This window comes from Chiloscyllium punctatum, chromosome 20 (assembly GCF_047496795.1).
Source record: "Chiloscyllium punctatum isolate Juve2018m chromosome 20, sChiPun1.3, whole genome shotgun sequence".
Taxonomy (NCBI): domain Eukaryota; kingdom Metazoa; phylum Chordata; class Chondrichthyes; order Orectolobiformes; family Hemiscylliidae; genus Chiloscyllium; species Chiloscyllium punctatum.
In genome coordinates, this window is record NC_092758.1 from 33652095 (window position 1) to 33796273 (window position 144179).

At 40.7% G+C, this 144179-nt stretch overlaps 2 protein-coding genes and 1 long non-coding RNA gene across 4 annotated transcripts; 2 read left to right on the forward strand and 1 right to left on the reverse strand.

The window, feature by feature from the left end:
* Nucleotides 1-10834: 10834 nt before the first annotated feature.
* Nucleotides 10835-58807, reverse strand: LOC140492016 (uncharacterized). The gene is made up of 4 exons (XR_011963472.1): nt 58737-58807; nt 55804-55964; nt 17807-17997; nt 10835-10938 (listed from the first exon to the last, which is right to left on the reverse strand). It is a non-coding gene; the product is annotated as an uncharacterized lncRNA (long non-coding RNA).
* A 3262-nt stretch (nt 58808-62069) lies between these two features.
* LOC140492015 (cytochrome P450 2U1-like) lies at nt 62070-88813 on the forward strand. Its single transcript, XM_072590623.1, has 5 exons — nt 62070-62608; nt 77259-77894; nt 80595-80756; nt 82385-82552; nt 84443-88813. Exons 1-5 carry the CDS (start codon nt 62098-62100, stop codon nt 84619-84621), a joined length of 1656 nt encoding a protein of 551 aa, XP_072446724.1. The 5' UTR covers nt 62070-62097; the 3' UTR covers nt 84622-88813.
* A 16952-nt stretch (nt 88814-105765) lies between these two features.
* On the forward strand, nt 105766-116637 carry LOC140492017 (uncharacterized). 2 transcript variants are annotated; one of them, XM_072590624.1, is made up of 2 exons: nt 105766-108519; nt 108995-116637. In XM_072590624.1, exon 1 carries the CDS (start codon nt 107264-107266, stop codon nt 108146-108148), a length of 885 nt encoding a protein of 294 aa, XP_072446725.1. In that variant the 5' UTR covers nt 105766-107263; the 3' UTR covers nt 108149-108519; nt 108995-116637. The 2 variants fall into 2 exon arrangements, with proteins under 2 accessions (XP_072446725.1, XP_072446726.1); XM_072590625.1 differs by having other exon boundaries at nt 114032-116637.
* The last annotated feature ends 27542 nt before the right edge of the window (nt 116638-144179 follow it).

The following is a 144179-nucleotide window of genomic DNA, read 5'->3' on the forward strand; positions in this document are numbered from 1 at the left end:
TTTTGTCTTGCATTTTACGACATGCAACACTCTCCTGAATTTCGTGGCGTCAGGAGCACTGATTTGCGACCTGTTGCAAAATACTAATTTAAAGCTGACTACAGAGGAGCTCAGGAAAGCCTCTCTTTAGATCGTCACTCTCAAAGCATCTTTCAATAGCAAAGTCCACTAAACCCCATCCCCAAGCTTCATCTTCCCACATTCCCAAGAATTCCCAGACTGTCTCTGATAACCCCAATAAGTATTAACACCCAAAATCGCAAGACTAACCATGGGCAATCTCATGGACTGATGTAGCAGGAAGCTTTGACTGTGAAAGACACAATCCAAGACTTATATTTCTACAGCACATCAACTGCATGCCTGCAATTCTTGTTGCACATTAATTGAAAGACTGACCATGCTCCAATATTCAGGCTGCAAGGGCATGGATTCCAGGACTCTGGTCTGACCATGTTCCTGACTGACCATTGCCAATCCCCACGCTGGAATCAGATAAACCCCTCGACTGATTGTGAACTGGTTAAAATTACCCTTGACCCCATCAGTGAGGACTGGTCACCTTTAGCTTGCAGACATGGTCATTTTCTTGAAGCACATGCAGTGCATTTGCTATGCAAGCTGTTGTATGTGTGACAGTGACCCAGCATGGTGCTGTACAGCAACATGTCCACCCCATTAACTATTCAGTGCTCCAATCTGTGGCAAGCTGCCTATCTCTTTGATTGTGCTGAACAGCAATACAAGCCACAGGGGTCGACAACCTCCAAGTAAGCACAAAATGAATGAGCAGTACAAAGGTAAACTAAGTGCCATGAGATGCACCTTGGGTAATTAAGTGTGTAGACATGGGATGTGTGTCTCCATGTGCAAAGCAATCTGGCAGAATCATGTAATTCATGTGTCCCTGAGATCCAAAGTGAGGGGCTGAAGTGGTGTGTAAGTTGACTGAAAACAACAAATGCTGGAGATCACAGCAGGTTAGGCAGCATCCATGGACAGAAAGAAAGTTGGTCTGAAGCAGCCATGAAGATGTTGTGACATTGGTTGTTTGGCGATGCCCATTTGTATGGATGAAGGGTGATCAAAACATATACCACAGAGGATGGTAAGGGACATTGTTGTGAAAAAAAAAGTTATCTGAAGGTCCAAAGAAGCAAGATCCAGCTCCTGCCACTGGGTAAACACAATGAAAGTTGTCAGAATTGGCATTGTCTAGGTTCTCAGGGAAGGACAGTAGGATTGGGAGCCACACAGAAATGAAGCAAGTTAAACTAATAACGAGATGCAAGTACTCGGAATTAAGGTAGTTGCTGCCTATTGGTAAAATTTAGAAGTTATCATTTAAACATTAAGGGGAAAAGTGGGCATTTTGCTTTAAACCTGAAATCTGATTTTTCCATTCTTACCATATTTTCCCAACTTTCTCACCACTACTCATACTTCTCAAGAAGTGGAAAAGTCTGCCCACGAACATTGGTTACCTATACCTCCATCTGTAATTATACATTTGAGTTACCTCTAATGCTGTTTCACCTGAGAAAATCACTCAGATTGGTTTCCACGTCTTCCTTCTGAAAGCTGGAAATACTTCGTACCGTCAGGAAATCCATTGTTATCAATAATAGAGTAGTAGAAACAAAATTCAATACATGATTGGCTCCCACATATGTATCATTATTAGACCAGGGAAAACATCCAAAACTATTTGTTGACTGATACAATGAATATCCACACTTCTAAATGACTCATTATAATAATAGTCATAGAGATGTACAGCATGGAAACAGACCCTTTGGTCCAACCCATCCATGCCGATCATATATCCCAACCCAATCTAGTTCCACCTCCCAGCACCCGGCCCATATCCCTCCAAACCCTTCCTATTCATATTCCCATCCAGATGTCTCTTAAATGTTGCAATTGTACCAGCCTCCACCACTTCATCTGGCAGCTCATTCCATACACGTACCACCCTCTTCGTGAAAAAGTTGCCCCGTAGAACTCTTTCATATCTTTCCCCTCTCACCCTAAACCAATGCCCTCTAGTTCTGGACTCCCCCATCCCCAGGGAAAAGACTTTGTCTATTTATCCTATCCATAATTTTGTAAACCTCTGTAAGGTTACCCCTCAACCTCCGATGCTGCAGGGGAAACAGCCCCAGCCGGTTCAGCCTCTCCCTGTAGCTCAAATCCTCCAACCCTGGCAACATCCTTGTAAATCTTTTCTGAACCCTTTCAAGTTTCACAACATCTTTCCGACAGTAAGGAGACCAGAATTGCATGCAATATTCCAATAGTGGTCTAACCAATGTCCTGTACAGCCGCAACATGACCTCCCAACTCCTGTATTCAGTACATTGACCAATAGAGGAAAGCAAACCAAATGCCTTCTTCACTATCCTATCTACCTGTGACTCCACTTTCAAGGAGCTATGAACCTGCACTCCAAGGTCTCTTTGTTCAGCAAGACTCCCTTGGACCTTACCATTAAGTGTGTAAGTCCTGCTAAGATTTGCTTTCCTAAAATGTAGCACCTCGCATTTACCAGAATTAAACTCCATCTGCCATTTCTCAGCCCATTGGCCCAACTGGTCAGGATCCTGTTGTAATCTGAGGTAACCCTCTTCGCTATCCACTATACCTCCAATTTTGGTGTAATCTGCAAACTTACTAACTGTACCTCTTATGCTTGCATCCAAATCATTTATGTAAATGACAAAAAGTAATGGACCCAGCACCTATCCGTGCGGCACTCCACTGGTCACAGGCCTCCAGTCTGAAAAACAACCCACCACCACCACCTTCTACCTTTGAGCCAGTTCTGTATCCAAATGGCTAGTTCTCCCTATATTCCGTGTGATAGTAGTTTTTATAAAATCAGCTGGTTACCTCTTGTGGCTGAAGTTGCTACGTGCAGACTGGAGTCGTTCTTACTCCATGTCGGCAGAACTGAATGGCTGTCATCTTCAAATGCTTGTGGCAGAAGTATGGTTCTGATCATTTTGCTGATTTAAAATTCCATTATGTTATCATATCTTGTACAAGGTATCTTGAGAAGGAGATGTCAATAAACTAAAGATAAAGTTACCGTAATCCTATCAGACCATTGGCCCAACTGGTCAGGATCCTGTTGTAATCTGAGGTAACCCTCTTCGCTATCCACTATCCACTATACTCATTGGAGAGAGACAACTGGTGTTGGTTTAACCTGAGGGTGACCACATTGCAGACTTTGGGAAAAGCTGAGAAGGAGAATTGTTCATGGTAACCTCAGCTGGTACAAGAAATGAACCTATGCTATATGCAACAATCTACATTGCAAACCAGCTGTGCAGCCTACTGAGTGAAGCCATCTCCCAATTAGCACATTTGATTTAATGTTCAAATCTTAATTGTTTGTAATATATATGAGTGTTTGAATTACATTAACAGATAGCCAGAGATGAAACTAGATTTAAGACATCAGACCAGAATTTAACCATTTGTGATAAATATCATATGGGAAAACCTGTTGTAAGAGATGCTCAAATTAACACAGAAGAAAAAACACACACATTTCTGAAACAGAAGGCCTTTATCAAAAGCCAGTCTATGGCAGGAACAGCAACCTGAAATTACATATATGGATGGTCTATAAGAAACCAAGCAGATGGACAATGTAACACTCTTGAGTGTCTACATCTGTGGGCAGGGAGATTGTGACTGCCTTTGGGGATATGATGAAATTGGGCATATGTGACTAAACTCAGAAAATTCTATGGAGATGGAGACATTTAATGTGAACTGGTCAGACAACCAGAAAGTGAAATGTTATTACTGTTAGTGTTGCTTGAAAGCTAAGTGTTCAGATTTTTAATTTTTAAAAGCGTGTTATATGAATATTATCATAACATTGGCTATTATTTCAGTGATTTTTAGTAAGTGCACAAATGTTAATTGTACTTTATGTCTATATTAAGTTACTGATATTTAAAGTGTGATCTTGAATCAGGGGTGGCACGGTGGCTCAGTGGTTAGCACTGCTGCCTCACAGCACCAGGGTCCCAGGTTTGATTCCAGCCTCGGGCAACTATCTGTGCGGAGGTTGCACATTCTCCCTATGTCTGCATGGGTTTCCTCCCACAGTCCAAAGATGTGCAGGTCAGGTGAATTGGCCATGATAAATTACCTGTAGTGTTCGGTGTGTTAATCAAAGGGAAATGGGTCCGGGCGGGTTATACTTCCAAGGTTCTTGTGGACTGGTTGGGCCGAAGGGCCTGTTTCCACACAGTAGGGAATCTAATCTAATACAGAGAATACTGCTTGACATGCAAAAGTTTCCTGTACTCCTCTGTATCTATGGACTTGCTAGCCTATTATTTCTGTTTCTGTATCATTCATTAAAAACATAACTGCATTGCTAAGATTGTTTCCCGATGGGCAACTGACAGTATGTAACAGCAATAATTAACAGCATTTTTCATTATTTCTTGGCTCTTGACAGAGTACATTTGCAAGTTCCTTTATGCAGGAAGGTATGAAAATCAGTCTGGAATGCTTTAAAATCTAGAAAAGAAATATCATCTTGTCAAAATTTTGCGTGGTTGCACTCCTCAGTTTTTCCTCTAGGTCAGTCACTAACAGACCAAATGTGACTCACAGGGCTTAGAGGCGTTTTCTTGTCATTCTCTAAAGATATGCTACAGTGGATATTGACATTGGACAGTGTGTGTCAACTCACATTAAAGTCAATTCTTGAGTAGTGTTGTGGCAAATGGAAAATATTCCATCACATTTTATTACATTGTTGTGGTTTTGTTCGCCGAGCTGGGAATTTGTCTTGCAAATGTTTCGTCCCCTGTCTAGGTGACATCCTCAGTGCTTGGGAGCCTCCTGTGAAGCGCTTCTGTACTGTTTCCTCCGGCATTTATAGTGGCCTGTCTCTGCCGCTTCCGGTTGTCAGTTCGAGCTGTCTGCTGTAGTGGCCGGTATATTGGGTCCAGGTCGATGTGTTTGTTGATAGAGTCTGTGGATCAACAAATCAACAAACACATCGACCTGGACCCAATATACCGGCCACTACAGTGGACAGCTCGAACTGACAACCGGAAGCGGCAGAGACAGGCCACTATAAATGCCGGAGGAAACAGCACAGAAGCGCTTCACAGGAGGCTCCCAAGCACTGAGGATGTCACCTAGACAGGGGACGAAACGTTTGCAAGACAAATGCCCAGCTCGGCGAACAGAACCACAACAACGAGCACCTGAGCTACAAATCTTCTACCAAACTTTGATTTTATTACATCCCTGACAACCTTGTAAATGGAGGAGTGGTTTTGAAGAATCAGGAGGAGAGTCACTGCTTCAGGAATAGCCAACTAATAAAATTTTGAATGCAACAATGAAGCATGATCAATGTTATAAGGTAGATGTTGTAGGTTACAGAGAGACATAGATAAGCTGCAGAGCTGGGCTGAGAGGTGGCAAATGGAGTTTAATGTGGACAAGTGTGAGGTGATTCATTTTGGTCGGAGTGACTGGAATGCAAAGTACTGGGCTAATGGTAAGATTCTTGGTAGTGTAGATGAGCAGAGAGATCTCGGTGTCCAGGTACACAGATCCTTGAAAGTTGCCACCAAGATTGACAGGGTTGTTAAGAAGGCATACAGTGTTTTAGCTTTTATTAATTGAGGGATCGAGTTCTGGAACCATGAGGTTATTGCTACAGCTGTACAAAACTCTGGTACGGCCGTACTTGGAGTATGGTGTACAGTTCTGGTCACCACATTATAAGAAGGATGTGGAAGCTTTGGAAAAGGTGCAGAGGAGATTTACTAGGATGTTGCCTGGTATGGAGGGAAGGTCTTACGAGGAAAGGCTGGGGGACTTGAGGCTGTTTTCGTTGGAGAGAAGAAGGTTGAGAGGTGACTTAATAGAGACATACAAGATCATCAGAGGGTTCAACAGGGTGGACAGGGAGAGCCTTTTTCCAAGTATGGTGACGACGAGCATGAGGGGGCATAGCTTTAAATTGAGGGGTGATAGCTGTAGGACAGATGTCAGAGGTAGTTTCTTTACTCAGAGAGTAGTAAGGGTATGGAATGCTTTGCCTGCAACGGTTGTAGACTTTAAATACATTTAAGTCATCATTGGACAAGCATATGGACGTACATGGAATAGTATAGGTTAGATGGGCTTCAGATTGGTATGACAGGTCGGCGCAACGTCAAGGGCCGAAGGGCCTGTACTGCGCTGTAATGTTCCATGTTCTAGACCAATGTGGTGTCCAATTTGCATATAGCATGGTCATACAAAAGTGATTGAGATAAGTATTAACAAGCAGTGGAACAGTAGATAGAACATGGCCCATCTTTCCCAATATTTTTTAATCTTACAGAGAAATCAACAACTTAGAAGCAGCTGATCAATTATTATAGAAATCATGGCCCCACAGGTATCTGCAGCTTGCCACTCTCATACAATTAATGTGCAAAGCCCAATAATGGGTGTGCCTTGAGATTTTTTTTATTCATTTGTGGGATGTGGGCATCACTGGCTGGGTCAGCAGTTACTGCCCACGAGAAGGTGGTGAGTCAATAAAGTGTGGAGCTAGTAAAAGCATATTAGGTCAAGCAGCATCAGGGCAGCAGGGGAGTCGACGTTTCTGGTTGGAACTTTTCATCAGAACTCAGAAGATGGTGTTGAGCTTCCTTCTTGAACCACTGCAGTCCATAAGCTGGAGGTTGACTCACAATGCTGTTATGGAGAGAATTCCGGAATTTTGACCCCAAAGGAGAGTGAAGGACCAGTGATATATTTCAAATCAGGATGGTGAGTAGCTTGGAGGGGAACTTATAGGTGGTGGTGTTCTCATGTATCTTTTGCCCTTATTCTTCTTGATGGTAGAGGTTATGGATTTGGAAGTTGCTGTCTAAGGACCTTTGGTGATTTCTGTAGTGTATCTTGTATATAGTACACACTGCAACTATTGAGTTTCAGTGGTGGAGTGGCTGAATAATTGTAGATGTGGTATCAATGAAGTGGATTGTTTTGTCCAAGATGATTGTCAAGCTTCTTCAGTGTTATTGGAGCTGCATTCATCTAGCTAACTGGGGAGTATCCCATTGCATTCCTGACCTTTGCTTTGTTGCTGGTGGACATTGTTTGGGGACTAAGGAGATGAATTATCCGCCTCAGTATTCCCAAACTAGGACATGCAGTCCAGTTCAGTTTCTGGTCAATTGTAATGGGAGATGATAGTAGGGGATTGAGTGATGGTAACACGAGAGAATGACATTTGTGTGGTGTGAATAATACTTGACACTTTTCAGCAAAAGCCAGGATATTGTCCGCGCCTTGCTGCTTTTGGTAATGTACTAATTCAGTTTTTTGGATTCATGAATGGCACTGAACATGGTAAAATCCCCATTTCTGACCTTATGATGGTGGGAAGGGCATCGATGAAGCAGTTGAAGATGATTGGACTTGCATATTCTCAGTATCCAGTTTGCACCAACAGGCTGGCATAAAACAATTTCTAGACCAATTGCCCTTTATTTGTTTAAGACAAGCTATTTCATTGAGTTAAACTGTGAAGATATTTAGGGATAGATAATTTATTCTCCGTTTCACTTTAGCAGCAAAATATTGATTTGCATTTTGGAACGAAGCAAGTTTCAAATCAACATATTCCCATCTTGTCATGAGTTATATTACACAGGTGAAATGATGTCTGCGAACATGAGATTAACAAAATATGAATTCATAGAATTCCTACCATGCTGAAGCAGGCCATTCAACCCAGCGAGTTCACGCCACCCCTCTGAAAAGCATCCCACCGCCCCACCGCCCCACCCCCCCCTCCCCACCACCACACCACCACCCTATCTCTGCAACCTGTATGGGCAATCCACCTAACCTGCACATCTTTTGGCTGTGGGAGGAAACTGGAGCGCCTGGAGGAAACCAACACAGACAGGGAGAAAATGTGTAAACTCCATGTAGACAGACTTCCGAGATTAGAATTGAACCCTGGTGTCTGGTGCTGTGAGGTAGCAGTGCTAATCGCTGAGCCACCATGCTGCCCTAATTGCATCCAAGAAATCTTGGGAAATTCACAAGGAATTGTTTTAAAGCAATTTTTTGTGGAGAACTGAAAACAAATTTGAGAAAAAATAATAATATGGAAACACATGAGTCTCATCGGAAAGTACATCTGTTTTATCATCTTCTTGTGCAATGATACAATTAAAATCAGAACGGATAATAGAAGAACAAATCAAATGAGAACTAAGAGATGACCATACTCAGGGACATAGGATATTTTATTATCTAAATATTAAATAATCATGAGGTTATATGTAACTATTCTATCGGAAAACTGTTTCCTGTATCAGCCATTTAATTGAAAAAGGCGTAAAAAAATTCTTAAAGCTTTGTAACAACAAAAGGCCTGTAGGTTTTTAAATACTGAAAGAAGTATTATACTGGAATTATTAATCCTTTTGTGTGCCAAGCCCATTTTCTTCTTTTCACTATCACTACATTTGCTATGTAGAATTCTGACACTGGAATATACCAAAATGCAAGTTATATTCAAATGTGCAGATGTAATGTGTGGAAACATAAACATGGCATTGGTACAGATTACAACAGGATCCTGACCAGATGGGCCAATAGGCTGAGAAGTGGCAGATGGAGTTTAATTCAGATAAATGCGAGGTGCTGCATTTTGGGAAAGCAAATCTTAGCAGGACTTATACACTTAATGGTAAGGTCCTAGGGAGTGTTGCTGAACAAAGAGACCTTGGAGTGCAGGTTCATAGCTCCTTGAAAGTGGAGTCACAGGTAGATAGGATAGTGAAGAAGGCATTGGGTATGCTTTCCTTTATTGGTCAGGGTATTTAGTACAGGAGTTGGGAGGTCATGTTGCAGCTGTACAGGACATTGGTTAGGCCGCTGTTGGAATATTGTGTGCAATTCTGGTCTCCTTCCTATCAGAAAGATGTTGTGAAACTTGAAAAGGTTCAGAAAAGATTTACAAGGATGTTGCCAGGGTTGGAGGATCTGAGCTACAGGGAGAGGCTGAACAGGCTGGGGCTGTTTTCCCTGGAGCGTCAGAGGCTGAGGGGTGACCTTATAGAGGTTTACAAAATCATGAGGGGCATGGATAGGATAAATAGTCAAAGTTTTTTCCCTGGGATCGGGGAGTCCAGAACTAGAGGGCATAAGTTTAGGGTGAGAGTGGAAATATATAAAAGAGACCTAAGGGGCAACTTTTTCACGCAGAGGGCAGTACGTGTTTGGAATGAGCTGCCAGAGGATGTGGTGGAGGCTGGTACAATTGTAACATTTAAGAGACATTTGGATGGGTACATGAATAGGAAGGGTTTGGAGGGATATGGGCTGGGTGCTGGCAGGTGGGACTAGGTTGGGTTGGGATATCTGGTCGGCATGGACGAGTAGACCGAAAGGTCTGTACATCTCTATGACTCTATGACTGGTAACAGCCAGGACTGAACGACTCTCTTTTTCTGTCTTTTATCATCTTGGAAGATAGTGCTAAATGAATCAGTAAATTGCATAAACAACCATTTACCATGAATTTGAATATAACCACAAACCTCACCATTCTTGAGAATACTGGTCAATAATTAAACAATTACAGTTTAAGTTTAAAAACCTGACTCCTCATGGAAACTAAGCACTTTTAAACTGTGTGACCATGATCGTTCTTGCCTGTACAAGGTATTTTCCCTTTTACAACTTACCACCTGTTTTATGTGAGTGTGTTAAAATCAGAAAACTTACAACACAGAAAGAGGCCATTCACCTCTTCACGTCTACACCAGCTGAATAGACTAGCCACCCATTCAACTCCCAATTTCCAACACCTTTCCCAAAGCTTTACAGGTTTCAATGCATCAGATGCTGACCAAGGTTCGTTTATAATGAGTTGAGGGTTTCCGCCTCAATTCCAAATTGAATTCCTGACACTCACTAAAAACAACGATTTTCTCCAGGTCCCCTTGAATCATTCTACCGATCACCTTAAATCACCTGGAAGTAGACCTCTCTCCCAGAAAAACTGGTTTTCCCCGTCTTTCTATTCAAGCCTCTCATTATTTAGTACTCCTCAATTAAGTCACCCCTCAGTATCCAATGTTCTAAAGAAAACAATATTACTCTATAAAATCTTTGCTCATGGTTTCAATTTTCAATGCCGATCAACAATCTTATAGGTCCCCTCAGCACTCTGTGGAGCAGTTATGCCCTTCCTGTAACATAGTAACCAGAAATGAACATCCATCAATCCCTTTGTTTTCTGTCACTGAGCCAATTCTGGATCCAACATGTCACATTCCCCTGTATCCACTGGGCTTTAGGTTTTTGGTCCAGTCTGCCATATGAGCCCTTACTGAAATTCATGTGGACAACGTTCACTACACTGCCTTCATCAATCATCCTGCAATTTCCTCATAAAAATCAAATTCTGTTAGTAAAACATGACCTTCCCTTACACATTAGGTGGGCTGACTACCCCTCATTAGTCCATCTCTCAGAACTAATTCTAGTAATTTCTGACCACTGAGGTCAGGCTGACTGGCCTCCCCTTTACACCCATTTTTTTGAATAATGCAACAACATATGCAGCCCCGAAAACAACTGATAAGCTTCAAAAGACAAAATGAACCAACAACTTATTAACTGGCTGCAGCTTCTTTAAGGTTGCAATAAAGCCTAACTTTTCTTAACATAAAGTGTAACAATTAGTTAATGCTAAATTTAAGGAAAATATAGACTTTAGATTAAAAAAATTACCCCTTACCTCTTTCACTCTCACCAGCTCCTGGGGTTAGTAGTTAATAAAATTCCTCTTTCTTTCACTGAAGAAAATTGTCTCCTTCATTTTGATCTAGTTACCTACATCTTTAATTGAAGTGTGATAGCTGCATGCTAAAAAGAAAAAAAAATGTAGCAACCAAACAAATCTCATTCTTGATTTTACTTGAAGAAAAGCTGAATAAATAGTTAAATGTGAAAGTTACACCTACATTGATATGGTACAATACCTTGGAATTTAAGCACTTAATGCCATGATAAAGAATAGAATCTGATGAGATACTTAGGAAATTGAGCATCTTTCTCATAGAGAGCAAAAATGGGGCAAGTTATGCAAGTGCACACCCAAAGATGGGCAATTCTGATCATGATTTGGACTAACCTTTCACAGCAGAGGACAGGAAACTATAAGCTGGTTAGCCTGACTTTGGTCATTGGTAAGATTTTGGAATCCATCATTAAGGTTCAGCTTTCAGATGATTTGTAAGTGATTGGTAAAATCGGCTGATTCAGCGTGGCTTTATCAAAAAATGGTCATGCCTGACAAATCTGTTATGATTCTTTGAGGAGGTAACCAACAAGTTAGACAAAGGAGAGCCAATGGACGTGTTCTATTTGGAAGTTCAGAAGGCCTTTGTCAAGGTGCCACAGAGGGCTGCTAAATAAGGTGAGAGCCCATGGCTTTGGGGAAAAGTATTAGCATGGATAGACGATTGGCTGTCTGTCAAAAGGAGAAAGTGAGGACTGCAGATGCTGGAGATCAGAGCTGAAAATGTGTTGCTGGAAAAGCACAGCAGGTCAGGCAGCATCCAAGGAACAGGAGAATCAACATTTCGGGCATAAGCCCTTCTTCAGGAAATGTCTGGCAAAAGGCAGAGAGTGTGGATAAAGCAGCCATTTTTAGGATGGCAGCCATTGACTAGTGGAGGTCCACAGACATCTGTGTTGACAGCACAACTATTTACATTATACATTAATAATCTGAATGAAGGAACTGAGAGTATTGTTGCTGTGTTTGCAGATGACGCAAAGGTAGGTGGAGAGACAGGTCATGTTGTGGAAGTGGGTAAGCTGCAGAAGGACTTGGAAAGGCTAGGAGAGTGGGCAAAGAAGTGGCAGATGGAATACAACGTGGGTAGGTGTGAGGTTGTTCACTTTGGTAGAAAGAATAGACGCGTAGACTATTCTCTAAACTGGGAAAGGCAGAAGCACAAAGGGACATGAAAATTCTAGTTCAGGATTCTCTTAAGGTTAACATGCAGGTTTGGTTGACAGTTAGGAAGGCAAATGTGATGTTAGTATTCATATCAAGAGGGCTAGAATACAAGTACTGCTGAGGCTATATAAGGCTCTGGTCAGACCACATATGGCATATTGTGAGTAATTTTGGGGCTCGTTTCTAAAGAAGGATGTTTACAAGAATGATCCGGAGGATGCAGAACTTGTCATATGAGCAGTAGTTCAGGGCTCTGGGTCTATATTTAACAGAGTGTTGAAGGATGAGGGAGTCTTTCATTGAAACTCACAGAATATGAAGAGGCCTGGATAAAGTGGACAGGGAGAAGATGTTTCCACTAGTAGGAGACACTAGGACCTGAAAGCACAGAGTTAAGTTATCAACCTTTCAGAACTGAGATGAGGGGGAATTCTTTCAGCTGGAGAATGGTTAATCTGTGGAACACATTATCACAAAGGGTTATGGAGGCCAAGTTACTGAATGTAATTTAGGTTCTTGTTTGGTAAGGGGACCAAGGGTTACAGGGAGAAGAGAATCTCGATTAGAGTGGTGCTGGAGAAGCACAGCAGGTCAGGCAGCATCTGAGAAGCAGGAAAATTGACGTTTCGGCCAAAAGCCCTTCATCAAGAATTAAGGCAGGGAGTCTCCAGGGTGGAGAGATAAATAGGAGGGGGTGGAGCTAGGGAGAAGGTAGCAAAGAGTACAACAGGTGGATGGGGGTGGGAATGAAGATGATAGGTCAGAGAAGAGGGTGGGAGAAGGCAGCAAAGAGTACAATGGGTGGGTGGCGGTGGGATGAAGGTGATAGGTCAGAGAGGAGGGTGGAGCGGATAGGTGGGAAGGAAGGTTAGCAGGTAGGACAGGTCATGAGGATGGTGCTGAGTTGGAAGGTTGGAACTGGGGTAAGGTGGGGGGAAGGGAAATGAGGAAACTGGTGAAGTCGACATTGATGCCCTGGGTTTGAAGTGTTCCGAGGCAGAAGATAAGACGTTCTTCCTCCATTCGTCAGGTGGGGAGGAAGCGGTGGTGGAGGAGGCCCAGGACCTGCATGTCCTCGGCAGAGTGGGAGGGGGAATTGAAATGTTGGGCCACGGGGGGGTGGGGTTGATTGGTGTGAGTGTCCTGAAATGTTCCCTAAAGCGGTCTGCGAGAAGGCGTTCAGTCTCCCCAATATAGAGGAGACCGCATCGGGAGCAATGGATATAATAGATGACATTGGTGAATGTGCAGGTGAAACTTTGATGGATGTGGAAGGCTCCTTTGGGGCCTTGGATGGAGGTGAGGGAGGAGGTGTGGGTGCAGGTTTTGCAATTCATGCGGTAGCAGGGGAAGGTACCAGGAGGGGAGGGTGGGCTATTGGGGGGGCGTGGACCTGGGGGCCATGGGTTGTTGAGGGAATGGTGTTTGCGGAAAGTGGAAAGGGGTGGGGAGGGAAACATATCCCTGGTGGTGGGGTCCGTTTAGAGGTGGTGGAAATATCGGTCGATGATGCGGTTTATGCGAAGGTTGGTAAGTTGGAAGGTGAGGACCGGGGGGTTCTGTCCTTGTTGCGGTTGGAGGGGTGGGATTTGAGGGTGAAGGTGTGAGATGTGGATGAGATGCATTGGAGGGCATCTTCAACCATGTGAGAAGGGAAATTTCGGTCTTTAAAGAAGGAGGCCATCTGGTGTGTTCTGTAGTGGAACTGGTCCTCCTGGGTGCAGATTCGGCGGAGGCTGAGGAAGTGGGAATACGGGATAGCATTTTTGCAGGAGGTAGGATGGGAAGAGAAGTAGTCCAGATAGCTGTGTGAGTCAGTGGGTTTGTAAAAAATGTCAGTGTCAAGTCAGTCGTCATCGATGGAGATGAAGAGGCCCAGGAAGCGGAGGGAGGTGTCAGGGATGGACCATGTAAATTTAAGTTTCTGGATTAGTGGTGCTGGAAGAGCACAGCAGTTCAGGCAGCATCCAAGTAGCTTCGAAATCGACGTTTCGGGCAAAAGCCTTTCATCAGGAATAAAGGCAGTGAGCCTGAAGCGTGGAGAGATAAGCTAGAGGAGGGTGGGGGTGGGGAGAAAGCAGCATAGAGTACAATGGGTGAGTGGGGGAGGGGATGAAGGTGATAGGTCAAGGAGGAGAGGGTGGAGTGGATTGGTGGGAAAGAAGATAGGCAGGTAGGACAAGTCTGGGCAAGTCAAGCGGACAGTTACTGAGCTGGAAGTTTAGAACTCGGGTGAGGTGGGGGAAGGGGAAATGAGGAAACTGTTGAAGTCCACATTGATGCCCTGGGGTTGAAGTGTTCCGAGGCGGAAGATGAGGCGTTCTTCCTCCAGGCGTCTGGTGGTGAGAGAGCGGCGGTGAAGGAGGCCCAGGACCTCCATGTCCTCGGCAGAGTGGGAGGGGGAGTTGAAATGTTGGGCCACGGGGCGGTGTGGTTGATTGGTGCGGGTGTCTCGGAGATGTTCCCTAAAGCGCTCTGCTAGGAGGCGCCCAGTCTCCCCAATGTAGAGGAGACTGCATCGGGAGCAACGGATACAATAAATGATATTAGTGGATGTGCAAGTAAAACTTTGATGGATGTGGAAGGCTCCTTTAGGGCCTTGGATAGAGGTGAGGGTGGAGGTGTGGGCGCAGGTTTTACAGTTCCTGCGGTGGCAGGGGAAAGTGCCAGGATTGGAGGGTGGGTTGTCTGGGGGCGTGGACCTGACCATGTAGTCGCGGAGGGAATGGTCTTTGCAGAAGGCGGAAAGGTGTGGGGAGGGAAATATATCCCTGGTAGTGGGGTCTTTTTGGAGGTGGCGGAAATGTCGGCGGATGATTTGGTTTATGCGAAGGTTGGTAGGGTGGAAGGTGAGCACCAGGGGCGTTCTGTCCTTGTTATGGTTGGAGGGGTGGGGTCTGAGGGCGGAGGTGTGGGATGTAGACGAGATGTGTTGGAGGGCATCTTTAACCATGTGGGAAGGGAAATCGCGGTCTCTAAAGAAGGAGGCCATCTGGTGTGTTCTGTGGTGGAACTGGTCCTCCTGGGAGCAGATACGGCGGAGGCGGAGGAATTGGGAATACAGGATGGCATTTTTGCAAGAGGTAGGGTGGGAAGCGGTATAATCCAGGTAGCTGTGGGAGTCGGTGGGTTTGTAAAAAATGTCAGTGTCAAGTCGGTCGTCATTAATGGAGATGGAGAGGTCCAGGAAGGGGAGGGAGGTGTCAGAGATGGTCCAGGTAAATTTAAGGTCAGGGTGGAATGTGTTGGTGAAGTTGATGAATTGCTCAACCTCCTCGCAGGAGCACGAGGTGGCGCCAATGCAGTCATCAATGTAGCGGAGGAAGAGGTGGGGAGTGGTGCCGGTGTAATTACGGAAGATCAACTGCTCTACGTAGCCAACAAAGAGACAGGCATTGCTGGGGCCCATACATGTGCCCATGGCTACCCCTTTGGTCTGGAGGAAGTGGGAGGATTCAAAGGAGAAATTGTTAAGGGTGAGGACCAGTTCAGCCAAACGACTGAGAGTGTCGGTGGAAGGGTATTGTTGGGGACGTCTGAAGAGGAAAAAACTGAGGACTTGGAGGCCCTGGTCATGGCGGATGGAGGTATAGAGGGATTGGATATCCATGGTGAAGATGAGGTGTTGGGGGCCAGGGAAACGGAAGTCTTGGAGGAGGTGGAAGGTGTGGGTGGTGTCTCGAACGTATGTGGGGAGTTTTTGGACTAGGGGGGATAGGACAGTGTCGAGGTAGGTAGAGACGAGTTCAGTGGGGCAGGAGCATGCTGAGACAATGGGTCGGCCAGGGTGGTCAGGCTTGTGGATCTTGGGAAGGAGGTAGAACCGGGCAGTGCGGGGTTCCGGACTATGAGTTTGGAAGCTGTGGGTGGGAGATCTCCTGAGGTGATGAGGTTCTTGTATGGTCTGGGAGATGATGGTTTGGTGATGGGGGGTGGGGTCATGGTCGAGGGGGCAGTAGGAAGAAGTGTCCTCGAGTTGACGTTTGGCTTCAGCGGTGTAGAGGTCAGTGCACCAGACTACCACTGCGCCCCCTTTATCCGCTGGCTTGATGGTGAGGTTGGGATTAGAGCAGAGGGATTGGAGGGCTGCGCGTTGTGATGGTGAGAGGTTGGAGTGGGGGAGGGAGGTAGACAGGTTGAGGCAGTTAATGTCCCGACGGCAGTTGGAAATGAAGAGGTCGAGGGCAGGTAATAAGCCAGCGTGGGATGTCCAGGTGGATGCAGTGTGTTGGAGGTGGACGAAGGGGTGCTCCGAAGGTGGGCGGGAGTCCTGATTGTGAAAGTAAGCTTGGAGGCGGAGGCGACGGATTTTACCATGTAAATTTAAGGTTTGGGTGGAATTTGTTGGTGAAGTTGATGAACTGCTGAACCTCCTCGCGGAAGTACTAGGTGGTGCCGATGCAGTCATCATTGTAGCAGAGGAAGAGGTGGGGAGTGATGCCAGTTTAACTATGGAAGATGGACTGTTCTACGTAGCCGACAAAGAGACAGGCATAGCTATGGCCCATTTGGGTGCCCATCGCTACCCCTTTGGTTTGGAGAAAGTGGGAGGATTCGAAGGAGAAATTGTTAAGGGTGAGGACCAGTTCGGCCAAATGAATGAGAGTGTCAGTGGAAGGGTACTATTGGGGATGTTGGGAGAGGTAAAAACGGAGGGCTTGGAAGCCCTGGTCATGGTGAATGGAGGTGAAGAGGGAGGGTTACAGGGAGAAGTCAGGAAATTGAGGTTGAGAAATATATCAGCTATGATCGAATGGAGGAGCAGACTTGATGGGCTGAATGGCTCAATTCCCCTATTATATTGCTAATAGCCCTATCATTTGGTCAATGGAAAGAATGGTTTCAATAGGTGAAAGGAATAGTTGCAATAGTTTATTCCTCCTCACATAAACTATTTCCATCTTGGTTTGATTATTCTATTGTTAGTAATAATATTGGTATGGCTGCCAATGAAAAAAGTAGCTTTGCCAGTTGAGAAGAAACGGTATGTGCAGCAGAAAGTGTTTTACTGAGAGTTTTACTATATTGCAATAGCCCTACTGTTTTCTCACTGATGTAATAGCAAGTACATAATGTTAACTATCATTAACATCACAAACTTTATTTTCGAAAAGGATCACAAATCGAAGGTGAAGCCTTTTAGAGATATATGGATGAATGAAAATACTTGAAAACTATGATTCCATTCAGAGATTTAGATATTAAAGCACATACCTTCATTTTCTCAGTTTATGATATTATATAATCCCTCAAACAGAACACACCCACCCTAGTTATTGATACCCAATCCCTATTATGATCTGTGGAGCTGTTTAGTTTTGTACTGTAATATTAAGTATGGTCTATTATTACCAAATGGATTTCTCCTTCCACAGTGATTATCAAGACAAACATCAACAGAGAGAACGTTTCATTTCATTATGCAAAATGAAGATCTGAAGAATCAAATTTGTAATGTCATCACTGCAAGATTACAAGAAATTCATCTGTGGTGGATTTGTGAAAAGTAATCGGGATGTATATTTTGTTATAGTTATATTACTCTCTATAATAAACATTTAATTAGGTAATGAAATATAATATTCCTCATAAATGATTACATTGAATTTTTTGTAGCTTTTAACAAAGACAGAGTTATTATTCCATTTTGAATTGTTTCTACATTTTGCAAAAGGACATGAAATGCAAAGATCTTGAAGGTCTCCTCTGTGTATTATGTGCAGTGAAATTCTGAACATTTCTTAAATAAGACATGTATATTCTCACCTAACATACATAGGAGGTGATTCACCTTCTTTTGCAGTTAGCTCCTATCGTTACTTCAGTGATATCCAGGACAGCACATCCTATCTCTTGGCAATGTTTCTTTTGCGTTTTGCATGTATAAGATTGTTGTCTTTTCTGATGAGATATGAAGCAAACTGGCTTCGTCCCACAATCTTCATCTGCTGTGCACACTTAAATAGAAATGAAATTAGGTCACCTCTCTGTAGCTTATATTCAGAGTACTATAATGCTTTAGCAGGCAATCCCTGAAGAAAAAGATTACCAGCTTTTTAAAAATCCTTCCCAGGTTTCAGGATCATTCCTTCCCTCTGAAGCACTTGCTTTCAAAGCCTACATTGTCTAAACTCAGCTTCACAAGGGTATCTCCTTATTTTGCAGCAAATCACATTGTAAAAATTGCTTGTACTTGCATTAGAAACAAAATAACGGACTTCAGTTATCTTTTTTAATTGCTCTCGCAGATAAAACAAAGAAATTCAGATTACTTTGATTATTTCAATATGTCTCTGTAACATTAATTTTTTAAATCCTAAATTTAAGAACCAGAAGTTTCAAATTGCCAACATTTTGTGAGATTCTTTCTGCATTTTGCAGAACTCATCATTACTGAAAACAAAGCTATTCAGAACTAAAACTTGAAAATTCACTTGATTTTGACAGATCTTCTGGACAATGGAACTAGGAAACACAGAATCCAGGATGTTCCTAGCTTCTCCAGTAGTGCCAGGCATCACTAGATTCTCAAACTCATAAATGCAGTTGTAACATTCTGTTAACCTTGTAATAGATTGGATATCTGCCTCTGCTTAAATTGGTTCTTGACCTTAATTTTACAGGAGTAACGTTGTCAGTCTTTGCAAAAAAATAAGAATTTAGGCAATGAGGAATACTTAATATAAGATATTTTAGATTTAAAGTCTTAAATATATGTATTCAATTATTCTTCCCCATGCTCATTTATAGCCTTATTTTAACAACCTACTGTGTTAGATTATGGATTTGGAGCTGAATCTTAGCTGACTAATCATTTTGTACAAAAGACCATCCAATGGTGAAGATTATTCTAGATTATTCATAAAGGAGAACGTAGCATAAATTAGGACCTATAAAAGACATTTACAGCAAAGACAATAATAGGCAACAAAAAAGGCAAACCTTTTAAATGAGTATGCTATACCCTTTGCAAGACATCCAGTGCAAAAACACAAGAAAAACACTTTTTGGTGTACGGAACCCAAAAACAAATCAAATGGCGGAACCTAATAGATTTAATACTCATTTCTAAACATGGTAATCAAGCAAATAATAAGTCAAATATCCAAGACAATGAAATTGCAGTTGCAGTAATCATTTTCCAAGCACTGGATAAATATCATTCCTACTATTTTAAGAAAAACTGAAGGATGAAAACCAATTATTGACCTTAATACAAAAACAATGTGGCGGCTACAAATTTGAAATTAAAAAAAACTGAAAATATTCAGCAGATCAGTGGAGTCTATGCAGAGAATAACAGAGTTGATGTTGAAACTCCTATTTATAACGCAAGGCCATCAACTTGAAGCACTTACTCTTTTCTCTCACCACAGATACTGACAGTCCTTCTACTACTAACATTTTCTATATTTTATTAATTATAGTCCTTTCAGTTTAACATCAGTGTGGGAAGCTGCTGGAAAATTGGTCAAGACTGAATTAATCAAAAAGGCACCATAAATCTGTAGAAGGTAAATTATTTATGTATACTTTACATTTTCAGAAGCCTTATTTATTAGACAGTGTGTCTATAACAATTGTCTATGTGGACTTCCAGAAGGTAATTGATAAATTTTATCGAAGAGATTATTACCAAATGAGAATAAATGAAGTTGAGGTTCACATCAGTCATGTTTAACCAGATGGTGGTATAAGCTCAAGGGACAGAATAGAGTGAACCTCTTTCTAACTATATTAAAAGCGTATTGTACTTCAGGAACATGGGATGGTAACATGATTCAGCTCCTTACAGCAGAAAAGTTAAAAGTAGTTGTTCCCTTTTTAAAAAAGGAAATGCATTATAGTTCTCTCCTCTGTTAGGAAAATCTTTTGTTTTAATCCTCTTTCTGATTGTCTCTTTCCAGCATTTTCAATTTTCATTTCAGATTTTAGCAACCAAATCTTTTTTTTTAGTGCCCACCACTTAGTTCATTTCACTTGCTCCTGCCTTTCTTAAAATAATAGGAATGATACATGTATACAAGCTGACCTCAGTTCTCGCTCTGTAGAAATAGCAAGGATCAGCATGTTTCTCAATCGTCTTGTTGATTCAAAGTTCATTAGCAATCAAACAGGTTTCCAAATAGTCATTTAGCAGTACAGAAACTGAGTATTGCTGAAATATACATATAATTGCAAAATACATATGCACTATAAATGAGGGTGGCATGGTGGGCTCAGTGGTTAGCACTGTTGCCTCACAGCACTAGAGACCCGGGTTTGATTCCAGCCCTGTGTCTGTGTGGGATTCCTCCGGGTGCTCCAGTTTCCTCCCACAATCCAAAGATGTGCAGGTCAGGTGAATTGGTCATGCTAAATTGCCCACAGTGTTGGGTACTGGATGTAGGTTTGCTCGCTGAGCTGGAAGTTTCATTTTCAGATGTTTTGTCACCATACCAGGTGACATCTTCAGTGAGCCTCTAGATGAAGCACTGCTGATGATTCCTGCTTTCTATTTATATGTTTGGGTTTCTTTTAGTTGGTGATGTCATTTCCTGTGATTATGTCATTTCCCATGGTGATGATCATCAGCAGTGCTTCGTCCGGAGGCTCACTGAAGATGTTACCTAGTATGGTGACAAAACATCTGAAAATGAAACTTACAGCTCAGCGAGCAAACCTACATCCAGAACCTCAACCTGAGCTACAAATCTTCTCAAAACTCACTAGTGTTAGATACATTAGTCAGGGGTAAATGTAGGGGAGTGGGTCTGGGTGAGTTACTCTTTAGAGTGTTAGAGTGGACTTGTTGGGCTGAAGGGGCTGTTTCCATACTGTAGGGAATCTAATCTAATCTAATCTAATCTAAATGTTGGTTTGCCCATTTAATATTCTTGTGAATTGTCCTGATGAGTTTAAGACAAAAAGCTTCAACAAAACATATCTTTTCTTTAGCAGTATTCAGATAAGTATGCAATGGTCCTGCACTGAACTTGCTAATAATCTGATATCTTTTTGGGTCCTAAAGGGATCTTTTATGATTACTATATTGAGTGGAAATTCAGTCTTACGTATCTCTAATAGTAATCTCCACCTTCAAACATGGAGTTCTGTTTCACTAAGTTCTGAAAGATTTTCTTTTAACAATACGTACACATGAATTATGGGGCAGGTGACTGGTATCGAAATTTTGTAAAATTAAAATTTTCTGCAGTAGTTAGTAATAATTTTCGTCAACCTATATGCACATTCTCAAGGCAGGTTACTTGTATCAAAATGTAAAATTACATTTTCTGCAGTAGTTAGTATTATATTATATTATTTTATATATGTGCATGTTTTTTGACACACCTCCTGATTAGGTGGAGCTCCAAGCCAGACCTTCTAGCCAAGAGGTGGAGACGCTACATTGTGCCACAAGAACTAAATTATCTGCTGTAAACTGTCACAAGCTCAGGGACTGCTTAACTCCCTGTTGCTGTTAATTGTTTTTAAGGTTAGTTTGCTCAGTTGGCTGGAAGGCTGATTTAATAATGCAGTGTGACATCAACAGCACACCAAGTGAGGTTACCATGAAGGTCCCATTTTCTTAACCTTGTCCCTTGTCTGCATTGACCCTCAGGTTAAAGTACCACCTGTCACCTCTCTCTAATGAGAGAACAGACCTCTGGGACTATGGCAACTTTACTGTTTACCTGTTAATTGGGTGTACTGCAGTGCAGTGTTTAGACAGGTGTCCAATCCAATATTACTGAAGATAACATTGACATTTATGAAATGCAAAAACAAGTTTATATTGTGTTTGCTTTTCTTCCGCTCCATGCAAATTCTTAATAAAATAATTCAACTTGTTAGGTAATAAAACATTTTATCTATAAAAAAGCTATGAACTTTCAATTTTAAAAAAATAAACTTGGATTAATATGTTCCATTTTTTACAAGAGAGAATCAGATCTGTTGGAAGAATGTGATGCTGGAAATCTACTCCTGTTTGGAAGAAAAGACAAAATATACATTTAATTAGTGTATGAAGACCCAGGAATGATACCAGTCTTCCTCTTTGGTGATCAGCACATAACAATCAAACACTCTTCAACACACAGAGAGTTGCAGTAACATGAAATTCTTCACAGCTGATAAAAGTAACTTACCAAAGGTTCTTGCAGATTTACATACCATAAGGTGGTATTCCACAACTTGAAATGACTTTTAGATTTCAAATTAGAGTCATAGATTCATTTACTATACAGAAACAGGATCTTTGGCTCACCATATCTTTGTCAAACAATAATTACCAAACTGGTATCTACATGCACTTGATCTATAGCCTACTATGCCCCAGCATTTTAAGAACTCATCCAGATGCTTTATAAATGTTGTGAGAATTGAATTACAAATTGTCTCCACAAAGAAAATAGGTTGATTAAGTCACTTAATACTGGAAAGATAAAAATTGATGAAATTTAATCCAAGATTTTAAAAATATGAGATTAGCATTCAATTGAAAAAATGAAGAAAGGCTTGCATTTATGTCATGCTTTTCTTGACAACAGGACTTTTCAAAACACTTTGTAAGCAGTGATATAGCTTTTGATGTGTAATCATTGTGCTAAAGTTGGAAATTACAAAGAAATAAACTAAAAGTCAAAATACAGTATCTAAAAGATTATTCAAGATATTTCTGCAAAGTGAAATACTTGTGTCAAGAGCTTTGTTGCTGCTATCTCCCTGTGGCATCTCTCGAGATGTTGACTTGCATTGATGGAATCTCTTCACTTTCTGCCTTGATAGAATTTCTATTTAAAGTATTCTCCCCTGACAACCAGCCTGAGCTCAGCAGCAAATATTTGCAGCTATCCTCTACCTTCATGTTTACTGTAGATTTCAATGAAATTATTGAAACTACAGATATTAGTTGTTCAGCCGTAATGATCCTGTGCACCTAACTGCAGCAATTCCAGGTTCAGTTACATAGCCTGTTACTGGTTAAAAAAAAAATTGGTTGGTCATATCATGGTATTTCCATTTCACCTGTTTTAAAGATGGAGATGTAACTGACCTGTATCTCTCTGCCCCTTTGAAGTTTGTGGCACCTCTCCACTTGATAACCAATCCTGCTTCTTTCACAGACAACAACAGCAGTAGCTTCTCTCCAACTGCATCATGTTAATTGCTGCATAAAAGTCAAAACTAAGCAAACTATACCAACAATCTTCCCTGTAAGATTCAATGTTTTGGCGAATGGTGAAATGGTTCACATTTTCTACTTTGTACAATTGCTCTTTTTTTTCTCAATGGAAGCATTCTTCTTCCATTCTTTTATTCCTTATTATTCCATTTTCTCTTCCTTTTCTTAAGGCAATTATTGATTGAATGAAGTTCCAGGATAAACAGTTGGCCTGCAGGATTTCATCTGAGTGATTAAGCTTTCTTGTAACAAACTGTGCACTCCGATCCTAAAATTCCAATACTTTGGAATCTTTCTGCCACAGTGGATCGGAACTCGGGGTGCCATCTGATATGCTGGAGCTAAGTCATTCTAAAATACATGCTAAATTTCAGTGCAAGTGGCTGCTAGTGAGATGTGCCTCCTACCAGCTATGGAAATAACAGGGCACTGAGTGTAAAAGCATTGTCACAGAACTTGTTCCATTTACATCAGAATTAAACCAGACACAAGTTGAGTTTGAACAAAAGAACATATGTTGCCTGTTTGGGTGTCAAAGTAGTTGATGTCATAGACTTTGGGTCTGTTATTTTAGTGGTATTCTTGGAAGAGGTTGGGTGCTCTTTGGATAGCTAATGCTGTACTGTTCAAATGTTGTGATGAACTTCAGTAAGAATTTAGGCTCTTAATCCAATGGAAACTTTTTTTTTAGATTAGATTACTTTTTTTTAGATTAGATTACTTACAGTGTGGAAACAAGTCCACACCGCCCCGCCAAAGCGTAACCCACCCATACCCCTACATCTACATCTACCCCTTACCTAACACTACAGGCAATTTAGCATGGCCAATTCACCTGACCTGCACATCTTTTGGACTGTGGGAGGAAACCCACGCAGACACGGGGAGAACGTGCAAACTCCACACAGTCCGTCGCCTGAGGCGGGAATTGAACCCAGGTCTCTGGCGCTGTGAGGCAGCAGTGATAACCACTGTGCCACCCACAATTAGATTACTTACAGTGTGGAAACAGGCCCTTCGGCCCAACAAGTCCACACCGCACCCGCCGAAGCGCAACCCATACCCCTACATCTACCCCTTACCTAACACTAGGGGCAATTTAGGATGGCCAATTCACCTGACCTGCACATCTTTGGAGTGTGGGAGGAAACCGGAGCACCCGGAGGAAACCCACGCTGACACGGGGAGAATGTGCAAACTCCACACAGAAAGTCGCCTGAGGCGGGAATTGAACCCGGGTCTCTGGCGCTGTGAGGCAGCAGTGCTAACCACTGTGCCACCATGCCGCCCATAAAGCTGTCTGAAACCATTGTGATAATTGAGTTTGAAGAAAAAGGTGGTCTTCCTAGCCTCATCAAAGTTTCCTCCACTGATACCATAGAGTGGATTTCTCTTTCTTTTGCTTTATTTAGTTCCATAAAGTCCCCACAACCTTTTCATTTTGGAGCTTGTACCACACCAGAACAAGGATTCGCTGGCTTGTTCACAGGTGAAGTATTGCATCTTTTTCAGACATGGGTTTGGGTAAATTCAGGTGTAAATAGGCAAATTGGCTTGGCGTCTGCTCTCAGCTTTAGGTGGCAAACTGTCTTTAGCTCCCCTGGGCCACAAAACAACTTTGGGAATTACTTCTGAATCCATCATGTTTATTGTTACTATCCACTTCATTGACCTTGTACATAAGTTTAAGGCTGTGTAAGTTTTCTTGCTCAATAAAAAAATACATTTGTAACTTTAAATCACATTACTCTGAGCTTATATTGCATTCTCAGTCAACTAGCCTTTTAGTTGAATAACTCTTGTCTATGAAATTGAATGATAGTTGGTTGGAATATTTCATGAATCAGCTATTTTGTTATGTGTGAAAGGTCTGATATATCTGCCACAATGTCAAGTTTAAAGTTTGTACTTATTATTTTTATATCAGCACTTTAATATTTCCTTTTTGATTCTTCTTTTTGTCCTAGTTATTTCAATGATATCTGGTTCTTCAACCTCTTGAAAAGTACTCATTCTTAAGGGGTTTTTCTTCTGCTTTTAGTTAAAATCTATTTGCAATGGTAGGTTTTTAAAATTGTCAGTCTTTCCATAGGTATATTATGCATTTTTAGCAAAACTATCTTTGCAATGATGCAACCCTTTTCTACCACAGCTAGAGCTTTGCTTTATAGCATCACCACTCTTTCTCTGTCCTTTTTTTGGCTTTGCCTTTGGTACACTTGTACTCTTGTGCCTGACATTTTGTACTATATTGAATGATTTTCCCCCTCCGACTAATTGCACAGCTTTTCTAATCTCAAATCTTCTGTGGTCCATAAGAAATTGAAAAGGATTCTTTTTAAAACTCTGGATATGATCTCTAATCACATGAGATGTTAATGTTTTGTGTTCGTAGTTACCTGCTAAGTATAGTTCATTGATAAATGAATTGATGTTCGCTCTGACCTTTTACTTCCAATTATTAAATCTTGCTTGTTGTGATTATATTTCATCAAATATTGAAGTCCATATTGAAAACTCTGACAACTTCGTCATAAATGTGGTTTTTTCATTTATCCCCATCTCACTAAAACATCATCTACAATGCTGCCGATGATATACAGCAAAATATTGACCTGGACTTTATTTAAATTAGTTCCTAATTTTGAACCGTGGCTATATTTAATAAATCATTTGCATCAGTTATCACCACCACCTTCTCAGTGGCAACTAGGGATGGGCAACAAATGTTTGCTCAGCCAGAGACATCCACAATCCTTGAATGATTTTTAAAAAAATGCTGGATGCTTGTCTGGCCCTGCCTGGGCTGTTCTTTAATGATTCTCTCAATACTTGATCCTGCAGCTGGATCTGTTATTCACTGTTACCATCTGTTGTTATGGCCTTGGGAGAGGCTGGTGTTCTGCATCAATGAGAGAGGTTTCTGGAGTCTAAAATCTTTTTAAGATTACTGTTTATCTAGCATTATATGAAATCTGGCCTTTTCTGGTCCAACCTACATGTGACTCCAATCTGACAGGAAGTAGAGATGTACAAAGGAACCCTTGGTGATTTTGTCAATAAGACACCGAAGATGAACATGCAGAGGAGCAATTAAGAAGTCTAAGTTTTTAAAATTCATTCATGAGATCACTAGGTAGGCAAATATATAAGGTGAGCGAACAAGAAACAGAGAATAAGCAGAAATAGATCATTTTCAGGTTGGAAAGATGTGATGGGTGGTTGCCACATGGATCTATATTAGGGCCTCAACTCTTTACATTTTATATAAATGACTTAGATGATGGGAGCAAACATATATTGTTAAATTTGCTGATGACATAAAGTTGGATGGGAAAGTAAGTTGTGAAGTAAAATATGAGGAGGTTACAAAGGAATAAAGATATTTACTTGAGTGGGCAGGGACTTAGAAAATAGAGTATATGAAATTGTCCATTTTGGCTGGAAAATTTTTAAAAATCTAAATGGTGTGAAATAGCAAAGTTCTGACATGCAGAGGAATCTAGCTGTCCTTGTACATGAATTGTAATTCACATGCTCAAGCAGTGACATCAGAAAAGGAAATATCTCCTGGGTGAGTGCTGTCACTCTTCATTCATAATATTGTTTATCTCATGTGCACATTGTAGTCATGAAAGTATTGTGATTTAATTACTGTTTTTAATTATTGAAAGAAACTTATGTTATTTCATCCCTAACCATTACTATTAGATCAATGGGTGCGAGAATCTAAACAAAGTATTTTCTCTTACTATCATGTACGTGAACAATAAGTTTAAAAACAAGTTTGTGGCTGTAATGGGGAGAAAAAGTCAAAGATACTAGGTCTGAATTTCCACCACAATTATACCTGGAGAATAATAATTTTTTCTGACACTCTGGATAAGGTTAAGCTTTAGCCATTCTTACTTGAAACAATAAGGCTCAATCAGCTCCGATAAAGAATTGCTTAGTTCCTGGGCACAAACTAATGTTGCCAACTCTGGCTGGACATATTACAGGAGATGTAATCACATGACCTCCTACCTTCAACTTTTGCAGAAAGATTTTTCATTCTTCCTTAAATTAGGATTCTGGATAATCCAAGATGGAGGATGGGAAAAATTTCTGGCTGTAACAGCTGCTCTTTTAGATGTTGGAGGTGATTTACTCGAATTCCAGGAGCAGCAATTACTCTTTTATATGCTGTTGCATTCTTTTGGAAATTTTGGAGAAAAATAAAGTCAGGGGAGGAGAGAGAGAGAAAAAAAAACTCACATCGCTAACTAACACAGCAATGAACCTGCACAGTTACTGCCTTTGCTGTTTGAATTCATATATTGCTGGTCATTGGAGTTGTCTGGGAAAATTAACAAACAGTTTGTGCAGGAGTCTTCTGTGACAATCCTCATTTCAAACAAGTATGCTATTTTGGAAAATGTAGGGGATGATGGATTCTCAGGGGAACATAGCATGAACAGCCAAGTTTCTGGTATTGAGTCTGGCTCGAATGAAATGAGGAATAGGTCGGGTTCCAAGTGATCGATTGTGTTCGGGGACTCTCTAGCCTGAGACACAGAACCCAGGGAGGTAGTGAGGAAAAAGATTAATCTGAGACTGGTACAGTTGAGCACAGAAGCGAGTCAAACAGTCAGGGCAGGCAGGGACAAAGCAGAGAATAAAGTAGGACTGATAAATTTATTTATTTCAATGCAAGGGAACTAACAGGGGAAGACAGATGAACTCAGGGCATGGTTAGGAACATGGGACTGGGATATCATACCAATTACAGAAACATTGCTCAGGAATGGACAGGACTGGCAGCTTAATGTTCCAGGATACAAATGCTTCAGGAAAGATGGAAAGGGAGGCAAGAGAGGAGGGGGAGTGGCATTTTTGATAAGGGATAGCATTGCAGCTGTGCTGAGGCAGGATATTCCCGGATATACATCCAGGGAAGCTATTTGGGTGGGACTGAGAAATAAGAAAGGAATGATCACCTTATTGGGATTGTATTATAGACCCCCTAATAGTCAGAGGGAAATTGAGAAACAAATTTGTAAGGAGATCTCAGTTATCTGGGCGACACGGTGACACAGTGGTTAGCACTGCTGCCTCACAGCGCTAGAGACCCGGATTCAATTCCTGCCTCAGGCGACTGATTGTGTGGAGTTTGCACATTCTCCCCGTGTCTGCGTGGGTTTCCTCCAGGTGCTCCGGTTTCCTCCCACAGTCCAAAAATGTGCAGGTCAGGTGAATTGGCTACGCTAAATTGCCCATAGTGTTAGATGCAGGGGTAAATGTAGGGGAGTGGGTATGGGTGGGTGCGCTTTGGCAGGTCGGTGTGGACTTGTTGGGCCGAAGAGTCTGTTTCCACACTGTAAGTAATCTAATCTAATAATAGGGTGGTATGGTAGGGGATATGAACTTTCCAACATAGACTGGGACTCCTATAGTGTTAAGGGGTTTAGATGGAAAGGAATTTATTAAGCACGTACAAGAAAATTTTCTGATTCAGTACGTGGATGTGTCTACTAGAGAAGGTGCAAAGCTTCACCTACTCTTGGGAAATCAGACAGGGCAGGTGACTGAGGTGTCAGTCGGGGAGCACTTTGGGGCCAGCGACCATAGTTCTATTAGTTTTAAAATAGTGATAGAAAAGAATAGACGAGATCTAAAAGTTGAAGTTCTAAGTTGGAGAAAGGCCAATTTTGACAGTATTAGGCAAGAACTTGCAAAAGCTGATTGGGGGCAGAGGTTCGTAGGTAAAGGGACGGCTGGAAAATGGGAAGCCTTCAGAAATGAGATAATCAGAGTGCAGAGAAAGTATATTCCTATTAGAATAAAAGGAAAGGCTGGTAGGTATAGAGAATGTTGGATGACTAAAGAAATTGAGGGTTTGGTTAAGCAAAAGAAGGAAGCATATGTCATGTGTGGACAAGATCGATCGAGTGAATCCTTATGAGTATAAAGGCAATCGTTTGTATACTTAAAAGGAAAATCAGGAGGGCAAAAAGGGGACATGAGATAGCTTTGGCAAATAGATTTAAAGAGAATCCAAAGGGTTTTTACAAATACATTAAGGACAAAAGGGTAACTAAGGAGAGAATGAGGCCCCTCAAAGATCAGTAAGGCGGCCTTTGTGTGGAGCCGCAGGAGATAGGGGAGATACTAAGCGAGTATTTTGCATCTGTGTTTACTGTGGAAAAGGACATGGAAGATATAGAATGCAGGGAAATAGATAGTGACATGTTGAAAAAAATGTCCATATTACAGAGAAGGAAGTGCTGGATGTCTTGAAATGCATAAAAGTGGATAAATCCCCAGGACCTGATCAGGTGTACCCTAGAGCTCTGTGAGAAGCTAGGGAAGTGATTGCTGGGCCTCTTACTAAGGTATTTGTGTCACCGATAGTCACAGGTGAGGTGCCAGAAGATTGGAGGTTGGCTAACATGGTGCCACTGTTTAAGAAAGATGGTAAGGACAAACCAGGGAACTATAGACCAGTGAGTCTGATGTCAGTAGTGGGCACGTTGTTGGAGGGAATCCTGAGGGTCAGGATGTACATGTATTTGGAAAGGCAAGGTTTGATTTGGGATAGTCAACTTGGTTTTGTGTGTGGGAAATCATTTCTCACAAACTTGATTGAGTTTTGTGAAGAAGAAACAAAGAGGACTGATGAGGGCAGAGCAGTATATGTGAGCTGTCTCCTTTCCTCTGCTGGGAAATGCCTCAGCAGCAACAGAAACTGCATTGGGGGATCAGTCACTTATAGTTCCCTAGTGTGTTACCAACCCTCAATATCCCAGTCTATCACCTACAGAACAGGAAAATTCTGTAAATTTACGTAAATCCTTCAATGAATGCATTAAGGAGATCGGAACTGAAAAAGTGCTGGAGAAATTAAGCAGGTCTGGTAGCATCTGTAGACAGAGAAACAGAGTTAGGTTTTTGAGCCCAATATGACTCTTCCTCAGAATTCTGAAGTTGAAGTGATAATGTTTTCTTAATTGGAATGGATAGTCTACTTTTTACTTCTTTTGGAGAAAAGACAACCCTATCAACTTGGGGGGCAGCTTTGAGGGATCTATGGACATGGAACCAAAGATCCCTCTGTTCCTCCACACTGCCAAGAATCCTGTCTTTAACCCAGTATTCTGCATTCGAACTCAACCTTCCAAAGTGACTCACTTCACACGTTTCCAGGTTGAACTCCATCTGCCACATATCAGCCCAGTTTTGCATCCTGTCAATGTGCCATTGCAACCTATAACAGCCCTCCACACCATCCACAACTCAACCAACCTTTGTGTTATCAGTAACCCATCCTTTCACTTCTTCATCCAAGTGATTTATAAAAATCACAAAGACCAGAGGTCCTAGAACAGATCCCTGTGGAACACTACTGGTTACTGAGCTCCAGGCTGAATGCTTTCCATCTACCACCACCCTCTGTTTCCTATGGGCATTCTAATTATGTATCCAGACACCCAAATTTCCCTGTATCCCATGTTTCCTTACTTTCTGAATGAGCCTGCGATGGGGAAACTTATCAAACGTCCTTCTAAAATCCATGTAAACCACATCCACTGTTCTACCTTCATCAATATGTTTTGTCACATCCTCAAAGAATTCAATAAGGTTTGGCCTGACCTGCCCCTCACAGAGCCATGCTGACTATCTCTAAACAAACTATGCTTTTCCAAATAATCATAAATCCTGTCTCTCGGAATCCTCTCCAATACTTTGCCCACCACTGACGTAAGACCAACTGATCTTTAATTCCCAGAGTCATCCCTATTCCCGTTCTTGAAGAAGTGAATAAAATTTGCCACCCTCCAATCATCTGGCATTACTCCAGTGGACAGTGAGGATGCAAAGATCTTCCCTTGCTTCCTGTAGTAACCTAGAGTATATCCTGTCTGGCCCAAAGGATTTATCTATCCTTATGTTTTTCAAATTTTTCAGCACATCCTCCTCTGAACATCAACCTGTTCTAGCATATCAGACTGTTTCACGCTGTCCTCACAAACAACAAAGTCCCTCTCAGAAATGAATACTGAAACAAAGAATTCATTAAGGACCTCCCCTACTTTCTCTGACTCCAAGTACAAGTTCCTTCCATTGTCTATGATTGGCACTACCCTCACTCTGGCTATCCTCTTGTTCCTCACATAACTGTAGAACACCTTAGGGTTTTCCTTAACACCACCTGCTAAAGATTTTTCATGTCCCCTTCTAGCTCTCCTAAGTCCATTCTTCAGTTCCTTCCTGGATTCCTTGTAACAGTCTAAAGCCATGTCTGATCCTTGCGTCCTCAACCTTAAGTAAGCTTCCTTCTTCTTCTTGACTAGATGTTCCATATCCCTTGTCACCCAAGATTCTTTCAACCTACCATCCCTTCTTTGCCTCAGTGGCACAAACCTGTACAGCACTATCAGCAAGTGCTTCCTAAATAGCCTCCACATTTCTGTCGCGTATTTCCCTCAGAATATCTGTTCCCAATTTAGGTGCCTCAGTTCCTGCCTAATAACATTGTAATTCCTCCTCCCCCAATTTTCCCATACTGTCTGCTCCTATCCCTCTCCATGAGTACAATAAATTTCAGGGAGTCATGATATCTATCATCGAATGCCCTTCTATCGAAAGATCTGATACTTGGCATGGTTTGTTGCCAAGCACACTGAATCCAATATGGCGTCCGCTCTTAGTCAGCCTGACAAAACTTGCTCAATCCAAGCTATTTGAATAAGTAGTTTCCAACCAATATTAGGGAAATTAAAGTCACCTATGAGAACAACTTTGTTACTTCTGCACCTTTCCAAAATCTGCGTCCCAATCCACTCCTCTGTGTCTCTGTTGATATTGGAGGCCTGTACAAAACTCCCAATAAAGTGACTACTCCTTTCCTGAATTTCACATATACTGACTCTGTAGACAAACCTTCCTCGACGATTTCCCTTTCTGCAGCTGTGATACTATCCCTGATTAGTAGTGCCACTCTTCCACCTCTTTTACCTCTACCTCCATTCCTTTTGAAACATTTAAACCCTGGAACATCCAGCAACCATTCCTACCCCTGTGATATCCAAGTCTCCGTAATGGCCACAACACCATAGTTCCAAGTATAAATCCATGCTCTGAGTTTATCACCCTTATTCCTGATACTTGCATTAAAATAGACACACTTCAACCCATCCCACTGACTGCACCTTAACCCTATCAAGTGCCTATCCCTCGTCATAGACTCTTTCCATGTGGTGTCTGGCCGTTCTCAACCTTCTCCATCATCTGATCTACATGACTTCCCATAAGCAATTCCACAAAATATCTTTTTGTTCCTTGAAAAATATTTTTTCTAATATTAACCTCAGTTTATAGAAAACTTTATTGCATAGTATCCGATAAATTGAGGGGAGTAACTATTTAACATCTGCAAGGTCCTATGCTAAGCCCCATCGCTCTGTTGCAAAAGACTCTATGTATCAAAACAACTAGTTATTGAAACCATTAGAAATTTGCTGTCCTGCTACTTTAATGACGGAAATTACTTTTACTGTGAATTACAATGATAATGAAGAAAATTCAAGATTCACTCTTGCTGTAAATAATGTTCTTGTTGGATTACTGTAATTCACCAACTACTAACCTGCGCATGCCACAAAATGAGCGAAATGAAAACAAAAGAAAAGTGCATTAGCAACAAGAAATATATGCAGAAATTTCAAAAGAAAAATACTCATGCTGAAATAGTAGCTAGTTTTTGCTTCACAGACAGCAAGGACATCAAAAGGTTCAAGTTTTATTATCCTTGGTAAAAGAATAAAATAGTGATTGAAAATCACTTTCTAGTAAAAAATATTTTGATGTACCAAACTGAAACAGGTAAGTGTTGGAAGGCTATTTGCCTGTCAATCAACTAAGCAATCCTGTGTGTACAGCAACACTTTGATATGCAAAGGAAAATATTTATAAAATCAAAGTTTGTGAGAAGATTTGTAGCTCGGGTGCTCGTTGTTGTGGTTCTGTTCGCCGAGCTGGGAATTTGTGTTGCAGACGTTTCGTCCCCTGTCTAGGTGACATCCTCAGTGCTTGGAAGCCTCCTGTGAAGCGCTTCTGTGATCTTTCCTCCGGCATTTGTAGTGGTTTGAATCTGCCGCTTCCGGTTGTCAGTTCCAGCTGTCCGCTGCAGTGGCCGGTATATTGGGTCCAGGTCGATGTGTTTGTTGATTGAATCAGTGGGTGAGTGCCATGCCTCTAGGAATCCCCTGGCTGTTCTCTGTTTGGCTTGTCCTATAATAGTAGTGTTGTCCCAGTCAAACTCATGTTGCTTGTCATCTGCATGTGTGGCTACTAAGGATAGCTGGTTGTGTCATTTCATGGCTAGTTGGTGTTCATGGATGCGGATTGTTAGCTGTCTTCCTGTTTGTCCTATGTAGTGTTTTGTGCAATCCTTGCAATGGGATTTTGTATACTACATTGGTTTTGCTCATGCTGAGTATCAGGTCCTTCATCCTGGTAAGTTGTTGTCTGAGAGTGTCTGTTGGTTTGTGTTCTGTTAGGAGTCCTAGTGGTTGTAGTAGTCTGGCTGTCAGTTCAGAAATGTTCTTGATGTATGGTAATGTGGCTAGTCCTTTGGGTTGTGGCATGTCCTCAATCCGTTGTCTTTCCCTTAGGCATCTGTTGATGAAATTGCGGGGGTATCCGTTTTTGGCGAATACATTGGAGAGGTGTTCTTCTTCCTCTTTTTGCAGTTCTGGTGTGCTGAAGTGTGTTGTGGCCCTTTTGAACAGTGTCTTGATGCAACTTCTTTTGTGTGTGTTGGGATGGTTGCTTTCATAGTTCAGGACTTGGTCTGTGTGTGTGGCTTTCCTGTATACCTTTGTGGTGAATTCTCCGTTCGGTGTTCTCTGTACCATCACGTCTAGGAATGGGAGTCGGTTGTCCTTTTCTTCCTGGTAAAAAAAATGACTGCAGAGGCTGAAAACCAAATACTGGATTAGTGGTGCTGGAAGAGCACAGCAGTTCAGGCAACATCGAACGAGCAGCGAAATCGACATTTCGGGCAAAAGCCCTTCATCAGGAATAAAGGCAGTGAGCCTGAAGCATGGAGAGATAAGCTAGAGGAGGGTGGGGGTGGGGAGAGAGTAGCATAGAGTACAATGGGTGAGTGGGGGAGGAGATGAAGGTGATAGGTCAAGGAGGAGAGAGTGGAGTGGATAGGTGGAAAAGAAGATAGGCAGGTCGGACAAGTCAAGGAGACGGTAACTGAGCTGGAAGTTTGAAACTAGGATGAGGTGGGGGAAGGGGAAATGAGGAAGCTGTTGAAGTCCAGGGCATCAATGTGGACTTCAACAGCTTCCTCATTTCCCCTTCCCCCACCTCATCCTAGTTTCAAACTTCCAGCTCAGTTACCGTCTCCTTGACTTGTCCGACCTGCCTATCTTCTTTTCCACCTATCCACTCCACCCTCTCCTCCTTGACCTATCACCTTCATCTCCTCCCCCACTCACCCATTGTACTCTATGCTACTCTCTCCCCACCCCCACCCTCCTCTAGCTTATCTCTCCATGCTTCAGGCTCACTGCCTTTATTCCTGATGAAGGGCTTTTGCCCGAAACGTCGATTTCGCTGTTCGTTGGATGCTGCCTGAACTGCTGTGCTCTTCCAGCACCACTAATCCAGTATGTCCTTTTCTTCCTCTCGAGTGAATCGGATTCCTGTGAGTGTGGCGTTGATGATCCGGTGTGTGTTCTCTATTTCTGTGTTTTTAATGATTACAAAGGTGTCATCCATATATCTGACCCAGAGTTTGGGTTGAATTTGAAGTAAGACTGTTTGTTCTAATCTTTGCATTACAGCTTCTGCTCTGAGTCCAGAGATGGGTGAGCCCATGGGTGTGCCGTTGATTTGTTCATATATTTGGTTGTTGAATGTGAAGTGTGAGGCACAGGTCCAGTAATTTGAGTATGCAGTCTTTGTTTATAGGTTCCCCATCTTGTTGTCTGTTCTGTATGTCCAGCAGGTTGGCTATTGTTTCTCTGGCTAGGGTTTTGTCGATAGAGGTGAACAGTGCCATTACATCGAATGAGACCATAGTTTCTTCCTTGTCTATGCATATATTTCTGATGATGTCCAAGAATTCCTGTGTTGACTGTATAGAGTGTCTGGATCTGCTGATCAGGTGTTTCAATTTCTGCTGTAGTTCTTTAGCCAGTTTGTGTGATGGTATCCCTAGTAGCGATACGATGGGTCTAAGTGGGATGTCTGGTTTGTGCACTTTAGGTAGTCCATAGAATCTGGGGGTGGTGTTGCTTTCAGGTTTCATTCTCTGTAGATCAAACCTGGTTATCTGTCCGTTTTTTTGCAGGTTCCTCAGTGTGTTGTTTATCCTATTTTTGAGCTTTGGGGTGGGGTCAAACTCCCTCTTTTGGTAGGTGTTGGTATCTGCAAGTAGTTGTTGCGCTTTCTGGATGTACTCTGCTTTGTCCAGGATGACGGTCATTCTGCCTTTGTCTGCTGGTAGTATGATTATGTTCTTATCATTTCTTAGTGTTTTTAGTGCTTCCCTCTCCTTGGTGTTGAGGTTGTGTGTTTGTGTGGGACAACACTACTATTATAGGACAAGTCAAACAGAGAACAGCCAGGGAATTCCTAGAGGCATGGCACTCATCCACAGACTCTATCAACAAACACATCAACCTGGACCCAATATATCGGCCACTACAGCGGACAGCTGGAACTGACAACCGGAAGCGGCAGAGACAGGCCACTATAAATGCTGGAGGAAACAGCACAGAAGCGCTTCACAGGAGGCTCCCAAGCACTGAGATGCCACCTAGACAGGGGACGAAATGTCTGCAACACAAATTCACAGCTCCGCGAACAGAACCACAACAATATTTATAAAAGGAAATATGTTGTAAGAATTTTCCATGGACTTACACCTGTTTAGGAGATGTGAGTCAAGATTACAGTGGTGCTGGAAAAGCACAGCAGGCCAGGCAACATCCAAGGAGCAGGAATATTGACATTTCAGGCAACAGCCCATTCCTGATGAAGGGCCCCTGCCCAAAACATCGATATTCCTGCCCGCCCACCCCCCGCCGACCCCTTCAATGCTGCCTTGCTCTTCCAGCACCACTCTAATTTTGGCTTACTAGTGTGTCTGGTTTCACATCCTCCTGTCTTCCAGGCAGGTTTTACTTTCTAATTTGAGGCCAAAAGGGCCAGCAATGCTCCTTTACACTCAACACGGAAAGTTTAGGCCTCCCCTTGTTTTACATCGTGAGTAGTGAAATAACTTTGCCAATCCCCATTTGTGTGATTTCATAGTGAAATGTTGGTTCCTATTTGACTGAGAGGGGATAACACAGTTCAACTCTACCTTACTATTCACTGATGTTCATGTTGTAACATCTTGCATGAATACACTTAATGGTCTCATCTCCTACCTGCTCATGATCTAAAGGACACTGGGCTAATTGTGAAGCACATATTATCACTTTGGCTAAGTTCAGAAAGTTGGATTTTCAAGTTAACACTCAGCAGTCTCATAGGACATTGGGAAGGCGCTGTTTTTAAAATGATAATAAACAAGAAAATGAGTCGCTGAGGGCAGCATTTGTGCTTTTGTATGTTCAATGCAAATACGGCTTGCTAAAAATGGGTATTGACACTTTATGAAAATAAAGGGAATGCAGATTTCCCTCAAAAGGTACACATTGCAGTTTAACAAGAAAATAATTTTATTCAAACCTTCATTTGTTTCCTTTTCAGCCAATTGATTTTCAATGTCTAAGCATGAGGTTCTCCATCGGAACATGTTTTGAAAGTTACAAAATGGATTTCATTCATTTTTAGCAAGTGTAATCTAATTTTCAAATTAGTCATTTGCACAATATTGCCACTTGATGGCACTCCAAGTACAGCAAAGCCTTTATAACGACCGGAAGAACTTGGAAATTCTCCCAGACTTCGTTTGGTCCATGTTTCCTTTCGACTTTGGAACAAGTACCCTGCTATACTTTATTGTGTATTCTTTTTGCTTATAAACCTTGTTCTGTGACTTTTAACAATTGTATCTTTATGCCCTCCAGCAATTTATGCTTACATTCTGCGTATGTTAAAAGGGATATATTCACTGGTAGTCAGCTAAGGTGTGTCGTTTTATTCAACCATGGGACGTGGACGTCGATGGCTGGGCCAGCATCTACTGCACGTCCTTGTGAAAGTGCCATTAGGGAAGGTATTCCAGGATGTTGACCTAGCCAGTGAAGGAACGGCGATATATTTCCAAGTCAGAATCGGGAGTGGCTTGGGAGGAAACTTGGAAACAGTGGTGATTTCACGTATCTGCTGGCCTTGTCCTTCTAGATGGAAGCAGTCATGGGTTTGGAAGGTACTGTCTAAGGGTCTTTGGTGAATTTCTTCAGTGCACCTTGCAGATAATGCATGAATAAAAAACCCAAAAGAAGTGCAGAAGCTGGAAATCACAAAACAAAAACAGAAATTGCTCAAAAAGCTCTTGCCTGGCAGCATTTGTGGAGAGAAATCAGAGTTAATGTTTCAGGTGCAGAGAATCTTCTTCAGAACTGATGGTAGCTAGGAAAAGATTTTTTATGTAGATTATAGGGGGGGTGGTTAAGGAATAAATGATAGGTGGAGATAGAGCCCAAAGAGAGAGAAGAAAGCTTGGACAAATGAGTGGATAACATTCAGCCTAGAAGAATGAATGGCTGCTAATGGGGATAATTAATGGCTAAAAGTGGGTTATGTGTATTAGCAGACCATGTGGTAACAAGGCCTGGTATGTGAGGTTGGGGTAAGGATATTGGAGAAGGTGCCTCAAGCCCTAAAGTTGCTGAACTTGATATTGAGTTATTGTTTTCAATAGTACACAGTACTGCCACTGAGCACGTGGTACAAACATGGACATTGAGCATATTATCATAGTCATTGTCATCTTTTTAGCTCTTAGTGGTTGAATTTGAGAGCAAACCTCACAATGGTTTGCTATTTTGTTACAAATAGGAAAAGCCACGAAATTTTCAAATTGTCCAAATGGTAAAAACTAGCCCAGCCATTTGTCATTCACCAAATGACCTGTGTCGCACAAATCATCTTTTTTGCTCTATAGTTTATTTATATTTCTTATTGAGAATAAAACTTCATTTTGTTTTAAAGTATTTTCACCTTCAGCATTTTGTGGGCCTGCACATATCACATCTGCTTTCAGGACATGGAAGCAGCCTCTTTCAACTCTCTTGTTATATTCTCCTTTCTGCTTGTGGGAAATGTTTAGCTCCTGGCCATTTTTCCATTGCCTTCTCACAATGGCAGAGACTCAGGGTGTGTACACTTACACGTGTTAGCAATTATCTATACACTCCATGTCATACCACCTGATATGGTTTTAGAAGCAGATGTTGAACAGATCATCTTAACATAACATTCCATTGCAACGCAAATCCTTAACACCTATTATTTTGTATCAAAGGGGTTCATAAACTAAAAGTAAAATTACTTTTCCACCCCCTTTGTATAAAAATCCAGAGAACTGACTGAGTTCAGCTTTGCCATAACAATATTCTTCCTAAATTTCAACATGAGAATGAGAAACATATGCAGCTCCCTCAGTCGAACGTAAAGAATTCTTTCAATTGTAGACTCATGCTTTTTTGAAAGATTTCCACAAATTTGTGCATCTAGATCAATTGCCTTTTATGACATATATTTCCAAGATTTCAGCGTCTTAGGAATTGTTGCACATTGCATTAATTAACCAGTTTGCACTTATCGTTGTAAACCGTAGTCCTAGTTCTCATCAGGTGTTGCTCCAGTTCTGATTCAAAAGGATTTGCTTCACATCGCAATTAGTTATTTGAATGGATGGCTCAACAGCATATTCACAAATCTCCTGAGAAATAAAAACTAGTTGTCTCTAATTTTGCTAGTGCTTTGTTAATTATTTAGTCATGATGGGTAAGTTTCCAGTTTTAAACTCTGTGAGATAGCCTTGCATTCTGGCAACATGTTAGAAATGTAGCACGTTATACAATGCTCTTTTTACCATCAAAGTCGAGTTGTATGTTCATGTAAATCTAATGCAAATACACACTTCACCTAACCTGTCAGGGAAAAAAAAGTAGCAATCTTTAGCCATGTGCTGAGTGGATGATCCATCTTGGCTTCCTCTGGAGCCGAGGAGATGAGCAGTGACCTCCTCCTTGCCCCACCCCCAAAACATTCAGCCCTATGTTTGGATCTCTCCAGTCAAACTTCTAATTCTCCTGCAATACCAAAACCGCTCTTAACTAAGTCACAAATTTGGTCCTATATATCGTGACAAAAGTAAACTATCCCTTCACAGTTTTCTCAATCTTTGCAGTCTCTGTGCACTTGTCCACACCACCCTCACCAATGCTCCGTGGTCATTTAACTGGGTGTAGCTGCTGTCATGTAGTTTTACTCTTAGCTATCTGACTGTAAACAGAGTATCTCTTCCCCAAACCATTAGATCTGGTGGTCCCCAAAGATCTATCCTTGCCTCCCTCTATTTCCCATCTATATGCTGCTCCAATATGACATGTCGGCACTGTGACCAATTATGGCATCACTTTTCTCTACAAATACTGATCAAACTTCCACTGATTTCAATATAATGATCAATGCAAAATAATGTGTACTGATTCATGAAAGAGAGCATCTTACACTGCCTTTGAGAATTAGAAAATCACCACCCTGATTAAGGAACGTGCTCTACAAGCTTCCATTTTGCAAAGAATGGGAATTACTGAATCAATTAATTGCAGGTGGTTTAAACAGGAAGAGAAGTGAGAAAGGTATTGATTGAGATGAATAAAGGCCAAGGCAGAAAGAAAACCTGAAATACTGACATACTTCCTGAGAAAGCCATTCAAGATACAAGTTGTGAAATACAATAAAGCATGGGAACAGGCCCTACAGCCCATTAAGACTGTCCTGATTCCTAATCCTTTATTTCGCATTGCAACTTATTGCCCGTACATGGTTTCTATCCTCTACTTGCCTCCCATTCATGTGTCCATCAACATATGCCTTCAAAATTGCTAATATATCTGCTTTCACAACTTCAACTGGCAATGTATTCCAGGCACCCACTACTCTCTGGGTGAAAATTCTTCCCTGCACTTCTCCCCTAAACTTTCCCCCTCTCACCTAGAATCTGCCCTCTCTTGTCATTGACCTTTCCACCCTGCGAAAAAGCCTCTGACTATCCACCCAAACTATATCTCTCAATTTTGTAAGCCTCTATCAGGTCACCCCCCAGCTTCGTTTTTCAAGTCAAAGCAATCAAAGTTCATCCAACCTCACCTCATGATTAAAACTCTCCAGACCAGGCAACATTTTGGTAAACCTTCTCTGCACAGTCTCCAAAGCAGCCACATCTTTCTGGTAGTGTGGTGACCAGAACTACACACAATATTCAAAATATGGCCTAACTGAAGTCTTATGCAACTGTATCATAACTTACCAATTTTTATATGCTACACCCCAGCCGATGAAGGCAAGTGTACTGTCTGCCTTATTGACCACCTTACCCGGTGTTGCCACTTTCAAGGATCTGTGGATCTGTGTGCCCAGATCCCTCTGTACGTCAATGCTCTGGAGGGTTCTGCCACTTAATGTATAATTCGCAGCCGAAATTGATCTTCCAATATACATCACCTTATATTTGTCCAGATTAAACTCCACCTCCCATTTCTCTGCTCAAATCTGCAAACTGCCATGAGGTACCTTAACAAATGTTTTACTAAAGGTCCATGTAGACAACATCTACTGCCTTTCCCTCATCAATCATTCTTGCCACCTCATTAAAAAACTCAACTACGTTGGTGAGACATGATCTTCCCCGTACAAACCCAAGCTGCCTGTCACTAACAATTACATTCACTTTCAAATGTGAACAAATCCTATCTCTCAGTATCTTCTCCAGCACCTGGATTACCTCTGTTACCTTTCTTATACAAAGGAACAACTTCGGCCAATCTCCAGTCCTCTGGAATCTCACCTGAGGCCAAAGAGGATGCAAAGATATCATTTAAGGTCTAAATGTTTCCTCCTTTGCCTCTCACAGTATCCTGGGACGGTTCCCATCTAGCCCTGGGGACTTATCTACCTTAATACATTTCAAAACACCCAACACTTCCTCCATCGTTATGTGGACCTGACCAAGAGTATCCATCCCCTTCATTGGTGAATACCACTGCAAAGTACTCATTAAGGGTCTCACCTATTTCCTCTGGCTCCACACATAATTTCCTTCCTTTACCCTTGAATGGGCCTATTCTTTCCCTATCTACCCTCTTGCTCCTAATATATGAGTAAAATGCCTCAGGATTGTCCTTAACACTGCTGGCCAAGGACATTTCATAGCCCCTTTTAGCCCTCCCTACTCCCCATTTGAAGCCCTTCTTTTTTTCTATATATTCTGCAAGGACCTTGTCTGTTTTTATTTGCCTAGGCATTAGGTATGCTTCCTTTCTTTTCGACTAATCTGATCATTTCACCTGTCATCCCTGTCCTTCATTTTCATAGGAACATGCCTGTCCTGCACTCTAATAAACAGGTCTTCAAAAGACTCCCATGTCAGACTCCCTGAAATAACTGCTCCCACTCCACATTCTCCAATTTTTGTTGAATACAGTTATAATTGGCCTCCCCCAGTTTAACATCATCTAGGATCTGTTCTTCTCCTTATTCATAAGTATCTGAAAACGTACAGAACTATGGTCACCAAATTGGTCAGCGTGACAGATCTAAGTCCATTAATCATCCAGCAAGCTGAAGATGATGCCAATGGCACCAACACTGTAATCATCTATACAGTAACACACTACATGGAAGAATCCTTGAGATGGCTGGAAGCCTAAGCAAAATCAATTACTGCAAGTGGGACACAATGACAGCATGTCCTACAATTAGCAAAAGAGAAAGATTTGGCAAAATTGGTTAACTGGGGAAGTGGTAGTGTCACTGGACTTGTAATTCAAAAGCCCAAGTTAATTGTTTGGGGACATCAGTTCAAATTCCATCCTGGCGACTAGTGGAATTCAGTTATTTAAAATTGGAATTAAAAACTCGTCTGAAGGTAATGATAACCATGAGGTTATTAATTGTTGTAAAAACTCCAGCTGGTTCACTAATATATTTTAGGGAATGAAATCTTCCACCCTACTTGGGTATGGCCTACTTGGGATGACAGGCTCAGAGCAATGTCATTGATTTTTAACTACCCTCTGAAATGGCCTAACAAGCTGCTTAGTGCAAGGACAATTAGGGATGGGCAACAAATGCCTGGTTACACCTACGTCCCATGAAAGAATACAACTACAAATGGTTAAAATTGACCATTTTCCAACACATCCATTTATTCATTGCTGATAATCTGTTGAGTTATGTATACAATTATTCAGTAGAAGCGACATTCAAATTGATTGTTTCAATTTGTTTGTTAACAACAGATCAGGTGGTCTTTCTCTTTAAGATCATTTTCACTGATATATCTGTAGTTCTCCATTATTCTGTCCTATCACTTGGCAATTTCAAACAGACATTGCAACAACAATGGTCTTCCCATAGTGCAGCCTTAAGATACATAGGCAATGGACCATGTTAGAATGGAGTTCTGTTATGTGCTGGTGTATTTCTTTACAGCAGGACTCTTATGATGACATCATACCTGGGTCAATCATCGAGTAAACTAAGTAACTAATTAATTGGTTTGCTTTCTCAGTTTTCCTTCTTACTTACTTCCACATGATTTCGAATGAGTGGATGATATAGTTTAACGGATTACTTTCCAAATTGGGAAGACTACAATTTTCTCCAGTTCCTTTGAGTTTTTATGTTAAAAGCTCTCATTGAGTTCCATATGGCTGGCCATTCAGTAACCAGTTCTTACATCCCTGTAATCATTAACCTTGGTAGGTGGATGGATTTTCACTCATTAGACTGTGATCCAGACTATAAATTCACAGTCAGATTTATTTAGTATTAATCAGATAAAAGAAAGTACATAGATTTGGTAATTGAAAACTATAAATTTAGTTATCCTCAAATGGCAAAACTAATTTACTTCTCCTATGATAACGTTCAATGCAGAACTGATTCTTAGAGTACCGTCTGATGCCACAGAAGTTCTTATTAACTTTTTACGCTGATCACCTCTGACTGACTGCTCATAGAGGCTGACATTCTTCCAGATATACCATACAAGCTATTTTGAAGATACTCAGAACCAAAGAATATCATATGTGCAACTTTCATAATCATAATAACCTTTACATGTTACTCAAACACACCTCCATCTACCCTGTGTCATCAAATCCATTGGAACATCCTACTAATCCTTTCTTCCTCATCTGGCTGCTTTTAAAAATGCATTTGTGCTATTTGCCTCAACTATCCCATCTGGTTGTGCATTCTACATTCCTTCTTCTCTTCAGGTAAAGAAACTTCTTTCAAATTTCCTGTTCGATTTTTAGCAGCTATTTATGGTTTTGGTATGGTTTGGTCTTCTGGTTTTAGACACTTTGACAAGTGGAAACAATTTTCTACATCTTCCCCTCAAAAAACCCTCGTGTAGTCTTAAAGTCCTCTATGGGGTCGCCCCTCAGAATTCTTGGTCTGTGTTTAATGGGTAATGGAGTTTCCAAATTGCCTCTGAAACTACTGTCCCATAGCCATTTAATGCTTCATGGAGCATGAACAGGATGAATGTGAGGCTTCTGCCTCTGTTTTGGGGAGAGTGCAGAAGTTTAATCTCAGAAATCTACTTCAACAGGACTAGATGGGTGTTGGTGAATGGCTGGGGAGGGAGGGTTCTCATGTAAGGGAGTGAAGGTGAGTTTCTGAGGAGTGGGGAAAGGATCTTAAGGGATCTTGATGGAGAGGCTGAGGGGGAAATAACAACTGTTGTGAGTTGGTAGAGGGGAAGATATGAAAGAGAGTCTTTGAGGGATATGTCCACAGTTTCCACCTAAAGTTTGTGCAGGTTACCTGTTGGGCTTCCTCTCCCCATTCCTTAAGCCTCATTCTCTGCCTCTAAGGTTAAAAATAGCTTGGGGTGGGCAGGAGGGCATTGGAAAGCATGCCTTGCTAATTTATCAATCGCCCTCCCGCCAACAAACAGCTCATTATTCATACGAAAATGCATCACTGCACTGTTTTCTACATTGCAAGTTATCTGCCACTACATGAACATTCTGAGGCTTTATCAGTGTCTTCTTGTATGTTGCTATGGTTTTCCTTTGCATTAACTATGCCTCCCAAATAGTGTTCACAAATTTGAATTTGTTAACATGATTATGAAAGTATAACATTGGCCAGGATATTGGGGTGAAGTCCTCAGCAAGTCATTCAACTAGTGTCATATAGTCTTTTATGTTCGTCTGATAGGCCAGACAGACAGACTAACATAAGATCCTAAAGGTTACTCCTCCAATGGTATAATATTCCACCAATACTGTACTGGAGTGTCAAACTCATCTTTTGTTTTTAAGTCTCTGAACTGGGCTTTGAATCAGAGAATTGAGTTCAAAAATGAAACTGTAATTGGCTCAGCTGAATCACAGCTATCACAGTTATAACCTGGCTACTGTTTTAATAACATATTGCAAAGTCAAATGCTTAAAAGGTTTTATAATGTAACTCATTACTAACCTTGTTCGCCTATTCATACTGCCTTCCTACTTCTATGTAAGTTTGGCAGATCATTCAGTCAATCACAGCATGAGCTGTCAAATGGTTGTTTTGTGATTAATTGCAGTCATAAACAAGCGTGAAACCTCTACCAAGCTCATCAAAGTGGAGCTGCTTAAATTACTTCAGCTATTGAATTGACTTCAATTTGTTCACATTTGAATTTTCCCGAACTTGTCGTCAAGGCATCTGCTAGTTGCAATTTAACATGAGGGTAGGCTGTAGTTGGCTCCTTTTCACACCTGTGCCTCATCTACTGTTACCAAGGGACTGCCACCAGAACTCTACATTCCCTCTACATTGTGGTCAACCTCTGGACTCAGCAGCAGATGTTCTGTTGCCAAAAAATACCATCAATATCAGAAAATAGACCTTAATTGTTCTAATCAGCTGGTCTTGATTACAGTTTTCAGCCAAACCATTTGGGTTTTGAACAGTTGGTAGTTATGAATAAGTTATAGGTTTGACAAAGAGTTCCTTTTTTCAAAATAAATAATTCTTTGAATGCAATTTTTTTTGTGAACAGATTCTTCAGACAGTTTCCCCACATAATCATATCCCATATATGGTGGTTTCAAATCTTCTGTTTTAGTAAAGGAACAGGTAGTTGTGCCTCAATTATAAATGTGGCCTTTCCCTGCATGCTGTGAGTCCTATGGTATCACAGACTAGAGCAGGTCAGAACTGGACTGCACCCATAAATTTTCACCTCTTACTCAGATGCTCTGAATGGAAATCTAAAAGCAAAATGCACAATAATTACCCATATGAAGCAAATTATATATATTCCAAATGTCAAACATATTTTCAGACATTCTTCCATGTCATACAATAGTCCCAATTTACTGCCAAGACTACACATAATGAGCTTAAAAGCAAAATCATTTAATTCAGAGGACAGGATTAATCAAAGCAAATTTTTACTATTTTAGAACTGGTTACTCTGGAGCATACACAACAGACCTTAACGAAATTAGCCGATAAGATAGATGGACATGTGTTTCTTTGGACAAAGGAAGGTTGGAATTTGGATAATGCAATGTGTGAGGTACAACCTTTGTGTATGTACCAGAGCTATGATTCAGTTTTGTAACTGAGGCAGGTCTCTGCTTGTGTTGCACAAATGAAATGATTGTAAAACCTGTTCTCAGTCTCCAGCGATTGATCAACATCATCCAAGCAGACAACACCACCTACAATACAGTTACTGTACTCATTACTTAGAACCTCAGGCTGACAGTGCAAGAGCCACATAACCAGAATTAAATTTTGAATGGTTCTTTCCCCAATCACTCATGAAACAATATGAGTGACAAAGTCATTATTTCTTAGATTACATTGATCTGAAAATACAATTCCTTAATTACTTATACTTTTGAAAATTCCACTGAATTGCAGTGACATCTTTTGTGCTTAATCAACAGAATACTGTGTCACTGATTGGAAGTACATTGATTTTCCATTTTCACCTCTTCTTGTTTCTAAAAGGAATAACATGTGCTGCAGTCTTCAAAGGCAGCCGCCAATCAAAATGGCTTCATCCTTTGCAAGCAGACCCATACAATGAACATTGGAAGGGGAAGGCTAGTTGACCACTGAGGGCACTACTTGAGAACCAGACATACACCTCAGTTGCTCGCAAACAAATATTTTCTAGCCAGAATTCCAACACAACAATCAGTAATAATTTGGTTTGTTAATTTTCAGCAGATTCCTTCAATAATATATTTGGAAACGCAAGGACTGATTAGGATAGTCAACATGGCTTTGTGCGTGGGAAATCATGTCTCACAAACTTGATTGAGTTTTTTGAAGAAGTAACAAAGAGGATTGATGAGGGCAGAGCGATAGATGTGATCTATATGGACTTCGGTAAGGCATTTGACAAGGTTCCCCATGGGAGATTGATTAGCAAGGTTAGATCTCACGGAATACAGGGAGAACTAGCCATTTGGATACAGAACTGGCTCAAAGGTAGAAGACAGAGGGTAGTGGTGGAGGGTTGTTTCTCAGACTGGAGGCCTGTGACAAGTGGAGTGCCACAAGGATCGGTGCTGGGCCCTCTACTTTTTGTCATTTACATAAATGATTTGGATGTGAACATAAGAGATACAGTTAGTAAGTTGGCAGATGACACCAAAATTGGAGGTATAGTGGACAGGGAAGAGGGTTACCTCAGATTACAACAGGATCCTGACCAGATGGGCCAATGGGCTGAGAAGTGGCAGATGGAGTTTAATTCAGATAAATGCGAGGTGCTGCATTTTGGGAAAGCAAATCTTAGCAGGACTTATACACTTAATGGTAAGGTCCTAGGGAGTGTTGCTGAACAAAGAGACCTTGGAGTGCAGGTTCATAGCTCCTTGAAAATGGAGTCGCAGGTAGATAGGATAGTGAAGAAGGCGTTTGGTATGCTTTCCTTTATTGGTCAGAGTATTGAGTACAGGAGTTGGGAGGTCATGTTGCGGCTGTACAGGACATTGGTTAGGCCACTGTTGGAATATTGTGTGCAATTCTGGTCTCCTTCCTATCGGAAAGATGTTGTGAAACTTGATAGGGTTCAGAAAAGATTTAAAAGGATGTTGCCAGGGTTGGAGGTGAGGCTGAACAGGCTGGGGCTGTTTTCCCTGGAGCGTCAGAAGCTGAGGGATGACCTTGTAGAGGTTTACAAAATTATGAGGGGCATGGATAGGATAAATAGGCAAAGTCTTTTCCTTGGGGTCGGGGAGTCCAGAACTAGAGGGCATAGGTTTAGGCTGAGAGGGGAAAGATATAAAAGAGACCTAAGAGGCAACTTTTTCACGCAGAGGGTGGTACGTGTATGGAATGAACTGCCAGAGGATGTGGCAGATGCTGGTACAATTGCAACATTTAAGAGGCATTTGGATGGGTATATGAATAGGAAGGGTTTGGAGGGATGTGGGCTGAGTGCTGCCAGGTGGTACTAGAATGGGTTGGGATATCTGGTCGTCATGGACAGGTTGGACCGAAGGGTCTGTTTCCATATGTACATTTCTATGACTCTATGACTCTAAGGCTTCCTCTATCACACAATTAGGAGTTTTAGTTTACAATTCTATGGTGTCTGTTTCTATTCACAAAATGTTTTGTGAATTGAAGATTCAATGACAACTGACACCAGGATCTGAATAAGCTCGTCTTGGGCTTCCAAGTGGCAGGCAATACTCATATAATATAAATATTGGTCATAAATGTTACCAACAGGTCATTACTTATTGCCCCAGGAGATTCACTTGCACTTTAAATTAAACAACGGAAAACACTGACAGTTTTCATTCTTAGTTTAAGCTTTTATGAATTAAAGAACTTGAACGCTAGAGTTCTGAAACAAAGACAGATTTTGCCAGAGAAACTCAACAGATATGGCAGTATCTGTGGAAAGAAAGTAGAGTTAATGTTTCTATTCAGTGACTCTTCTTGAGAAGTGTTCTGGTGGAGTATCACCCGACTCAAAACATTAACTCTGCTTTCTTCCCACAGGTACTGCCAGACCTGCTGAGTTTCTCCAGCAATATCTATTTTAGTTTGATCTTTTGTTCTGTTAACCAATAATTGGGCTCATGCTCATCACATGATTGTAGAATTTTTATCATGGACTATTTGGGCAGTAAGAGGAAGGGAAGACAATGGCCTAGTTATATTATTGCTGGACTATTGATTCAGAAACTCAGCTAGTGTTCTGGGGACCTGGGTTTGAATTCTGCTACAGAATTTGAATTTGAATTTGAATTCAATGAAAAACCTGGAATTAAAAATCATTGTCGATTGTCAGGAAAACCCATCTGGTTCACTAACGTCCTTCAACAAAGGAAATTTGCCAATCTCACCTGGTTTGGCCTACAGTTGACTCTCAACTGACCTCTGAAATGGCCTAACAAGCTATTCAGTTGTCCCAATCACCACAAAGCCTCAAAGAAATGAATACAGACAGATCATCTGGCAAGTACTGGAAAAATCAATGACAGAAACAGCCTTGTCAACCCTGCAAGGTCCTCCTTACTAACATCTGCGGGCTACTGCCAAAATTGGGAGATTTTGCAACAGCCTGACATAGTCATACACACAGAATCATACCTTACAGACAATGTTCCAGACACCACCATCACCATCCCTGGATATGTCCTGTCCCACCAGGACAGATCCAGCAGAGGTGCTAGCACAGTGGTATACAGTTGAGAGGGAGTTGCCCTGAGAGTCCTCAACATTGACCCCTTGCCCATCACACATACTATTCTCCATCAGCTGATGAGTTGATACTCCTCCATGTTGAACAATTCTTAGAGGAAGCACTGAGGATGGTAAGGGTACAAAATGTACTCTGGATAGGGGATTTCAATATTCACCACCAAGAGTGCCTCGGCAGCAGTACTACTGATTGAACTGGTCGGGTCCTAAAGGACATAGCTGCTAGGCAGTGGCAGATGGTGACAGAATCAACAAGAGGGAAAAACATACATGATCTAATCCTTACCAATCTGCCAGCTGCAGATACATTTGCCCATAACAGTGTCAGTAAGAGCGACCACCACACAGTCCTTGTGGAGATGAATTCCAGCTTTCAGATTGAGAATAACCTTCACTGTGTTGAGTGACAGTAGCACGGTGCTAAATGGGTCAGAGTTCAAACAGATCTAGCAATCCAAGACTGGGTATCCATGACACACTGTTGGTTAAAAACCAACAGCAGAATTATACTCCAGCACAATCTACAACCTCATAGCCCTGCTCAACCAATACCATCAAGCCAGGGGATCAAACCTGGTTCAATTGTGAGTACAGGAAGGTATGCCAGGAGCAGCACCAGGCATACATGAAAATGAGGTGTCAACCAGGTGACGCTACAAACGGGTCTACTTGCATGCAAGCAACATAAGCAGAAAGTGCTAGTCAAACCTAAGCAATTCTACAATTAACAGATCAGTTCTAAACTCTGCAGTTCTGCCACATCCATTTATGAATGGTGGTGGATAATTAAACAACTCACTGGAGGCAGAGGCTCCAGAAATATTCCCATCCTCAATGATGCCAGAGCCCAGTACATCAGAGCAAAAGATGAGGCTGAAGCTTTCACAGCAATCTTCAGCCAGAAGTGGAGAGTGGATGATCTATCTTGGCTTCCCCCAGTGGTCCTGAGCATTACAGATACCAGTCTTCAACCAACTCGATTCACTCCACGTGGAATCAAGAAACTGTTGAGACACTGGATACTGCAAAGGCTACAGGCCCTGATAACACTAAAGACTGGAGCTCCAGAGTTTGCCGCTCCCCTAGCCAAGTTGTTCTCACACAGGTACAACACTGATATTTACCCGGCAATGTAGAAAATTGCCCAGGTATGTTCTGTACATTAAAAGCAGGACAAAACCAACCTGGCCCATCAGTCTACTCTCGATCATCAGTAAAGTGATGGAAGGTATCATCAGCAGTGCTATCAAGCAGCACCTGCTCAGTAAGAACCTGCTCAGTGACGCCCAGTTTGGGTTCCACCAGGGCCACTCAGTTTCTGACCTCATTACAGCCTTGGTTCAAACATGGACAAAAGAGCTGAATTCTAGAGGTGAGGTGAGAGTGACAGTCCTTGACATCAAGGCTGCATTTGAATGAGTGCGGCATCAAGGAGCCATAGCAGAACTGGAATCAATAGGTATTGGGGGCAAACTCTCTAGTGATTGGAGCCATACCTAACACATAGGAAGATGGAAGTAGTTGTTGGAGGTCAGTTATCTCAGCTTCAGGACATCTCTGCTGGAATTCCTCAGGTTGGTGTCCTAACCTAACCAACTTCATCAATGACCTTCCCTCCATCATAAAGTCAGAATTGGGGATGTTCACTAGAATTGTTTCTGATATTCTGGATCCAGCTATTTTTCTCTCTTTTGCTTCTGGTCTCTCATAGCTTAGTGACATTATCACTAGATTATTAATCCAGAGATCCAGTTAACGTTCTGGGGACCTGAATCTGAATCTCATCATGGCAGATGTGGAATTTGAATTCAACAGTAATTTGGAAATATGAGGCTAATGATGACCATGAAACCATCGTTGATTGTCAGGAATAACTCAACTGGTTCACTAATGTTCTTTGGGGGAGAAAATTTGCCATCCCTCCTGGTCTGGCCTACATGGGACTCCAGACCCACAGCAATGTGGTTGACTGTTAATTGCCCTCTGGGGATGGACAATAAATGCTAGTCCAGCCAGTGATGCCCACCTCCCATATATACATTTTCTAAAATTGCAGCTTAATTCAGTTTCTCTCTTCCTGTAGTGGTGAACCAGTCAGAAAGCAACTCTAAATTGCTCCAGCTCCCTGCAAAAGAAAATTATTGCCAAATTTCAGCAGGATCACATGAGCAAGTAGAAAAATCACTGTCCCATGATTTACCCAGTAAGTCCAGGAAATTCAATGCAGAAGCTTCCAGTTTTCTAATTCAGGAACAATAAAGATTTCTTGAAGTTTGTTTTTGTCACAGAATGATCAGGAAGATTATTCTTCATTGGGAATAGGTATTGGGTTTTTAAAAATGTCAGTTTTCTACATAGTTAAGGAAAACATAAATGTATTAAAATGCATGAATGCACATTCATGTTCAGAATTATTCCATTTCATTTGATTTGTTTGATTTCTTTAAGTAATTAAAATGCGCAAAATCCTACACTACATCCAAGAACACTGCATAGGGCAGAAGAAGAAATTGCGGCAGCCCTGGCTGATATTTTTGTGTCATTGTTAGCCATGGGTGAGGTCTTGGAAAACTGGGGGGTAGCGAGTGCTGTGCCCTTATTCAAGGGCTGCAAAGAAAACTATAGACCAGTAAGCCTAAAATCTGTGGTAGGCAGGTTACTTGAGAAGATTCTGAGATAAAATATACATGCATTTGGAAAGACACAGTTTGATTAGGAGTAGTCAGCATGGCTTTGTGTGTGGGAGATCATGCCTCGCAAGATTGTTAGAGTTCTTTGAAGTGACCAGGAAAGTTGATGGGAGCAAGGCAGTAGACATAGTCCGTATGGATTTCAGTAAGGCCTTTCAGTAAGATTCCACAAGGTAGGCTGCTCTGGAAGGTAAGATTACATGGAATCCGGGGGAGCTGACAAATTGGATCACAATTGACTTAATGGCAGGAAGCAGAGGGTTATAGTGGAAGGATGCTTGTCAGACTGGATGCCTGTGATTAGTGGACTGCCTCAGGGGTCAGTGCTGGATCCATTGCTCTTTGTTATCTATATCAATGATTTGGCTGAGAATTATACAAAGCATGATTAGTAAGCTTGCAGATGACACTAAAATAGGAGGTATCGTGGACATTGAGGAAGATTATCAGAAATTGCAAAAGGACCTTGATCAGCTGGGAAAGTGAGTCAAGAAATGGCAAATGGAGTTTAATATAGATAAGTGTGAGGTCTTGTGTTTTGGCAAGTCAAATCAAGGTAGGAGTTTCATGATGAATGGTAGGGCCTTAAGGAGTGTAGTGGAACAGACCGATCCTGGAGTTCTCTAAAAGTGAAGTCACAGATAGACACGACAGTGAAGAAGGCTTTTGGCACACTGGTCTTCATCAGTCAGGGCATTGAATATAGAAGTTGGGAAGTTATGCTGCTGTTGTACAGGACATTGATGAGGCAGTACTTGGAGTATTGTGTTCAGCTTTGGTCACCTTGCTATAGGAAGGATGTTATTAAACTGGAAAGAATGTAGAAGAAATTTACAAGGATGTTGGCAGACTCAACTACCTGAGTTACTGGAAAAGGTTGGACAAGTTAGGAGTTTTTTCTTTAGAGCGTAGGAGACTGAGGGGGGGATTTTATAGAAGTGTGTAAGATCATGAGAGACATGGATAGGATGAACACATTCAGTCTTTCTTCCCAGAGTTGGGGAATCGAGGACTAAAGGGCATCAGTTTAAGGTTAGAGGGAAAGAATAAAAGGGAAACTGAGGGGCAACCTTTTCACACAGGGGGTGGTATGTACATGGAATAAGCTGCCAGCGGAAGTGGTTGAGGCGGGTACATGAGCAACATTTAAAAAGCATTTGGAAAAATATATGGATAGGAAAGGTTTAGAAGGATATGAGCCAAGTGTAGGGAAATGGGGTTAGAGTGGATGGAAATTGTGTTTGGCATGGACCAGTTTGGACCAAAGGACCTGTGTCCATGCTGTAGGACTCTATGACTCCATGAGATCATTTTTGTTTTATTTATTAGTTTGTGGGATGTGGCCGTTGCTGGCTGGGCAGCATTCATTGCCCCCTCCTAGTTGCCCTTGAGATGGTGGTGGTGAGCTGCCTTCTTGAACTGCTGCAGTCCACCTGTTGTGAGTTGACCCACAATGCCATAACGGAGGGAATTCCAGGATTTTGACATTCAAAAGTGAAGGAACAGCGATGTATTTTCAAGTTAGGATGGTGAGTGGCTCGGAGGGGATCTTGAAGGTAATGGTGTTCCCATATATCTGCTGCCTTTGTCCTTCAAGATGGAAGTGATCGTGGGTTTGGGAGTATTTTTGGGGAAGATCTTTGGGGAATTTCTACAGCGTATCTTATAGATAGTATACACTGCTGTTACTGAGCATCGATGATGGAGGGAGGGGATGCTTATGGATGCAGTGCCAGTCAAGAGGATTACTTTGTCCTGGATTGTATCAAGCTTCTTGAGTGTTGTTGGGGCTGCACTTATTCAGGCAAGTGGGGAGTATTCCAGCACACTCCTGCCTTGTGCCTTGTAGAGGGTGGACAGACTTTGAGGGTGAATTACTTGCCACAGTATTCCTAGCCTCTGACCTGCTATTGTAACCATTGTGTTTATATGGTGAGTCCATTTGAGTTTCTGGTCAGGATGTTGATAGTGGGATTTTCAGTGATGGTAATACCATTGAATGTCAAGAGGCGGTGATTAGAATGTCTCTTATTGGTATTGGTCATTGCCTGGCATTTGTGTGGCACCAATGTTACTTTCCACTTCTCAGCCTAAGGAGGAGAAGACTGCAGATACTGGAGATCAGAATCAAAAAATGTGGTGCTGGAAAAGCACAATTGGTCAAGCAGCATCCGAGGAGTAGGAGAGTCGATGTTTCAAGCATAAGCTCTTCATCAGGACCCATTCCTGATGAAGAATTTATGCTCAAAACATCGCTGTCCTGCCACTTGGATGCTGCCTGACTGGCTGTGCTTTTCCAGCACAACACTTTCCATTAGTGATACCTGGACTATCTCTGACACCTCGCTCCCCTTCCTGGACCTCTCCATCTCCATTAGTGACGACCGACTTGACACTGACATTTTTTACAAACCCACTGACTCCCATAGCTACCTGGATTACACTTCTTCCCACCCTATCTCTTGCAAAAATGCCATCCCGTATTCCCAATTTCTCCGCCTCCGCCGTATCTGCTCCCAGGAGGACCAGTTCCACCATAGGACACACCAGATGGCCTCCTTCTTTAGAGACCGCAATTTCCCTTCCCACGTGGTTAAAGATGCCCTCCAACGCATCTCGTCCACATCCCGCACCTCCGCCCTCAGACCCCACTCGTCCAACCGTAACAAGGACAGAACGCCCCTGGTGCTCACCTTCCACCCTACAAACCTTCGCATCAACCAAATCATCCGCCGACATTTCCGCCACCTCCAAAAAGACCCCACCACCAGGGATATATTTCCCTCCTCACCCCTTTCCGCCTTCCGCAAAGACCGTTCCCTCCGTGACTACCTGGTCAGGTCCACACACCCCTACGACCCACCCTCCCATTCTGGCACTTTCCCCTGCCACCGCAGGAACTGTAAAACCTGTGCCCACACCTCCTCCCTCACCTCTATCCAAGGCCCTAAAGGACCCTTCCACATCCATCAAAGTTTTATCTGCTCCCGATGTGGTCTCCTCTACATTGGGGAGACTGGGCGCCTCCTAGCAGAGCGCTTTAGGGAACATCTCAGAGACACCCGCAGCAATCAACCAAACCGCCCCGTGGCCCAACATTTCAACTCCCCCTCCCACTCTGCCGAGGACATGGAGGTCCTGGTCCTCCTTCACCGCCGCTCCCTCACCACCAGATGCCTGGAGGAAGAATGCCTCATCTTCTGCCTCGGAACACTTCAACCCCAGGGCATCAATGTGGACTTCAACAGCTTCCTCATTTCCCCTTCCCCCACCTCATCCTAGTTTCAAACTTCCAGCTCAGTTACTGTCTCCTTGACTTGTCCGACCTGCCTATCTCCTTTTCCACCTATCCACTCCACCCTCTCCTCCTTGACCTATCACCTTCATCTCCTCCCCCACTCACCCATTGTACTCTATGCTACTCTCTCCCCACCCCCACCCTCCTCTAGCTTATCTCTCCATGCTTCAGGCTCACTGCCTTTATTCCTGATGAAGGGCTTTTGCCCGAAACGTTGATTTCGCTGCTCGTTGGATGCTGCCTGAACTGCTGTGCTCTTCCAGCACCACTAATCCACTTTTTGACGCATATCAGCCCAAACCGAGATATTGTCCAGATCTTGTTGCATTTGAACATTGAATGCTTCAATATCTGAGGCGTTGCAAATGATGCTGGACATTGTGCAATCAGAGGAGAAATTTAAAGGTTATAATGCAGAAACCCCTGAGATTTTGTAAAACTGATTGACATTGCATTTACAGAGATAAAAGCAATAGAGAAAGACTCCTTGACAGCCAAAGAAACAAGTGGCAGGGAAGGAGTGTTCAGGAATTTTGATGGAGGGTGAGCACGCACTTAACACCACTATCCCAAATGCCTATTCAGTAATATAAACATATTACAGCCTCATCATTCTGACCAATTGGAGACCAAAGCTGATTTAAATACCACAATGAAATATTAGATTAACCGTCACCTTTGGGACCAGAAGTGTGCTGGTTGATCAAATATCCTGAAGAAGGGCTTATGTCCGAAACGTCGATTCTCCTGCTCCTCGGATGCTGCCTGGCCTGCTGTGTTTTTCCAGCACCACATTTTTCAACTCTGGTCTCCAGCATCTGCAGTCCTCACTTTCTCCTATTGTGGATAAATGCATGGTACACATAATCTATATAAAACCACAGACCAATTAATAGAAACATAATGTAGGGGGCATACGCATCGTTATCATTCCTTATTTACAACATAAAGCACTTAAATAATAATGCAACATTGCCTTAAATAAAACTTTCCAGCAGGGAGCCTTCTCACTTGCACCCTCAACTGACTACCTGAACATCACGGTAGATTGTATTTGAGCAGAAATTGACTCAAAACTGAATCAATTCTTGATATTTCATGTGGCCATTCAATTGAACAACAAATACTTTTCCATTGAGGTAAATATATTAAGACATTCTAATAACTGAACAGAATAGTACAGTAAACTTCATGGTATTTGAAGGATATAATTTTTGCCAGTACAAGCAAAGTTTGCTATAAATAGGTTGGAATAAAATTAAATTATGAACACGTTTTAGCTTCCATTTTTGGATGCTGGAATAATATCATCAACTTTGCACAAGAAAGCAACAACAGCTTCTAACAGCTATTTTGATATAATGGATTGCGAACAAAATGATGTTACATCTCTGCAAGTCGTTGGTCAGACCACATTTGTAGTGTTGTGTTTACGTCTGGGCACCTTACTTAAGGATGAATGATAAAGCTCTGGAGAAAGTGCAAAAGAGAACAATACCAGGAATGAGGGAATTTAGATACAAATATTAGAAGTACTGGGCTCAGAGTAGAGAAGATTAACAGGTGACCTCATGAAATGTTCAAAATTATGAACAATTTTAACAGGGTAAAGAAAGATATTCTGTTTCCACTAGTTGGTATGTCAGTAACTAGGGGTCACAATTGCAAGACTGTCAGCAAGGGAGCTAGGAGTAGGATGAGGAGAAATTTCTTTATTCAGAGTTATTACGATTTGGAATACACTGCCTAGGAGAGTTGTGAAGGTGGATTCCATTGGAGATTTCAAAAGAGAGCTGGATATTTATTTGAAAGTGATGAATCTAGATGTATATGGAGATAGGATTGAAGCATGGAACTGGCTGGATAGCTCCTTCAGGAGTTGGTACAGACACGGTGGGTCAAATGGTATTCTTCTGTATTGTAAAATTCTAAAATAATACAGTTGTTTCCTGGGCAACATACAGTAATATGTGTAATTCATAACCTAAATCTTCAGTGAATAAAATTTATTTCAATTCTTGAATAGATGGCACTTTCTGATGGACCATTTATTGCCACAGGAGAAACAAAAATTGCATATAGCATCAGGTGAAATCCCACTATTTAAAATACATTGCTTTCTTTTGCTGGATCCATGGGTATTTATCATCTATGCAATATGCTCTACTGCTTGATTGAAGCAATTAAAGACATCAGATGCACAAAAAATAATGAAACTGCTACTTTTACTGATAAATGTGTATTCCTATTGCTGGAATTGGCACTCTCCAAAATCACAAGCAGCTATTTAATATCGCATTTATGACACTAACTTTTTACCTTTGCAAGACATTATCAAAATCAAAATCCTAAAGATAATTGAAGCAAAGCAAAGCAAAGCATTTTTTGTTGTCAGGCCAAACAGCTAATTGCGAATTGAATCAAATTAGCTTTATTGTCACATGTACTCAAATGAGTAGCGGAAGGTGTATAAGTTGCCACTTACAGCATCACCTCAGGTAAAAAGGTACCTAGCTACAGCTTCATCAGTTACAAGATTAGTTAGAATGTAACAATGTTTGCAATATACGGTGCTACCTCAGGCACTGAGCACCTAGGTACAATCCTTAGTTACAGAATAGAGAAACGAAGAAAGAAAGTTAATATTACAGCTATACACTGTATAACTGTAGGTCAGAAAAACAAGAAGCAAAATTAAAAAGACAAACATTACAGTCTCTCTTCAAGGAATCTCCACAGCAGACCAGCACAGGTGGATCTCCATGTAATAAATTTGCTGCACTTTATGATTTCAGATAATTATTTTAACAAAACACATTAATGTGTTCTAAATAAGCCTATGCAAGTGGTGAATGCTTTAGATTTGAGGAGTAGAGTTTATGGTCATGACCATTTTTGTTTCAGACATAGCTGAGGTAGTAAATTATTCGGAGCATGCTATTAGAAGTTTTTTTTAACAATAAGAATCAACAACTGAAACAATCCTCTTAGATCAGCACAACTTAAATTTAAAATGATTTTAAAGATAATTTTACTTTCAAAATTATAATAAAAGTTCAATTTATTACAAAATCTGTTATAAAAACAAAGAAAAGATATTATTTTGGTTTTACATATAAGATTTCTTATTACTCAAAAGAAATGTGTTGTTTCTGATTAAATTAGTGATTCGTCATTCTTACATTTTCTTTTCAAACATAATTCCTGTAATTTGAACATAAAAATAAAACATGCAAAAACTGGGAAGTTGAAATAAACAAAAATTATGGAAAATAATGTCAAAAATGTGAAAGCTCAAAATTAAATAATTAAACTTTTACATAACTTTGATCATTTTTGTGAATTGAATTTATTCCTTTACTAGAATTTGACAGTATAACTTATATTGTCTCAAGGAAGGTGAGGTGTAATGGTAATGTTAGTGGACTAATAAACACTAATATATTCATTAAATGAATAATGGGATTTGAATTCTACCATGGCAAATCATGACATTTCAATCTAATAAAATTTCAAATTAAAAACTAATTAATAGCAACCATTTTGATTGTTGTAAAACCACATTGGTTTCAATAGAGCCCCTTAGGGTGAGGAATCTACCAGCCTTACCTGATCTGGTCTACATGTGACTCCCAGACATCTCAGCAATGTGGTTGACTCTTAAATGTCCTCAAAATGGTATAGCAAGTCATTCAGTTGTACTAAATATCTGCAATGACAGGAGAAAGGATTAAAACTGGATAGACTATCTTGTGGTCCATTCTACATTATCACTAACTTTTTGTACAATGAAGAGTGCAGAAAGGCATGACAGGAGCAGCACATAGCAAATCTAAAAATGAGGTGTCAACTTAGTGAACCAACAACACAGGACTACTTGCCTTACAAACAGTGGATGTAACCTGCAATGGATATGGTTAAACAATCTCACAATCAGTGGATCAGATCTATGTTCTGAATCCTACCAGATCCTGTTGTGAATGGTGGTGGACAATTGAAGAACTGAGTAGAGATGGAGACTTCACAAATGTCCCCATTGTCAACTAATGGGGAGCACAGCACATAAATGCAAACGGTAAGACTGAAGCATTTGCAACAATTTTCAGTCAGAATTGATCCATCTCAGCTCCTCCTAAGGTCCACAGCAACACAAGTGCTAATCTTCAGTTAATTTGATTCATCTATGTGATATTAAGAAATGGCTGATGGTATTGGATACAGCAAAAGCTACAAGCACATTCAGACTATAGTACTGTTGACTCGTGATCCAGAACTAGCCATGTTCCTTGCCAAGTTGTTTCAGTACAGTTAAAAACCTAGTATTTAGCTGACTATGTGGATAATTGCCCAGGTATAACCTGTACACAAAAATGACGAATCAAATCCATCCAATTACCACTGTATCAGTCTTCTCATTCAGCACAAGTAATGAAAATGGTTGATAGCATAGCTATAAAGTTGCACTTGCAAAGGAATAATCTACTCACTATCACTCTACTTGGGCTCCACCAGAGCCACTCACTTCTTGACCTCATTAGTCTTGATCCAAAACAGACAAAAGAATTGAAGTTCAAAGGTGACATGAGATTAACTGTCCTTGGCATCAAGTCAATATTTGACTGAGTATGGTATCAAGGAACCCTAGCAAAACTGGAGTCTATGGGAATCAGAGGGGAATCTGCTCATCGGAGTCATAGTAAGTACAAAGCAATACTGTTGTGTTTGTTGGAGGTCAATCATCTCAGTTCAAGGACAACACTGCAGCAATTTCTCAGGTTAGTATCTGAGACCCAAGTGTCTTCAGCTGCTTTAATGATTTTTCCTTCATTGCTGTGTGTGTGTGTGCGCGCACATGTGTGTAGGAGGGGGTGGAATTTAGATTTTAGATTGTAAGGGTTAAAGGTACTTGGGTACAAAAAGCAAAATTCAGATCTCAACTCTGTATTAAGTGAACTTTTTGCATTGTTGAGGCTAGTCCTAGCAAGATCCCTGTAAGCACCTGTGTAAATAGGAGGCAAGGTTAATAAAAAAAACTAAGAAAGCCTTGGAGAGGGAGACAAAGAGAAGACAAACATTGATAAGGAATGAAGAAGGTTGATTATTTCCTGTCTGGTGACTGAGAATAGGCTTTTAAGAAGTGGGGATGATCACGAATGATTGCACAATTTGCACACAGTTCAGCACCATTTGTGACACCCCCAGATACTGAAGCAATCCATGTCCATACGCAGCAAGACATAGACAATATCTAGACTCTGATTATAAGTGCCATGTAACATTGGTGCGGTAGAAGTGTCAAGCAATAACTACTTCCAATAAGAGAGAACCTAAACTATCAAGCTTGACAATAAATGGCATTATTATCACTGAATGTTCCCACTATCAAAACCCTGGGGGTTATCTTTCACCAGTAACTGAATTGGAGCAGGCATATAAATATTTTGGCTACAACAGTCAGTTAGAGGTTAGGAATTCTGGACCAATTCTCCTTTCTCCACAATGACTATCTAGAAAGTACAAAGTAGAAGTGTGATGAAATATTCTCCACTTGCCTGTATGAGTGATATTTCAACAACAGTCAGTAAGCTCAACACCATCCATGTTGAAGCATTCTACTCGATGAGTACCTCCACACACCACTTTCAATACTGACTCTTCAATATTAATGCTTTGGGGCAGCAGTGTGTACTAGATGCACTGCAGTAACTCATCAAGATTCCTCCAATAGCATCTTCTGAACTCATGACCTCTACCACCTCGAAGGACAAAGGCAGTAGATGCATGGGAACATCAGGACTTAAGTTCTGTTAAAAGTCACACAGCATCCTGATATGGAACTATACCGCCATTACTTCACTATTGTTATGTCAAAATCCTGGAACTCCCTTCCTAGCAGCACTATGGATGTCCTATACCCAAGGACTATAGAGGTTCAAGAAGGCAGCTCACCACCACCTTTTCCAGGGATATTAGGAATGGGTAATAAATGCTGGCCTAGCCCATGCACACATCCCAACAATAAATGAAAGAAAACAAATGGATTAGGAATATCCAGTTTTTGATTTGTGGGTCCCAATAGCTTTCTTTTAGATAAAATATTAAAACAAGGCTCTTCAGATAAAAAGGTTTCTAAGCCTTCAATAATTGAAAGTTGAGTAAATTAGGTTCCACCAGCTATCATATGATGGTATCTATATCTACCGACAGTTACTACCTGTGACAATGGTCCAGAGAGGACATTCTTCTTTGCAAATCCCATGGCATAGATATGAATTGTCCTCTTCAATGGAAGAATAGTAGAATGGCAAGATTATTTGATAATTGATCAAAACAAAATCTATAACCTATGAAGTCAGTGTGTGAAAAAAGCTTTTTCTCACATCATATTTGTTGCATTTCCACATCATCTTAAATTTCTCCCCTTCATTTTTGTTTTCCAAGCAGTAATTGATTCACCCTATCTACTCTGTCCAGTCCATTCATGATTTTTAATACTGAATCATATCTCCAATCAACCTTTTTTTCTCCAGATAGAAGTTTCAACTTCTTCAAACTACAGGTATTCTCATATCTTATGTTTTTCACACTTGGAACCACGTTACTGCACTCCCTCCAATGTATCTGCATCTTTTTTTTACCATGTAGTGCCCACAATATTCCAGCTGAGGTCTACCAAATGTCTGGCACAAGTTACAACGTCACCTCCTTGTTCTTGTACTCTATTAATAAAGCAGGGGATACTATGATCTGTGGACCCAGATCCTCTGCTCCTGCATCCCCTTCAGAGCTGTACTCCATTACAAATGGAATCTAGGTTATTTCACTTTGGCGATTGTTAGTTGTTTGACCGTCAATGATGATCCCACTTGATCCCCTGTGACTGTGACACTCTGGAAAAGCAAAGACATCTTTGCCCTTTGACCTCAGTGTACCACTGACGTCACTGCCCCTGCCTGGCGACGGGGACAAAATGGCGGCGGGTCCGCGTCGTGAAGCTGCTAGTTTTACAGGGGCCGGTCAGTGTCCGGGATTCGGCCAGACCCATGGGGCCGGTCACTATCCGGGATTCGGCCAGACCCCCGGGGCCGGTCAGTGTCCGGAGCTCGGCCAGACCCCAGGGGCCGGTCAGTACATGACGCCTGTCCTCCTGGGGTTTGCTGTTCTCTTGCTGAGCCGCTACCTCCTGAAGCGCAGGGTCCGGGAGCGGTGCAAGCTCCCTCCTGGACCAACCTGCTGGCCACTGATCGGCTCGCTGCTCTCTTTGGCTCGGAGACCTGGCTCCCGGAGCCGGCTCCCACCGCATCTGTACCTCACCGCCCTCGGCAAGACCTATGGAGAAATTTGCAGACTGTATCTGGGCAGACGGCTCATGATAATCCTCAATGGCTTCCAGGTGGTCAGAGATGCACTGCAGCATAACGCCGAGGTGTTCTCCGATAGACCCACCATCCCTCTAATCACCATCATAACCAAGCGTAAAGGTTAGAGCTACAGAGGGCATCGATTGGGCAGATGGTGGCAATGTAGTAATGTCACTGGACTAGTGATTCCAGAGATTTGGGTCTAGGAATATGAGTTCCCATCCGCAATGAAATTTGAATTCAATTTATCTGCAATTTAAAAAAAAGAGTTGGGGAAAAAAACTTAACCACCAGGAAATTTGATGTGATGCAAGTTGCTGTAGTCTTACCTGACTGTAGGGCTGCCCTCTCATTAGAAAGAGATGACTGGTGGAGTTTTAACCTGAAGACCACTACCCCTCAGGCAAGGGAAGAGGTTGAGAAATTGAGGCCTTCATGGTAACCTCAGCCGGTGAGCAAATTGAACCCACACTATTGGCATCACAACTGAGCTAAACTGATGCAACTACAATGGTCTGACCAGCCTGAACCATGATGATGAGACTTACATGACTGAGAGTGCAACTAAGGAACTCCTGTTTGAGGAGAGAGACAGGACAGTTGGTTATGTGGGAGAGCAGCGAGTTAACAGGACTGGGAGCTCTCATTGATTAAATAATAAAATGTGCATTAAGTGCAGAAAAGCTGGAAATAAGTCCAAGAGCATTAGTGGAGAGAAAAGTAAAGTCCACTTTTCAGAACTGGGGAAAAAAACAAGCTGTGATGAGACAGGAAAAGGAGTGAGGGGCAAAGAAAAGAACAATGCAGAAGGATCAAAAAGGCAAAGATGGAAACTAACTGATATGTGAATGATGGTGCAGAGTAAAGATGTGATAAGTAAAGAAACAAAAGATTGGTATGAAGGAGCTGTTAATAGCAGAATTATTTACAACAACAGCTGTGAAAAATACACAGTGACATTGAAAGTAATCTGAAATTGCTGAACAGAAATGCGTGAAAATTGAGTACCCATCAAGATACTCACATGATGTGGAGATTAGATTACTTACAGTGTGGAAACAGGCCCTTCAGCCCAACAAGTCCACACTGACCCCCTGAAGAGCAACCCACCCAGACCCATTCCCCTACACCTAACACTACAGGCAATTTTAGCAAGGCCAATTCACCTAACCTGCACATTTTTGGACTGTGGGAGGAAACCACACAGACACGGGGAGAATGTGCAAACTCCACACAGACAATTGCCTGAGTTGGGAATTGAAGCCAGGTCTCTGGCGCTGTGAGGCAGCAGTGTTAACCACTGTGCCACCATACCGCCCTATGTTGAACACCTAATATCACCTGTGAATAAAGTAAATACAATGAAATCTTACAAAATGTTTCTCAATGGGCATGGTATAAAATTGATGAAACAGACAATGGTCCATTTTCTTCTAATGACTTGTTAACAAAGTTACATTTTGATGAAAAATGGCATTTTTAAATCTGCATGATTTTATTTTCTGTATAGTTAGTTTCCAAAAAAAATAGAAAATTTCACCCCATAGCCAGTTATGTAATTTTAAAAGTTTTATTATATCATTACAAAGTACAGATAATAGATTAATGTTTTATGAATTGACATCTTCATTGCCAACTGAATCGGACCTCCCCAGATAATTATGCAGTTATTTTTATACTGCATGCGTTTTGATTATTAGCTCTTAAGGAAATCTTAAAGTAAGAAAGTGAAGCATGAGAGAAATTCAAAATGAGTTAAAAACAATAAAGGAAACTGAATGCAAAATATTCATTGGCATGTTGCAAGACTTGATCATCTTCTCTGCAAGGTGAGATTTTTATTTTGACTTTGCAGTCATAGGGCGGTACTCAGTGAAATGTCAAGGACTTCCTAACTAGGAAAGGCAGTAATTGGAAAGATGTAAAACTTATAGTGGCATTCATGCACCTCTATTTGTATAACACAAGAAGTCTGAAATGAAAATAGAAATTCCAGAAGTGTGGAATTCCACAGCTACCTGCCAATTCTGAAATGATCATCAAATAATTGGAGCATGAACTATTATACACTTTAACTAGATAGCATAGAACAGTGAAACTTGGAGATGAAGAGACAACAAAAGCAAAGTTCTCCATAAGGTAAAAAGCATAGAAAAGGCCCCTTCCTATAACCAAAAATCCTAAAGTGTAGAAAAAGAAAAAAAAATCCATTAGCGTCCTTACAAACCCAAGGAGGAAAGCATTTGCCCTCAACCACCACCTGCTGCAAAACTATTGGTGGTTTCCTGAAAAATCAAAATTGAAAAAGTAGCATTGTATAAAATCACAGGGTAATTTACAGAGCAGATTAGAATCAATTTCTTGTGAAATTAAATTCTGTAATGACTTAATGTAATAATTTTTTGAAGAGAGTACTGTGGGGGCAGATTTTAGTCATATCTGGAACTATTGTTTCATACATAGACACAGCAGTCACAAGTCTTGTTACTGCTTAGCCTGATTGCTGAGCATGGCTTCTGTAAAGGCTAACTCTCCTTCCATGGTTCAGTAAAAGAGTGCAAGGTGCCTTGTTTAATTGTTTTGTAACTTAGATCAAATGAACATTTGGGAGAGGGTGAAGATATAGAGATGGTGCAAAGGTGTGATACGATTGAGTAAGGTAACTGCAAAGATGAGGGAGAAGCTGGCAGAGTGGATTGGAAGGGGAGCAGGGAAAAATATAGAATAGTGGAGCAGCAATGGCAGGAGTGACTGGGAGTAATTCGAGAGGTACAGCAGAAAGTCATCCCAAGGAAGAAGAAATGTACTAAAAGGAGGATGAGGCAACCAAGGCTGATGAGTACAATGTAGTAAAGAGCAGTGGGAAGCCAGAGGATTGGGAATCATTTTACCAGCAGAGGGCAACGGGGGCAGGGGCAGCGGTAATGGGTGTTGATAAAATATGTGGGTAAGCTAGCTAGTAATATAAGAAGACTGCAAAAGTTTGTTTTGATATATAAAGGTAAAAGAGAGAGGCCAGAGTGGACACTGAAAAATGAGGGTGGAGGTGGCAGTGGGGAGCAAAGAAATGGCCGAAGAACTGAAAAGATGTTTTGCATCAGTCTTCACAAAGGAAGACACCAGTAGCATACCAGAATTTTGAGAGAGTTGGGAGGGCAGAGAGGAGAGTAGTGGCTATCATTAAGGAGAAGGTGCTGGGGAAGCTGAAGGCGGATAAATCACCTGGACTGGATGGGCCGAGGTTGGAGTGTTTGAGCTATTGGGAGAGGCTGAATGGGCTGGGGCTGCTTTCCCAAGCATGTCAGAGCTGAGGGGTGACTGTAGACGTTTATAAAATCATAAGGGGCGTGGATGGTAAATAGACAAGTTCTTTCCAGAACTAGAGGACATAGATTTAGGGTGAGAGAGGAAAGATTTAAGAGGGATCTAAGGGGCAATGTTTTCACACAGTGGGTGATGCGTGTATGGAATAAGCTGTCAGAGGAAGTGATGGAGGCTGGTACAATTAGAACATTTAAAAGGCATCTTGATGAGTATATGAAGAGAAAGGGTTTGGAGGGATATGGGCCATGTGCTGGTAAATGCGATTAGATTAATTTAGGATATCTGGTTGGCATGGACAGGTTAGACCAAAGGATCTGTTTCTGTGAAAAACATCTCTATGACTACATCCCAGGGCTCTGAAGAAGCTGAGGAGATTGTGGAGGCATTGGTGGTGATCTTTCAGGAATGACTGGAGGCACGGAGGGTCCCATACGATTGGAAGATGACTAATATAACACCCCTGTTGAAGAAGGAAGGGAGCAGAGGTGAGAAATTATAGTTTGGTTAGTCCAACTTCAATCGGTGGTAAGATTTTAAAATCCATTTTTAAGGATGAGATTGTGGAGCACTTGGAAGCACATGGTAAAATAGGACAGAGTCAACATGGCTTCATCAAGGGGAGGTCATTGCTGACAAATCTGTTTAAATTCTTTGAGGAGGTAATTCTTTGAATAAGTTAGAAAAGGTAGAGCCAGGGGAGTGATCTGTTTGGATTTCCAGAAGACCTTTGACAGGGTGCTACATAGGAGGCTTATAGCTCTTATAAGAGCACATAGTGTTAAGGGCAAGGTACTGGCATTAGGAGAGGATTGGCTGACTGTCAGAAGGCAGAGAGTGTGGTTAAAGGAGTCTGTTTTTGAATGGCAACCAGTGATTAAGTGGACATCTGCAGGGGTTAGAGTTGGGACCTCAAATATTCATGTTATATGTTAACAATCTGGACAAAGGAATTGATGGCATTGCTGTTTAGTTTGCAGATGACACAAAGATAGGTGGAGGGAACATAGTGTTGAGGCAGTGAGGAGGCTGCAGAAGGACTTGGACCGGCCGACGGAATACAATATGAGAAAGTGTGAGGTTGTGCTGGTAGGAAAAAAAGAAGTGTAGAGTATTTTCTAAATGGGGAAAGGCTTCAGAAATTTGAAGCACTAAATAGACTTAGTCTACTTCAGAATTCACTTAAAGTTAGCAGTTAGGAAGGCAAACACAATGTTAGCATTCACTTTGAGAGGGCTGGAATGCAAGAGCAAGAATGTATTGCTGAGGCTTTTGGAATATTGTGAACAGTTTTGTGCCCCAAATCTACCCAAGGATGTGTGGCCAGGGAGGAGGTCCTCAGGGAGTTGACAAGAATGATCCTGGGGAGGAAGAGCTTTTCATATGAGAATGGTTGAGGAGTCTGCATACGTACTCAGGAGAGTGTAGGAGGATAACTGGTGGGGGAGGTGGAATCTCATTGGAAGTTGTGGAATACTGAAAAGCCTAGATAGAGTAGAAGTGGAGATGTTTCCACGAGTAGAGGCTAGGACCAGAGGGCACAACCTCAGAGTGAAGGATGACCCTTCAGACCTGAGATGAGGAGAAATTTCTTCAGGCAGAGGGTGGCGCATCTGTGGAACTCATTGCCACAGAGGGCTGTGGAGACCAAGACATAAATTGTCTTTAATACAGAGTTAGAAAGGTTCTTGATTTGTAAGGAGATCAAGGGTGACAGGCAGAAGGCAGGAAGATGGGATTAAGAAATGTATCAGCAATGATCATATGGCAGAGCATATTCAGCAGGCTGAATGGCCTAATTCTGCTCCTAGCTCTTATGGTCTTAAGCGTTTGAAATAATGTAATATTGTGTTGATTGTAGAGTTGTTTTGTCCTGTAGTGGTACATCTTAAATATACTGTGCGATACAATGAAGTATTATATCATAAACTATGTTCTAATTTGCAATCCTAACAAATCCTTCAGCAGATTGAGATTCCTACTAAATCCAAAAAGTACTTGGATAGCCAGTATGGAGCTTGATAATGTAATTTTGTTTGACAATTTCAGCAGTATTATGAGGGTGCTGCATAGTAGGAGTTGTCATCTATTGTTTGAGCATAACATCCTTTCTGTATTCATTAATAGAGGTTGCATAGAGCAATATGACAGAGAGCAGAAGACCTGTACCTTATATTCAGGATTCTATTTCTATAGATAGCACACAGTAAATGTTGGAACTGTTGAAACATAAGCAAAAAATGATGGAAGTAGGTCAGGCAACTTCTATAGAGAAAAATAAACTTTTTGTTTTAGCTTGGTGACCTCTCATTCAATATATATTTGAATATAGGCTGGTAGTATATGTGGAGACAATGGGGTGGTCTGCAGATGCTGGACATCAGAGTTGAGAGTGTGTTGCTTGAAAAGCACAGCAGGTCAGGCAGCATCCAAAAGAGCAGGAAAATCGACGTTTCGGGCTGGAGCCCTTCATCAGGAATGAAGTATATATGAGTATTTATGGAGAATTGAGATGAATTGTTCCTTGTTGCACAAAAAAAGAATAAAAGAGGTAGGCAGTCTCTAGCAGTTCCTTTATGGAATTGTCCATAACATTGCTTTAGACCCTAGAAACCTGACAGATACTCTGCCCAGTTTTTTTAATTCATTTGTGTGTTGTGAGTATCACCAGCTGGCCAGTATTTATCGCCTGTCCCTAGTTGCCCTTGAGAAGATGGTGGTGAGCTGCCTTCTTCACCCACTGTAGTCCACGTGTGGGTTGACGCACAATGCCATTAAGAAGGAAATTCCAGGACTTTCACCCAGTGACAATGAAGGAATAGTGACATATTTTCAAGTCAGGATGGTGAGTGGCTTGGAGGGGATCTTGAAGGTTCCCATATATCTTCTGCCATGTCCTTCTAGATGGAAGTGGTCATGGTGCTTTGGTGAATTTCTGCAGTGCTTCTTGTAGTTAGTACACACTGCTGCTACTGAGCATCGGTGCTGAAGGGAGTGGATGCTTGTGGATGTAGCTGCTTTGTCCTGGATGGTGTCAAACTTCTTGAGTGTTGTTGGGGCTGCACGCTTCTAGGCAAGTGTGGAGTATTCCACCACACTCCTGACTTGTGCCTTGTGGAGGGTGGGCAATCTTTGAGGAGTCAGGAGGTGAGTTACACATTGCAGTATTCCTCGCCTCTGACTTGCTCTTGTAGCCAATGTGTTGATGTGGCGAGTCCAGTTGAGCTTCTGGTAATGATAATCTCCAGGATGTTGATAGTTGGGAGTTCAGTGATCATAACACTACTGAATGTCAAGTGGCAGTGGTTAGATTGTCTCTTATTGGTGATGGTCATAGCCTGACATTTGTGTGGCGCTAATGTTACTTGTCACTTGTCAGCCCAAGCCTGGATATTGTCCAGATCTCATTCCATTTGAACAAGGCCTGCTTCAGGATCTGAGGAGTCATGAATGGTGCTGAACATTGTGCAATAATTGGCAAACGTCAGCATCCTGTCCTTATGATGATGGGAAGGTCATTGATGAAGCAGCTGAAGATGGTTGGGCCTAGGACACTACCCTGAGGAACTTCCTGTAGCAATGTCTTGGAGTTGAGATAACTGACCTTCAACAAGCACGTCTGTCTTCCTAAATATCACTTATGACTCGGATGACCAGAGAGTTTGCCCCTGATAAAAAATTGATTCCAGTTTTGCTGGGGCTCCTTGATGCTACACTTGGTTGAATGCAACCTTGATGTCAAGGGCTCTTGCTCTCACCTCACCTCTGGAATTCAACTCTTTTGCCCATGTTTGAACCAAGGCTGTAATGAGGTCAGGAGCTGTGGCCTTGACAGAACCAAAACTGAGCAGGTAAGTGCTGAGCAAGTGCTACTTGATAGCAGTGTTGATGACACCTTCCATCTCTTAACTGATGATTGAGAGTGTTGGAGCAGTAATTGGCCAGATTGGATTTGTCCTGCTTTTTATGTACAAGAAATAGATGTCTAAGTTTCAACATTGTCGGGTAGATACCAATGGTGTAACTTTACTGGAACAGCTTGGTTAGGGGAGCAACAAGTTCTGAAGCTCAAGGCTTTAGTAATATTGCCGGAGTGTTTTCAGAGCCCATAGCCTTTGCTATCCAGTGTCTCCAGCAGTTTCTTGATACCAAGTTGGCTGAAGATTGGTATCTGTGATGCTGGAGACCAGTGGAGGAGGCCAAGATGCATCATCCACTTGGCACTTCTAGCTGAAGATTGCTGTGAAAGCTTGATGTTCTGGAATCTTCTATCACTCAGGATGGGGATATTTCTGCAGCCTCCTCTTCCAGTGAGTTGTTTAATCGTCCTCCACCATTCACAAGTGGATATGGCAGGATTGCAGAGCTGAGATCTGATCCGTGAGATCACCTGGCTCCCTCTGTCACTTGCTGCCAATGCTGTTTGATAGTGTTCTTTAAGTATAGTCTTAAGCCAAGTATTGGGGCCTTCATTTTCATAATTAAAAATCACACAACACCAGGTTATATTCCAACAGGTTTATTTGGAAGTATTAGCTTTCGGAGCACTGCTCCTTCGGGTAGTTAGTTTTCATGATTAAGGTGCATATTTTAGTTAGATGCACTGAACAATTGGAAGTTGCTGGCTTCAAGTTTCAAAGCCCTTAAGACATAGGAATAGAAATTAGGCCATTCAGTCCATCAAGTCTACTCTGCCATTCAATCATGGCTGATAAGTTTCTCAATTTCGTTCTCTCAGCTTTCTTCCTGTAACCCTTGATCCCCTTGACAATGAAGAACCTATCTATCTCTCTCTGTCTTAAATATACTCAATGATCTAAACTTCACAGCCTTCTGTGGCAGTGAATTCCATAGATACACTCTTTGGCTGAAGAGATGTCTCCTTATCTCCATTCTACTCTAAGGCAGTGCCCTCAGGTCCTAGTCTCCTCTACCAATGAAAACATCTTCCCAACATCCTCTCTGTCCAGGCCATTCCATATTCTGTGAGTTTCAATTAGCTTATGTCGTTTCCCATGGATTGTAGACACAAGAAATATTTTGCTTGAAAAATGTGAAGTATGGAGCGATTTTAGCCTGCTTTTTCCCAGCATTTTTTACAATAACTTTGGGAATACTGTCCATGAATACCCTTATAAAAATGATCAAAGAGTAAAAGTTTGGCAACAATTAACTCTGACGTCATGTGCAATCTTTAATAGATATCAGCACTGTGTTTAATGTAAGTTCATTTGTCTGAACACCTTCCATTTCTGCCCATTAATGTGTTATTCACTTGTATCTGAACTCACATTGCGTGGTGTAAAGTGAGTTCACCTTATATATGGTCCCTGGATCAAAAGTAATTAATCCTTGTTGATAGTGAGTTTTGAGAATATTTGTAGCTCACGTTGAGGTTCTGGATGTAAGTTTGCTCACTGAGCTGAAAGGTTCATGATGATGTAACCTAGTATGATGACAAACATCTGAAAATGAACCTTCCAGCTCACCGAGCAAACTTACATCCAGATCCTTGTTGATATTGGTTGTGGGCAAGTCCAACCTCTTTCTGCTGAAAAGCAGGACATCCAGTGTGGTTATCTCCAGTTTGCTTCCAGTTCCTTGGGCTGGAGGGGACAGGAACAGGGAGATAATGGACTTGAATGTATGGCTGGGGAATGGTGCAGGAAGCAAGGATTTAAATTCTTGGATCACTGGGGTATGTTTAGCGGTAAGGATAAATTATACAAGAGGTGGGGGACCAGCATTCTGGCAGGTAGGTTTGCCACTGCAACACAGCTACGTTTAAACTAAATAGCAGGGGGGAGGGGACAAACTGGAAGTTTAAGAAGGAAGCTAAAGGGAAAGTTAGAACGAGAGAAGTCAAGAAAGACAATGGAATCAATGGAGCAGAAAACTCAAAAAAGGATCATGGTGTAAGGTCAAGTGAAATAGGGATTGTTAGGAATGGTGGGGGGAGTAACAAATTAAAAATATTATATATGAATGCACGAAGCATTAGAAATAAGGTGGATGAGCTTGAGGCTCATTTGAAAATTGGTAATTACGATGTTGTGGGGATAACTGAGACGTGGCTTCAAGTGGACAGGGCCTGGGAAATGAATATTCAAGGCTATACTTGCTATCGTAAGGACAGACTGACTGGCAGCGGGGGTGGGGTAGCCTTGTTGGTAAGGAATGATATTCAGTCCCTTGCGCGGGGGGGAACCTAGAATTAGGGGTTGTAGAGTCAGTATGGATAGAGCTGAGAAATTCTAAGAGTAGAAAGACCCTAATGGGAGTTATCTACAGGCCCCCAAACAGTAGCCTGGATGTAGTGTGTAAGTTGAATAAGGAACTAAAATTGGCCTGTCACAAAGATATTACAACAGTTGTTATGGGGGACTTCAACATGCACGTAGACTGGGAGAATCAGGATGGTACTGGACCCAAGAAAGGGAGTTTGTGGAGTGCCTCCAAGATGGATTCTTAGAACAGTTTGTGCTGGAGCCTACCAGGGAGAAAGCAATTCTGGATCTGGTGTTGTGCAACGAACCGGATTTGACCAGGGACCTCAAAGTAAAGGAGTCATTAGGAGGTAGTGACCACAATACAATAAGATTTAATCTGCAGTTTGAGAGGGAGAGGGTACAATTGGAAGTGACAATATTTCAGTTAAATAAGGGGAACTATGGAGCTATGAGGGAGGAGCTGGCCAAAGTTCAATGGTGCAGTATTCTAGCAGGGATGGCAATGGAACAACAATGGCAGGTATTTCTAGGTATAATGCAGAAAATGCAGGATCAATCCATTCCAGAAAGGAAGAAAGATCCTAAGGAGAGGCAGGAGTGGTCGTGGCTGACAAGGGAAGTTAAGGACCATATAAGGACTAAAGGGAAAAAGTATAACATAGCAAAGATGAGTGGAAAAATTGGAGGACTGGGAAGCTTTTAAAGAATAACAGAGGATAACTAAAAAGAAAACACGCAAAGGAAAAATAAGGTACGATGGTAAACTGGCCAAAAACATAAAGGAGGATAGTAAAGGCTTTTATAGGTATGTGAAAAGAAAAAAAATGGTTAAGACTGAAATTGGGCCCTTGAAGACAGAAACGGGTGAATTTATTATGGGGAACAAAGAAATGACAGAAGAGTTGAATTGGTACTTTAGATCTATCTTCACTGGGGAACACAATCTCCCAGATGTAATAGTGGCTAAAGGACCTGAACTGAAGGGAATTTATATTAGGCAGGAAATGGTGTTGGAGAGACTGTTAGGTCTGAAGGTTGATAAATCCCTGGGATCTGATGGTCTGCATCCCAGGGTACTGAAGGAGTTGGCTGTAGAAACCGTGGATGCATTGGTGATCATTTTCCAATGTTCTATAGATTCAGGATCCGTTCCTGCGGATTGGAGGGTGGCTAATGTTGTCCCCCCTTTTAAGAAAGGAGGGAGCGAGAAAACAGAGAATTATAGACCAGTTAGTCTGACCTCAGTGGTGGGAAAAATGCTGGAGTCAGTTATAAAGGACGAAATTATGACACATCTGGATAGCAGTAACAGGATAGGTCAGAGTCAGCATGGATTTATGAAGGGGAAATCATACTTGACTAATCTTCTGGAATTTTTTGAGGATGTAACTGAAGGTGGACAAGGGAGATCCAGTGGATGTAGTATACCTGGACTTTCAGAAAGCCTTTGATAAAGTCCCACATAGGAAGTTAGTGAGCAAAATTAGGGCACATAGTATTAGAGGCAAAATACTGACATGGATTGAAAATTGGTTGGCTGACAGGAAACAAAGCGTAGTGATAAACGGCTCCCTTTCGGAATGGCAGGTGGTGACCAGTGGTGTGCCGCAGGGATCAGTGCTAGGACTGCAGCTTTTTACAATGTACACTGATGATATAGATGAAGGTATTAAAAGTAATATTAGCAAATTTGCTGATGACACAAACCTGGGTGGCAGGGTGAACTGTGAGGAGGATGTTAGGAGAATACAGGGTGACCTGGACAGGCTGGATGAGTGGACGGATGCATGGCAGATGCAGTTTAATGTGGATAAATGTGTGGTTATCCACTTTGGTGGCAAGAACAGGAAGGCAGATTACTACCTAAATGGAGTCAAGTTAGGTAAAGGGGCATACAACAAGATCTAGGTGTTCTTGTACATCAGTCAATGAAAGCAAGCATGCAGGTACACCAGGCAGTGAAGAAGGCTAATAGCATGCTGGCCTTCATAACAAGAGGAATTGAGTTTAGAAGCAAAGAGGTCCTTCTGCAGCTGTACAGGGCCCTGGTGAGACTGCACCTGGAATAATGTGTGCAGTTTTGGTCTCCAAATTTGAGGAAAGACATTCTGGCTATTGAGGGAGTGCAGCATAGGTTCACGAGGTCGGTTCCTGGAATGGTGGGACTATCTTAAGCCGAAAGATTGGAGCGACTGGATTTGTATACGCTTGAGTTTAGAAGGCTGAGAGGGGATCTGATTGGGACGTATAAGATTATTAAAGGATTGGACACTGGAGGCAGGAAGCATGTTTCTGCTGATGGGTGAGTCCCAAACCAGAGAACACAGTTTAAAAATAAGGGGTAGGTCACTTAGAACAGAGTTGAGGAGAAACTTCTTCACCCAGAGAGTGGTGGGTGTATGAAATACTCTGCCCCAGAAGGCTGTGGAGGCCAAGTCTCTAGATACTTTCAAGAAAGAGTTGGATAGACCTCTTAAAGATAGTAGAATCAAGGGTTACGGGGATAAGGCAGGCAGGATACTGATTGAGGATTATCAGCCATGATCATAATGAATGGTGGTGCTGGCTCGAAGGGCAGAATGGCCTACTCCTGCACCTATTGTCTATTTGAGAATTTTTTTTGTTGCACTTCAGCCCTACGCTCCTGATCTTTGGCATCTGATGTGGAGGGATGCAGGCAGATCAGAGGACCTCCTCATGGGTTTGCTGCTGGGCCTGGCCAGGCAGGCGATTAACAGGTCCAGGCAAGTGGGCTATGGAGGGGGTCATATTGGAGGGGCGATTGTCTGCCCCTCTTCTGCAGTTACATATGTGCCCAGGTGTCATTGGAGAAGGAGCACGCAGTGTTCACCAATGTTTTTGATGACCTTAGAGAGGTGAGTACTGTGGGGACTGCAGTGCTTTGTCTCCCCCTCCAATCCCATTTTAATTTATTCCCCTCCCACTCTCTCTAACCACCACCACCACTCCTCTTCCCCCACACTCACTTTTGAAGATTTGCATTGCCCATAATGGAATTTGCACGTAAACTTCTAATTGGCTGCATGGTTGATAATTGATGATGGTCAATAGTAATAAGCAAAAAATTTGGTGGTGGTGGGAAAGCCATTCGTTTGGGTGGTAACACTTACAGATGTATAAAAAAAATCAATCCTTGTTGGAGATATTCATTTCATGGTTCTTGTGTGGCATGAATCTTATTTGCCATTTAATTAGCCTAAGCCTGAATATTATCTCGCTCTTAATGCTAATAGACACTGACAGCTTCTTTCTGAAAAATTGGAGTGGAATAGCATGCTGGGTCCTGAGAATTCTGGGACTGAGCTGGTAGGCCTCCTTTCAGAATCTTCTTTTCATGTTACTTAATGCTAAATATGATTCCAGCTGGAAGAGAATTTTCCCTCTATTTGCCATTGTACTCAATTTTCCAAGGACTCTGATACCACACTTGGGCAGATACTACTTTGATTTCAAGGGCAGTCACAGTTACGTCTGGCATTCAGGACTCAAGTTTGAGTCAAAGCTGTAATGAGATTTGGAGATGAGTGGTTCTGGCAGAATCCTACAGGATAGTAAATGCAACTAGTATGATCCCTTCCATCACTTTGCTTGATAATTCTCTTTAATAGGATATTGATGTCATATTTCCTAATTGCCTTCATGAAGGTGTTGGTGAGCCACCTTTTTAAACCATTGAATCCATCTGATGTAATATACCCACAATGCTGTTAGAAAGAGAATTCCAAACTTTTGACACAATGTCAGGAAAGTGATGGTGATATGGTTCCCAGTGAGAATGATGTCCGGTTTGGAAGGGAACTTGCAGGTGGTGGTGTTCCAATGTATCTGCCCCTTCGTTCTCCTAAGGGAGAAGTTTAAAGTTTTGAAAGGTGCTGTCAAAACTGCCTAAATGAGTTGCTGCAGTGCATCTTGTTTATGGTATGTGTTAGGCCAGTGATTGACAGTAGATTGATAAGGTGGTAGTTTGCTGGATTGGATTTGTTGTACTTTTTGCGAACACAACCAGGGATATAAAATAGTAAATGGTTAATTGATAAGTGTTGATCTTGCCATTAATATTTTATAATTAACATTTAAAATAGATCACAAAAATGCCACAGAGAAATGAATTTTTTTAAAGGTGTTAGCAATGTTTGAGGATATTATGTGAAACAGTACTACAATTGTTGATTTATCCTGCAAATTTATCCAATGCTATTTTTCATTTTTAGCATATAACCTGCTAATGTTTAAAATGTTAATAGAAATAATTTTCATAGTTTAAATTGACGTTTCTTTTAAATGATATTTACATCCCTAGACATTACATAGCTGGGCAGTTTTGCACTTGGTTGGATAATGCTTGTGTAACTGCATTGGAACAGCTTAGCAAGAGGCATAGCAAGTTCTAAAGCAAAGATGTTCCAACATTAGATCCAAGATGTGGCTCGGTCTGATGACCTGTGCTGTATCTAGTACACTCATCACTTTGTGGTATTACATGGATGGAATTGAATTCGCTGAGGACCAGCTTCTGTGGTCAGAGAGTCCCCAGGAGGAAGTCGTAATGAATTATTCAGTTCTCAGTATCTTTGCCCATTACTGGAATTATAATGGATCTGAAGCTGTAAGTGTACCAGAAAAATCTGTTGCATTGCATAGTCATGGAAATCATTTTTTGATTCATGGTGTTGGGAAGGTTATAAATCATTTATCTTCCCAGCTTGTGAATTGGCTCTTCCTAAATCATTAGTTAATGTTTTCTCTAGTTCTGCTGGTAAGCAGTTAAAGTATATTCAATGGTAAAATTATGTAATCAAATATTATTATAAAGATGTGATGCAAGCATTCTTAATGGATTCATAGTCAGCTTTTGTGCCCATTTGAAGAGCTGTTTTACCATTTCAGGTAGGATATCCTTGGGTTAATGTAAAGTGTCACTTGAAAATTAATTACCAATTGCTGGCAATAATCTTATTCATAATGTCACTAAAGAAGAACCTCTTCACAAAACATCTCTTCCCATTTTCTCTTTAAATAACAGCTTTAAAGCAATCTTCCCAAATCTTCTCAAAATTCGCTAAGTTTTAAAGCAGTATGAAATGGCACAGGGATAGTGAGCAGGAGACAAGTATTGGATTTAAAATATTTTGGGTAATTAATCACTTAGATTGCAAATGCTGTTCAGAGTAATAACGTACGTGTATAATTATTTTCAGGAATAGTTTTTGCTCCATATGGTTTGGTCTGGAAGCAGCAAAGAAAATTTTCCCTCTCGACCCTGAGACACTTTGGTTTCGGGAAACTTGATCTGGAGCCAAAAATCATAGAGGAACTGCAGTTTGTGAAGTCAGAGTTTTCCAATGCTATTGGGACAGCCTTCTCTCCTTCTCATGTCATTCACAATGCTGTGTCTAACATCATTTGCTCAATGTGCTTTGGGAAACGGTTTGACTATGATGATGAAGAGTTTAGAACCATGCTGAATCTAATTGTTCGAGGAATGAAATTAGCATCAAACAGCTCAGCAATGCTCATCAATGTAATTCCTTTACTTCAGTATTTACCTTTGGGATCCTTCAAGGAGGTTGCCCAAACAGTAAAAGATGTAACTGCGTTCCTGAAAAACATCATCGATCAGCACCGAAAGACTATGGACCCTGAAAACCCACGTGATTTTGTTGATTTTTATCTGAAAGAAATTGACTATCAAAGACATAAAAAGCAAAATACAAGCTTCAGTGAAGATTATTTATTTTACATAATTGGGGATCTTTTTGTAGCAGGGACAGACACGACATCCAACACACTGTTGTGGGCTATTCTGTTTATGGCTGCTCATCCAGAAATTCAAGGTAATTACCTCATCTGTACATATGAGAGATCATTTGGAAACGGTTTATCAATATTACTGAGTCAGAAGATCTTGTATATTACATGCTAGTAATAACGTAATGCATTTCAATATAAGAAACTTCCCCACTTTTTTTTCCCCCAGTATGATGATTCTGTTTGAAGGATTTAAGTGTCCAAAGGTGGTACAATGCATTTCACTAATTGCCCTACACCACGTCATCAAACTCTGAAACAAAGATCTTAAAATGGAAATTTGGTATTTCTTCATGACAGGAAAAGAACAGTGAGAGAATAAACCAAGGACTAACTGCTCAATATTTGTTATTGGCTTATTCAAAAGTGCCAAAATGGCACCAGCATCCATTGATGGGGAACTCCAGAAGGATAAAACTATATTTTTTCAAGGACACAAATGTTTGGGATATTCTAGGAATCCCAGTTTAGATTTACCTAACCCATGAAAGGAAAGCTTGAGAAATATATAGCTCTCACCTAAACAATACACTTAAACTAAAGAATGCAACAAATTTCCGCCATCCAAATAAAACAGGGATTTCTTTTGTCTATGGGTGCAGCGGGTAATTCCTGTTTTGAGCCAAGAACTATGTGGTTGATTCCCAGTCTAGGACTTGACCACAGAAACTATTTCATGGCATAGTCAAACAGGTTAATTGACCTTGTAACCTGCAAATAGCTCTCAAGCTATAGACTCTGATTTCTGGCGAGCAATCAAGTAAAACCAAACTACTTGCCTCATGTTCCTAGATGCAAGAAGTCTTCTCAGTCTAAGAAATCAAGTACAAGACTTGTGAAGCCCAGTTTTCTAAATAAAATATTTGAAGGAGAATCTTTCAGAAGCAGACTGATAAGAAATCAGAGGGAGCTGTCAAGCTTTGGAAACTTGTGATTGGATAGAATAGAATAGAATAGTAATTTATTGTCACTTGTATTTTGTAGAAAGAAAATGTACTGAAAAGTGCTTTAAGTCACCATACCACAGTACTTTTATTAGTAACAGAAAGCATAGATAAGAAAACATTTTTTTAAAAATTAAGAGAAAGTCCATTTTAGTTCAATTCATGTATCCTGGGTTCAGGAAAAGACAGTACTACTGCTGAAAGGCAACGAAATTGCCGTCAAAAAAGGCTGCCTTGCTTGCCTGCTGCAATGCTGGGCTGCAAGACTCTGCAGAATGCTGAATCCATTCCAAGGACCCACCTCACCACTAATCCTGGGCCAGTAGATGTCGCTGAGAGGAGTCCGAGACTGCTGGATGCTGGGCCGTAACCACCTCATCCTGAAGCCAAAGATGCTGAAGCAGACCACCATTGGATGCAGTAGCCACAAAGAACTGCCATCACAGCATAACCGCAGAACTGCAGTGATTTGTTGAGCAATTTTACCCAACAGTGTTGCATTTATTGATATGAACAGTTTCAGAAGCTTACATTTTTAAACAACAAATGTAATTCCCTCAATTTTCCTACAATCGCCAAATGAAAGGAAACAACCTTTGTTGTCCTTATCAAAATTCCAGAGTTGTTTGTCAAGCTATTTTAGTTGTCAAAAGTAGAGAAGCTTTGTAGAATGTACTCTTAAATCATCATGACATTCTGCCCTGGCAAGATCATGAATTATACCATTGCTGTCAATCTATTCTCATTCATACAAACTGCAAGAGAAAACAAAGCACCTTCCAGACTCTGTATAGCCAAGTATTATAAGAACAGGAGTATGCCATTCACCCTGTTGAGGCCGATCCTCCATTTAGCATGATCCTGGCTGATTGAACACTTCAATGTCCTATATACGTATGATTCCCATAATCCTTTTTGTCATTCATAATCAAAAATTTACCAACTTGTACAAAAATATACTCACAAAGACCCAGCCCTCTGGGGTAGAAAGTTTCAAAGATTCACAACCCTGTGAGCAAAAAAGAATTCTCCTTATTCTAACTGGCAAATCCTTACTTTTAAATTTTGTCCTCTTGGTTCTAGACTCCCCAATCAGGGGAAATATCTCGCTTATCACGTTTAAGTAAATTGTAGGTTTCAGTATGATCACCTTTCATTCTTCTAAACGCTGGAGAAGACAGGCTCAAGGTCCCTTTATAGGATAGTCGTACCATCCCAGGAACAGGCCAATGCAAGAATAACCCATGTTGTATCCCCATTCTGTTTTCTGTCTGTTAGTTAATTTTTAATCCATGCCAGTACATTACCTCCTATCTCTGAAATTTCAATTTTGCTCATCAACCTGCCGAGGGCCTTCTGAGAATCCAAGTATACTGTGTCCATCAATTATCCTTTATCAATTTTGTTAGTAAGATCCTCAAAGAAACTTCAGGTTCATCAATCATGATTTACTATTTGCAAATCCAAGCAGACAATGCTCAACCAGATCATTTTTATTCAAATGTCCATTTATCATGTTCTTTGTGATAGACTTACATTAGTAGTAGGGAAAATGGTAGAGTCACAGAGGTCTGTAGTTCTGTTTCTTACTTACTCCTTTCTTAAATAGTGATGTGGCATTTGCTAGTTTCCATTCTGCAAAAATTATTTCAGAATCAATAAAACTTTGGAAGATGTCCACCAATGCATTGACTACCTCTAGGCACCTTGTTCAACATAGTGGAGCTGTTAAAGAACTTACAATCCAAGCTGGCTGTAAAGATGTATTTCCTCTTTTTATAGAAAGGGTTCACAAAGAGATCAGCACAGTTATAGGTGAGTCAAGACCTCCTTCCCTCAAAGACAAACTTCATATGCCTTTCACAGAAGCAACGATAATGGAAATTCAGCGCATGACTACGGTGGTCCCACTTGCCATTCCACATATGGCATCAGAAACTGTTGGTAAGGTTACAGCTGAATTAACAGTTATTAAAACAGGAAGATTTAGTCATGTGCTGTTAAAGGTATTCATGAAAAACCTGGTCAAATTTCATTTTGAATAGGGACGTTATGTTTACACTGTACTTCTACATTATAAATTTTACAGAACTTGACTAGATATACAAAATGATTGCATTATTGATTGTCTCAGTGTCTGGTTCTGATTCTAAATCCCATCCCCAATTACAGAAATTGGTGGATGAGAGGTTAAATTAGGGATGTGACGACCTCTGTAACCCTGCTGCCTTATTGCTGTGTCCCCGTTTTATGGTACGACTTCAAGCTGGTGAGCCAGACCCTCCTACTGAAATGTAGGTGTGTTCTTTTTTATTAGATCTAATCTACATACTTAATATCACTGCCAGTTTAGCTGGAAGCCAGATGACATACTGAGAGAGAAAATAGGACCCCACAAGACAGGTTTTAAAATGGTTTTTTTGTGGATTAGGAGAAGTCCTTCAGTCTTCCAGAAAGATACAGTGTTACTACAATGATTGAGGCCAGACACCCTCCACAAACACTTGTAACTGCCAGGACTGTTTATTGGCTATGGCCTACTGGCGTCAAATTGTTTCTCCCACCTACCAGCCAGGTAGCAGATCTGTCTGTTTAGGCTGGTGAAAATGGGAACAAGTTGTTAAAAATGTTTAGAAATTAGAACAGTTTCTGTATGGAGGTAAATGATTAGCAATTGGCCTCAAATGCATCATTATCTAGTCATTGCATTACGTAAAATGATATTGTATTCAGTATATAGTACATCAACGTGGAACGTTGATGGATGTCTTTGACTCATGCTCTGCCACCCAACACATCATGCACTGTTGTGTTGCTCCCGCTTTCCTGCTTCTTCATTACTCACTTCTCCTGTGTAAATAATCACCTTCTCCCAAGTCCTCAAATATACTTCAAAGTTCTAAGAAAAATGTACCATTACCACACAGCTTCCTTTGAACTATATAAATCCCCTTACAAATAAGCCCAAGCGCCATAACTGCTAATTTAGCCAATGGTACAAAATCTGTGTTCTCTGTATCACATTCTCTTACAATCTTAAAATTCTGGGCGCATCACTTGTACAAGGAAGGTGGCAAACATATTTTAGCCTTTACATTTCCTTTGCCAGCCAACAGTTAAACTTTTCTGTAGTACTAGGTTTTGCTTATACGTAGTTAATATTAGACTTAAAAGACAGATATGACTTGGTTGCTTATTTGCAGTGCTATTAATGAGAGTCATGGATTAAATAGTTTGGGCCAGTGCCTTTACACCCAGCAAGCTGCAGCATTCATTGAACTCTTGAAAACCACATCAATTGGCATGCAGCCATCTCCTAGCCAAATTTACGGGAACAGCCTGTGAGGGTAGCAAAGGATAAATGGGAGTAGGGAAAAAGAATAAAATCTAAAAACCCTGTAAAGTATTACAGAAAATATATATGCACTGAAACCAGAAATTTTAATTTATAAGTATATGTAATGACAATCAGACGTGGAGATGGGGCTAAAATATTAAATGCATATTGGATTAAGGTTGTGATACTAATCCCTCTCGCTCGTGTATGATGTAAGTTTCAATTTTTTTTCCAGACTTTAAAGATTATACTATACCCAAAGGAAGCATGGTGGTTGCAAATCTGTGGTCTGTGCATAGAGATCCAAGCATGTGGGAACATCCTGATGAATTTAATCCTTCTCGCTTCTTGAGTGCAGATGGAAATATTGTGAAAAATGAAGCATTTATGCCATTTGGAATAGGTAGTTTTTTTTGTAAAATATTCCTCTTTAAACATGTTTTATATTTCTCCAATTTGAATTCACCGCCACTTGTCAGCTAAGGAGGTAGGTGGAAAATTCATCTGTAATTACCTGTGAGTGTTTGCTGCTCCGTTGGCTAAAAAGAGGCATAGAAAAAAGTAGACCAGTGAATCCTGCACCTTTATAACTTACTCTCTTCATTTGCAGTTCATACTGCCTTATACAATGAGACCCCTGAGCCAGACCAGGTGATGTTTAATGCAGACTTAATGACAAAGACACAGACCGTTGCCTAAAGAGGCAAACGTCTGCCATGGCTTTTGCTTAAATTTCCATGCCTTTTGTCATCTGCAAACTTTGAAATTATGCCACCCAGATCCATGTCCAAGGGAATGATCAAAAAGAGCAGAATTCTAATATTGTTTCCTGAGAAACACTACTGTATGTCTTTCTACAACCTTGAGGTAAATTGTACTACTGTTTCCGTTTTCTGTCTCTAAGCTAATGAATAAGTTTAAAGTTGCATTTTGAAGTGTTCGATGATTTGTGGGTAATAATTACTTGATTCTGATGGGATGAAATGTCATTTTTCTTGGGACATCAGCTTTTATTAACAAATAATGACTATTTAAGTCAAAATTATTCTATGCACTTAACAGTAATACCACTAAGGTGTGAATTCAAGACCCTTTTAATGGAATGCAGTATAAAACAATTCAATATCGAGGAATAAATTGAATTGTCAACCCAATGGAACATTCTAACATTGTTGTACTCAATGAACAGCTGTGTGTCTTTAAGATGATAGTGGGTTTCATTTAGTCATCAAGGAAAAATGTGAAACCAGGCTCTACAGCATATTGACAATTCATTAATTCAGTACAGAACTCTATTCATAATCAGTTATATAACTATTCTTGTTTCCATTGCTATGCCATTCTACAGTGAGAAGGGAAATATTATGTATTGCCATGGTTTCAATCCTATTTTGTTCCAAAATGTTAGGGCTGAGAGGCTTTTTTCTTTCTCATCAAACAAGAGAGAGTAAGGATACATCGGGGCATGGAACATGCCCAGCTTTCCATATGTTAACTTGAGTATAGTTTTGTTACTCCTGGGGGATATATTTGAGCATAGGATATTTGCAGTATTATTTTATGATCCAAAGTCATTTCATTTTAGTAGAGTTAGTCTTCCTGCCACTAATGTCTTCACTTCAGTTGTAATCGAATTGCCGGAAATTGTGATAAAATACCTTTGACAACATATTAGGCTTGATTTGTAGGCACCAGCAAAGAATCATTCCTGACATTTGCACTTGCCGAAAGACTTTGTGAGCTTTTGCACTGGAGAATGCAGTTATTTGCTAGCCAACGCAACATGGTGCACTCTATAGGAGATATGTGACCTTTGACAGCAAGGCAAATTATGGTGTATCTTCTCAGCCAGTCAGATTATTGAATCCTTACTGTGACAAACAGCTGAATTAATAAATACATTAGAGTATTTAACTCAATGTCAGATCATGTACAGAAAATGACACAGTGGGTTAGAAAGAAATACGGTCCTGAGAAAAAGGAGAGACCAAAAAATTTTCAATAATTAAAATCTGACATTGAATTTCAACAGTTGTAAAAAATCAGTTTCAGTGTGAATGGAGTTGCTTGGCCTAATGAAAATGTGTTACACCTTTAAAAGTTCATTTGCTCTTGAATGGTCAAGAACATTTTTAATAGTGCGTTTAGTGAGTAGCTAATAAAAGGCAGTGCTATTAGAGAAGGTTCAGCATAGAGATTGCATGGAACCAAATTATCATGCAAATGAGACCAGGATTGATGCTGTGCTTTTAGAATACAAATATGTTCTACATTGATCTGTTTCTTTGATTAGGAAAACGGATCTGTATGGGAGAGCAGATGGCAAAGATGGAGCTGTTCCTCATCTTCAGTACTCTCCTACAATCATTCTGCTTCAAACTTCCTGAAGGCACTGATGCACCAAACATGGCTGGCCAGTTTGGTCTAACATTATCTCCACATCCTTTTAAAATCATTCCTGTCATGCGATAAACAACTGGGTGAAACAAGTCATGGTCTTCATAGAAGTTGCAATATAAGCCAAAGAAGACCCTCTCTCTTAACTGTCTCTTTGTATTATGGTCATTGGAACTCACTGACAGTTCAATGTTGACAGTTTGGTTTGCATAAGATGCCAGTTTCTAACTTAATATCTTTATTTGTGGTGTTGTGTGGCATTAAAGGCATTACATTGCTGCTTCCTCTAACAGAACAATTAGAATCAACTCCAAAGCACATTCAATCTCACTCCATGTTTATATGTTTTTGTTCCTCTACAGAATATGGTCCAATACTTGAACATGTATAATTTTTTTGCCACCTTGGATCTGATATTTCAACTTAAAGCATTCATGATTATTTTATTTTGTGCTTCACCCTTAAAGAATAACTACTATTTAAAATGAGCATGTGAACAAACAAGGAAACAACTGTATTGTAATACCGTTTTATATCTTTATGAACACGCTTGTCTTTCTTCATTTAATTGGTCGAGGAAAGATATAAGCTGTTGGAAATGAGGATCATGTTGCTGAAGGATATTTGTATTCTTTATTATGTTTACTCCTTTGGATTTCTCCAAAGGAAAAAAATATCTATTCTCTCTAGGAAAAGATTGCAGCAGATGGTTCACTTAGACAATGCTTTCTTCCTGACAAAGTCACTTATTATCATGGCTGAAGAAACTGTATATTCTGCGAAAAATATAATATGCACATCATGAAAGTAAAATTATGCTCAGTAAGACAGTTTTCAAAACATAGCCAAAGTTTTAAACTGACATCTACAGTGTTCTGCACACTGATATGCCAGATACTAATCAGTCAGTGAGCTAGCACCTGCATTCATGTGTACCAGAAGTATGCAGAGTTCACAGGTCATGTTGTTTATCATTGTGTAATGCTGGTTTTGTACTAGTACTGCTATTTTAAAATTCGCTACCAGCCTACACTCTCTCAACCTTCTCCAACTGAGCATGTAGTGAATGTTCTAAAGGGCCTCTTTATTCCTCTCCGTGCCGTATTATTTAAAAGGGTGATTGAATGCTGTCATGTTACTTGCGTGATTTTATAGCTGTTACAATTCGATACATTTTTCACACGCATTTAAAATTTCTGTATAAAGAATAAAGAACGGCACAGTACAGGAACAGGCCCTTTGGTCCACCACTTCTCTGTTGATATGTAACATCTTTCTAAATAAAGATCTTTTGCCTCTACATGGTAATTAAGTCATACCATTAGGAAATAAGCCCTTTGGCCCAACTCATTCATTCCAACCAGGTTTCCTAAACTAAACTAGTCCCATTTGCCTGCATTAGGACCATATCTCTCCAAACTTTTCCTGTTCATGCAACTATCCAAATGTCTTTTAGACATTGTAATTGTACCTGCCTCTACCACTTCCTCTGGTAACTCATTCAATATACTCACCACCCTCTGAAAATATTGCTTCTTGAGTCTCTTAAATCCTTCCTGTCTCACCTGAAACCCATGCCCTTTAGTTTTGCGCTCCCCCATCCTGGGAAAATTACTTGGCTATTCATACTACCTATACCCCTCACTTCTTAGGAATTTAAAAAGGAAAAGATTAGCTAGATAAATGTCAGTCCATTATAGTTGCAATAGGAGAATTTATAGTACAGAAGAAAGAAATATTATCTATATTCACGGAGAGAGTTACAGAAAATTCTTTGAAAGTGAAGTTGCAGGTAGATAGGGTAGTGAAGAAGTGGGATGGGAGAGGGAGGATTAAGTCCATAGAAAAAATCATCTTATATATCTATAGCCCCTGATGGCTAAGTTGCCAGCAATGATCTCATCATTGCTAATATGACCTCTTCTAAGGAGGTCAGGATATGCAGGTATGCTTTTCCTCCTTGTTAGTTCCAACTGCCTCAAGTTGTGTGTCACTTGCAAGAGAGAAAGTCAAAAATCACATGACATGAGGTTATAATCCAACAGGTTTATTAAAAATCACAAACCTTTAGAGCAATGCTCCTCCATCAGGTGCAATGAAAGAGGGAACACCGACACAGAGTTTATCGACAGAGAGATTAAGAGATCACACAATTGGACACACTCAAGTGCATACATACACACAAATCTATGGGGTGAATCATTTTATCTAAGATATTTGTTTATTTGCAGATACATTCTATTTTGTTCAAAAAATCAATTTGTAATCATAGTGTGGCATTTTATAAATGCTTGCTTTCAGAATAAGACCCGCTTGATTAAAACTCAGAGACAGATTCTGAATGAGGCGGCACACCTACAATTTAGTGTCTGACCAGAGATGTCACCTTTTATATCTCTGCCTGATTGAAGTTTGGAAACTTAGGCAGACACTGATAAAACCTGTAATTATCTCGGGGCAGTGACTTGAAACAGATTCTGAATTTTCATCTTAATCAACAAAACTTGCATCTCCTTTCTAACACAGTTCTTCATCAGCCATTTTAGGTTTGTTCACTCCACTTACACCAATTGTCTGATCCTTTGATCTCTCTGCCTATAGACTTTTTGTCAGTGTGCCCTCTCTCACTGCATCTGATGAAGGAGCGTTGCTCCGAAAGCTTGTGATTTCTAATAAACCTGTCGAATTGTAACCTGGTGTCGTGTGAATTTTGACATTGTCCATTACAGTCCAACACTGTCACCTCTACATCATTGCAATAGAGAAGGCGGAGTATCGGTGAGTATCATCAAATAATATGGGAGTGGCTGTTGATAAGCTGCCAATGTTTGCAAGCTTTGAGATGTGGGTTTGAGGTTTGTAGCATTAAGTGAGGGTGAATTGTGCCATAGACAAGTTATACCCAACTCCTGATGGACATTGTTGATTGCAGAGTGATAAGGATGTGGTGATCCTGAGCATTGGTTGAAGCTGGTGGTGTGAGGTTATTGAACTTCTTGTGTACAAAGTTAAAAATTGCACAACACCAGGTTATAGTCCAACAGGTTTAATTGGAAGCACTGGCTTTCAGATGAAACGTGTTGGACTATAACCGGGGGTTGTGTGATTTTTAACTTTGTACACTCCAGTCCAACAACGGCATCTCCAAATCAGAACTTCTTGTGGCACTGCTTCCACATTGCTCAGGCTGTATGTCTCAGATTGACTTGCATAACTAGTTGTTCCCATGCTTCCTGCACTGATAATCTTGGATAACTAATCACTTCTCCACCTAGATCTCCATCATAATATCTAAAACTGGTTCAGTCTTTCCTGTATTCAACCATTGGTCCGAGACAACTGCAGAATGCCTCAAGCACCTGCTGCAACCACAATGCATTTCCATTTAAGGTTCCATGTGCTAGCCTTAAGCAGAACAAGTTACAGATAATATCGGGCCTCATGCTGCCTGCATTCCACTCAACACGCCTGAGTTATTGCTGTGTTGTAATCTCTGCAACCGTTTTTTTGGGCTGAACCAATTTATACCCCCATGCTTTATATTTGGTGCTAAAATTAAATCCATTAACACCCAAAATTATAAAATTGTGTGGTAATATTAATCAACCACCTATAAGCCTGCTGCAGATGTAGAATTTTTAAAACATTAAGTTAAAAGGGCTTGTTATTTCAAACAAAAGGTAATACTTCAGGTGAGATAGATTTGTCCCAAATTCATATGATTCAGGTCTTGTGGTGCACTGGTGGCATTCCTACCCCTGGGTCAGGAGGTCCAGTTTCAAATTCCACCTTTTCCAGAGCTGTGTAATATCATCCCTGAACGGGTTGATAAGACAAATATATATAGGTTTAATTCAGGTCTCTTTAGGTGCAGTGGTAGTATTATTAAGTCTTAACCAGGATGCCTGGGTTCAATTCCCACCTGCTGCCAAGGTGTGTAACAATATCTCTGAACAGGCTGAGTAGGAAATACCATAGGTGTAAAGAAGAGCTTATGTAGTGCAGTTGTAAGTGTCCACACCTCTAAACCAGGAGGTCTGGAGTCAGGTCCCATTTGCTCCAGTGGTATGTCATCACGGCACTGAACAGGATGCTGAGCAATAAAATGTATAGTTGTAATTTTTAATTTGAAATGGGTCTTTGTACTTGTAATTAGCTTAAATCTTGGAACATTTTATTGAATCCTTGACAATTGCATTTTAATAGGTTGATGTTGGAGTTTAGTGCAAGCTATTGAATAATAAAATATTTCCTTATGCACTGTTAATGGCCCTTATCATTTTTGGAGTAGATGTATTATTTTTGATCTTAAGATGCAGATTTTTCTCAAGAATATTTTAATAAATCAAATGTGTAAATTGATTTCTTCGCTTACTTTATAAACTGATGTTATTGAATTGTTCAGAAGCATACAATGTGATGAAGATTAGTGAAAGCTAGAAGATTGTGAAGTCTTTAAAAGCCAGAGAATAGCAATTAAAAAAAATCAGAAGAGGGAGAAGATGAAATGTGAGGATGAGCTAGCTGGTTATGTAAAAGACTTTTTTAGATATATAAAAGGTAAAAGAGAGGTCAAGACTAGACATTAGATGCTTGAAAATGACGTTGGAGAAACAGTGATGGAGAACAAAGAAATGATGGAAGAACTGAATAGGTATGTGCATCAGTTTTCATAGTAGAAGACATCAGCAGCATATCAGAACTTCAAGAGAGTCAGGGCAGAGACAAGTATAGTGGCTTTCACTAAGGAGAAGATAGTGGGGAAGCTGAAAAGTCGAAATGTGGATAAATCACCTGGATCAGATGGACCAGATCCCAGAGGTCTGAAGAAGAAAGCTGAGGAGATTGTAAAAGCATTGGTGGTGATCCTTCAGGAATTACTGGAGTCAGCGAATGTCCTGAGGATGGCTCCATCAAGGGGAAGTCATATCTGACAAATCTGTTAGAATTCATTCAGGTGGTAACAAGCAAGCTAGACAAAGGAGAGGCAGTGGTTGTGCTCCATTTGGATTTCCAGATGGCTGTAGAGGAGTCTTCTAAATAAGACAAGAGCCCATGCTATTAGGGGCAAGGTACTGGTATGGATAGAGGATCGGCTGACTAGCAGAAGGCAGAGAGTGGGGGGAAAAGAGGTATTTTTCAAAATGGCAGCGGCTGACTAGTGGAGTTCCACAGGGAACAGGCTGCAGGAAGGACTTGGCCAGGCGAGGAGAATTGGCAAAGAAGTGGCAGATGGAACACAATGTGGGAAAGTGTCAGGTTAAGCACTTTGGTAGGAAGAATAGAGGTGTAAATTATTTTCTAAATGGGGAAAAGCATTGGAAATCTAACGCGTAAAGGATCTTGGGAATCCTTGTTCAGTATTCTCTTTCGGTTAATGTGCAGGTTCAGTTAGCAGTTAGGAAGGCAAGCGCAATATTAGTATTCATTTTGACAGGGTTAGAGTAAAAGAGCAGAGATGTACTGTTGACGCTGTATAAAACTCTGGCCAGACTATATTTGGAATATTGTGAGCAGTTTACAGCCTTGTATCTAAGAAGGATGTGCTGGCCTTGGAGGGGGTCCAGAAAGTTTTCAAGAATGACCTTAGAGATGAGGGCCTGTCATATGAGGTGTAGTTGAAGACTCTGAGTCTGTAATCAAAAGAGTTGAGAAGGATTGGGGCAGGGGGTTCTCGTTAAAATTTAGAGAATACTGATTGGCCTGGATTGACTGGAAATGGAAAAGATGTTGCCACTCGTCAGAGAGGCTGGCACCACAGGGCACTGGCTCAGTGAAGTGATAATCCAGACCACACCTCCTCCCAAATATCCCTACACTCTTAATAAGAATGGCAGTAAGATTTCAATTGATTAAGATGTAAATCCCAGAATTGCTTTCAAGTCACTGCCCCAAGAGAGCTTTGGGTTTATTTACACGTTAATCAAAAATAATTCTGCACATCCATTCTAAATGATTAAAGACTTAATAGCAATCTAGATTTGTTCAATACATTTGTGTAAATTGTATGATCCTTTGATCTTTTACTTATAAATTCTGTGACCAATGTGTTATCTCTCACTGTCTGCCTGAGGAAGGAGTGGGACCTCCAAAGGTTTGCAGCTTTCAATAAACCTGTTGGACTATGGTTTTGTTCAGCCCAGTCCAACATTGGCACCTTCATAGATGAGAAGCTCATTGACCTTATTTGCTGAGTTAATTGCTGTGCAGTCCTCCAGATGACTGAGACTGCACTGACCTGGGCGGCAACCTCAGATCAGGTTGACATGGTCTGGTGTTCTAGCCTCAACTGGTGGTCAAGGGATAGTGTTTGTCACACCTCTGTGTACTCCATCCCCAAGGGTCTTCAGATCCCTCCCAGAAAAGTGGGATGTCAATTTTCCCTTATCTGCCATAATTGGGGCAAATACCAGTTACTGTGCAGGGCAGCTTTGGACTAACAGTACTTGTCCGAGCACACAGCAGCATTTTAAAGATGGCTCTGGGACCAGGATGCAGGTCCATTCTAGCATGTTCTGGCAGTGGGGAGTTATTACGGGTGTGGCGGGTGATGGATTGAGACTAGAATCAAGCTGGAGGGGCATTCTAGGGGTGGGGTAGGTATTTAACGAGGTGGGTTTGGCACAACACAGTGAGAGATCTCACTAGGCCCTGTGGAGAGAAGTCTTTCTTGGAACTTGACGAAAATGACTTCACCAAAAAGAGTAAGATTCAGCCCTCCAGCTCTGATGTGGACAGCCTACTGTTAATACCATGTCTCTATTATTTACAACCAGGGCAATTTTGAACACATAAATGAAGTAAAATAAAATCCATTGTTCTGCTAAACAGTGCCTTGAAATCTATATTCAGTGCAGACTCATTTCTAACAGACTAAGCACTGCAACGCACATCCAGGTATTTGTCACTGTCTGCTGAAATACTTTGAGATGAGCTTAATTTCATCTCCCCAATTTTTGCTTCCCATGAAGGTGACCTTATAACAATAAGACAGGAAATGGTGTAAAAAAAAGGCAAATCTACAAGGTTGCTTAAATTCAAGCCAAAGACACGAGGAAGGACAAATCAAGAAAAAAGGAAATTTTAGGATGAGGCAATAAAATCCTTCATCAGTTCTTAATTTTGAGGGGATTTATTTCTTCTTTTCGTTGTTAGGATGTGGGTGTCACAGGTAAAGCTGACATTTGTTGACCATCTTCCCTCCTGAGAAAATTATAATATATCTTCTTACTGAGTTACTGCAATATTGCTTGCTACTGAATGGCTTCTCATACCACTACACTTTGCAGTTAAGTTAGCAACATCAACAAGGGCTGAAGTCACATATTATCCAGATGTGTCATTTACCTTTCCTAAAGAGTAGCAAGAAACCAATTAAATTTAATACAACAATCTGATAGCTACATGGTCACAGCTAGAGCAGATAAGATGAAAAACTATCATTTCAAAGAAAGCTACACAGTATATTGGATCTTTCTCATGAGATGAATTAATGGCTGTCCTTGGTAGGATTTACTTAGTGAACATTTGTGCAAAGTCTTATTTTCTTTCAAATTTCTGCTTACATTCTACGAGAATAAATGTAACATTTGTTCGTAAATATAAACAGTTTAGTTTAGGATCTTTGTTTTTTTTTGTTTTAATGATTTTCCCTGAGAGATTGGTCATTGGATACTAATCTCATGAACCTCCTCACCTCGTTCAATCCAAAATTCTTGGACTCTGCCGACAGACAATCAACCATTGATCTTTTCTGCATGACTCACCAGACGCCTACTCACTCAGAACTAAACCTTTGGTATCCTCGACCTAATTGTGGGTAATTGTTTTTTCATGCTAGCTTTAATTACAACTTGGCTTAGAATTAGTAGCAGTTGCCCCTGAATTCTCCCCATCTGTCCTATTGATGCTGCTACAGTGGAGGGTGGGCCTTAACTTAATCTCTACCATATTCTTTTGGTGCCTTTTACATCTTCAAGCACCTCATCCCAGCCATTTCTCTCACCTCCATGTCAAAACCTTCATTGTCTGCTTTACTCTGAATTCCACCTGAATCTATTCTGCCTGTACTTACGTGCAGACAAAGACTGAGTTGATATCACTTTGAATGAGACTATTTGTATTTGTGCTTTCTTCAGTCATTGCCTTGTTACTGCACAACCTCTTAGCAAGTAAAAGAAAGGCAATAGAACCTTAAGACAATTAGAATCGAAAGCCTTTAAATTGGCAAAACAAGCATTTGTGAGAGGCAATGTACTGAGGAATGGTTTATAGATGACATTTCCAAAAAAAATGTACATGCAATGTTATAGTTGAAAATATTGATACCAAAGTATGGAAATTGCATAAAGAAATGTTCACCTCTTTGAGTGATCTTTTTATATGTCAGCCACTTCAGAACTAGCTAACCTGTTTTTGACATTTTACTCTAGTCAATTGAATATATGAATTAAATTTGCCTTTCAAGTATTTTTGTAGAAGTTAATGGTATACAGAAACCATAATGAGTGACACAGTGAAGCCTCAATTTAATTATTATACTTAAAGAAATATTGGATTTCATTTTACTGAGTTTAAGTTTCTTTGTTGACTGCATTAGGGATACTGCCAAAATTGACAACTTCATTGTCATAAGAGGTTTGTAATTAATTTTCTTCAATGTGATTCTGACATATAAAACTGTAATTGGACTGCAAACACCAACAAGCATGCAAAATGTATGAGCCTGCTCAGAAGTAGAAAGAATGAATGAAAATAATTTCAGAAATAATGTGTTTAATAGCAGTGAATGCTCAGCTTGTATTGGTTACGTTAAGTAGTTGTTTTAACATTAACATGCAGAATTTGGAATAGAATTAGACTTAAGGATCACAATTAAAATGCTTGGTTTAATGTTTTTGATTCTGACATTATTCATAATTTAATATTCTTGATTCTTTTGTGTCTTCCCAGTTAATTGTTAAAATACACATGATTTGCAATTCAGGCAAACAAGACAAGAAAAACCTGAAAGCTCTTCTGCAAGATATAATTTTGTTGTCCTTAGAATCTCTCTATATGCATTTGCATATAAAATTATTGTCTATTGAGAAATCAAACAGTGATTATCTGTGTTCAATACAATTATTGAGTAAATCCCAGTTGAACCTCATCTTATCCTAACCAGGTATCCACACATGGGGTACTAAATTTTAATATTTTCTTCTTTCTGGTCAAGGGAATCAAAGGCCGTTTACCATAGCCTGTGACAGCTGCAATTCAGACTGAGTTGTTATTGCAAGTCAGTTTTTGTATTTACGAGTACCACACCCATTTAACCAGAGGCAGTAGAGGACCCTTTACAAATATAATGGAAATGTTAGACCAACAGTGTGAGGAAAATATTAATAACATAATATATTCTTTCTAAAACATCTGATTATTAAATCACTGCTTCTGTATTCCTTGCTTGATAGCCTTCCTGGAGAGGATTCAGTATGACAAATTGACAAACTTTTAGTCGCAGTGAAGTCGGTGAAATGTATTTAAAAAAACAGAAATTGTTGGAAAATCTTAGCAAGTCTGGCAGCATCTGTGGAGAGAAAACAGAGTTAACATTTCAGGTCCAGTGACTCTTCTTCAGTTTTGCAGAATGGAAGAAGGGTCACTGGACCAAAAACTGAGATTTTCCAACAATTTCTAATTTTGTTTCTGATTTCTGACATCCTCAGTCCTCTGGTTTATTGTTTGTGAAATTTATGATTTGTTCATAGATCACATAATATTTTCCAACAACTGTAACTAATTTTCTCAAAACAATGTTACTACCAACTGATAAGACAAATTGAATAGATCAAATCCTTGCCATGTAGCATCTTGCAAAGTAACGACTCATCAAGCAGTTTTCTCCTGAAATAAGAACTTTTTAATATCGAATTAACGCTATTAATTATCCACACTTCCATATTCCTCTAAATTTCATTTGGCTTCTGGAAATCCTAACTTTGATGCATGTTTGCAAGTAAATGGACAAAGCCGTAACTGAAACATATTTGAGCAAAGGCCGAGTTGGACAACTTCAGACATCAAACACACAACATAAAAGGAGCTGTATTGATATCTAATTTTAACATGTAATCTTTTTTAATAAGTATATGTCTTCCATATGACTCTTCAAAGAAGAAATATAACCATTTAAATTAGTTATGTCATAATTATAACCCATATTTTATGTGTATATATGCTTTGTAGGTTAAAACATCTTTTTATGTGAAAAATACTATGATCAGTCTGGAGCAGCAAATAGATACTAGGGATGAAAGTTGGTTGATTTCATTTAATTACTTAATGAAGTATAGTTTCTTGAGTTCTAAAGCTTTCATTCCCCCTTAGGAGACAGACTCAAACTGTCAACAGCTTTTTGATAATGATATTCAATAAAGTAGGCCACTCAAATTAAGTCCCATCAGAGTTTGCAAAAAACTTTTGGGATGTAATAAAATATCAGCTGAAAAATTGTAGAATTATCTGACTTCTTTCATGTAGAAAGTATGTAACATGCAACAGATAAACAAGATGTAAAGGAACCATACTTGGTTGCAGATTTTGTTTTGTGGCTGATGTTAATCTAACCTTTTTCCAGAAGAGGATGCTGTTTACAGCTCTCCTTAATGCTCAGGGTTCTATTGATCTATTTTGAAAAGATAGTGTGTTTGCATTCATTCCTTCAAAGGAAATAACATATTTGCAGCAGGTTTTTCCCTCTGGATTCCCCTGCCACTCGGTATGAGTGCACAATATAGCCTAAAGTCACATCTCCACTCCTGCATTATCTTTGGAGAATTATTTAGCAACTTGACAGGCAAACAATCTATAACAAGGAGAAAACAGTGGCATGAAGTTCTGATTCACCATAACATATCACTTTGTTGATTACAACAATTAAGACAATTGGAAAAACAAAAAAAATGGTGACTGGAAAGGCAATGATTATGCACGCTAAGCACAGGTTATAAAAACCTGTAGGAAGAAGTAACAATGAGGGAGAAATGGACGCACCTGTTAATTTCTCTGCCTGGTGGTAATGTGATGGCATGGACCACCTGAATTTCATCTTCTATCAATGGCATAATACAGTCATCTCCCTCTACCCACACGAGGTACATTCCAAGACCTACTGCAGAAGTCTGAAACCGCGAATAGTCGCCAACTCATTCATTTAAATGGGAAATTTACCTTCCTGGCAGCTCCCGGTCCCTGGTTATGGAACGTTCCCTATAATATGTTCGGGATGTGGGTAACTGAAACTGCAGAAACCGGACCCCCAGATGTGGCAGTCAGCCTGTAATTGACAAGAATCAGATAATCTGCCCTACCATATTAATGCCTGTGTAGAGATGTTGAAGATTAACCTGAAGATTAGCTTCAAGATGATCCACAACCAGTCTAACATCTATCAGAGGACAATTATACAATCCATTATGAAGAAGGCTACAACAGGATACTTAAAAATTTTTAATGCGATCAACTAGAGTCAACATGACTTTGTGAAGAGGATATTATGTTTAACAAGTTTATTTGAGTCTTTCAAATAAATAACAAGCAAATATGATAGAGAGGAAGCTGTTGATATTATGTACCTGAATTTCCAATTTGCATCTAAAACAGCGTCACATCAAAGGATACTAAACAAGACAAGGGCACACAGAATCCCTCCACTGTGGAAGCAGGTCATTTGGCCCATCAAGTCTATACCAACCTTGTGAAAATCATCCCACCCAGACTCACCCCCTATTCTTACCTGTAACCGTACATTTCCCATGCCTAATTTCTCTAACCTGCACAACCTTGGACACTATGGCAATTTGGCACAGCCAATCCACCTAACCTGCACATATTTGGGCTGTGGGAGGAAACCAGTGCACCCAGAAGAAACCCACAGAGACACGGGGAGAATGTGCAAACTCCTCATAGACAGTCACCTAAGGGTGGAATCAAACCCAGGTCCCTGATGCGGTGGGGCATTAGTGTTCACAACTGAGCTACCATGCCTCCCATGATATAGATGGTAATAGTTTAGCATAGATATAGATTGGAGTAGGATTGAATTATCTTTTTCAAGTTTCAGTTTTCCAGAGATCAGTGCTGGGGCCTCAACTATTTGCAGTTAGTATCAATGATTTGGATGAAGGGACCAGATGCATGTTAGCTAAATTTATCAATGATATCAAGCTAAATAAGAAAGTAAGCTGACAAGAGTAGGTAGAATGTTTGCAAAAGGATGTAGCCAAACTAGGCGAATGAGTACATATGTGGCAGGTGGAGTTTATTGTGATAAAGTTTGAACTTGTCTACTTGGACAAGACAAATAGAACAGCAGAACATTATTTATATAGAGATTGTAGCATTCCATGGTATGGAGGGATCTGTCTACACAAGTCACCAAAAGTTACTGTCAAGATATAGCATGTGATTAGGAACGCAAATTGTATGTTGGCACTTGTTGCAGGGAGATCAGATTTAAAAGTAGAAAAGGTTCATGGCAGTTGTTCAGAACCCAGGTGAGATTAGCATACATTTTTTACTCTGTATGAAAAATGGTACAATTGCATGAATGGCTTTACACTGAAGATTTGAAGGTCTTATCCATTAGTTTGGGCCTATACCCATTGAATGAGAGGTGAACTTATTTGCGCATAAATAGTTTGAGGGGATTTGATTGAGTGGCTTCCAAGAGGATGCTTTGTCTTGTTAGGATGTCAAGAACTAGTTGACTAAGTTTAAGAATAAGAGAAATTAAAAAGTATAGAATCATAGAATTCCTACAGTGTGAAACAGGCCCTTCAGCCCAACCAGTCCACACTGACCCTCTGAAGAGTAACCCACCCAGACCCATTCCCCTCGCCTGCTACTCTACATTAACCCCTGACTAATGCATCTAACCTACACATCCCTGAACACTATGGGCAATTTAGCTTGGCCAGTTCACCTAACCACGCATATCTTTGGACTGTGGGAGGAAACGGGTTCCCCCTGAAGGGTGTTAGGGAAGTTAGCATCACTAACTTGGTTTCCCAATTCAGAGTCAACCACATTGCTATGGGTCCAGAGTCACATGCAGGCCAACAGTGAACCAGGTGGGCCTTTCCCAACAATTTTGTAGTCATTGTTAGACTCTTAATTTTGATTTAATTCCAATTCCACCATCTATCATAACAGGATTTGAACCAGAGTCTCCAGAACAAGACCTGGGTCTCTGGATTAATTATCTAGCGATAATACCACAAGGACATCACCTCCCCGAATATAAACATGCAGATGTAGCATAGTTGTATGTCCGCATTACTTTGACATGCATACATTTTCAATGATAAAACACATCGCAACACCAGATTGAAATTCATGATTTGGAAATGAGAAGTTCATGCTCCAGAGATTGATAGATGATAGATGTTTGTGAGCAGCTTTCTTTGAGGCCATTGGTGAGCAATATTACTTCACCAATGACAACAAAACATGGCCATGAAGTAACTTCAGTTAACAGATAGAAAATAACAACAGTGCACCCTAGCCTCTGGCAGTTCAGGACATGTAGAACTAAAATGGGCAAACTACTGGACACTTAGAGTCATAGAGATGTACAGCATGGAAACAGACCCTTCGGTCCAACCCGTCCATGTTGACCTTATATCCCAACCCAATCTAGTCCCACCTGCCAGCACCTGGCCCATATCCCTCCAAACTCTTCCTATTCATATAACCATCTAAATGCCTCTTAAATGTTGCAGTTGTACCAGCCTCCACCACTTCCTCTGGTAGCTCATTCCATACACATACCACCCTCTGTGTGAAAAAAAATTGCTCTTTAGGTCTCTCTTATATCTTTCCCTTGTCACCCTAAACCTATGCCCTCTAGCTTTGGACTCCCTGACCCCAGGGAAAACTCTTTGCCTATTTATCCTATCCATGTCCCTCATAATTTTGTAAACCTCTATAAGGTCACCCCTCAGCCTCCGACGCTCCAGGGAAAACAACCCCAGCCTGTTCAGCCTCTCCCTGTAGCTCAAATCCTCCAACCCAGGCAACATCCTTGTAAATCTTTTCTGAACCCTTTCAAGTTTCACAACATCTTTCCGATAGGAAGGAGACCAGAATTGCACACAATATTCCAACAGTGGCTTAACCAATGTCCTGTACAGCTGCAACATGACCTACCAACTCCCTGTACTCAATACTCTGACCAATAAGGGAAAGCATACCAAACGCCTTCTTCACTATCCTAGCTACCGACGACTCCACTTTCAAGGAGCTATGAACCTGCACTCCAAGGTCTCTTTGTTCAGCAACACTCCCTATGACCTTACCATTAAGTGTATAAGTCCTGCTAAGATTTGCTTTCCCAAAATGCAGCACCTCGCATTTACCTGAATTAAAATCCATCTGCCACTTCTCAGCCCATTGGCCCATCTGGTCAGGATCCTGTTGTAATCTGAGGTAACCCTCTTCGCTGTCCACTACACCTCCAATTTTGGTGTCATCTGCAAATTTACTAACTGTACCTCTTATGCTCGCATCCAAATCAATTATGTAAATGACAAAAAGTAGAGGACCCAGCACCGATCTTTGTGGCACTCCACTGGTCACAGGCCTCCAGTCTGAAAAACAACCCGCCACCACCACCCTCTGTCTTCTGCCTTTGAGCTAGTTCTGTATCCAAATGGCTAGTTCTCCCTGTATTCCATGAGATCTAACCTTGCTAATCAATCTTCAATGGGGAACCTTGTCAAATGCCTTACCGAAGTCCATATAGATCACATCTATCGCTCTGCCCTCTTCAATCCTCTGTGTTACTTCCTCAAAAAATTCAGTCAAGTTTGTGAGACATGATTTCCCACGCACAAAGCCATGTTGACTATCCCTAATCAGTCCTTGCCTTTCCAAATACATGTACATCCTGTCCCTCAGGATTTCCTCCAACAACTTGCCGACTACCAACATCAGGCTCACTGGTCTATAGTTCCCAAGCTTGTCCTTACCACCCTTCTTAATCAGTGGCACCACGTTAGCCAACCTCCAGTCTTCCGGCACCTCACCTATGACTAGAAAAACAGTGACCTGGAAGCAAGAAACCTTGTTGGACACTTTTCCTTCTTCAGCAAGATTTGGAATATTGCTGAAAAAGAAAATGAGACATAATGTTGAAGATTTTGTTTTGCATTCATTAGGCCAGAACTGCAAGGAGACTAAATTTCAAAGAGGACAACTTATTGATGTTCTTGTGATTCTGTTCCCAGGGGTACAAGACAAGCAGACTGGAGTCATGTCTCTTTTTGCAGCAATATTCCCATTCTGTACCACCAAGCAACCGGTCATATTTTAAACCACTGAAATGCTTTTTCCAAAGCAACTTCAAAAATATCTTTAATAATGCAGTACTTTCACAGAGCTGCGAGTATAAAAAATGTTTTATTCAATCATGGATGAAGAAGTCACTGGCTAGGCCAGCAGTTTTGTCATCCCTAATGGCCTAGGGGACAGTTAAGAGTAAATCACATTGATTCATTCTCTAGCATTCTCTACCCCAATAAAGTCAAATGTCCAAGCTCAATTAGACACCTGATTCACACTTGACTATTTGATCTTGGCTATAATTACTTGGATTCTCAAAGATTGTTTCAGGCATGCCCTTCAAGGACCGGGCTATCTCAGCAGATAAATGTCAAGCAGGATCGACTCCAGCCCCCTGATGAGCAATGACATAGGCAACCACAAAGTAAAATACCATGATGTGTGTTCTCATCATCACAAATCCAAGATGATCAACATTTGCTTACCTGCCATTTCTTTCAAAGCCAAACTTGATCCTTTCTTTCTGGAAAGGAAGCAGTATCTGATTAAGCTTTTCAGGCAATGTTGAAAGCAGAATGTCAAATTTGTCTTCTGAGCATTTGTTCTCAGGAAATAAAGATGGGGGGCAATGCTGGAGCTGCTGGGATTTTTTAATGACTTCTTCAGTGCAACAGCAGTCATATTTTTTCTCTCAGAAAATTTGTGGTATGTGGGATACCCTCTGCTAGAAAGTAGTGGAGGTGAGGTCACTGAATTTGTTTGAGGTAAAGTTAGATAGTTTTGTGATAGACACCGGAGTTAAGGATTATGGGGAGGGGGAGGGGAAACAAGAAAGTGGAGTTGAGACCATAACCAGATCTTTGAAAATAGCAGAGCCATCTTGAAGGGCTGAATGGTCTACTTCTGTTCATAAAGCCTGCGTTCCCACATGAACAAGCTGATTGGTGCAGCAGACATGACTAGAGACTCATATTCACAGTGAGCCACAGAGTTGTTCACGTCTGAGGCTATTAGTCAGAGGTGATCACTGTATTGACAAGGCTGAATGGTCACCTGCAGCAGGCTTCCCAGTAACAACTGGAGATGTAATGTGGCACAGAATGCTGATCATGAGAGGCACTGTGTCTGTATGCAGATGCGGAAAAGCAAAATCACAATGTCATGGTGCAGAGGTGGCATAACTTTCACTGCTGTAGTGAACTGATGGAGGAAGAAATAATGGAAAGAGGAATGGATTACAACGGGGAAGCTTGTTGCTGTGGGTGAGATGATTATAAAAGGTGATGGAGATAAGCATCAAACTTCCAAACATAGGTTCAGTGGCATTGGCATAGGAGTATACAGCAGCTGAAGAATTATGTAAAACCTCTTAGGAGAATTGGCCAATTGAGGAGTTTGTGTTACATAAGTCCAGCACACCCTCCACCAGCAAAAATACCCTCCATAGTGGGCATGGATATATGTTTAGAAAGTGGTACTGCTGGCTCGCAAGTATGGCATGGATGCACATGAACAGCTAGCAATGGCAGTGATGGCTGCAGCAATGCCCATCAGAACTAAAGATGGGTCCAGTGATGGTCAGCTTCCTGCAGTTGGCAACTCTCAAGAGTCAGCAGCAAAGTGGCAAATGCTGCAGAAGGAGCCTGAGATTTAAGGACATCTTTCAACAGTTCCCAGAGCCTGGTCACATTGACAAGCACATTATCTAGAGGCCAAGAATGGTGTTGTATCTCAGGAATGGAAGTTGGATGGCCTCCTTCTTTGAGAGAATGAAGACCCTCATGGAGAGCTGTATGCAGCATAACATTCAATGGATGCAAGAGATGGACAGTGATCCCCCACAGTATGAATCAGTCCATGTGCTCTGTTGAATGATGGATAGATGAGTTGGCCTAAGATCAAAGACCCATAGTCAGCTGAATATTCATCCTAGGAAGCTGAGAGGGTAGGTGGGCCTTGAAAAGCTCAAAAAAGTCAGTGAGTTCTTCTTAAAGAGCCCGGTGCATTGCCGGCAGAGTGATATGTATGCTGCTTGAAGTCTGACAGCAGACTTGTACAAACGCAGGTGACTGCAACTGTGCCATGCTGGCCAGGTCTCAGAAGGCAACCTCACGCACTGGTCCACCAATTGCAACTGCTAGGAGCACACACCCTAGAAGAACTGCATTTTATTTTGACACAGTAAAGAAGAAGATTAAGGACTTTGAGACGTTGTAGAGGAGAATGGTTATATTCTTACCGCGGTTGAAAGAATTCAATTGCATTGAGGGAATGAGTTAGTATTTCCCTGGAGCAAGGAAGGATCAAGTGAGATTTCATTGAGTTGTTTGAGATAATGAATAGTTTTGAAAAAGTAAATAAGGACAAACATTCCAGAGGACACCCAGAAGACCTGGGTTAAATGTAATTAACAAAAGAGCCTGAAGTGGGATGAGGAGATGCCTACTTTCTGCAGCGAGTTGTCATGATGTTGAATGCACTGACTGAACTAGAAGTGGAAGTGGAAATGATAAGTTATCAAGAGAGAACTGCACAATTACTCAAGAGGAAGAATAGGGATAAGGGAAAGAAATGTAGAGCACTGGAGCGAGAGTGGAATAATGGAATTAATTAGATTACTTACAGTGTGGAAACAGGCCCTTCAGCCCAACAAGTACACACGGCCTGCCGAAGTGCAACCACCCAGACCCATTCCTACATTTACCCCTTCACGTAACACTACAGGCAATTTAGCATGGCCAATTCACCTAATCTGCACATTTTTTGACTGTGGGAGGAAACCGGAGCCACAGGGAGAATGTGCAAACTCCACACAGCCAGTTGCCTGAGGTGGGAATTGAACCCAGGTCTCTGGCGCTGTGAGGCAGCAGTGCTAACCACTCTGCCACTGTGCCACCCACTAATTCAAATTAGACAGCCCTTTCAGTGAGTTGGCACAGACACAATGGTTAGAATGCCTCCTTCTGTACTATGTCATTGTAGGATTCAAATGTATGACATCACTTGGAGTTGAAAAGGTGTTTTCACATATTGGTAATCGTTATGTTTTTTTCCAGTATAGTGTCTCTGTTGTGAAGAGGGAAATGTTTATTGAGAAGGGAACCCCAGCCTTCCCTGACAGTGCTAGTCATCAGCAATATTCCACCTAAGCTGGGCAACCTCTTGGAGGATCCACACAGACCAACCACTGTATTGACACAATTCCCAGCATTGCCTTCTCGTTTCAGAAGTTGCTGCCGTGCATAGACTCTGAGGTTTGTGCAACAGAAAAAATAATTGCAGGTGATGTTGGTTATCAGTTTATTTTAAAAGGTATTTGTCAGTAAAATTTGTTTCTCATAATATACTTTAGGTGTAGTTCTTGCCAGCAGTATCCATGAATCTAACATGGGGAAAAAAATTGCAATCCTTTGGCAATGTACAGATACCTTTTTTTTATACCTTTTAGTTTCCTTTGCTTTTCTCTCCTCAGTCTCACCCAGAAGCAATGGCTCATGTTGACACATTGTTTGTTGGGTACAAGCAACTCACTGAAATCCCATACAAATAACCATTTAATTGAGTTAACTGAAATAGCACACACTGCACCAGTTTGACAGTCACTCGATGGTGATCAGAGCAACCTGGACACTAGGAAGGAGGCCATTAAACCTTCCTAGTCTGCTCCACCATTTAATATGATCATGGCCGAACCCCTCCTCAATGCCATTTTTCTGGTTTCTCCCAGACTTCTTGAGGTTTTTAACATTTAAGAAAAATCTATTTGTTTCCTGAATGTATCAGTGACTTGTCCTCCACAGCCTTCTGTGGTAGAGAATCCCACAGGTTCACTATCCTTTGAGTGAAGAAATGTTTCCTCATCTCAGTCCTAAGTGGTCTACCCCATATCCCGTGACGGTGTCGCCTGGTTCTAGACTCACCACCAAAGAACTCATCCTCCTTGCATTTAGTTTGTCCAGCTTGCTGGAATTTTATGCATTTCAATCAGAGCCCAGGTCTTCCTTCTAAGCCCTGGTTGAATATAAATCAAACCAATCTGTTTTCATAGAATAATTCTGCCATCCCAGTATCAGCTGAGTGAACCTTCTCTGCACCATCTTTCTGAAAAATATACCCTTTCTTAGGTAGGGAATCAAAAACTAAATGCAATACTCCAAGTATGGTCTCACTAAGGTCCTGTATAACTGTAGACAAATATCCCTTCATCTGGACTCAAATTGTCTCGTAATGAAGGCGAGACTTTTCCTTCCTAATTGCTTGCTGCAACTGCCTGTCTACTTTCACTGAATGGTGTACAAGGACACTCTAATAGTTACATCCTCAAAATGCTTCAGTAGATTTGTAAAGCAGGTTCAAAGGACTGAATGCCTACCCTGACTCCTATTCCTCATGTTATCGTGTTATGACTAAGAAAAATACCTTTGTTTTTACTTGACTGTTTTTCCTTATTCTCAAGCCTTCATTGATACCTTGATTGACATGAGCTAACATATCCTGACTAGCTCCTCTCGGTTGGTATTCTTACTCTATGAACTATCAGCATCATATTGTGTATAATATCTCCAGGTCAGAGATTGTGTTGGCCATCAGCACTAGAAGGTACATTTAATGTAATTTATTTTGTAGTTAGTTATTACAGTTCAATTTAATTGTATTCATTTTTGAATTTTAAATTTGTGAACATACTCAAAATGAAACATAATAAAATTGAGATATATACAAAGCATCTGTCAGACTTTCTTTGTTACAGTAAAAACAAAGGCATTTTTCTTAATCATAACACAAGGATATTATTGAATTGGAGATGGTGCACAAAAGATTTAAAAGATGTTACCAGGACTGGTGGGTTTGATTTATAATAAGAGGTTGGATAGGCTGGGACTTCTTTCACTGGAGTGTCGAAGATTGAGGGATGACCTTACAGAAGTTTATAAAATCTTGAGGGGCATGGATAAGGTAAATAGCAGAGGTATTTTCCTGACGGTAAAGGAGTTCAAAAATAGAGGGTATTTTTTAAGGTGAGAGTAGAAAGATTTAAAATTAATTTAAAGGGCAGTACTTTCAAACAGGTGGTGGTTCGTATGTGGAATGAACTTCCATAGGAAGTGATAAATGTAAGTATAGTTACAACATTCAAAAGATATTTGGATAGGTGCATGAATAGGAAAGGTTTTGAGGGATATGGGCAAATGTAGGCAAATGGGACTAGTTTATTTTGGGAAACTTGGTCAGCCTGGACATGTTGGACCAAACGGTCTGTTTCTGTGCTGTAAGACTGTATGACACCATGACTCTATAATGTAGGAAGTAGCATTTGGAGTAGGCCAGTTAGTCTTTTGAGCTTGCTTTGCCATCCTCTACCATGAGATCATGGCTGATTAACACAGAATCAGAGAAGTATGGTTGTACAGAAGGAGACTATTTGACCCATTGTGTCTGCAGCAGTTGTCCAAATGAGCATCATTCTCTACAGCCAAGTTCCTATTCTTTCTCCATACCCTGCATGTTATTTCTATCCAAATACTCATCCAATGTCCTTTGCAATGTCTCAGTTTAATCTGCCTCTACCAAGTTTCCAGGCAGTCCATTCCAGATCTTTGAGCAGATAGGGAGAAAATGTTACTGCTCATAAAAGTAACAAGAATGAGAGGGCATAGATTTAAAGTGATTTGCAACAGAAGCAAGAGTGAAATGAGGAAAAATTTCTTCACGCAGTGAGTAGTCAGAATTTGGAATGCACTGTCTGGGAGTATGATGGAGACAGGCTCAACTGAAGCACTACCAAGGGCACCGTATGATTATTTGGGTAATAATAATGTGAAAACGTATGGGGAAAATGCAGGGCATTGTCACTAAGTAATGATGCTTTTTAACAAGCTGGCAGAGGAACAATTGGGTGGAATGGCTACATTCTATGTCATAACAGTTATTCTGTGATCTTTAGTGCCATTTCCATGTTAGTTATTGTTTCTGTGGCTCCTTCTGAAGAAGGGTCACTGGATCAAAACACTAAATCAGTTTTCTCTCCACAGATGCTGCCAGGCGTGCTGAAGTTCTCAATTAATTTATTTTTCTATTGTTTCTGAGGTACCTATTGTTATTCCTTTTCCATCATTGGAATGCCATAGACTTCTGGGTAGATGATTGATTTGTAATCTTCACCAATAGTGCATTCACCTGTTTTGAACAACTTGTCCAGTTGTTCACAAGTGCTTGCAGTTGTAAAGGAACATCTGGTCATTTTCCTCCACGAGGTATGATTGTGGTGACAACTGCTCTTCACAGGTACAAAGCTGCCACTTGGGCTGACTCTTTCTGAGAGCATTGAAGGTTTGCACGTGGATGACTTTCCAATGCTCAACTCTAATAATGTTCGTGTAGCCTCATCAAACTGAAATTTGGCTTTCTGCTGTTTATTTAGATTTTGTCACTTATGTCTGTTATTATTTCTACCTTCATTAACTTTTTTGCTCTTCTAAGATTAGCTTGGTTACAGTGTGGCATTAGCCTTTGTACCAGACTGTATTCCACATCTTCAGTAGGCATGTCTCCACACTGGAATGACTTCTGTACATTTAGGCTGGCCTTGCTTGATTTCTCTATGATTTCTTTGGTGATTTTCATTGTTGCCCATGTCTTTCCATTTGACTGGTGATAGTATGGAGAATGAAATTTCCCACTACTTCATGAAATGGCTGATTTCTTCACTCTTGAAATGAGGATCCTTGTCATCTTCTCAGTTTCAGAAATGCTGAAATAACTGAAGTGAGCTTTTAGGCATTCTACTATCTCACCAATAGTCATTAAAATCAGCCAAACTACCTCCCAGTTGTCAGAATTGTTGGCTAAATAATCAATTCCTTTGAGAGTGTAGAGGTTTACTCGCAGTTTTATCCCTGCTCTGTCTGGATGTTATGTTTCATCAAGCTCTCTAGCCTATTTAGCTTGGAACTCATTACAAACGCTGCACTGACTGAGTTGATCCTGGATTTCATTGCTCACGTTTACACAGGAGAGCAAAGGAATCTTGGCAATCCTGACATTTGACTGAATCCTTTGGTGACTTGCATGGTTGCAGTTTAGTATTTCTCCTTTAAACACACTGATCAGAACTTTGGATCCAGTCCTTCAGAGTTTCCTACACGCCCTCATCCCATGTACTTCTCATGTAGGCAACTTCTACTGCCTTCCAAAGATACACAAAGCCAACACACCAGGACATCCCATTGTGTCGGGCAATGGGACCCTATGTGAGAATCTCTCCGGCTATGTGGAAGACATCTTGAAACCTATTGTACACGGGATTTCCAGCTTCTGTCGCGACACTACGGATTTCTTACAGAAACTCAGCACCCATGGACCAGTCGAACCGGGAACATTCCTTGTCACAATGGACATTTCCGCACTCTACACCAGCATCCCTCACAATGATGGCATCGCATCAACAGCCTCAGTACTCAACACCAATAACTGCCAATCTCCAAACACCATCCTACAACTCATCCGCTTTATCCTCGATCACAACGTCTTCACATTTGACAACCAGTTCTTCATCCAGACACACGGAACAGCCATGGGGACCAAATTTGCACTCCAATATGCCAATATTTTTATGCACAGGTTCGAACAAGACTTCTTCTCTATGCAGGATCTTCAACCAACATTATATACCAGGTACTTTGACGACATTTTCTTCCTCTGGACCCATGGCGAGGAGTCACTGATAAAACTACACAGTGACATCAACAAGTTTCATCCCACCATCAAACTCACCATGGACTACTCTCGACTATCTGTCTCATTCTTGGACACATGCGTCTCCATCAAGGATGGACACCTCAGCACCACACTCTACCGCAAACCCACAGACAACCTCACAATGCTACACTTCTCCAGCTTCCACCCAAAACATATTAAAACAGCCATCCCCTATGGACAAGCCCTACGCATACATCGGATCTGCTCAGATGAGGAGGAACGTGACGGACACCTGGAAGGACTCAGAGATGCCCTCACAAGAACGGGGTATGATGCTCAACTCATCGACTGCCAGTTCCGACGTGCCACAGCAAGGAACCGTAATGACCTCCTCAGGAGACAGACACGTGCTGCAACCGACAGGGTACCCTTCGTTGTTCAGTATTTCCCAGGAGCTGAAAAATTATGCCATGTTCTTCGTGACCTGCAACACATTATCAATGAGGATGAGCACCTCACCAAGACCTTCCCCACACCTCCACTGCTTACCTTTAAACAACTGCCAAACCTCAAATAGATCGTTGTTTGTAGCAAGCTGGCCAGCTCTCAGGACAACTCCAAACAACCCTGTCACAGTAGGCACTGCAAGACGTGTCAGAGTGTGGACATAGATACCACCAGGAGCACCTCCCACCTTGTACATGGCTGGTACTTATGTGACTCAGCCAACGTTGTCTATTGTATACGTTGCAGGCAAGGATGCCTGGAGGCATGGTACATTGGGGAAACCGAGCAAAGGCTACGACAATGGATGAATGGGCACCGCACAACAATCAACAGACAGGAGGGTTCCCTCCCAGTTGTGGAACACTTCAGTGGTCTAAGTCATTCTGCCTCGGACCTTCGGGTGACCATCCTCCAAGGTGGACTTCGGGACAGGCAGCAGAGGTAAGTGGCCGAGCAGAGGCTGATAGCTAAGGTCGGTACCCATAGGGAGGGCCTCAACCGGGACCTTGGGTTCATGTCACATTACAGGGGACCACCATTGCACTATATACACACACAGATACTCCAACACACACACTCTCTCTCACACACACAAGCACTCCTATACTCACATACACATGGACACACATACACACAGACATGTACATAGACACCCACACACTCTTACAGACACACACACTCCCACACTCACACATGCACCCCCTCACAGACTTAAGACACTCTGCACTCACTACACACACACATACACTTTCTCAAAACCACAACCCCCAACCCAAACAGACAGACAGACACAGACAGACAAAGAACCACATGCACACATATATCTTCTGGGGTGAATTTATACTTTCAGGGTTACATTGTACTTTGCTCAAAAATTGCATGCATTCATGTAGAACTCTGTTATCTCACTTTTTAGATTAGAATCAATCTAAACATCATGGCATAGACAGAGAACACAGGGAGCCAGCACCTTCAACATATTGTCTAGCTATCACCATTGTTAACAGCTAACCCGAGAATGCAACTTTTTAAAGAAAAGGTTTGTGATTTACACATGAAAGTAGTGAATCTATCACTGTATTCTAACAGGTGAAAGGCTTAACAGACAATCAATTTTTCAATGTATAATTTCAGTTACATCACACTGTAAATTTTTGCTATAAATTCTGTATGTTAGGATTGAGCCCTCCACCACCATCTGTTGAAGGAGCGTTGGTCCGAAAGCTAGTGCTTCCAATTAAACCTGTTGGACTATAACCTAGTGTTGTATGATTTTTAACTTTGTACACCCCAGTCCAACATCAGCATCACCAAATCCTTTCAACTCCTTAGGGGTAAGAAACCTTTTCCATTGTACAATATTTTATCTCGGTCTGCTAATTCATCTCTGTAGGCCCAAAGTTCTATTATGACCACAGGTGTATCCTGAACCTTTCAGAGCATCCTTCCACCACAATTTTATGCAACTCTTGGACAGGGTTGGATTTAATTGGGTAGCTTGCGTGATTTGAGCAAGTTTGCTCGATTCACTTTTTCTGCTGGGTTGATGACTCCCAGAGCATGTCAAACTGCTGTTTCACATTGAATTTAGAAGGTTTGACACTTTATATTAGCAACCTCTACTTTCTTCAGAGCTGCTGTCATCAGCATGTCAGCTACATACATCTGTTTCCCTTGCTTGATGATATCTCCGTAACTATAGTAACATTCTTTGCAGATGCTTTGGAGTAGATAGCAACAGCCTGAGGAAAATGGTTTGAAGTGACTTGTGGTCAGAAATAACTGTCACTTTGTCACTTCCAAGCAGGTACTGATTAATATGTTCACAAGCAAAGACAATAGTCAGATACTTCTTCTTGATCTGAGCATTTTTGTTCAATTTGTACTAATGCTCTGGATGCAAATGTCCATACTGCATTATGGTTGCTTCAAGACTTGTTTTACTGTCATCACATTGCATGGTGACTTCATCATTTCCATCAAAGTATTTCAGCACTGGCTTTGCCATCCCTATTTGCCTTGTTTTTTGTGAATCTTGCCTCATGCTCCATGCCCCAGTGCCACTGTACATCCTTGGCAGTGGCTTGATTTAATTGTTGAAATGCTGACAAAAACTGGGCAAGAGCATTGCTGAATATGCGATGTATCCAACAAATTGCTGTACCGCACTTAGAGCTATTAGTTGCCACTTCACCGCTACAGCTCTCACCTTTCTGTAATTTTGGCAAAGACATTTTGTTGACTGTAAATGAACAATGTACTTGACTTTGGGCGTCTTTAATTGTAATCTTTTCTTGTTCAGGTTCATGTTCATCTGGCAAGATCTGTCTATCAGTCTCGCTAGATTTTGATCTTCCTGAACAATGGCTTTTCCATTGTTACCCTCCATCCATAAACCAGAAAATCATTCACCATAGCTTCTACTCTGGGAAGATCATAACTATTTCATGTTGTCTATGTTGAAACTCCTCTGGAAACATTGGAAGGAGTGCAAAAACAATCTCTATTTCTGAAACAGCATCTAGTTGCTTTCATTCAGTTTCATTTGCAAGTAACCACTCTTCATATTAAAGTTGTGAAAAAATTTTACCTTTGAAAGTTGTGGCAAGGTTCCTTTGATGGTTGTCATGGGATCGTGAGCTCCCTTCAGAGTTTATTCTGACACTGCAAACTTGTTCTTTAAGAATTGCCACTTTCTTGATTACCTCCTTTTTTAGCTCCTCTATCATGTTTTTCAAACTAGCCTGGAGACAGCTAAAGCTTTCTATGGCAGATGCTGAAGTGGTCTTATACTCTCAAGTACTTCAAAATAATATTCACAGAATTGCAGAATTGCGGAAATGTTATGGTGCAGAAGGAGACCATTCAGCGACCAAGACTGTATCAGGTCATTGAATGAGCATCATTACCTTGTCCCAGTCTCCAGCTCTTCCCCATATCCTTGTACATTATTTATTTCCAGATGATCATCAAATGACCTCTTGAATGCTTCAACTGAACCTGTCTCCAAAACACTTCCAGGCAGTGCATTCCACACCCTAAGAACACTAACTACTCGTTGAATGACAAGTCTAATCTCGAGGAAGATATTGTGCTTTGTAAGCACACTGTCATCCTCCTCTAGGATCTGCTTCACGGTCAACACACAGTTTTATGTGTTGCTACAGGTTGACAATTGCTTTTGGCACTCTGAGTGTTACCAGTCAAGCTTTAGACTTGGTCCAGTAGAAATGAATAGCTTTTGTTGGCTATTTAGGATCTGGAACCCTAGATCTTATTTTTGCATTGGCTCACAGAGTAATATTTGTTCTCAGCATGAGTGTGGTGTAATCATATGGATGCAAATTTGCTTTTGAAAACTTCATTTTTGAAGTGCCACATTGAGCTGTTTCACACAGGGCTGTGAAAGTCTTGATGTTGCATGGTGCACCAGTAGCTCTCTGACACATTGTATCAATCTGATATTCAGATTCTGCAGTTCTCATTCCAACAGCAACAAACTACATATCATAATCCAACCTGACTGAATCAACCCCTGTTATATATCACAGAGTTAGTCAACAGAATCTTCAGCTGATATCTTTCCAGTGGTCATCTATATCAGCTTGTTGTCCTTGTATGCAAAATGGTTCAACTTTTTGCAATACAAATGTTTCTTTCCCCATGCTGCATGGGCTTTCTTTTCTTTTGTGTCCTCAGGAGTACTTGCATTGTGCCTTTCATCCTTGCATGTTCTGTGTTTTGTTTTGCATGAATGTCTGTCAACATAATAAGGCCTGTCCGTCCCATCATGAAATGCTCTAGCTTATATTATACACCTTCAGTACTTTCATACATGTCAACTGCTTTCCTGAAGGTAAATTTCTCTTTTCTCAGTAGACATGCTCTCACTGTGTGATCGCTTATGTCTAATACAATCCCATATTTACTTGTTTTGCTTTTCAATTTATTCATTGTAAGCTTTGGTTTCTGGATTTTGAGTTAGTAACTGATGGGTTTTCTGTTTACCTGAAGTTAATAAGTACCTTGTCAGTGTTTCTCTAGACTTTTAAAAGCAGTTTTTGAGATTTGTCTTTAGACTGAATGGGTTTTGTGTACTATTAATAGATTCTGTCTATTTTAGATTATTTTGTGACCCAGCAAGGTAGATAATGGATCCTCAACATTTTTTAGAGAGTTCTGGAACCTGTCTTTTCTAAGCTTAAAGGAAACACACAAACTTAGACAGGAAAACCTTTGAGTTTCAGTTTTTACTTTTCATGTGAAGTCCATGGAATTTGATAAGTGTATAGATCAGAGTTTTCGAGAAGCGAAGAATATATAGTGAACAAGGTTACCTTGAAGTGAAAAGTTATTTTTTGTCGCATATCAGAAGAACTGGGATAAAACCCTGAAGAGGTAACTTAAAGCTAAACACATTCAATCTCAAGTGTATGATAGCTCCAGGAAGAAGCTATTTATGGTTCCAGTATAAAAGCTGAAGCTACAAGTGACTTAAACATTCTGAGGTGTTAGATACAGGAACTCTGTGTGAGTCTCGTTCTTTTGGGTACTTTACTAATATGTGTTTTGGGTATTATCCAAATGTTTTTTCTTTAATTTATAAGGTAGAGTCTTGGATTTGATGATATTATATATTTAATATGTGTTTAAAATTCTTTGAATTGGTATTATAAGTGGACGTAATTATTTATTCAATTTTATCTTCATTTCTTTTGTTAATAAACTTTTGTTTTATTGTTCAAGCAAAATTTACATAACTGTGTGCCTACATTTCAATGAGAGTTCACTTTGTTAACTTCAAAACAAAATTTTGAAAAATCAAGTTAGGCACCTGTCTGGGTTCTGATTTGTCCAGTAATAACATCATCTGGGATCTTAACATATTGACTACATACCATTTATAAATGATGTTTGCTTGAAGTTAAAAGTGTGCTTTCATGGCTTACAAAATCTTTGCAGTCTGCCTCTTCTGTTCTTCAAAAAGGTTCAGCATGGATTTCTGTTTGAAATGGTCTCTATCCAACAGTGATAAAAATATCGCTAAAAGTAATTGTTCTAGCTTGTGAAATAGATCTGTTGCCAAATAAGAATTTCGCCATTGCATGTGGAAGAAGTGCCAAATTGTTTCATATTAGCATTCATTTTGACAAGTGATGGGAGAGAACATTTTGCAACTCATGAGGCTTGCCCATCATTTCAGCTGTGGCTTGCTTCTTTTTTGGTTTTCAAAGACTTTCAGTTGCATGTTCCCCAGATTTGAACATTCCTGTGTCTCTCTGTTAGTAGCTGTGCTTCTGTATAGCTCTTCAATCCTCAATCACAGCTCAACTCTGACCACACATTATGAGTTCAATCCAGTACCGTGTTGTCTGAACTCTGTGTTTTACTGAACTGACTGTAAGATGGCTGTCCCCCAGCAGGAACCTCATAGTAAAGTCACCATACTCCTAGAGGGCCAAAGGACTGCTCTCTCATTAGAGAGAGATGACTGGTAGTGGTTTAACCTGAGGGTCACCATGTCTCAGGTGAGGGGGCGAAGGCAAGAAGATGGGACCTTCATGGTGACCTCAGGTAGTCTAGCCAACTAAGTTAACCATCTCCTGACTCATGGAGGTCACATGACTACATGCAGCCAGGAGGCACATTGGTACAGTATCACATTTGTATGCCTAAGAAACACCATTTCCCTGCACTATTCCAATAACCATTGAAGTTTTTAACACCTAAAAATATGTATAAATCTCAGTCTTGGACACACTCACGACTAAGCCTCAGAAAACCCTTTGCAACAGAGAATTCCAAACGTTTAATAATGCTGAGTGAGGAAATACCTCCTCATCTCTGTCTCAACTGTGCTGCACTTATTCTTAGACTGTGTTTCCTGGTTCTAGATTCCTTATCCATGGGAAACATCCTTCTAATGCCGTGACTACTTTGTACTGTTTTTAAGTTATCAGATACAAGTTCGCTGATGACACCACCATAGTTGGTCGCATCCCAGATGGCGATGAAACAAATTATAGCCAGGATGTGGAAGACCTGGAAAAATGGTGCACTGAGAACAACCTAGCTCTCAATGCAAGCAAAAGCAAGGAACTTATTATTGACTTTTGGCGAGATGTTACTCATGCCCCCTTACACATTAACAGCACAGAGGTGGAACGAGTGGAGAGTGTCAAGCTCCTGGAAGTGCTCATCCACAACAAGCTTTCTTGGACTCTTCATGTGGACGTACTGGTTACAAAGGCCCAACAACATCGCTTCTTCCTCAGGCAGCTGAGGAAATTTGGCATGACGGCGAATACCCTTACCAACATTTTGGTGAGCCATTGAGAGCATTCTGTCTGGATGTATCGCTACCTGGTGTGACAACTGTATCATTCAAGATTGGAGATGGTTACAGAGAGTGGTAAACTCGGCCCGGTCAATCACAAAGGCCAACCTCCCATCTATAGAATCCATCTACCAGGCCGCTGTCAAGGAAAGGTCGCCGGGAATCTCAAAGATCCATCTCACCCTGGCAATGTTTTTCTGCAACCTCTACCACTGGGGAGAAGGTACAGAAGCCCGAACACACACACACACACACACACACCAGTGTCGATACTACTGTTGCTAGAATATTGAATGGACTCACAAACTCTTAGCATTCACCTATACTTGTGTTTTTGTTTTTGCTGCTATTTACTTATCTATGCTACTTAACTCTGTGATCTGCCTGTATTGCTCGCAAGACAAAGCTTTTCACTGTGCCTCGGTAATCGTGACAATAAATTCAATTCAATTCAATTCATGTCACTTGGGGTTGAAACAATCAAAACTATTCCAAATGTGGTAAGCTCCTTGATATCAACTAATCATTTTATCTTTGATTAAACCAGTACATCTTTGAATAAAACCTCTGAATATGTTCTTGTGGTACAGTGGTAGTATCCCTACATTTGGATTGAAGTCCCAACTGCCGTGAGTCTTGTCATAATGTGTTGAAACAGGTTGATTTGATAACTCTAATTATTTTTCCAGCCATTGCTCAATGATGATTCAGTTCCTAAAGGCCGGAATTCAAAATTACATTTACTTTATATTTTTGGTGTCCAGCAGATGCATAGTGACAAGGTGTCTCAGAACACTTCACAGATTAGAGAATTAAGTGGATATATTAAAAATAAGGGAATAGATAGCATAGAGTTAATGGACAAGGCTTACAGAGGATTTGAAGAGAAAATAATATTGTATACTTTTAATAAAAGGAAGGAGTGATGGAGGCTAATAGAATTTTGGGACATTCTGATGACAGGGATTGAAAGATGGGCTACAGTTGGTGATGCACAAAATATCAGTATTAGAAGAGTGCAGCGTGTGAGTGATAAAGTAGGTTTAAAGGAAGATGTTGAAATAGAGTTAGAAATGTCATGGAGGAATTTGAAAGATAAGAATAAAGAACCATAAGTCAGTTCAAAGGAAGCATCGAATCAATAACACCTAAAAAAGAAATGTTGCATCTGGTCCTGGTCACCATACTTTAGGACTGCATCGGTTGAAAAAAAGGCAGCTCAACACCACCTTCTCAAGTTCAACTGGGGTGGGTAATAAAACTGTCCCACCTATGAATTAATAAAAAAGGGAAGGACATGACTGTCCTTGAGGGGCTGCAGAGATCTATCAGAATAGTTCCAGGGATGCAGGACCTTTGTTACACACTTAGGTTGAAGAAGCTGGAAGTATTCTCCTTGGAGTAAAAGATTGAAGGTAGGTTACAGAGGTGTCTAAAATAATGGCATGTCTAGATAGGATAGGCAAGGAAAATCCTGATGAAGGAAAATCTGTCCCCATTAGTTAATCATACAAGGATAAGAGAACATAGATTTAACATTTTGAATAAAGGAAACTGCAAAGTGTATATGGCAGAGAATTTTTTTTAAAACAGTGATTGGCAATAATCTCAAGTTCACTATTTATGAGGGATCTGAAACCAGGGACAATCAATAACTTTAAACAAAAATTGGATGGACCCTTGAAAATAACCTTGCAGAGCTACAGAGATAGAGGTACTGTAGGTAAAAGTAAAGGTATTGTCCAACAGAGAGGTGAAAGTTGAAAAATGAGATTATCAATCTGTAAACAAGGCATTCTTTTTCATAATTTGGTTCTATTTCCAACATAAAGAGCTTTCAGGTAAAGCAAGACATGGACTAAATACTGGTAAATGATTCCTTCTGCTTCAACAATATAAACTGACTTTTTAAAAAAATGTCCAAGTAATATTGGCAGTTTGTGTTGAATTGCTGTTAGTTTCTTTTGTTATAGAACATCTGTAATTATTCTAAAGTGAACAGAAATAAATCTTCCTCCTTAACTACACAGATTGGATTTTACTTGGGGTCACAGAGAGGAAAGACATTTGTACTAACCCACTATTATAATCAGTCTCCCTTGATTTAATCTAATGACTTCTGAACGAAAAATTTTCAGATCATTGCCTAGGGTCTTCACTGTATCTATTTCCTATTCAACTGATATTTTTAAAAATTAAAAACATGTACTCATGGAGGAATAAAAGAGGCTTGTTAAACTTTACTGTTGTATATACTTATTTATATTTTATTGTTTCAAATTAATCAATCCATTCTGGTTATTGAAAAATATGCTGCCAGTCTTCTATGATGATATGGTCATATGGTCTTATAATCATAGCTGCATATTTCTTAAAGAAATAATGGGTTTATGACACAGATTTCAAATAATGCTTTTATATAATATGTGCATGATGCCATATTAATAGTCAAAAAATATACAATGAATAGAAACTTATAATTAAGCTATATTTTTAAAACATTATTTTATTACTTTAATAATATAATTATTTATTTTATTAGCCATTCTAATTTTTTTTGTGAGATAACTTTTTTTATTTTCACCTACATCTCTCCTGAAGGCTCTGATGGTGTGTTACTGTTCTAGAAATGCCAGTTAACTACTTGTACATTCTCAGCAATTAAAGAATCAGATATGATACTAGTCATAAACATAATGATTTGATCATTCTTTAACAAACTTATCAGAAGAATCACCAAGAAATGTTAGAAAAATAATGATAATTTAATGTCACATTTATTTTCCAGTATTATAGATGCTTTTTCCCATGTTTTCAAGTGAGACATTAAGTAAAATAATTAGGAAAAATTGAATCACCTCACTATCATTATCTCATGTCCTTAAAATTCTGACCTCTTTATTCTTTTTTTCTTTTTACTGGGTAAACTTTCTTTTATTTGCTCATCACCCCATCTCCACCCTAAACTTTACTTTGATCTCAATAGCTATCTCTGCATCAGATCCTGTCTCATACATCCTTTATTTTTTGTGCATCAATCTCTCTCATGGATTCCATGTTTTCTTCTCTCTTATTGTTTGCTCTATCTCCACTGACTCTTGTTCTTCTGTCTTTCCACCTACCTACATTTCTGCGCTCTGTAGACTTAAGTTCTTTATAAATGTATGAATTTATGTTTCGATTAACAAAATATATTGCAAAACATTCTGAGTTGGAGGCAATGTACAGTAAATGGTCTTTTTTCCTCCATGACAAAACATTTCTGAACCATTTATTTCTGTATTTATCACTATCTTTTTCCTTTCATTTTCTATCTATTGGTTTTGCACTTCCATACGCATCAGATATGACACCTGCCTATATTTAGACATGTTTTGCATCCAAATTGAAAATCCCCTATTATTTTGTTCAAAGAATGTGGTCAATAAATGCCTCAAATAAAAGGTTTTTTTAAAATGCTCAGTGACTGTATTAGAAAAAAAACATTTATCTGATTGACTCAGTAGTGATTTTAATGTTTTAAAGGTAATTTTGAAAAGGTTTCCTCATGCACTGAATTTTTAATGTTTGCATATCATTGAGAGACAGTTTTAGGCACCTTGTAAGGAGGAGGACAATCTGAGGGAAGGTTATGTCTATTTGTATTAACTGTACCTATGCTCACTTGACTTCAGGTTGGTACTTAGTCAAGGCCTATTGGTAAGTCACCCATCTGAGGGCATCTTTCATTTAAAGTGCATAAAACTGGGAGTTTCGAAGGAGTGAAAATAACTTTGAAAGAGTACAACTCACTCTGATTTAGAAAACTAAATAATGTGAAGACAAATAATAAACAGTTATTTAGGAGAATATTGAGTGGTACTATTTAGTTCTGAACATTGACATGAATAAAAATCCTTTTTTTATGTTGGTTCCTGATATGGCATCAAAACCAAGCACTTTTGAAGGCTTGCTTGAAAGAACACAAAAATGTATTTATTTTCACAAGCACCCATACAAGGTTCACATTTTGATTTTAAAAACTTGAACAATCAAAGCTACAGAAGGGATAGAGACACAAATAATGGCTATAAGTGAGTCACAGTCAGGTTCACCTCATAGAAAAAAGATGTTATGTATATAAAGAAGGTGAGCAATGCTTTGCGTGTCCGCTATTTATTCTTTTCAGATGAGAGAATAATATAACAACCATTGGGTGGTGTCATTAAAAACCACAATGAAATTGTTGTGGCTAACTCCCTGCTGTCAGCCCAGATAACAACAACAATTTGCACCTTTAAAGTAGTAAGATGTTCCACATGCTCCAGAGGAGTATTGTAGAACAAAACTTGGCAATCAATCACCTAAGCAGATATCAGGGCAGAGACGACAAACTTGACAATCAGTCACTTAAGCAGATGTCAGGGCAGAGACCAAAAACTTGTTCGAACAATAGGTTTTAAGGAGTGTGAGAAGTACAGAGGTTAAGGGAAGGAATTCCAGAACTGTAAATTCACATGTAATAGTGGTAGACCAATTAAAATTGGGAAGTTGCCAATTTACCAGATGCCAGATTTTGAGGAAGGCAGAGATCTTGGAGGGTGAAAAGGATGGCAGAGAGGGAGGGGCATTAGAAGCAATACATCAAGACTGACTATGTTTGGGTTTGTAGTTTTTTCCAATGAGTTTTTTCACATAGCCTTTGCGTGTGAGTTGTTTATGACAGTGGGTAATTTCTAAAAATGTTTTGTAAAGGTCACAGTGGGGCTGAAGTTCCTGCCTTTCCTAAATTTAGATAACATGATGCATGCTTTGTACCTTTTTAGTCACATACACATTTTCTTACTAAAAATATTAACTGGATTTTCAGCCACGTTCCTTAAGAGAGTCAGTTCCAGTTGATTCTGAGTCATATTTATGTAAGAGGTGGTTTTTGATAAGTTGTTATTTGGTGATTGAGAAAAGAATTTTATTGTTGCACACTTCAATGCCGATATAAACAGATACCTTTGTGTGCTCAAAAAAATTGAATTCAAGTGATTATTGAGACATGTGTGATAAACAATGTTTCTCACCTGCAACATATCTTTATTGCAGTGAGGATGTATGTTGTCATTCCTTTATTGTTGTTAGATCAAAACCCTATTAACACTGTTGGTATCCCTATACCCCAGGGACTGCAGTGGTTTAAGGTATTCAGGGATGGTCAATAAATGCCTGACCTAACCAGCAACATCTGCATCCCATGAGGAACTGAATAAAATACCTATTAAGGACGTGTGAGCACAAAGTCTTGGTCAAATCCAGTGCTAAGGGAGTGGCAACTGTTGGAAGTGTAATCTTTTAGATGAGACATTAACCCAAGTTTCCTTCTGTTACGGTGACTGTGAAAGTACCGATGGCACAATTTTAATGAAAACCAGGGCAGTCTTCCCTAATATGCTAACCAATAATTATCCCTCAATCAACTTCACAAAATTAGATTATCCGATCATCATCTCGTGGCTCTTGATTGCTCATATGCAAATCAACTGAGCCATTTTCTCCATTACCACAGTGACTACATGCCAAAAGTATTTACCCATGTGTAATGTACTTTATGAATGCAAATCAGGCTTTTCTTTTTGAAACTTTATTGTGGCACTGTCCCCTGACATGAAAGAATCCATTTATCCTTCCACATGTTGATCTTCTTGATTTTAGTTATAATTAGTATGACAGATCTTGCTTTCAATTCAAGTAATCAGCATCTTGGAGAAAGCATCTGTCTTTCTAAGTCCTCTCGCCCTGGCTTTAGCACTGACCTCACCATTAGGAAATTAAATGATCTGGTGTGATCTTGCATAGGTGGCCTCAGTCATATTGTTGGCTGCATGTCACCGTTTGCTCCCTGGCTGGAGCCAGTAGCATAGAAGTTCACTGCAGCCTTCAGTTACACAGCCACCAGGAGAGGATGCCTACAACCCCTGCAGCCCTCAGGTCCCACTCAAAGCTGGCAAATTCCAACACCGTATCCTGGGATTTACAGAGCCAGCTTCGACACTGAACCTCGCTCATCTCCACAAAATGGAAATGGGGCCAAAGGTCTCTGGTCCTCCTGCAAACCCCAATAATTCTGAGGGGCCTGCTGCTGTGTGAGCTGGGGACTCCTTGGTCCTGTGCTCTGGCCTGCTGCTGCTGCTTACTGTTGGCCTTGATCCTCCCATATCCATCCTCACCTTCTTAGAAAGGCAGTGACAGTGAGCAAAATCCCACCAGCAACAGGATGCAAGTCTCTCAGTGGACATTAGGAAAAAGTGAGGACTGCAGATGCTGGAGATCAGAGCTGAAAAATGTGTTGCTGGAAAAGTGCAGCAGGTCAGGCAGCATCCAAGGAACAGGAGAATCGACGTTTCGGGCATAAGCCCTTCTTCAGGAATGAAGGGCTAATGCCCGAAACATCATTCTCAGTGGAAATTACCTATTTTAGAAACATCAAGAGTGAAAGGGGTTGTTAGGTTTCAGAAGAGTCAATGGTGACATTGACCCTGTAGATGAAGGCTGCACACACTCCTCCTGCAAACAGTGAGATATGGTGCACCTGATAATGAGGGCCATGTCTCTGTCATTCATTCAGCTCCAGCCTCAGTGTGTGCACTAACTTGGTGAAGGTGCCATTTCAGTTGTGTGAATAACACATTCCTATCCCACTCACATACGATTCAATCAATTTTCATAGCATTCAGTGCAGACCATTTTTCAACTTACTATGACAGATGATGAAACAATGGTCCCTACCTCCCACTGCACACTTAATGGATCACCTTTGGCCAGCATTTGATTCCTTTTAAGTCATTGTTGCTACCTTCAGGATCATTATGATGCCAATTCAATTTTGCAAGGTCTATTGACATGGAAAATTGCCTTTTGACCAGCTTTTAAACCGTAAGCACTTTCACTTTGCATGCATAGCAAATGGTCAATTAAATGACTGTAAATGAATTGGAGCTGCAGCTGGAGTTTAGAAATACCTACTTCATGTATTTGATCTTTCTAAGTCTTTGCACCCAGCAGACATGGATTGTACTCTATCACCAATTAAAATGACGCCAACTCCACAGACGATGGGAATTGTTCCAGCTATTTTTCTATTGCATTTCACACCTAGAGAACAGCATGGGCAATCACAATTTGTGGTGAACACCATCAGCACTGTGCCTGGTTGCCATTATGTCCCTTCCCTCCAATGACTCCATGTCCTCTTTTACTTTGCATGACCCTGAAAGTCAGTTTCAGCCATTCCCCCATGTGGAAACCGATCACATTGAACTAATCTTCCAACTGTCCTTTCTGGTCCCTGAGCCCCAACATTCCATCATAACGGTGCCTACCCTAGCCCATTCTGTGCTCCTTGTGGAGGCCACAGCAGTGGTCACTGCCAACAACCTCTTCCAGCTGCCCGCCATAGCCTCTGATGTTGTTCCACCCATTTACTAGTACACCTTGAGCTTCCCCCTATCGACACCCTTGTTCCCACCATCACAAGTGCCTTTGGTTCCCTCTTCCCTTTATCTTCCCCTCTCCTCTTGGCAGTGAGACCCCCGCTACCCTTACAGGCTCTCCTTGCACCCTCTTTAACCATCAATGGACTGTACTGTACCAAGTCTGCATTTTCCCCAGACCTCCAAACACTTCACTGAGCAGCCTAGAGACATGATTGACCAGGTCCCTGACTGCTGTCATTGCACTCCCCAGCTGATGATATGCTGGCTGCTGGTGCTGTTCCTATATAACTGAATACTGCCAGACTACAGTCAGACACATCACCTGACAGCGGAGTGTCCCAGGCAGACGAACAAGCCACTGAGCTCTCTGAAGTCTGTGTCCATGATTGATGAGCAGCGGTCCCCTCTTTGACTGGAATGAGGACTAGCCCCTATTCAGCTTCCAACATGGTCAATTGGTTGAATAAATGTGCAGAGCATTTGGCATGCAATCTGCTGGTATGTGCTGTGGTTGTTAGATGATGACTCAGTGTGCCATACAGCAACATGTCCTCCTCAACCCTTATACCTCTCACCCACCCTAGGCAGATTCTTATTGACCAGCAGTCTGTCAGTGTGTCTGGACTAAAGAACACATCAATACAATAGTACTCGTAGCAAAGGCTCTAGCTTATATGTCAATGCGCTAAAAGGCATGGCAAGATGCAGTGAGCATGCATCGAGGTGTTAAATGAGCAAGTGCTGAGAGAGAGAGATGAGCTTACCTGAGATGCAGCCTGATCCAAGATGGCTGCCTGTCACTGCACACCACATATCCTTGCTCCAGTTTATCAATGCTAGTCACCAGGGAGACCAGCCATTTGGGTCTGTGCTTCCTCAGCAGTCTGAAAGTGGATCAGAAAGGTGCCATGATGGTTGTGAAGCTGGCAAAATGTCAGATACCAAAGTCAGTGAACAAGGAGTGCGTGTGACTGGTAACCTTGGATCGTGCCCTCAGATGCCGGTTGGTGCTGAGCAACAAAGAGGCCAGTTGCAGCTAGTGGTGAGATGGGATCATCAAGTCATTGCGCTGACTTCTGCGTCGATAATTCTTGATGGTAGATTTGTTCAGTGAGTTTGATAAGATAGGAATTGGAATATGAATGAAGTGAGTTGCAGCATTTATAAGACATTTAACAAGATAAGACCCCTACCCACCCCCGTACTGGCAATTCACTGCTGCCAAGCAAGAGACCTAACTTGGCAAATACATAAAAGAAGAAGCGTGATGTTCCCGATGTTGAAAGAGGTCTCACTGAAACTTTTACCTGATTCTGCCACAAATCACGCCATTGCCCATGTTGTTCAAATACCTCCAAGGTTCCATGCAAAAGGAGCAGAAGAAGGTCACTCCACGCATGAAACCCACTGTGCCATTCAAAATGATCATGTCTGATCATCTCTGTCAATGTCATATTCAATACCCCTACAACACCCATAAATGCCATTAACTTCTACAAATCTATTTCTTTCTTTAATGCACTCAGTGACTTCATTTCTACAGCAGTCTGTGTCAGAGACATGTTCACCACAGTGTAAGCAAATAAATTTCTTCTCATCTCAGTCTGAAATGGCTGACCACATTTCACAGAAACACAGGCTTATCAGAGCAGTGGAGGAGGCTATTCAGGTTATTGTGCCTACACCAGTTCTGTTATCTAGTCCAGTCTATTACTTACATTAGATTAGAGTCCCTATAGCGTGGAAACAGGCCCTTCAGCCCAACAAGTCCACACTGATCCTCCGAAGAGTAACCCACCCAGACCCATTCCCCTACATTTTCCCCTGACTAATGCACCCAACATTACAGGTAATTTAGCATAGCCAATTCACCTAACCTGCAAATCTTTGGATTGTGGAAGGAAACCGGAGCACCTGAAGGAAACTCATGCAGACATGGGGAGAACATGCACACAGACAGTCGCCCAAGGCAGGAATCGAACCTGGATTCCTGGGGCTGTGAAGCAGCAGTGCTAACCACTGAGCCACCATGCCGCCCCTCTAATTCACCCAGACATTATGTGCGACTTAGCATGGCCAATCCACATACCTGCACATCTTTGGACTGTGGCAGGAAACCAGAGCACCCAGAGGAAACCCAGCACAGATGGAGAGATACTGCAAACTCCACACAGATAATTGCCTGAGGCTGGAATTGAACCCGGATCCCCGGTGCTGTAAGGCAGCAGTGCTAACCACTGAGCCACCATGCCAGCCTTAGTGCCAATCACTTCCCTCTCTCCATATTCCTGCACACAATTACTGTCCAAAACCTTATCCAATGTCCCCATGAATGCCTCAATTGAACCTGCCTCTACCACACTTCTAGGCAATGCATTCCATTCCCTAACAACTTGCAGTGTGTCGAAGTTTGTTCACTTTCATCATTACTCTATTTACATGTCACTTTAAATCTATGTCCTCTTATTCTTGTTTCTTTTACAAGAGGGAACAACTTCTTCCTTTTCTAATTTTGATCCTTCCAGTGGCAGGGTTTCTTCTTTTAGCACCATGGCCTAGGCAGCATCTTCCTGTTTTGAAAAGACAAATGCAAAGTATTTATGTAACAATTCAGCCATGCCCCCTGCCTCTGGCTGTGAATCCCCTTTTTTTGTCGCTGATCAGCCCTACTCCTTCTTTAACCATTCTCTTACTGTTTATATGCCCATAGGAGACCTTCGGATTTCCCTTTCCCTATGAATCTTTTCTCATAGTTCCTCTCTGCTTTTTAGTTGCTTTTCCACCTTCCTCCTAAACCTTTGGTATTCCTGATGATTACCAATTATATTTCCTGTCTTACACTTGTCAGAAGCACAGCTTGCCCTTCTAACATTATGTTCTACCTCCATGGTCATCCGGGGAATACTTGATTCGTTTGTCCTACCTTTTGCACTTGAGGGAATATACCGCAACTGTATCCAAACCATTTGTTCCTTGAAGGTGGTCCACTTTTCAGTTGCTGATCTTCCAACTTGCCCCCTACTTCAATCAATCCTACTCAACTCTGTCCTAGCCCTATTGAAGTCAGCTCTACACCAACTGATTTTTCTTGCTTTAGATTGTTGCATGTTATTCTCCAACACCAACCTGAATATTATAATACAATGATTTCCTAATTGTTCCTGCATTGACATTCATTGGACAAGACACGGTCTGCTATAGGAAACTCTCCCTCATAGAATCCAGGAACACTCAACCCTCACTGCCCATTATATTACCAATATCCCAGTCTATATCTGGGTAATTGAGGTCTTTCATTATAACTGCTGTATAATGCTGACACCAAACAATGTAATTGCACCCTTTTTATTCTGAGGCAGTGACACTTTGTTCTGGGTTCCCTGCCCAGGGTAAACATCATCCCTACATCCAGTCCATCTAACACTGTTAAAATATTATGCATTTCATTGAAGCCCCTCTTATTATTCTAAACTCCTGTGAATATCCTCATTCCTAATGAAGGGCTTATGCCCAAAACATCGATTCTCCTGCTCCTCGGATGCTGCTTGACCAACTGTATTTTTCCAGTACGACAACTCAACCGTGGTGTGAACACAGCCCTCGTCAATTCAATCTCTTCTCATCTGACAAAGCTGCCATCCTAGGAATCAATCTTGCGAACCTTCACTGCCCTTTTACCCTCTATGCACCTTTACCCTTGATGGTAAATATATCTTATCCTAGGTAGCGAAAACAAAACTGCACACAATACTCCATGTGTGATATCACCAAGACTCGGCACAGTTCTAAGTAAGATTTCCTGCTCCTCTGCTCAATCCCTCTTGCAATGACAGCCAACATACCACTTGTCTTCCGAACTGCTTGCTGGACCTGCATGCTTGCTTTCAATGACCAGTATAAATGGAAACCAAGGTCCCTTTGTATGTCAATCTTTTCCAATCTCCATCACTTTTTAAATAGTGCTATGCCATTCTGTTTTTCACACAGAAGTAAACAATTTCATATTTATCCATGTTTTGCCTCATCTACTGCGTATTGCCCACTCCCTCAACTTGTCTAAATTTGTCTGCAGCCTGCTTTCATTCTCCTTACCACTGGACACTTAATTTTGTGTTATCAGCAGGCTTGGAATGATTACATTTGATTCCTTCATCCATATCAATAATATATATTGTGAATAGCTAGGGCCTAAGCACTGATCCCTACAATTCCACTTGTTACTGCCATCGAATCGAGAAAGACCCATTTAATCCGACTGTCTTTCACTTGCTAGCTAACCAGTTCTCAATCCATGCCTCAATCTCTTATGTGGGACTTTATCAAAGCTTTCTGAAAATCCAAATACATCATATCCATTTGTTTTTGTTCATCTATTTTACCACTTGCATCCTCAAAGACCTCCACAGTGGGTTTGTCAAACATGATTTCCGTTTCATAAATCAATTTTAATTTAGTGCATTAGTGTTGATATTTTCAAGCGCCCAGTTATCACATCCCTTAAAATAGATTCCAATATTTTCCCTGCTACTGATGTATGCAAACCAATATTTAATTCTCACTTTCATCCTTCCCTCTTTTCTAAACAGTGGGGTTAGATTTGCCACCCTTCAATCTTCCAGGGCTGTTACTGAATATAAAGAATTTTTGAAAATGATAAACACCAATTCACTATAAATGACAACTTTCTTCAGCATCTTTGGATGTAGGTTAACTGGCCCTGTCGATTTATCATCTTTCATTCCCATCAATTCTTCAGCATTAAGTCTTTACTAATATTAATTTCCTTCAGTAACTCCTTCATGATAAATCATTGCTTCTCGAGCATTTCTTAAAGGCCATTTGTGTTTTCGTCTGTGAAGACAAAAATAAAATATACTAAAATATTTAATTTAATGCTCTGCAATTTCCTTGTTATCCATTATCAATTCTCCCATTTCAGATCGTAAGGGGCTTACATTTGTGAAATAATGTGCAAGACAAAATGCAATGAATATAGAATAAGCATTTCTGTTTTCTTTTCCTTTCAGTTCAAACTGTTATTCAGTAATAACAAGTTGTTATAAAATTCTCTTATGTATGTCTGTATGTCATTACTGTTCTGTTTAATTAAATATTCCAAATTATATGATAGCTTAGTTAAAAGAAATATATACATCTGTCTTTTTGTTTTACATGTTGGAATGTAGATGGATCCAGAGAAAACATACAGCAAGAAATGGACAAAGCGTAGAAGGTCAGTATGCCAGAAATCAAGAGAGTGAATAGAATGTTACATCTGGTTGTGAGGGGAACTGGATGCAAGAAAAAAAAGGTATGCTTCAGTTGTACAGGTCATTGGTGAGAACAAATCTGGAGTTCTATGTACATTATTGGTCACCACATTTACCAAGGAATGTTAATGCATCGGAAGCAGTTCAGAGAATGTTTACTAGACTAATCCCTGAAATAAACAGACTGTCCTATTAGTGAAAGGCTAGACAGTCTAAGCCTGTATCCATTGGAGTTTAGAGGAATAGGAGTTGAGTTAATAGAAACACATAAGACCCTGAGGGGACTTGACTGCGTGAATGCTGAAAGGATGGTTCCTTTTGTGGAGAATCTAGAATTAGAGGGTCAGAGTTTAAAAATAAGGGCTCACCCATTTAAGACAAAGATGAGGAAACATTTATTCTCTCAGAGGGTTATAGAGTCAGAGACATATAGCACAGAAACAGACATTTTGGTCCAACTCATTCATACTGTCCAGATACCCTAAATAAATCTAGTCCCATTTGCCAGAATTTGACCCGTATCCTTATAAACCCTTCCTAGTCATATATACCTATCCAAATGCCTTTTAAATATTTTAATTGCATCAGCCTCCTCTGGCAACTTGTTTCATACAGGTATTAACCTCTGTATGAAAAAGTTGCCACTTAGGTCCTTTTTTAAACTTTCCCCTCTCACCTTAAACCTATGACCTTTAGTTTTGGATTCTCCTATCCCAGGGAAAGGACCTTGTCTATTTACCCTATCCATGCCCCTCATGGTTTTACAAACCTCCACAAAGGTCACTCCTCAGTGTCTGACACTCCAGGGAAAACAGCCTCAGCCTATTCAGCCTCTCCCTAAAGCTCAAACCCTCCAACCCTAGCAACATCCTTGTAAATCTTCTCTGAACCCTTTCAAATTTCACAACATCCTTCCCATAACAGGTAGACCAGAAGTCTTTGGAATTCTTTTCCTTAAAATGTAGTGGACACAAAACCTTAAGATATCTTAAAGCAGATGTGGATAGATTCTTCATAACTAAGGGGATGAAAGATTACTGGAGATATGCAGGAATGGAGAATTGAGATTAATATCAGGTGGGCCAGAACTTTATTGAATGGCCGGGCAAGCTCTCAGGGACCAGTGGCCTATCCTTGTTCTTTGTTCATACGTTTGTAATATGGGGAGAGGTAGATGGAAAGGGGGTGTGGGAGTGCAACTTTAATGTTTAAGGAAGAGCTTTAGTTGAGAGCATGTAAGAAGATAAATCGTAAAGTTCACAAACTTGACTCCAACCTGCCTTTAAAGGTTTAATAAATGTGCTTTTGGCTGCCTGTGCAAACTTGCTCCCAGGGGCTGAGTCTATCACAACAATCAGCTTGATCACTATCACATGAGGAAATTCATCAGTTTACCAGACTTTCCATCGATCATAAGATGAGAAGTTGGATTGTTTACTGATGATCGCACAATGTTCTGCACCATTCACAATACCTCAGATACTGAGGTAGTTGTTACGACATGGGGTGAACCCCTCTACTAATTTAAACCAGACCCATGGAAAAGCTCACCTTGCACTGTGATCTGTGAAACTTTGAGTGACAAAGAACTATTCAAAGTTTGGGAGAAGATTTGTAGTTCGGGTGCTCATTGTTGTGGTTCTGTTCACTGAGCTGGGAATTTGTGTTGCAGACGTTTCATCCCCTGTCTAGGTGACATCCTCAGTGCTTGGGAGCTTCCTGTGAAGCGCTTCTGTGATGTTTCCTCTGGCATTTATAGTGATTTGTATCTGCCGCTTCCAGTTGTCAGTTCCAGCTGTCCGTTGCAGTGGCCGGTATATTGGGTCCAGGTTGATTGAAAAGCACATCGACCTGGACCCAATATACCAACCACTGCAACAGACAGCTGGAGCTGACAACTGGAAGCAGCAGATACAAATCACTATAAATGCCAGAGGAAACATCACACAAGCGCTTCACAGGAAGCCCCCAAGCACTGAGGATGTCACCTAGATAGGGGACGAAACGTCTGCAACACAAATTCCCAGCTCAGCGAACAGAACCACAACAACAAAAAGAACTATACCAAATATCACTATTTTTTAAAAATCAACAATTTTATTCTTTAAGTCCAAAAGAGAACATTAGACAACAATTATGTGCAACTCCTTTCTCCTTCGCCTCTCTTTTACCTCCCACTCTACAGTACTGGTCCCTTAAAAACCCTGATTCAGACTTTCAAAAAAAATCACGTTTCAAAATCAGCAAATTCTCCTTTGTTGATTTTCCTCTGTAGATTTTCCTGGGTCATCTTTTCTTCAGTCTTCCACTGAACAAATTTCTTTTGGATAGGTGCCTTTTAGAGAGCTATTCTGCTAGCAGTCAGCTGGTGCTTGGTTGCTCTTTGGTATTCTCCCCAACTGTTCAAAACACCCAATTGTATATACCCCAGAACATTGTACCGTCCCTTTGCTTTGATGTCATCAAAATGTTAAAATTCAAATTCAATTGGAGTTTGGTATCTTGGGGCATGATTTAAACTGGTTGACCAAATTTCATTTGTTGTATACCATGGAACACAGTTCCAGCTATTTGTTTCACAACCAAATGTTACACTTTTAAATTGTTCAGCACACTCTGTGCTTTCAGTCAGTCCTTGCCAGCTTTCACTCTCTCTTAAAGGTATAGCACACACCTACACCTTCATAACATAGTCCTTGTCCAAATACTATAAGACATGGAGAATATCTTCAATAGTAGGGGGAGCCCAGCACATCAATGCAAAAGATAAGGTTGAAGCACTCCATAAAATATCAAGAAATGGCAAGAGGCACTGGATACTGCAACAGCTGTGGGTATTGACAACATTCTTGCAATGGTACTGAAGGCATATGCTCCCAAATTTGCCACACCCCTATCCAAGCTGTTGTAGTGCAGCTACAGCATTAGCATCTACCTAACAATGTCAAAAATTACCCGGGTACGTCCTGTATACAAAAAGGGACAAATCCAACCCAGCAAATTACCGCCCCAATTAGTCGATTTTCAATCATCAAGTTTTGCAATGGAAGGTGTCATCAACAGTGCATTATCAAGTCGCACTTACTTAGTGAAAACTTGCTCACTGATGCTTCGTTTGGATTCTGCGAGGATCACTTCTGACCTTGTAATGACCTTGGTTCAAACACTGTCAAAAGATCTGTCAAAATTTCAGAGATGAGATGAGAGTGACAGCTCTTGACATCAAACTTGCATTTGTGTGTAGTTTCAAGGAGCCCTAGCAAAACTGGAGTTAATGGGAATCAGCGGAAAACCCTTCACTGCTTACTTCATACCTGGCAGAAAGGAAGATGGGCACATTAGCTGGGAATCAGTCATCTCTGCTCCAAGACATCTCTGCAGGAGTTCCTCAGGATAGTGCTCTGGCCCAACCATCTTCAGCTACTTCATCAAGGACATTCCCTTGACTACAAAGTCAGAAGTGATGATGCTTACCAATGATTGCACGATGTTTAGCACCATTTGTGACTCGGCAGATACTGAAGTAGCTCATAGAGTCATGGTCATAGAGATGTACAGCACGGAGATAGACCCTCGGTCCATTCGTCCATGCCAACCAGATATCCCAACCTATCCTCGTACCACTTGCCAGCAGCCAGCCCATATCCCTCCTTATTTTTATACCTATCCAGATGGATTTTAAATGTTGTAATTATACCTCCTCCACTTCCTCTGGCAGCTCATTCCATACACACACCACCCTCTGCATGAAAAAGTTGCCCCTTAGGTCTCTTTTATATCTTTCCCCTTTCACCCTAAATCTATGCCCTCTAGCTCTGGACACCCCAATCCAGGGATGTCAATTTGTCAATTTACCCTATCCATGCCTTTCATGAATTTATAAACCTCGATAATGTCACCTCTCAGCCTCTGATGCTCCAGGGAAAACAGCCCAGACTATTCAACCTCTCCTTATAGCTCAAATTCTCCAACCCTGGCAACATCCTTGTAATTTTTTTCTGAACCTTTCCAAGTTTCACAACATTTTTCCAATAGGAAGGAGATCAGAATTGTTCAAACACGATAAAATTTGGACAATATCTAGACTTGGACTGAAAAGTGACAAGCAACATTCATACCAGAACCAATGACTATTTCCAACTAAACATAATCTAACTATTCTCCTTGGACATTCAATGGTGTTACCATCAGTGAATTCTCCCACAATCAACATTCTAGGGCTTATTATTGACCAGGAACTGAACTGGACTAGCCACGTAAGTACTGTGGCTACAAGAGCAAGTCAGTTAGGAATGTTTCAGTGAGTAACTCATTTCCTGAAATGACAGTAGCCTGTCCACAATTTACAAGGCACCAATCAGGACTGTGATGGAATCCTCCCCACATGTCTAGAACAGTGAAGCTTCAACAACATTCAAGGAACTTGACATTATCCAGTATGAGGTAGCCCACTTCATTTGCATAATAAAATCATAGCACCATACAGCGTCCAACCTGTCCACACCGAACATGTTCCCAAACCAAACTAGTACCACCTGCCTGTGCTTGGCCCATATCCTTTCAAACCTTTCCTATTCGTGTACTTATCCAGATGTCTTTTAAACCATATCCACAAAAAAATCACTCCTTCCAACACCAAACCTCAGTAGCAGCAGTGCATACCATCTACGAGATGCTTTGCAGATATTAACCAATGCTCCTCAGACAGCATCTTCCAAATCCATGACTGTTGCCGTCTAGAAGGACATGAGAGTTACATGGGAACATCATCACCAGCAAGTTCCCCTCCAAGCTACTCACCATCCTTATTTGGAAATATATTGCCATTTTGTCAGTGTTACTGAGACAAAATTCCCTCCCTAATGGCATTGTGTGTGTACTTACAGCACATGGACTGCAGCGGTTTAAGAAGGCAGCTCACCACCATCTTGCCAAGGGCACCTAGGGATGATGGCCCAACCAATGATGTCCACGTCTCAAGAATAAATGAGTAAAAATCCAATGCTTGGGCTGACAAGTGCCACCTAGTGCCAAGCATTGATCATCTCCAACAAGAGAAAATCTAACCATTGTCCCTTGATATTCAATGGCATTACCATCACTGAATCCATGACAATCACTATCCTTGGGGCCTTATCATTGATTAGAAACTAAACTGGACTTTCTCAGTGTATACTGTGGCTACAAGAGCAGGTCAATATTCATTTCTTCAGCCACCAATTCTCACTAGCAGCAGTGTACACCAACAATAAAATACTCATCAGAATTTCTCCAAGGATCCTTAGACAGCACTTCCAAATCCATGATCACTTCTAGTTGAAAGGATAAAGACAATACACACACAGGAATACAAACACCTCCAAGTTGCCCTCCAAGCCACATGGAAATACATTACCATTCCTTCAGTGTTGCTGTGCTATTTCCTGGAACTCCCTCCCGAGCAACACTATAGGTCTACCTTCAGCACTTAGACCCCTGTAGTTCAAAAAATCAACTCACCACACCATCCCAAGTGCAGTTAGGGATAGGCAATAAATGTTAGCCCAGCCAGTGAAGCCTGCATCCCATGAATGAATTAAAAATATTCTTAACCCAATAATTGAGTGGCACTGCCTAATAATGTTTAAAGTTATGATTGCTCAATATAAATAAAAATACAATCCTTTAACCTGCTTTAGCAGTTTTCTCTGCAAAATGTGCAGTATGTTCTTTTGATCATGTTTCAGAAAAATGAAGACAATATGAAAATATTGTCACTTCTGGTTCCTTTGTCAGTCACTTTTAAAGTCAATGTCCTCTGGGAACTGTTCTTATATATTCTGTCCCAGAACTCTCCTGAATTTCAATTTCTGGAACAAATTTTCTCTCAATGTTTTCTTCACTTAAAATAATTAGGCAGCCTCTCGAAACTATCCCTGCAATTCAATTCTCTGAAGTCCAGAACTATTCTCCACAATTTTGCTTGCAACCTTTTGAATGTTTTCACATACTTTCTGAAAAGTCCAGAACTGGGTAAGATGGAGCCCAAGCGAAGTGCTTATGAAAGTTCACCATAATTTCCTTTTACTCTTCCTTTCATACTCTCAGCTTCTATTTATAAAGCCTAGGATGTGATATCCTTATTAATGGCTTTCTGATTCTTTCCTGCCACCTTCAATGGCTTATGCATTTATACACCGCTATTTCCTGCAAATCCTGCTGGCCACACATTGCCATTTATGTGAAAATCCTGACTCTACTTAAGTTCTTTGTCTTTGGCCTTAAAGATACTTGAAGGAGCTCTTATTTACCTGCAATGTAACTGACAGGAGTGCTTTTCCAGGACATTGTCTAAGCAACTATCCCTGTGAACAGCAATGCCCAAATTTAGTGGACATTCAGCTAGTTAAATATCCCATGGATAAAGGTGCCATGGATTGCACATGGCAATCTGAGGATCACCAGATGAGGGTTCTATCAATCCCAGGGAATTTTGTACTGTCAATGTACAGCTGGTGCATGGTCAAAGGAAGAGCTTCTTGCAGATCTGCACCAGATCTTCTGGGAGCAAATGCTTTTTAATGTTGTCGTTGCTATGATAGAGAATTAAGAGCAAGCTCATAGGAGATAAAGGGCATCCCCTTAAAATTCACCTGTTAGGAGCCACATGGTTGAAGCTCAAGAAAAATACAGGATTCACATGACCAACCAGTTGCATCACTAGACAAGCCAGCAGAATGATGAAGAAACATTCAGGTGCATAGATTGATCTCAAAAGTGAAGGTGACCTGAATAACCCTAATAATATGAACAGAAGATTTGTGCATGCATTTGTGCACAGCAGAGAGAATGAAGCATGAAAGATGACCAAGGAACTCATTAGACATCTTTTCATGAGAAGAATATTCAACAAGATAAGGAGGAAGAAGATGACGAATATGAAGATAGATGACACATATGCTGTGTACATGGTTGCCCAGGCCACCCAGGGATGCCCCAAAAACATGAAGGTACAGCAAGTGACTCACACAGGAAGAGTTAACAAATGAGATCCTTGGTTTGAAATGAAGAAGCACTTCCTACCGCTTCTACGTGATACATTTCTTGTGGTTTCAGCAGTGTCATTGACTCATTTAAGAATCATGTTCAAGGCCCCATGAAGATGGCTACTCTCTCCTTGGCAAATACTTCGATAATTACCTACAAGACAAGTCCACAATAGTTAGAGCTGGACTTCTCCAAATTCTTGATTTCACCAAGATTACAGTTTTAGTCTTCGACACACTTCGAAGCAGTTCAGACAAGGTTCACTAGGGTGATGCCTGCGATGAAGGGGATGTTTTATTAGGAAGGACTAGGGAGGCTGAGTATGGTATAATGAGATTCAAATAAATCATGATGATGCAACTCATCGTATGATTCTGACATCAGTAAAAAGAAGACAGGAGTGTAGAAAGGGCATGTGAAGAGCAATATTTACTAAACTAATGCTTTAAGGAGAGGATTGTTATTGTAATACAAGGAGTTGAATAGCGTTTTTAGAGATAAGGGGCAAGTAGCCTCAGGGACAGTGTATGTGCAAACTCCCTAAGATACTCCAATAAGCATGCAGTAGTATTGGCTTAAAGCACAAAATGAAGCACATTCCTTACATTTTTAAAAAGTGAGAGGGGATCTAAGGTGAAATAAGAATATGAAGGTGCTTGACAGACTAGAAACTGGGATAATATGGAGAACCTAGAACTGGGTGGGTGGGGGGGGGGGGGTGGGCATTGTTTAAAAATAATGGGTGCCCCATTAAGATGGAGGTGAGAAGGAATTTCATTTCTCAGGGAATTCTCAGGCTTTGTAATTTTCTTCCACAGAGATTAGTTGCGGATATGTCATTGAATATACTCATGGATGACTTGGATAGACTTTTGATCAACAAAAGAATGGAGGATTGTGGACGATAGGCAGGAAAGTAGAGTTAAGCCTATAATTAGATTGGCAATAATTTTATCAAATGTCATAGTAGACTGATGCAGAGTCATCTAGATTGGAAACATTAGCTTGCTCTCTCTCTATGGATGCTGCCTGACACACTGTGATTTCTAGCATTTGTTGCTTTTATGCAGAGTAGACTTGTAAGCTAAATGATCTTTCGTAATCCTATTTCTCATGATCTCTTCACATGCATGGTACATTTGCAGGTACTTTGCAAACTTTCTGGTATACAGCTAATATTCTCCTTCTCAGTGAAATCCAGCTGAATATAACTTGGAGAGAATCACACACCAGACATGAACCTTCAAATCAAAGAAAGAAAACTGTGGATGCTGGCGATCTGATACAAAATTGGAAAGTTGTGGAAATCAATGGGTCAGGCAGCATCTGGAGAAAAATAAACAGAATCAAATGTTTCAACTCCAGAGTCCCCACCCATGTCTGTCATCAGCGTAAATGCCACTATTTTGCAGAAACTTTCAGTTCTAATTAAAGATCACTGGACCTGAAACATTAACCTTGTTTTTCTCTCTTCAGATGTTACCAGAAGCTGAGTTTCTTCAGCACTTTCTGTTTTTGTTTTCGATATGAACTCTCCACGGTTATTCCTACCACAGTGTCTTCTTGTGTTTGCTCGTGAATTATGAACCATCACTGTCCACTGGACAGAGTGAAGTACAAATATCTTTGCTACATGTACTATGATGGTGAGAAATAAGGGGGCCCTGTAACAAACATTTGTCATGCATAGACTGTTTCTCTAGAGATGAAGGCGCTGGAGCAGGAAAGAAAAGGATATGACTCGTCACATAATGATCTTGACAATCATCGCGCTCAGTCTCATAGCTTAGTCATTGGTTAAATAAAGTTGCGAGTGTGTTGCTGGAAAAGCACAGCAGGTCAGGCAGCATCCGAGGAGCAGGTTTCCTCACTGTCTCCATTGGTAAAATGAAGTCAGAATGTATTTTAAGAGATATTTTTAATTCTGTCATGGGCTTCCTCACGATCGCAGTTCCTCCATTGTCATGAATCTAAATGTTCCACATGGTCTCCTATGTCGCGTGCTTAATTTGTAGCAGTCCTCCTCACCTTCCTTCTCTTGGTCGTTTTATGATGTCTTCTCTTACAATTAATGAGCTATACAAAGAAAAGTCACATATTCTCCCAATGTATGAATTGTATTTGGTAAACATGATTATCGTACTTTGCTTAAGGATTGATGTTAGTGTCCAGGGCAGATGGTTGCAGTCCTGCCCCAACTACTCATGAATGTGGTGATAACTAAGCAACTATTTGGAGGAGTAGTCTCCACCAAAATCCCTATCCTCAATAATAAGACTGAGGCAGCACAATTATGTGATGTGCTCAAAAACAAGGACAATAAGAGAGGAAACCTTTTCATATAGCAAGGTGCTTCAGCCTGAAACGCTCTGCCTGGAATTGTGCTGAAGGCAGGTTCAATTGAGGCACCCAAGAGGGCATTGGATGGGTTTTTGGATAGCAATGTTGTGCAGGAAAATGGGGAGAAGGTGGGAGATTGGCACCAGATAATAGAACTGGACTAGATAACAGAGCCAGGGTAGGCATAATGGGCCAAATGACCTCTATCTGCTCTGTAATAATTCTGTATTCTTCAGCCATAAGTACCAAAATGCTAATCAATCCCAGCCTTCTCTTCTTGTCTCTATATTACTGATGCCAATCTGCAGCTAAGTTCATTCACTCAAGTGGCATTAAGAGCTGATAGGACTGGATTTTGCAAAGACTGAGGCTCTGACAGCATTCTTGCACTTGTACTTGAAGAGTTGAATTAGAGAATTAGTTGCTGCTCCCATCGCCAAGGCATAATACAGCCACAATAAAGACATCCACCTAAAAATGTGGAAAATTACATTTGTATCTTCTGTTCATAAAAGGCAGGAGAAATCCATTCCAATCAATTATCGCCCTATCAACTTTTCTCGATCATCTGCAAATTAATGCAAGATTTCATTGACAATGCTATGAATGGTACTTATTCATCAATTGCTCACCAGCTCAGTTTTGACATGCTGGGCTCACTCAGTTACCGGTCTTGATTACAACCTTGGTCAAAACATTACCAAAAGAATTAATCGAAAATGTAAGGCAGGAATGATCACCATTAATATTACAGCAGCATTTGACCGAACATGACATTAAAGAACCCCAGTCAAATTAAAGTCAATAGGAACCTCCGCTAATTGTGCTGATACCTAACACAGAAAAAAGATTGATGTGGTTGTTGGAGGTGTTCTGAAGGTGTAAAATATGGACAAATTTCAAACTGATTCAAATTCAAAACCTGATTTTAATGCCTAGAGCTTTCATAGATTTCGAAAAGGAAATAACTCTGACTTCAAAATGGCTGTGGTGATCACCTGACCACAGGTTGAGCTATGTTTCATTAAACCATTAATAAACAAGAAACAATCTGAACTGACATTGACAGGTAATCAAAAAGATTGAAACCTGTCTACTCTATCTTTATTTCCTGTCTAATTTACATCTTTATAGAAACTTCTCATGTTGGCATTAAAAAAAACCATCATGAAACAAACCTTAGAATATATTAACTAGCTCTATTTCAAGGAAATGTTTTTGACAGAGCAGCAATATATATTTGTAACTGGAATTGAAGTGTTTCTCACTGTCTCTTAGCCTCTTGAAAGACAAAGCACCCCAGTGATTATGGAAGAGAAACATCTGAACAGTAAGTGTACAAAGTTAGAGTCTCAGACAGAACAAAGAATGATTTATTTTTAGGGCTTGCCTTGAATGTTATTTTTTGACTTCCTCCTGCCCCTTCGTATTCCTTTGACTCACCCATCCCCATTTACAGGCACTCTGTATCTCCCATTCCCCTTGCACCACCCCTGCCACCTCCCACCCCATCTGTAGTCCCTTCATCCACACAACCCACTCAGACCCAGCAGAGGGATGGCAGACTCGGCAAAAAGATGCATCCCTACTGTCTCTCTCAGCATTGGCAATATAGCTCCTCCCATTCCTGGCTTCTTCTCCTGGCTTTGAGAAAAACAGCAGCTGGCTCATGGCCTCAGTCTTCAATTGCTTGCTCCTAGACTTCAGCCCCTTACCTCCAGCCTGACCCTGTGCTGACGGAACCCAAATCCTCCTGCTCCTTCCTCCTTTCTCCACCCCCTTGCCCTACTCTGAACCTGAGTCCCTGGACTTGGTAGCAAGCAGCATTCACACCAGGGTCAGTGAATGACCATTTTCAATAAGAGAAAATCAAATAACTTGCTCTTGGAATTCAATGTCATTACATTTACTGATTTTTTTCTATCATGGTTGGCATTGATAGGAAACTGAACTGGACCATTCCTGTGAATAAAGTGGCCTCTAAAAAAGGTCAGAGTTTGAGAATTCCACTATGAGAAATTGAGCACTTGAATCTCCAAAGCCTCTCTGTCATCTATAAGGCACAAGTCAGAAATGTGATGGAATACTCCTTACTTGCATGGATGAAATCAGCTACAACAACAACATTCAAGAATTTGAACACTCTCCAATTGCCTGGATAAGTAAAGCAACCAAAAAGCTAGACACTCCTTAGGCCAAAGCAACTCACTTCACTGGCGTCCCATTTAGTCAATTGCTCCCTCCACACACCAGCGCATGATGCAGCAGTGTGCAATATTTACATTGTGCATGGCAGGAAATTGCAAGGCTTCCTTTGAAAATATCTTCCAAATGCATGACTTCTATCATCTAGAGGAACAAGTGAAATGTGTGTGACAACATCACCACCTGCAAGTTAGTCTCAAAGCCACACATCATGTTGACTTGGAACTATGTCACAGTTTATTTACTACTGCTCGGTTAAAAACTGGAAATAACCCCGTAAAAGCACTGCAGGTGTACCTATACCATATGGACTTCAACTTTTCCAGAAGACAGCTCACTATCCCCTGTTCAAAGGCAATTGGGGGATGAGTAAAAATGCGACCATGGATCTAATATTATGCTTAACTTCTTCTGTTCACCACAGTTAGGCCACTTTTTTGTTGTGTTCTATCAACTGAAAGGAATTTATAAATGCATGCAGGCATTTTTTTCCTTAAATGTTAACTATTGATTATCCATTCTCATGCCTTTAAAGTTACCTTATCAATGGTAACCAACTGACCCTGCATACCTCACATCACATTATTGCTCATATGCAGAGTTTAAATTTTGAAGACATTTTAAGAGAAAAGAATGAAAAGTACACTGAGTTAATGAAAGATTACAAGCTTTAAAGAGATCAGTATTTAACAACTACATAAATAAAAAGTTTTGAGAATAGAACAGTCAGCATACTATAGATCAAAACAACTGAATGTGAATAAAAAATGACATTAAGAGGAAATGCCTCGAGAGATAACACTGTCATCACAGTGTAATCTTAATAATGGGAAAAACAGAGCACGGGGTTAGACATCTTAAAGAAAAATGTTCTTAAGATAGAATACTTCACGTGTCAGTACGAAATCCCAAGCTGAACTAGTATATACACTGTTGTAACCAATAGGTCTTACAGCAGTTGATGCTATGAATAACCAACAATTTTTTTGAAAAGACACAAATACTTTTGAAGAAACTTTAACAGCCTTTAATTATTAAAACAACCTGTGAACAAACAAAATTCTTGAAAGGGCAAGTTTTTACAGAAGGGTTTAGTATCCATGGGTATCCATACATAAATTCATTAACAACCGCTACAGATTAATGAGAAGAGTAACTATAGAGTTTTGAAATCAGAATTCATAATGGACAGAACTTTAATGGAAAATTAGTCTTTGTCAGATTTCATACAGAAGATTGCAGAAGTAGAACACAGTTTCAGAGCAGCAAAAGCCAAATTCTTGCATTTAGAAAGACTTCAATGTAGTAGAACATCCTTTTGAAAATATACTCACTTAGACAAAATACCTCTATTAAAATATACACTAAGGCATTCCTATGGGACACTGGAGAGCCAACCAACTCAAATTTGACAGAACTTGTGTATGCTAATGGACATGCCATTAATTTTAAGCTTGATCTGGGTGCGAGTGTCACTGCTCTATCGAATCGAAATACATTGGCTGAAGACATAGAGGCTACAACCAAAAGACATGAAACTGTAGCATGGGTGGAATAATTTTCAAGAATTCTTGCTGCAAATTAACATTGCAACACAAAATGTGTATGAGAATTAAAATGGGGATGTAATTTGCAATCTGCACTTCTCACGTCTGAGCCTACATGCATATCTTGACCTCAACATCGATAACCAAAGAAGTCAAGAGAACAATTGGTTTAGAAACAAATTGCTGTCATCAACTCATCAAGCAATTGATGGTAAAAGATTCAATCATTTGTCCTAAGATCTTGGCAATATCTGAAAGGAACAAAGATTCTATTAAGATTGGTTTTATTGCCAAAAGAGAATTGTTCCATTCTATCCACAGGAAATAATTCACTGACTTTAACTGACTAGAAGAAATGTTTTCCATTCTTAACATCAGTGAAAAAACGTGAGAAGACAAAGTGAGTAAGGTTTGCCAGAGAAGCAGATACTAAGAACAAATTTGAACAGCACAATTCACTTGGGATTATTGATGAATCTTTAGCTGAATTTATTAAGACAGTAAAGAAGCCAACAAATAGATACAGCTATTTGACTGATGCCAGGTGATAAGATGATGACACAAGGTCAAGAGCAACATTGCAATTTTTCATCTTCCAAAGGTGAATAATTAGTACCAATAATATAGATAATGCGATAAGCAGCACCCATCCAGTCACACAACTGAAGATGTGAAAATGTCTAGCTCACCAGAACCATAGAAGATGAATGCAAATGTCTAACCAATCAACAAGGTGAAATAAAGAGCTTACATACATCCATAATGATGCCTCAGCAGATTGTGAGTAATGATTTGCTTGAACAAAATAAAGATGAGCTGCAGATGATTCCACAGAAGCCAGGCCCATCTCCACAGACTCAGCATTGTGTAATTAAATGGATGTTATAAGATAGTAACATCCTTCCTCCAGTAAGGAGATCAAATCTGCACACAATATTCCGGTCTAAGCAAGATTCTGGAATATTGATGCCAGCATTCACCACTCCTTTACTCAAATACTGTTGCATTGAAGATTAACATATCATTGCCCTTCCTAAGTGCCTGCTGTATCTGCATGTTAGCCTCCGAAGATTATAGCCAGCAACTGAGAAAGGTTCAAGGTAATCAGACAAAGTCACTATGGTTTTGTGAAAATGAAATCATGTTTAATCAATTTATTGGCGATCTTTGAGGAACCACTATAGTTAAAGGGAAAGCATTAAATATACTTTGGACTTAGAACACTATAAAATGATTATACTTAGATTTTCAGAAATCATTTGATAACAGAGGAACATGGAAGCAAAGGAACAGAGTCACAGGAGTACATTCTGCCCATTGGGTCAGTTCTGCCATTCAATACAATTGTGGTGGATCATCCACTTTGTTGTCTTTTCCCAAGCTACCTATATTTCTTTGTACCATTGATATTCAGAAATCCATCAATCTCTGTTTGAAACATACTCAAAAACAGACCTTGTGTAGACTTCTGGGGTGGAGAATTCCACAAACTCACAAAGCTGTGAGAGAAAACATTCCCTTCATCCTGGTTATAAGCATTTTCCCCTTTACTGTGAACTTTAGTTAGTTTTAGACCAACTCTCATTCTTCAAAACTTGAGAGAATATAAACCCTGTTTTTCTCTTCTCTTTTCATAGAGCAGTCCATCATCCCTGCTTCAACTCTGGTGAACATTTATTGCACTCCCTTTAAGATAGTAACATCCTTCCTCCAGTAAGGAGATCAAATCTACACACAATATTCCGGTCTAAACAAGATTCTGGAATATTGATGCCAGCATTCACCACTCCTTTATTCAAGTACTGTTGCATTGAAGATTAACATATCATTGCCCTTCCTAAGTGCCTGCTGTATCTGCATGTTAGCCTCCGAAGACTTATTGATAAGAATATCCAAGTCCTGCTGTACATCTACTCTGTGTCCTTTTATCATTTAAGAAGTGCTTTGCATATCTATTCTTCCTATCAAAGTGAATAATGACACATTCTTCCACTTATGTTCTACCTGCCATGTTCTTGCCCAGTTGTTAAATCTATCCAAATCTTCGGGAAGCTACTTTGCAACTTTCTCACAACACAAATTTCTACAACCTCTCTGTCATCTGCAAATTTTGAAATATTATTTTAAAGTATTGCATTTTGTACCCACATCCAGATCATTGATATATATAATGAACAGCTGGGATCCAAGTCCAAGAAGAGTACATCATTGCTTAAAGCCTGCCAACTTGAAAATGACTCATCTCTATCTACTGTCTGCATTCTACCCGTTAGCTAATCCTTAATCCATTACCTTCTACCCCATGTGCTTTGAAACTACCAGTGAAGGATTTTATGAAAAAACCTTTTGAAAATTCAGGTATACAATTTCCATATCACTTTTATTAATTGTGTTAGTAACATTCATAAAAACATCCATAGGTTCTCCAAACATATACAGAAATTCACATTGACTAAGTCCAACCAGATCATTATTATCCAAGCATCCACTTATTATTCTCTATTTTCTCTCTCCCTCCCTTCTTAAGTAGTGGAACGACATCTGTTATCTTGCAATCTGCAATAAGTGTTCCAGAATCTATTGAATGATGTCACAGAATGTCTACATGATAGTTTTTCTAGAGAAGGGCGAATAGCCAGAGGTTATGCTGTACGTTGGTATCAATGACTTGGTTAGGAAGAGAGATGGGAGTTTGACTTTAGGGACCTTGGCCAAAAATTAGCAAACAGAGCCTCTGAATTAGGTTTACTACCATTGCCACATGCAAGTGAGGACAGAAATAAGAAGATAACTCAATTCTCCTCCCACCACCTTACCCCAGTTCCAACCTTCCAGCTCAGCACTGTCCTCATGACCTGACCCACCTGTCAATCTTCCTTCCCACCTATCTGCTCCACCCTTCTCTCTGACCTTTTATTTTTACCCCACCTCCATCCACCTATTGCACTCTCAACTGCCTTCTCCCCAGCCCCACCCCCCTCCCATTTATCTATCTAACTCCGATTCTCCCAGCCTCATTCCTAATGAAGGGCTTTTGCCCGAAACGTTGATTTTCCTGTTCCTCGGATGCTGCCTGACCTGCTGTTCTTTTCCAGCACCACTCTAATCTTGACTCTAATCTCCAAAATCTGCAGTATCCACTTCTGCATTTGAACAGAGCTGAGACTGAATTCCTTGTGGAGCATTTACTCATGCTGTTAGAGAGGGTTGAGACTTACTCAGTAGGGCTCAGGAGAGATTTTTTAGCAAGTAATACCAGATTGTACAAAATGTTGGGAGAGACAAATAGTCCAAAAATGTGAATGATGAGTTGATAAGTGGAGTGTGAGGTGAAGGAGCAAGGAATGAACTCTAAATCAGAGTTACAGACCACATAAGTTACAGACAAACTTATGGACTACAGTTAAAAAGATTGGTGAGTTACAGGCACAAATGTCCATGTGGGATTGTGATCTTGTACTGCATTTATACAGGGGCAACTTCTTCCTCTATCCCAGCTAAACCAGTGGCTCCCCTTTCCTTTCAGGGTAATCACTAAGACTCAGCCACATCCACTCTGACCTGAGCAGAAAGGCCTACATGAGGGAAATTGCTAGGGTTGACAGCCCCACAGCCATTTTAATACCCTCAAAAATGTATGTGAAGCTATAAATTTCCTATAGGTTACATATATTGAGGTGTATAAAATCATGATGGGCATTGACAGGATGACAGCAGTTAGTCTTTTTCCTAGGGATGGGGAAATGAAAACTGGAGGGCATAGGTTCAAGGTGAGAGGGGAAAGATTTAGGAAGGACCTGAGGGTAAATGTCTTCACACAGAGAGTGTAACATATATGGAATGGGCTGCCAGAAAAGTGGTTGATGCAGTTACAATAGCAACATTTTAAAAACATTTGGATAGGTAGGTGGAT

Bases quoted from the DNA above. Each gene is read 5' to 3' on its own strand.
- LOC140492015 (XM_072590623.1), top strand. From the start codon at position 62,098: ATGGCGGCGGGTCCGCGTCGTGAAGCTGCTAGTTTTACAGGGGCCGGT. The intron at 77,895-80,594 runs GTAATTACCTCA...CTCTTTTTATAG, and splicing joins TGCTCATCCAGAAATTCAAG to AAAGGGTTCACAAAGAGATC. The intron at 80,757-82,384 runs GTAAGGTTACAG...TTTTTTTTCCAG, and splicing joins TATGGCATCAGAAACTGTTG to ACTTTAAAGATTATACTATA.
- LOC140492017 (XM_072590624.1), top strand. From the start codon at position 107,264: ATGGACATTTCCGCACTCTACACCAGCATCCCTCACAATGATGGCATC.